This window comes from Malaclemys terrapin, chromosome 10 (genome assembly GCF_027887155.1).
Source record: "Malaclemys terrapin pileata isolate rMalTer1 chromosome 10, rMalTer1.hap1, whole genome shotgun sequence".
NCBI classification, from domain to species: Eukaryota; Metazoa; Chordata; order Testudines; family Emydidae; genus Malaclemys; species Malaclemys terrapin.
In genome coordinates this window covers 86,288,575-86,431,770 of record NC_071514.1, presented here as the reverse complement: position 1 = coordinate 86,431,770, position 143,196 = coordinate 86,288,575, and the positions used below count along the sequence as shown (strand labels likewise).

Genomic DNA, 143,196 nt, shown 5'->3' with positions numbered 1-143,196 from the left:
CCAAGGACAGAAGGTTGCTGGACTCCTGGCTAGCGGCTCGCTCAAGGCAGCTGGGAAAGACACGTTCTTCCAGGCGCCAGTGGCAGAGCAGAGCAGCACAGCGCAGCAGCAGTGGGGACAGGCTCCGTACTGAGGGTAAGAATCAGTTCTAGTGGCTGGTTCCCAGTGAGAGGCCCCGCGAGCCCCAGGGACCGTGAGCCCAGCTCCCTGTATGGGCAGGGCTCAGACGTGCCAAGCAAGCTTAGCCAAGGCCTAGGGGAAGCACAATGCAGTTTCTGGACATCCGGTTCCCAGCCATGGGCCATTTCCAGACTGTACAGCCATAAAGGGATACACAAGAACGGCCGTACTGGGTCAGACCAAGGGTCCATCTAGCCCAGTATCCTGTCTGCTGACTGTGGCCAATGCCTGGTGCCCCAGAGGGAATGATCAGAACAGGGAATCATCAAGTAACCCATCCCCTCTCGCTCATTCCCAGCTTCTGGCAAACAGAGGCTTGGGACCCCATCCCTGCCCATCCTGGCTAATAGCCATTGATGGACCGATCCTCCATGAACTGATCTAGTTCTTTTTTGAACCCTGATATAGTCTTGTCCTTCACAACATCCTCTGGCAAGGAGTTCCACAGGATGACTGTGCATTGTGTGAAGAAATACTTCCTTTTGTTTGTTTTAAACAAAGGGTAGTGGCGTATGGGGGGTTCTGTTTGATTGCTGTCCCCCATAGGCCTGCGGAGCACAATCCACAACCCAAGTTATGTTTTCCTGGTTGTAAGAAAACCGTAATGATGGACGACAATAAGGCTTAATGGGCAAGTGCAGCGGAGGAGTTTATTGATGAATTAGGTGTCACAGGGTTTAATCCAGAGTCATTAGGCATGCTGAACACTGACATACCATTTGTTAAGCTAATGGATTGCTGGAGGTCATTGGGTAATCAGAAGGGGGGAGGTGGGTTATTAGTTTTTAATCAGACATTAATTGGCTAAAATCAATTACTTATTTGGCATTTGCAGTGTATTAGGGGTATTTTTTTAATCAGAATGCACTTCAATTGGGAATGGGCTGGTGCAACCAGAGCTGAGCGATTAGCCAGGCTGGGTAGAGCTAGGGAAAGGCAGCTTTCTTTGGCAGGTGATAGGTAATTTCTCCAGGCTACAAAGCACCGTGCCAGTGTGACTAGGCAGAGCGCCAAGCCCACAGAGAGCTGGCAAAGCCAGGACGGGGACACATGGCGAGGACAGTCATTCCGTTCTCCTGTGACTGGAAACCAGAACACGCTGCAAACAGCTCCCGGTCTCACTCCTCCAAATGCTGTCCCCTTCTCCTCCTCCTGGCCTGCCAAGGAGACGTCTCTGCCATGGAACGAGGTGGGTTTCACTTTCCTCTTTGCAACTGGCTGCTCTACCGATGGCCGCTTAGCCTCCGTTTTGCTGCCCTGACCCAACTGAAAAACAAATCCTGGAATTATAAACCCAGCACCCACGTCATGCCGTGGAGTGGGTGGGTCTCATGAGAACCATGAACTGGCAGACAGGAGATGATCTGGAATGTGGATGGGGTCAAGGAATTAGAGCAATGGATGGGGAACCAGGAGCCCTGGGTTCTGGTCTTGACTGTGCCTGGGCCTCAATACAAGGGTCACGGCAGTATTCACTAGCTTCCCTTTCCGGGGGCTGGCAGGGGCGGGTGAGCGCCCTGAGGAACGGCGCTAGAGCAGCAGAGGGCCTCCCCATTTCTAAGCGTTTCCATAATGAAGGTGAAAGGCTCATTCCTGAAGATTAACAGCAGCTGTCGAGCTTGCATCTACCCTCTACGTAAAGTGCAGCCTTCACTGCCTGGGCATCTCCCAGATGCCAGTCACTCGAACTCTGCCCCAAGCCACGGCTCGCCCCAGCACAGACTATTACCACACTAACAGCTTTCATAACTCTCCTCCCTCCCACAGCCACAAGTGCCACTCAGTATTGTGGGGAAAGGAAGAAATTATTTTGGAACAGTTCAGGTGATACCACATTTATCTAACAAGCTTCCAAATGAAAACTAGTATTTGGACTTATTGCGTTCTGGCTCAAAATTTGATTACATTTTTCTACAGCTGTAAATCTGCCTTCCTTTCTGCAACATTATTATTAAAGCCAGCATTGAATTGGTGGTGTGATACGTAAAATTTCAATCCTGGCTTTGACATTCCCGGAAGTTAAAAACCAATTACAGTGTGTGCTTTGCCTCAGGACAGAATGAATCACTGAGCACAGCCACTTCACCAAAAGAAATGAACGCTTGGAGCAGCAGCCCAGGAAAGGCATCACGCTGAGAATCAAAGGTCAATTCAAGTAAAACTAAGTATTTTATTTTTAATATTTTGCTTACATTTTCATTCCTTCCAAGGAACAAGGAAGTGAACTAAACTGGCACTTTTATTTATTGGCTAGGTAATAAATCGACGCTGAAGTTTGTTTCGAAAGCTAAGAGGAAACATTCAGGTGATAAAACTCCCAATCCAATAACCCACATTAATCTCACCATAACAAAGGCTGCATAATAATTGAGGGCAGTGTATTCTTCCCCCAAACATCAGCAGTGGCTCAAAGGGCCGGCTTACCTTTCTGTGAGAGCTCCAGCATGGCCGTAATTAGCCACAGCTGGAAGAGGGGAGCAGCAAATTCTGGGGGAGGAAGGACTATCCATGGCCCCCTGCCCCTTTGGTACATGCAGGACAAGCCCCACAGGCCAGTCTAAGCACTCCGACCCCGCAAGGACTAGGCGCTGGGGACACAGCGTTCAGTAACGTTCTGCCCAGCCAGGATGCCTGGGTTCTCTTCTTGGCTCTGGCACTGACTTGGGTGGCCTCATCCCATAGCACCCAGCACCACTCACTGGCCTCCCAAGGGGCCTGGTGCGTGTCCACGGAGAGACGTTCCTGCAGGCAGGACTGGGACTGGGACAAGGCGCCGAGCAGAGACAGAGTCCCAGGGGTTTCAACCCGGTCTGAAATTGGCCAGTCAGTGCCTCAGGTGTGTGTGGAAGGAGAAAGGGGGCAGGGGGATATTTTTGGACACATTGGAAAAGCGAAGAGTCCGAGACACGGGCACAGGGGAGGGCAGAACCAAGCGGCCAGCATCTGGCAGTCACACGTAGTCCCCACGCCTGCCCGGGCAGACCTGCTGAGTGCAGTTAGAGGTGGAGCACGACATCCCAAAGGCCAGGCGTCTCCCAGCCAAGGCCTGCCCCCTCCCTCCCCAGGCAAGGCCAACGCGGGGCTCCTTTCATAACCCCTTGGGACAGGTAATAGCCGCATTCAGGACAGCGCAGGCATGCTGCATTAACCCTCTCTCTGCCAGCCACAGGATGGGGGCCACACCTCCATCGTGAGCTGTAATAACTCCTGGCACCTTCCTGTTCCCAACCCCCCTACTGTGAGTGAGGGCAGCAGGCTCCTCGGGGAGCTGCATTCGCTCCCATAAGCTGGGATCCTTATAACCAATGAGGCCCTAACTACAAACAGCCTACACTAGCTCTGCGGACGAAATCCTAATGCTTGGAATGTAATACTAATGCCCTGCCAGCACACACCCTGTGGGGACCCGTCGGAGCCAGCCAGCTGCCTCCGCTCCTACAACGAAGACGAACAAGCCCAGTGGTTTGTAAGAATCTGGGTGCTTGTGCCTTTTCCCCAGAGCAGCCACGTGTGCTCCGGACCAGCAGGGGCAGGAGAGGGACCGGTTCAGATACGTTTGGATAAATGGTCTTTCCTCAAATTACCAGGCTCGGAGTTTTCGGTTAACTGTTGGTGTCAAGCTGTCCCGCAGTGGCTGAAGAGCAAGAATACCAGCCTCAGGGCAGGCTGTTCGGAACCAGGGACCAACCCCAAACTGGCTGTGAGTTCTGTACTTAGATTTCACCCACCAGTTAGCAAGTGTAAACTTCTCGGTCACTATCACAGCCTAACCACGGAGTCATAGAGTCTCCTTGGGTACTCCCGTCATCTAAGCAAACCTGCCTGTGTGACAAATGGCCCCTTACACCAAGGATCATAACAATATTCAGGCTACTTCTGGTCACTTACTTCATGTCAGTTGCACCTTAGATCTCGCGGCAAAGACAACGCTTTTGGCCAATCCTATAATAAAGAGTCATTAACTAGGAAAAGGAAACGAGAGTTCTTTGCAAGGTTGATGGAGGTAAACATACACACACCAGTGACTTTCAGTCTTAAGTTTCTAAAGGTAATAGAAGCTTCTCTAATAAGCAAGCTCTGTATGTCCTTTAGGGCTAACCCAGGCCAAACATTGGGATCACCTGGAAGTCCAAGCAGCAGAGAGATACAGTTTCTTCTTGTTAGGGGGTTTTTATCCCATCCCCCGTTGTGCTTCTCAGCTGACGGGAGGAATTCCCTTGCAAGACTCATTTGGGGGGCGGAGGGGAGGGGACGAGCAATTGACAGTCTTTTGTCCCCTTCAAGGTTCCACACTAGTTTCTCTGGCCTCGATGGGCTCTCTCTGGGGCAAGATTTTAACGCCCTTGGCTGGAAGGCAGCATTTCACACTAGTGACTGGCTCTCCCGCCTGGTGAGTTACAACGAAGCACTCAGTAGAGCCTTATAACCTGGGATACAGATGCTGTAAGTGAGATGAACGCAGGCAGCAATTTACAAGCAGTTCATAAAGCCTAAACACTAAGCACGTTTTTATAACTCTAATGCCTGTTGTAACAATCCTAACACCCAGGTGAGCCAGGCGGATTCCAGCCAAGGAGCTGTCGGTGTTCAGCTGAGAGGTGGGTCCCTGGCCTGCCAGCATCACAGCTAGGTTGGCCTATCAGTGCTGAGTTAGCCACGTCTATCAAGGCCCCGGTACAGGTCAGGGGCTCATCATTAACTGACGCATGGAGAAAAGGGGGTGCTCATTAGCGCTGGGGTACAAGTTGGGGTAAAGGAGCCGGGCCTGCTGCACCCCTCCAGCCATTCCATGGCTCTGCAGGAGAACAGCAGGCTGTGGAGGATGGGGGTTCAGACATTTTTCAGGCGATTGTGCCAGCGTCACCAGGAAGTGGGAAACAGGGAGCTCAGGCCCTGCCTGAAACCTCCCAGGGAAGCTTGTCACACAGCTCCCACTCACAGCAGTTATTTCTGGCTGAGCAGACAGCTCACAGCGTCACCATGGCCTCTGCTTGGGGACCCAGGGAAATGTATCTGCAGTTCTAGTGCGAGGGAGCACGTGTCTCCCCCGGTGCCTGGCTGCTGGGGCCAGAGGCCACGACACTCAGCCTCTGTGCCTCCTTCCCTTCCGATTATGTGTCTTTACTGAGCCACCTCTGCCTTCTGCAGTCACCCACTGTGGCCAACTCCCAACACCAGCAATGGCCCCGCTGGCCCTAACCCGGGGACCGGCAGAATCCACGCACACCCCTGCCTGCTGGAGCACGTCTGCCCTCGGGGGGTGGGGGGTGCAGGAGTACCCATAAGAACAGGCTCAGAAAGGAGCCCGGCTCTGTCTGAACAATCCCCTCACCCTCACACCTAAAGCCACAAGTAAAAACACGTAACACGGGCACATCACCACAGGCGTGCCCCTGGTGTCCCATGGGCTAGAGAGCTACAGCCCCCCAGCCCCAGCTGGGCACCGGCCCTAGCTCTCTGCTGCAGTAGGGCCCTCAGCGGCAAGGGGAGAGCATTTCCTTCTCCCTCGGCAAAACATACAAGACAAACCCCGCAGGCAAACACTGCGCGGGCAGCAGCCTCCAGTGAGCCTGCAGCTCCCGGGTGTGCCCCAGGTTTCACAGGGACCAGGCCGAAGGAAGGCGAGAGGCCGTGGACTCCTGGAACGGCACAAACATCCCCGCTGGGCTGTCAGAACCTCACGGGGTCTGCTTGCCTACCTGAAGGAGGGGCTCAGCTGCTCGTGGACAGGCCGGCTGGGGGGAGTCCAAGGCACTGTCCCCTGAGCCATCCTGTAGAAATCTCGCAGAACGCACTCCAGAGGAAGCTCTCGCCAGCTATTTCCGTACTCGAGAAGGGGTAAAACGGGCTTCGAAGGTGCTGCTTTCTGTCCAGAGAGCTGGCGCTCGGACTCCAGGAGCTCCAGGGAGGAAGGACACTCCCAAGGGCCCAGAACAGTGAGCACACAGCTTCTGAATAAAGGAGAACACGTGTCACAGCGGCCCACCGGTTTAGTAGCCCAGCCCACCCCAGCCAATCACCCCCGTGCCACGTGCTCTGTGCTGAATGCAGAGGTCATTGCAAGCTCTGTCGCGATACCCGGACTGGCCCTGGCTGCCCTGCATTCAGGACCTCCCACTGACAGCTCCATTCCACCGCGGGCTGGAGGAAGCGCTGGAGCGTGGGAGACAAAACCTGCACGGGAGAGGAGCTGGGCCCAGACTCTGAACTCTGCCCCCAGAGATAAAGGACCTCCTGGCTCGCCACATGCAGAATTAAATGCAGCCCTCGGCCATGACTCATCTCTCTCAGAGAGTCTTGCCCATACCAGCCTCTCCTGGAACTGCCCATTTGCAGGGACATCCGTAAACATGAACCTTACTACTAAGGTGAATGTGAGTGGAGTTTCGACTCCGTGGGACCCAGTTCTGCACTCACACAGAGGCAACTACCCCAGACACCCCAAGAGTTGCACCCACATGACCCAGGGGATGGCCGGGAGCAGAGCTCCCGCAGCACCTGCCGCTGAGGAGGTTCTCACAGTTCTGAGCTCGGAGCTGCTGCTCTTGTGGAAGACGTGTTCCAGGCGCCGATGTCCCAGCCCCCTGCTTCCCTACCTTCACCTCGGCACAGCCGGCTCCATCCTCAGGGCACGTTGTCGGGTTAGAGCTGCCTTAGGGGTCATCTGCAGCAGCGGCGAGTGCACACGTTCCGATGGAAGTGCGGTTTCCAAGTGAACAGCGGCCTTTCAGGTAGATTAGCAGCAGCCGCACTCCGGTTCTTGGCAGATCAGCAGAGTGTCCCTAGCTCAGCTGGAGGAAGTTTGGGGCGTCTGTCTCTACGTTCAAGTGCCCGGCAGAATGATGTGGGGCTCCAGGGACGGGGCGGAGGATTTGCCTTAAACCCCAGTTTGCATTTATGAGACACTAGCACCTTTGACGAGACAGTCACTGCTCCAACTCCTGCAGGAAACCACCTCTGATTTTTACTTCAGCAATGTGGTTGACTGGGTTTGGGCAGGGTCCGGGACTGCATGCTGCACCCTATGCCATGACCGACTCAGCTAATAGCCCTTCGTTAGCTTATAGCTTCCCTGGAGGCTTTGCAGTCCCGTTTCACGTCTGCTTCTAAAAGTATCTTTCCGGGCCAGTTTAAGCCTGAGTTGCCCGGCCTGCTCCTTCCCCTCCCCAGCTACTGTAGCAAGAGCAAAGCTGGCCACAGCTGTGCAATTCTTTAACCATTTCATCCAGGTAAGAAAGCCCAGGCCTCCTGCTCCCGCATTGTCTCCTGGTGCCGGTCTGTGCCTGCTTCCATAGCCAGCATGTGGCCACACCCACTTCTCTTTAGTTTTACGCTTGCTTTCCTTAGCAAGCCCCAGGCTGCCGCGGCTGCCTTCAGGTGCCACCTGGCATTTCGAAACAAGGGCAGTCGTTGCATTGGGGGGATGAATGTTGCGTCCCCTGGTTTATATTTACAAATCTGGAGCGTGTGCGTTTCGAGACGCCAAGGTGCTCATCAGACTTGTTTGAAAGAGGCCAGCCGTGACGGGGCCGATTAGAATCCGGCTCGTTCCCAAGCCAAGAACGAACCCTGGCTGCTGCACTGTCTGAAAGGGAGCAGGAAGTTGCCCCTGTACCACGTGGCACCAGGTAACTGCCTGTGTTATTCTGCGATAGCCCAGATTTAGTTCCAGGCTGCAGACCCGGCCACCTTCTCCTAGGGGCGAGTCTCCCTGGTAAGTGATTAGTGTGGCCTTGTGTGGTCCTGGGACATGCCTGGCTCGCCGCACGCCCCCCACGCTCGCTGAGAAGGGCAGAGTTCTCTGCTCTGTGCCTGCTGCAGGGCACGGGGCCGTGGCTGGGCCGTGGAGCTGTGGCACCTGGGGGACAACGCACCAGAGCAGTGTCACAGCACAGCCACCACGACACTGCAATTCACCAATTCCACTGGCAACTCCCCCAGGGAGAGAGCGGCCACGCGGCGGAGACGCGCACACACCCAGGAACTCTGTGCGGAGAAGAACAACGAGAAAGCGGCACAACCCCCCGGCTACAACGGCTGCGATTGGGCTGCGCCAGGGAGCCCCCGAGAGCCAACACCACAGTGCAAGAGACGTGGAGGCGCCAATGGAGGGAAATGGGCTTTTGTTTTCTCATCACAAAGCCAGACTGTGCTCGCTAGGGCAGAGCCTGGCTGTTCCCTACATGTCTGTCTATACGGGGCCCAGCGCGGCACTGACTGGCATCCTTAGACACTACTGTAGCACAGGCAATGCTGCTGGGAGTGACAGCCATGGGCCCCAGCATGCGCCACGTCTCCCACCCTGTTTGAGGTCTTCAGTGCCCCCGAGCCTGGGGTGAGACGGCCCGGCAGACGGAAATCCGTGTTACCCTGGAGGACACGTGGCAGCCCAGTGAGGTTCTGTAGCTGCAAAGAAACCTCAGCCGAGGTTTGGGTGAGGGTTGCAGCTGGCTCCCGCCTTCTCTTAGGCACATCCCGGTACCCGGCTGCCTTGGCAGAAAGTCTGCGGCCTGGGTGCCCGAAGGATGCTGGGTGGGATGGGGCATGGGGTGCCCGAGGGATAAGACACTCTTTGGCCGGGACGCAGCATCCCTTCCCTCCGGGGGTTGTCTTTTCCCTGCTGGATGCATCAGGAGGTGGGGCCGACTGCCGCCAAAGAGCCCTGCCTGCTGTGCTCACCCCCAGTGCGTGCCGGCTGTCTGCACGTTTCCCTCCTCGCCGCGCACCGGCACGCCAACAGCGCCGGGATGGCAGGAGCACTGAGGTGGAACAGCACTTCCACATGCCCGTAAACGGCCAGCAAGCACATTCTCCTGGGGAGCAGGCATCTCACAGCATTAGTGACAGGCCAGTGCTCTCAAAAATAATTGATGTGTTGACAAACGAGGGCAGCTCGTCACTCCCACACCGGTTTGCACCATTTAAAGCGTTTGCAAATTGAAGTGAGACAGCAAGGCTGGATGTGCAGCAACATGATACAGGTTGGAGCTCTGCAGTGAAAGGGTCTAATGGAGAGAGCAGCTATTGCAGATCCGGATGGTTTCCCGCCGTGGCTGGGGGAAGCCTCACAAGACTTGGGGGCTCCTTGGCACACACAAAGCTCACCCCAACTTCTCCAAACCATGTGGGGCGGGCAGTGCACCAGGCCAGACTGACTTGCAAGACACCAAGTTTCTCCAGGGTTCAGAGAAACAAGAAACATTCCAAGCAAGGCTGTTCCCATAGCTTTTCCGCTTCCATGCCTGGCTGGAGCTGGGACCGCGCTCCTGGGAGATCCCCGACAGTCTAACCCTGAACATCCCCAGTGCCCAGCAGGCTGTATCCTGCTCAGCGAAGCCAGGTTCCTTCCCGCCCCGGTTCTGCACACACGAGTGTTTTCTGTTAGTATTGGGATTGGCCAATGGTCTGTCACTGGAGGCAGTGGGCTGGTGGGATTCGCCTCCAACTCCCCAGGCAGCCCAAAGGTTAGTGAAACATTTCCATCCCATCCTGGCGGTGCTTTCTCTACCAAGATCTCTGTCAGGAGGGCGGGAAATCTGCCAAGGAGTCCGTTGTCCCACAGGGTAGCGGAGTTTGAGCAAGATGGTTCTCAGCAGAGGCCACATCTGTTAGGAGTAAGGGGGAGGCAGGCGCTCAGAACCACTCCAGTGCATGAGCAGTTGCAAAATTGATTTACGTCGGGCTTGGGCTGGTCAAGCAGGTAAAACGTTGTCATGAGTCCAAGAGATCCTTGAACATCAACTCAGCAGAGACAAGGGATCAAATGCAAAGAGCTGCTACTGTTCTCCCCACAGCAGCATAACGCTGAAGGCTCTGATCCAAATCTGATGAAGAAATTACAGTTCATAATTGATTGTAAGATGTGATTTGTTGCTAGTGCTGGAAGCCAGCTGTACTGTGCAGACTCTCGATGGCGCAGGGATGTTTGTATTGCTTCACAGCCTGGCTCACAGGTGCTCCAGGCAGCCATGTGGACGTGGGCTAATCTGCCCTGCACAGGAGCTCTTCCCAGCGCTGGACCAGCCCGTTCCTCCTCTGGCGTCAATTCAAAGGGAAGCGAGCAGAGCTGCAGCTCTTGCTAGACTGGAGCGGACTGGAGTGCTTCCTTGTGAGCTCAGTGAGCAAGGCTTTTCTGACAGGTCCCTCACCAAAGGCTCTTAGTAACCTGCCACAGGATAAGAGGGAAGGTCCTCTCATGGATCAGTAGCTGGTTAAAAGATAGGAAACAAAGGGTAGGAATAAATGGCCAGTTTTCAGAATGGAGAGAGGTAAATAGTGGTGTCCCCCAGGGGTCTGTTCTGGGCCCAGTCCTATTCAATATATTCATAAATGATCTGGGAAAAGTGGTAAGCAGTGAGGTGGCAACATTTGCAGATGATCTAAAATTATTCAGGATAGTTAAGTCCCAGGCAGACTGCGAAGAGCTACAAAAGGATCTCTCAAAACTGGGTGACTGGGTGACAAAATGGCAGATGAAATTCAATGTTCATCAATGCAAAGTAATGCACATTGGAAAACATAATCCCAACTTTACATACAAAGATAGATATTGGAGTCACTGTGGCTAGTTCTCTGAAAACATCCGCTCAATGTGCAGCGACTGTCAAAAATGCTAACAGAACGTTAGGGACCCTTAGGAAAAGGAGAGAAGAAGACAGTAAATATCATAATGCCACTAGATAAAGCCATGGTACCCCCGCATCTTGAATACTGTGTGCAGTCCTGGTAGCCGCATCTCAACAAAGATATATTAGAATTGGAAAACGGTTCAGAGAAGGGCAACACACACAGACACTGACTTGTTTTGCCAGCAAGTGTTCCTCTCCGCCCCCTCCCCTCCATGCAAGCAGCCGGCGGGGCCTCGGGGGGAAGAGGCTGAGCACAGGCGGGGCCTCGGAGCACGGGCGGGGCCTGGGAGGGAAGAGGCCAAGTGGGGACTGGGCCTTAGGGCAGAGCAGGGGGTGGGCATCCCCTATTTCTTTTCGGTGGGTGATGAAGCCCTGGAGCACCCACGGAGTCAGCGTCTATGGCAACAAAAATGATGAGCGGCGTGGAACAGCTTCCATAAGAGGAGAGATTAAAAAGACTGGGACAGTTCCGCTTGGAAAAGAGATGTCTAAAGGGGATGTGATCAAGGTCTATAAGACCATGACTGGTGTGGAGAACGTGAAGAGAGAAATGTCATTTACCCCTTCACATAACACAAGAACTAGGGGTCACCATATGAAATTAATAGGCAGCAGGTTTAAAACAAACAAAAGGAAGTATTTCTTCACACAATGCACAGTCAACCTGTGGAACTCGTTGCCAGGGGATGTTGTGAAGGGCAAGTCTAGAACAGGGTTCAAAACGTAATGTAGGTCCATCAATGGCTGTTAGCTGAGATGCAATCCCATGCTCTGGGTGTCCCTAGCCTCTCACTGCCAGAACCTGGGAATAGACGACTGGATGGATCACTCAGTTGTCCTGTTCTGTTCATTCCCTCTGGGGCACCTGGCACTGGCCACTGTCAGCAGACAGGATACTGGGCTAGACGGATCATTGGTCTGACCCAGTGTGGCCATTTTAATGTTCTTATGTAAAGCAAGTGAAAATATCAGTGACTATTAAACTGCATGTTGATTTACTGGTTTCCTCTGTTAGACTGAGAAAATTCAATGATTTAAATTTCAAGGACAATCTACTGCACCGTTTTACTGCTAAAGGCGGCTGCTGGGAGAATGTAATTTTAGATTTTAACCCTATGGCACAAAACCTTTAAAATGAATTAATAGCTAGATTCAGTCTGCTTTTACAGCCACCAGCAGAATGACCAACTGTAGGCCTACAAGCATGAGCTAGCTCTCCCTTCACACACACACACACACACACACACACCTGTATAAACTAAAACTTCCATGCAACAAAAACACATTCAAAACAATCACTTTTCAGTGCCAATGGGGGACACTCTCAGGGTCTGTCTACACTGCGGTTAAAACCCAGGGGTGGCCTGTGCCAGCGGACTCGGGCTAAGGGGCTGTTTCATTGCGGTATAGTCGTCTGGGCTTGGGCTGCAGCCCGGGCTCTAGGACCCTGGCGAGGTGGGAGGGTGCCACAGCTCAGGCTTTGGCCCGAGCCCAGACGTCTCCACCACAATGAAACACACAGGGAGCCAGCTGGCCCGGGCCAGCCCTGGGTGTGTAATTGCAGTGTAGACACACCCTAAGTGCAGCTGTGGCTAGAAAGCAAACGTCGAGAGAAAATGGCTCATGTCCAGGACCATGAGTGCTATCTCCTGACTGGGTCAGGCCCGTGCTGCCAGTAATCTCCCACCTCCATCTCAACCATCACAGCCACCGCCACCTCCCCACTCCCCCAGGGAGCGGTGCCAGCAGGGCAGGGAGCTTACCAGCCTGGCAGCCTGTAGAGTGAACCTGGTGGGATGGGATCAGCCCTGCTCCAGTCACCAACCCCCCCGCACAGGTGGCCCCGCTGGGCACTCAGCAGCCAGGCCACACAGCCTGGGCTCCCCTCAGCCCCTGGAAGAAGTCCCTCAGTCAGGGGTGAGGCAGGGGCTGGGGCATGCCATGTGGGACGCTGCCAGTCACCCCTATTCTGGGCACCGGCGGGGCTGTCGATCCACTACATAAGCTAAAGCAAACTAAGACCACTTTAGTTCTGAACGGGCGCGTCCACATGGGGGTTTAACATGCTCTGAATTCGCACCCTTGGTTAGCTCAGCGTAACTCTGCTGTGTGGATGAGCCCTCCAAGAGCAGACATCTCCGAAGCGCTGGGTGCACCCGTGCAGACCCTGGGCTGGGCAGGTGAGAGCCTTTTGCCAGAGCCCAGCCCACCACCCTGCATCGGCGGGGCCCACGCAGGCAGCATCCTCCTCGCCCTGCCTGGCTGAGCGACTTGCACCAGTGCCGGGCAAATGGCGGGTGTGGGTCTGGGCCAAGTGGCGGTGCCAGAGTTGCTTCAGGCAGGGGAGGACCACTGAGCTGCTGCAGGGCCCCCCGTGATGGCAAACGAGGAGACTCCGAGCCTGGCACAGACTGACCGAGTGACGCAACGAGACAGACACGCACCCTGCGACCATGGGAGCGCCTGGATGGGGAGAAATAAGGTTCCTCTGAGGAGAGCTGCCCCCTCATCCACTGCAGACGCCCATGTGAGAGGCAAGCTGCTTCTAGAGCCCCTGTGCACAAAGTGGGGGTCGTGGTGGGGTCTCCCAGGGCCCAGCGGTGGGTGAGTCAGATGCTGCCGGGCAGGGAGGGTGGCCCCAGGGTTAGGGTGCTGGTCTGGGATTGGTTCAGTTCCTGGCTCTGTCATGGACTGTCCCTGTTGCCCTGGGACAAGTCACCCAGACACCCTGTGCCTCAGGTTCCCCCCTGTACAATGGGAATATAGCACGGCCCTATCCCCAGGGCTGTGGGGAAGATAAATACATCACAGGGCGTGAAGTGCTCAGACCCGGCAGTGGGGGGTCAGGCCAGCACCTCATGGGGCAGCATAGCTGAGCTCACCAGCCTGCCTTTAGCTTAGCACAGCATGTCAATGCACCCGGCCACCCCCAAACCAGTCTGTCCCTCCCAGCACATGGGCCCTGCCCCAGTGCAGCTACCCCATAGCCTCCCCCTCCCGCCTAGCGCCTGGGCACTGCCCCAGTGCAGCTACCCCATAGCCTCCCCCTCCCTCCTAGCGCCTGGCCCCTGCCCCAGTGCAGCTACCCCATAACCTCCCCCTCCCTCCCAGCACGTGGGCCCTGCCCCAGTGCAGCTACCCCATAGCCTCCGCCTCCTAGCGCCTGGGCCCTACCCCAGTGCAGCTACCCCATAGCCTCCCCCTCCCTCCTAGCGCCTGGGCCTGCCCCAGTGCAGCTACCCCATAACCTCTGCCTCCTAGCGCCTGGCCCTGCCCCAGTGCAGCTGGGTACACAGGGGTTCCCACCCCTTGGCCTAGCTTGGACACGGGCTGCACGGTGCAGAGACAGCAGCTGTGCTCTCTGGGCGTGAGCTGATGCAGAGCCCGGGACACCACAGGATGGAGGGCAGCGATCCCTACCCTGAGTCCAGCCCGGGGGGGGGGGCCATGCACTGCCTTGGAGCTAGCGCCACGTCCATCTGGGTGTGCCCCCACGCCAGCCCTCAGCACGGCTGCCCACAGCCCCCTCGGAGCTCAGGTCTCAGCTTCACGCCCTCCGCTGCCCATGGGCGGCTCTGCCCCTGCCATCCCTGGGAACCCCCTGGAAAGGACTCGGGGGGGAAAACAGCCATGGGCCCTTGCTGGCAAAGTCCCCCTGCTCTTCCCTGGGGGAGGGGAGCTGTCTCCCCCCACTCCCCGTGGAACAGATCCCTGCGCCTGTCCCCACAGATCCCAGGCACTAAGGGGGCCGGAGGGAAGCCAGGTCCACCCGCACAGGAACTCCATGTCTCCAGCATCAGAGGAGCCGGGGCAGGGGTCCCTGTGCCCCATCTGCACTTCCCCCGGGCCCCACGGCTAAAGAGCAGGAATGGGAAAGGCCTGAGGCCAAAGGCACCCACAGCTGTGGGAAGTGAGAATTGTAAATATCTGACGCCATCCGGTGGAAACGGCCAGTAACAGGCCGGCTCCTCCTGACTGCGGCACTGAGGGGAGCGTGCGACGCTCCAGCCGGTAGCCGAAGTAGGGATCTATCCCCACTAGCATGAAGGGGACACTGCCCCTGCTGCAGTGACCCTCGGGACTCGGCGGCTACATTGCTTGGCCACAGTGCGAGCAGGCCACGCCTCAGGCGCCGAACTTTGCACAGTCTGTCCCAGCAGCACAGACCTCTGCCCTGGCGTTACAGCAACCGCCCAGAGTCATATCCCCGGTAGCCTACGCTCACACTCAGGCCTCCAGTCGCCAGAGGGCAAGAGCATTAGAAAACACTTCAGCACCGGGCACCCGTACATACAGACAGCACCACAGTGTGAGGTGCATGCCTACTGCACTGGTCTAGGGTGCGTGAGCATCTCCCCTCTAGCGCCTGGTCCCAGGGACTGTCCACCCTCCGCCTCGCTGCTAGAAGAGCCCTCTTCTAACTCGGCTTTACGTGCGCAAGGTCCCAGGTTCAGTCCTGACCAGAGACCTTCCCATTGGCCCCCATTGCAGTAACTGAGCTCCTCGGAGACAGGGATGAATTTATTCTCACAGCTCCCCTGGGAGGCAGAGAGGTTATCGTCAGTGAGGCACAAAGTAACATGGCCAAGGTCACACAGGGAGGCGGTGGCAGAGCTAGGAATTGAACCCAGCTCGTTCAGTTCGCGGCTGATGTCATCCTTCTGCTCGGGCCTTGAGAGCTGTGCACCTGTGGCTATAGTTCTTTACCCTCTGATGGGAGACTAGCTGCCCTCTCAGTCACTGAGCTGAGCCAGGGCTACCAGAATCCGCACTCTCCCCTCTCCCCAGTCTCAGCCCGGCCAGCTGGTACAGCAGCCCAGCGCCCTCTCCAGCCGATTCCCATTCAGAGAACCCATCAGTGCTCCTCACAGGCGGCTAATGACTGAACCAAGACCCAACTCGTCCCACTGAGAACATCACATTCAACTTCAACCATTTCCCCAGCAATGAAAAGTCACTTCATGGCCCCTTCTCTCCCCCGCAGGGTCGGGTTCTGCTCTCAGTTACACTGGTAAATCCCGGGCACCCCCAGTGAAAGGCACTAGAGTGACTCCGGATTAACTGAGAGCAGAATTTGACCAGAAGGACCCAACAAAACTAGACAAACATGCACCAGGGAGGCAGATGAAATCCAGGGCCGACAAGCACAAGGTGAAGCATGCTGGAAGGAACCATCTGAACCACGCAGATGCTGATGGAGTCTAAATTAACAGACCCCTCAGGAAAAGACCTCAGAGTCTGTGTGGGCAGCTCGGTGAAAACAGCACTGTGCAGGAGCGGTCTGAGAAGCAAAGGTGCATGGAGGAAAAAGGACAGAATGATACTGAAAATATGCTCGTGCCATTACTAAAATCTAAGGGGCACGCTGCCCTGGAACTCCGGGCCTAGTCCTCATCACCCCATCTCGAAAAGGACATAGCAGAGAAGGAAGAGGTGCTAAGAGGAAAGCAGCCATATAAAGAGAATAAAGAGACTGGGACTGTCGCATTTAGAGATGGAGATAGACACAATAATGCATGGTCCAGAGAGGGTAAATTGGACACTGCTATTTACCCTCTAACACCACATGAACAAGGGACCACCTACCGAATCTGATTTACACCAGCTGGGGGTCTGCTTCCCATTCCCCTCTGAATGCGTGTGTGTACACGCAGATCGCAGCTCCCAGTCCCTGGTCTTATCCAGGGGGAAATCTCCCTAACAATCCCCGGGAAAGAGCTGAAGTTAGTTTGACGGCAAGTAATCCTGAAGTGAGGTTGAAAGAATGGCTAATTTGCAGTGACTTTTATAAAGCTATATTAATGTCTTATAATACTAATAACTAATTCAAGCCGCACTGTAAATAGAACATAATTATAAAGCATCTGATGGGAACCAGTGTTTCTCCTAGTAATTTGTGGCTAATTATTAAGCAGAATCCAATCCAGCATGTTGGTGACAAACCATCTTCAAATCCCTCCTCAAAAATCCCTTTTGCTGTGGTGCCTACAAAAAATTTGACAACAGTTAGGCTGTGAGATCAGCCTGCCACGGTGACCAGTGTTGCCTCATTGTTTCCTCGCTCCCCTGTCCACCTGTATCCATCTGTTGTCTCTTGTCTTACATTTACATTGCAACTCCTTGGGTACGGACCCTCTGCTCTGTGTGTGTACAGCACCTGACACAATGGGGTGCTGGTCCATGACCAGGGCTCCTAGATGCTATGCTAATCATCAATAATATTAATACTGCCAAAAATCACTCCGTGGGGGGGGGGGTTCCAGACCACAGAAAAAAAATGGTACAGTAGTTGCTGACAGCCATGGTACAATTTCAGACACACCAAGCGCATAAGATGACAAAGCATCACAGTGGTTGGTCCTCACATGGGAACATTCAAACAGGAACAGTCTTGCCAAGCTCCCTTGCTAATCTTCGGGCCCTTAGCTCCTGATCAATCTGGGAGCGACAACCAGCCGGTCACTAGCCAACCACCCCCCACTCCCTGGGAAAGGAAGATTAGATCTGCAAGAAGAAAATCTCACTCCCAGCAGCGTGAGGGGACCAGCTGGGCAGCAGGAAGGTTGCCTTGCCCAGCACAGGGCATTTCTGCAGGACTCTTGTCTAACTCTGCTGACATGCACGTGCCCCATTCAGCCACCAACTCCCTTTCATAGAATAAAGGACCCAGGCTGGGGGTGGAGCTTTCATGGGTGAAGCGCTACATTTAAGATCACTAACATGTCTGGTCCCCCACAATAGCCACTCTGCGGCCGGGCAGAAACATTGTATTGGAATCCGGGGAATCTTCAAACATACCTGGGACCACGCAGCTGCCCAGCAGGTCTAGTCTAGCTGGATGCAGCCGGGAGCCAGCAAGAGAGCAACTGCATCCTCATTACACCCGAGAGGATTCGTTTTTGAAGTATGGCGATTACATAATAAAAACACGGCTCTCCACAATGACTGCATTCATCCTCCATAATGTGTGTCTAGTACGGAACAGTGAATGGCTTGTTACCTTCCACTGAAGTGGCTAATGCATTACCGGCCCGGTGCCCTACCTTAGACTACTGGCCAATGAACAAAACAAGAGCCAACATAGGCATTGGCTCAAAATGCAAAACAGAGTTCCCATCCAAAGCCAGCTGTGCTGGGTCATCTTACACACCCCCTCCCGCTCCCCCTGGCTTGCAAAGAGAAGGCTACAGAAAGTTTTGCTCCAAGCTAAAGCCTGACCCTGCTCTCCAACATCCGGCTGACCTGGGCTAGGTGACCAGTGATTGACGGCTTTATGAATGGAATTATAGACAAACAAACAAGCATCCTTCTCCCAAACTACCTGGAGCATAACCAGCCCTGGAGATGATCATATCAGGTGCCAAGGCCTAGAAACCAATGTAGCAACAGAGTGTGAATCAACTCAGTCCTGGCCTCCTAACTGAGCTCTAGATACGCACGTGGAGTCATCGGAGGAGCAAGCCGGCCACGGCACAAACCCCAAACAGAAGAGACTATTGACCAGAGTCATTAATAGGAGAGAACGCAAAGGTAGGTTATCTCCCAAATTGGAGCAGAAGCAGTTGACCTCTCCTGTTAAACAAAAGATAAGTCGTACTTTACTTTCCATTTCCTGTTAGCAATATGTCATCTGCAGCTGCCTTTTATGGTGCCAGCTTTAATATATAATCCATACCCTTGAAGTGGAGTATATCATCTGCTCATTACCAATGATAAATCATTTGCAAAATATTAAAATGCTTAAAGACTGTCATCTGGTCTTCATGAATTGCTTTGCAATCCATACGCTTCTGCCTGTTAAAGGAGAAAATGTATTAATCACAGAGCCAGGCAGCGCTATCAAATTCTGCTTTATTTACTGTCTGGAGTACAAAGCTATCAGAGGTTCACAGCAGTGGAGCAAGAACCACCTCCATGCCCTACCATTACCAGCCTTCCTAGATCAATCTGACCTCAGCTATGGAAACTCATTAAGGTCATTAGGAAACGTGCCAATTCTCCAGGGAGCCGGGTTCTCTTAGATTAAAAAAGAGAGAGAGAGAGAGAGAGAGAGAGGGAGTGCTGCTAACTGTGCAGTTTATTCACATCTACACAAGTGCACAACCTCAGGGAGAGAATAATCCAATATATTCTCCGTCAATTTAAACTCATTTCAATAAAAAAAGAATTAGATGGCAGCAAATGGCAGCCGGAGCAGATGTTACAGTACTTGTGACACCCCAAAGAACAAGCTGATAGAAACGTACCGCGCAGAGAGCGTCCTGTTCACCTTAGAACGGGGGCTGGGAGGAAGCCAGTGCAAGACGACAGGAATAAATCACTCAGGACAGAGAAACAAGGGAAGCAGGAGGGTGTGGGGCACCGGCAGGCCAGGATCCAGCTGCCAGTCCTGGAGCAAATAACGACACAGCAGCAGGTAGGAATCCAACAACTTTCCCCTCTGAAACAACCCCTTCCACTCCTGCTTTCAAATTGCTCTGCCCGCCTGCCGCCTTCCGGAGGGCCTTCATTTTTCAGAGCTGAGCCGTCCGGGGCGGAGCTTAGGCCCAGAGAGATGGTTCATTTACATTCTCGTCATGCTGCGAGGCCCTGACTGAGATCAGAGCGCCATTGTGCTGGGTGCTGCACGTACACATAGCGCGAGACAGTCCCTGCTCCACAGTGCTCACGGGCTAAATAGACATGGGTGGGAGGGGAAACTGGAGCTTGGAGCGATGAAGAGACTTGCCCAAGGTCACCCAGCAGGTCAGTGGCAGAGCTGGGAAAAGAACCCAGGTCTCCCGCTTACCAGACCGGTGCCACAGATGATGGAAAGTATCAGATCCAAGAGAAGCCAGGTCAGTTCAGGGAATCTGTCTTTGAACCAACAACCCATCCCACAAGCCATCTCTTCAGCAGCATAGAGCACCTGTACGAACACTCCCCCCACTCCCGGGACACAGCCACAAACATGCCCCCCTCCCCGGGGCACGGGGCCGGGGCTTAGTCAGGTATCAGGACCTGGCTGGAGTGGACAGAACCTCCTGCAGGCCAGACCAACGCCCATATTAACTTCCCGGAGTGCTATCCAAGGACACACAACTACTTCACACCTGCTCCTAACTTAGCCTTGCTTTGCTGGGCCTGCCTGGCGTAGAGCCACACGCAGAGAGGCCTTCGTTCGGAGCTGCAGTCTCCGACGGCTCAGATCCAGGGGGGCTTTGCAAAGAGGTGGTGTCCTGCAGGCGCTCTCCAGGGACAGCCAAAAGCAGCAGAACCAAAAGCCCAGTCCACATTAGCTACAGCAGGGTCAGCAACCTCTCAGCAGTGCTGTGCCGAGTCTTCACTCAGTCACTCTCATGTAAGGTGTCACGTGCCGGTCATACATTGGAACGTTTTTAGAAGGTCTCTTTCTCTAAGTCTATAATCTATAACTAAACTATTGTTGTATGTAAAGTAAATAAGGTTTTTAAAATGTTTAAGAAGCTTCTTTTAAAATTAAATTAAAATGCAGAGCCCCCCAGACCGGTGGCCAGGACCGGGCAGTGTGAGTGCCATGGAAAATCAGCTCACGTGCCGCCTTCGGCACACGGGCCACAGGTTGCCTACCCCGGGCTCCAGCTTGCTGGCAGCCTCTGCAGACTGAGGCCCGACAGGCTCCCCCATGCAAGTGCGTGGCAGGGGTGGAGCCGTGCTCGGCATACAGAGCACCTCCCAAGGAGCAAGAAGACGCGCTGCAATCGGCTGCATTTCATGCAGAGTGAAAATCAGCCCTGGGGGGAGGGGCTCTGGAGCCCGGGGGCCGAAGCAGGACTGAAGCGGTGCCTAGACCTTATATGGAGCCCCTCTGCCCAGGAGGGATTTTCACCCATAAGCTGCACCCCTCAAGTTCCTGACAAGCTGCGACTGGGCCCTCGGTCGAGCAAAGTCTGGGCGTAAGCCCTATTCCTGTCAGTCCTGTGGAACAGAGCACTTGTCGCCCTCCAGCTGCATAGCTTCCTTCACCGAGTCGCAGGAAAGACCCTGTGGATAAAAGTGTGTTGGGGGCGTGTTTCCCGGGGGATGGGGAGCTTTAACCTGGCTTGTGTGGTCGCAGTGCAGCGCGCAGAGAGTAGCCCACTAAGCCTGGTCCAGGACCTGCCATCGAGCGGACAGGGACGCAGGTGCAGTGATGACTCTGGAATGTGCCAGACTCTCTCCCACCCATCCTGCGCCGTAAGAACAGTTCCCTGGTGGTGCTGATCATCCGTGCGTGGTAAAGGGCCGGTAGCGCTCTTGTCCAGAGCACATGCGCGGCTGTAGCAAAAGGGTGTCGAGATCAGCCATGGGGTCACAACCTCAGGTCCTCCCCGGAACACGAGCAGCCGTTGGAGTTGGTGCTGCATGTTGTTCCCTGTCAGTCAACCGGAGATGCAAGATTGGGGTCATCTGTCCCAGCTCTCCAGGCAGTTTTAACAGTCGCTCCATCTCCTCACAGGTCTGGAGCAGCTACGTGCTGGCGCACACGGGCTGAAACTGGTGTATAATTCAAGCAGCCACTAAGAATATGAGGGGAGGAATTCAGCTGAGCGTGGTGGCCCCAGGGCGCAGAGCAGTGTTCGGCTGGAGCCAACTCCAGGGCCAATGCAGATGTACGACGGACCGAAGGGTCGGCTCCCCAGGAGGTTCCCCATAGTTTGTGCATTGAGGCAGTACGGGAAGAGATTCATTTTCAGGTGTCCCAGGGAGGCTGGCATGTCAAGCTCCAATCACGTTTTGCTCCCAAGAACGTGGCATTTGGTTGGAACAGCCGTAACTGGCTTGTACAGGGATCGAGGTGGGTCGACGGGCAAGAGGGTTGTCTCGATGGAAAGTCATTACCACTGTCCTGGTCTCACTGAGAATCACACTTCAGAGCTGGAAAGAAGTGGTCAAAAGATCTGTCTTGGCTGAGATTCCCTTCAATCCGGGGGAAGCCATTTCCAGAGCCATCAGAATAGCTATACTTCTCAGCCTGCCATCAGGAAGCTCATGTGTGCGTGTGTATTGAACAAGAGGGGAGGCAAAGCACACCCTTGGGGACAGCCATTGTGGAGAGGTTTAAGGCGACTGATTTTTCTCCCCTGCTTCTAGGCTGAATCTTCCGTTACTAACCAGATCTTGGCTGAACTGCACCGTCGGCCTGCGGGGCACAGCAGTCAGCCCAAGGTCCCACAGGCTGCCGACAGACCAATAAGGACTAGACCAACTTCCTTTCCTGACTCCAATGTTTTGTATGTCTTGAGTCAGACCAAGCACCAGGTATTGGGTGCATCGTCCCTCCTCAATCCAGCCTGAATGTGAGGCAGACGAGGATCTACAGCCTTAATCCGCACCAACATTAGTCTCTCCAGCTATGTCCTTGACAGGCGGGAAAGGAAGAGGGGTGGTTATTTCTATTTTTAAGAACTCGCGGGGTACCTGCAGGAGATGGGGCCAATGTAAACAGACAGGACAATGGCAGAACATACAGGATTAATTCAGTAACATCCCCACCTGCCTGACCTTTCCCCATCCTCTCCACCTGCTGAAACCCAAACGTGGGACCGAGACCCAAAGAGGCCAGGAAGCCTAAAGTTGCCTTGCATCAGCACCTTGAGCAGGAAGGGTTTGCCTCAGTGTCCCGATTCAGCATTTCTGAAGTCACTAATTGACATGAATGATGGCAAGAGAGCAGCCGTCTGGGCGTGGGATCGGGACATGAAACAAGAGACAAGTGAAAGGTTTGAAGATGTTTTCAAAGCAAACAGCAAAGTAAAAGCCCACAGCTCACAGCAAGAGGGTGAAGGAATTTGTATCAAGTGCTGCTGGCTAGAATTTCAAAGAGCCTTCGGTTCAACCCGCATTCCAGGGCTGGCACTTCCCTGGGCCCTTCGGTCAATGGAGGAGCAGCCTGAAGGGTGAAGAATGAAACGCTTGGTTGGCTTCATGGAAACCCACCTTGGAGCAGCTGTTGTGATGCGTCCATCAGAGAAACGCATGGAACAGCTTCAGACCAGCTGCACCCGGCCTCGCCGTTATCAGGATACACGGAGGCTCCAGCAGTCTCCTGCCGCCGGTAACTAGCTCCATGCCGGCCTCCCCCGAAGCGCTGGGCTCTCACAAACGTCATGGCTCCGAGTCAGTGGCCATGGGCTGCCACACAGGCTGGGCTCTGCCGCCCTGCGGTGCTCATGGGCTAGGGCTGTTTCACCTTTGCTTCTAGCCGCTTAATCCAGATCTCCTACCCCAGGTGGCTCCAAACCCCCTTCTTCCTCTTCACCCAAGAGCGACGGGTGCCAGTGGGAGCCCAGCCGAGCCCTGGGGAATCGGCCTCGTAAGGACCTGCTCTGTTTCTGTTGTGGGGATTGGGGCCCCCTGAGCCGGGTGCAGCAAGGACAGAGCTAGGGCTGGTCCCAGCCCCAGAGCTCGGGCTAGTGCACCAAACCCCAGGGGTGGAGGAGCCGGGGGGGGAAGGTGAGGGGAGCAGCCATAAACTCCCCTAGGGGGACAGACTGGCCGCGTTTAAGAACCAGCATGTTGCACAGGATCTAAATTTCTTTCTCAAATAAAAACCAGCCCCCTAACTGAGCAGCACAAGCCAATCGCCACTGAGCGCCCGACTCCTTGCAATGCCACCCTTTGCTGAGACACCTGCAATGGGGGGCGGGAGGGGGGGGTCTTACAGAGAAACCCAGGCAGGAGGGGGAGCGGGAAGGAAGCACCAGGATGTCTGTGGGAGGAGCAGCGAAATTGGCATCATCAAGGCTAAGGGACACACCAGCTCCTCTGAGTGCAGCCCCCGCCCGAGCTCCTGGACTTCCCAGAAGCCTCGGGAGGCAGAGGGGAAGCCAGGAGTGTCTGAGGGCTGGGTCCGTGACCCTTACGGACCAAGGCCGACACACAGTGGGGAGAGGGGAAAAGGCCCAACCAGCTCCCAGCGCCAGTCCCACAGGCAGGGGCAAGAGCTCTTCTCCGTTAGTAACGGGCTCCCTGGAGCCATCGACGCACCCAGCAACCCTTCTGCAGAGCAGCTCCCCGGGGGCACGTGCGTCTGAACTCCTACCTGGCTGCCGAAGTAGAGGGGCAGGGAGTGAGCAGGGCGGGGGGAAATGAAATGCCCCTTGGCCCCCACGCCAGAGAGCAGCTGGCCTGGGATGCCTGTGAACACACATGATAAATAATGACATTGTTATAAATATTCTAGAAGCCCAAGAACTGCAGCGCATTAAAAAATGATGAGGTCCCTGCTTTCCAAGCGGCAGTAACTATCTATTTGCATTGGCACGCTGGGAGAGGTATTTAAAATAGGGTGTCAGCTGGGGCCGACAGCTGTATTTGTCGTGGGGCTGATGAATAGTTTAAGAAATATTCAATACATTTAGGAAGGATTAATTCATCATGGCTTGGTTCAGGCTGAGTGGAAACATACAGCCATCCATATTCCATGTGTTTATTAAGAAATTCACGTCATTATGTTAGACACGAGGTTTCTTATTATTTTTCCACTGGATGAAACTGCTGTGAAAAGGAGACCACGTGGTGACGTGATAAATGGCTCCAGCAGCCAACAGTGTGTTAGTTATTCCTGATTTAAACATCTTCAGGGGTGCGGGGGGGGAGAGGAATGGGGACCCTCTCTAGTTTCAAAGTAATTAGCATGTGCAGCTCCCAGCTGGGCTGGAATTGGGACTTGCCTTCAGTTACCAAATAACTAATAATTTTCCCATGATTTGCTATCATGGCAATTACCAGAAGTTCCCCAGGTCACAGCGACTGGCTGTCCCCGGATCTGGACACACGCGGCACCGTGCTAGGAGTTTTTAGACTGAATGGCAGCTGGGTCAAGGCACAGACCAGAGTGGCCAGCCAGGGGCTCTGCGCACCAGTGAGCAGGAAAGGAGGTCATGGGGATTGAATGTGTTTGCATGTCACTTGTTATCTCCCCAAACACTCTGCTTTATAGAAACAAACCCCGGTGTCTGCGGAGCTGCTATATGACAAATGAATGTTGGCGTGTCAGTGAACAGGCAGTCGGAGGCAGCGAACAGAGAGGAAGCAACAAAGAGCAACATGGCAGGCGTTCATCTCAACAAGGCGAGCCAGGGCGTAGTGCTCCCTCCCTACCTATGCCATTTACCAGGCCAAAAGATCGGCGCGAAGAGTGGCTCAACAAGCGAGCGCTCGCTCTGAACGACTAGTCCCTCTAGGGTCATTGCAACAAATGAGTCAATTGTGTTCGCAAGCAGCATTCAAGCCCAGCTTCGCTATTTCCCGTCGGTACGTCGGGTTTCTATTCTCAGAAAGGCCACCCAGGGACCAGGGCTCCTGCTACACACAGCAGCAATCGCTGGAGTGGCAGTAGGCTGAAGAAGACCGTGCTGCCAAAGCTGGTGAATTAATGCAGAGGGGAAGGCACCGTGGCTCTCACAGTCCCTGCTGGGCTCCTTGTCGAACCCCATTAAGGAAGTGATCTCGGTAGATAAGAGACCCCGCCCCCTTCCCAGGCCTCCCCAATGGACAGCACTGAATAGGGAGGAGGGCAGCAGGACCTGAGCCTTGGGGAAAGGGATGCCGGAGCCACCACCTCTGCTCCCAGGGGCCAGCAGGAACGTCGAACTCCAGAGGCCATGAGCCCAGATCACTGACCGTCTCTCCCACCCCACTACCCTGCTGGAGATGCACAAACACTCCACCATGTACCATCATTTTACATTCACATTCCCCATTAGCGCCGCCTCCTATTTCCCCCGGAGCGCTCGCTGCCCTGGAAAAGGTCCCTGCTCCAGCTGCAGAACAGCCCATCTGCCCCACAACCAAAGCCATGTGCCGTGTGTTAGCGGGGACCTAATACCATCTCCCACTAGCATGGCCAGAGGTTGCTTCCTGACAACCACGCTAGGACCTCAGTTCCTCTAGGGAGGAGAGGACCTAGTTCTCAGGCAGAAATCCTGGCCTGCACCAGCAGCAGAACCCCGCTAGGCCCTTTGAGTAGAGGGCATGTCTACACCACCATCAGGAGGAGCGCTTGCAGCCTGGTTAGACAAAGTTAGCTTGGAGCTAGCTAGCGGGGGTACCAATAGCAGCGAAGACGTGACCGTGCACCAGCTGTAGGAGCCCCAGCACGGCCAACCCCAAACGTTCAAAAACTATGAGTCAGGCTCGCCAAAAATCATGAGATTGGCTTTAAAGTCAGGAGATTGTGTAAAAATACTAGATTCGGGGGTCTTTTTATTTCCCTTCTGCCTTTTGAGCCTTTGGGGTGCACTGGGGTCACATTTTGAAGCTTCCTCCACAGCCACGAGGGCTAGAAACTCACTTTTTCCTCTAAGAACAAAGGCTGAAATCATCACAACCACCTGATTCCAGGAGCCGGGGCTTTAAGGAAAACAATAATTATCATGAGACTCATGACAAAATCATGGAAGTTGGCAACACTGAAGCCCACCCAGAACCCTGGACGTATATTCATTACGAGCGGGTGGCAAGATCCACACTGCCACATCAGAGTGGGGCTCCCTCCAATGAGCCCTGAAATCAGGGTATATAAAAAAGTGAGGTCACCATGTGGGACCCCAGAGTTGACTGCACCCACAAAGAAGCTGCTGAATCCCACAGCAAAAGATGCCCAGACTTGCCGTGTGGAAAGGACTCACCCCCATGCCAAGACTAACAGGATAAGAAGTGGTGGGTTTCATTGCAAAGCTTATAGCAAAGAAAAGAAGAGAAATACAAATAACCAACCATTGAAATAAGTGAAATTTGATCCATTGTTTCTGACATTCTAAACTTAGCTCTTTTGGACCCACCAGCAGGGACCAAACTCTCAAACGTGCCCTAAAGAAACGGGCATCAACACTCCTTGGAGAAATAGCGGGGAGGCAACAAGTGTGTTAGGTACTGAAGAACTGATGATCATAAGTGAACGTCATGAGAAATCTTGGTGATCTGCATTGTTCCCTGGCGTAACGGCTGAGCCTTGACCCTAGTCTTGGACAACTGCCTCCAAGACGGTACCTACCTAGAACCTTGGTTGTGTCTACTCTTGATCGATGAGCTGTATTGCATACTGAGGTGGTTCTGGGTGAATTAATAAATTGCTGATTGGTTAAAATAACCACATGCCCTGATCTGATAAATATTACTCAAGTTAAAAGTTGACCTGAAAAGAACCTAGCATTAAATTAGTAAGCTAATGCTCACTGGACTCAACACAAGGGGGTCACTCTGTTCGATTCCATTCTCACCTGGGCTGTAACATGCAGACTGGGAAATATAGTTTGTTTAATTCATCTTCAAAGTCTAACTGGAACCTCAGCAGATTCACAGAATCGCCCCCTTCGCACTGACACCCCTCCCTGGAAAAGGGCGGGAGTGGCTGGCCAGGGATTCTCTGTGAGGGCTCCAGGACTTTGCTGTCACTCAGGCTAAAGCAGCCCACACATGGTGACCTTTGGGACACGCTGCAAAGGGAACCTGTTCCGCAGGGATACCTGGGTGCACTCCCCACAACGCTGAACGGGAAGCGAGGGGGTCCTGGCTGGGATCTCGTGTGAGATGATTGGTTTTGCTGCTGGGGTTTTATTGTTTCATTAATGATGTGCTAGGGGACCTACCCTGTTCCCAAAAATACAATGCACCCCCCCACCCCACCCCCCGCTGACAGCCCCTCCCCTTGCTGCTCCCCATCCAGCAGGCACCAGCGCAGGAAAGACGAACGCTCGCTTTCAATAGGACCAATTGCATATCCTGCTCCTGGATGAAGCGCGTGGGGCTGGCGGAGGTGGTGTCACACCAACGGCCTTGTTCACACGAGGACTGGAGAGGAACTGCGTTAGACGCACCTGACTCTGCCCTCATTTACAAGGAAAGGGCTGGAGAAACGGTCCTACCCTCCGCCCTCCCTCTCTGCTCCTCCAGCCTTGGGCCAGCGCTCTCTCCTTCCCCTGCTCATTCCCAGCTCTCTCTCTCTCTGCTGCCCCATCTCTCAGCCCCATCAGAGATCACCACATCCCCCCAGCCAGGTCACAGCACAGACTCCGCTCCCCACTGAGGAGGATGGTAGACAACATTACTAGGGATAACTCTATTTAAATCAGCAGGCCTGGATAAACTTGCACCCAAACAAGTTGCCCGAGAAGATCTCTGGCCCACTGAGGCTAATTTGTAATAAATCTGGAATAACAGGTAATTCCAGAATACTAGAAGAGGGCTAATGTAATGACAATGTTCAAAAAGAGCAAACAGGATGACCCGGGTAACTACAGTCCAGTTAACCTGAACATCAATCCCAGGAAAATTGATACAGGATCAAAGGATAGGAATATAGTGCCCGTCAACATGGTTATACGGAAAACAGGTCTTCACACAAACCTGATTTCATTTTTTGATGACATTACATTTGGTTGATAAAAGTAACTGTAGATTAATATACTTTTGTAAGGTGTGTCACTTAGTACCACATAACATTCTAATTAAAAAAAATAGCACTGTACAATTTCAACAAACACACATTACATAGATTATAAACAGACTGTCCAATCCCAGGAAAGAGTTTTCCATAGAAAATCAGCATCTACTGGAGGTGTTTCTAGCGGGGTTCGGCAAGGATCAGTTCCAGGTCTGACACACATTCTCATCAATCACCAGGAAGGAAACATTCAATCACTGCTAATAAAATTTGTGAATGACTCAAAAATTGGCGGAGTGACAAATGACGATGAGGACAGGGCAGGCCAAATGATTGGGATTGTTTGGTAAATCAGGCCTATTCAAATCAAATACATTTTAAATACAGCAAAATACAAAGTTACACATCCAAGTACCAATACTTCAGGCCAGACCTACAGAATGGGGGACAGTAGCCTGGAAAGCAGCGACTCTGACAAGGATTTAGGTGTCACACTGAACAAGCAACTCAACGTGAGCTCCCAGCACGATGCTGTGGCCAAAAGAATTAACGTGATCCCTGGATGTATAAAACAGAAGAGCAGTGGGCGAGAGTAAGGAGTTGATTCTACCTCTGGATCGGGCACTGGTGAGACAGACGCTGGTGACTGGGTGCCATTCTAGTGAGCACATTTTAAAAGGTTGTTGAAAAATTGGAGACGGTGCAGAAAAGAGCAACAAAGTGATTCAAGGGCTGGAGATAATGCCTGAGAGACCCAGGGCTGGTCTACACGACCGCTTACCTCGATGTAACATATCAGTCAGGGGGGTGAAAAAGCCCCCTCCTCCCCCGAGCGACGCAAGTTACATCAACCTAAGCGCTGTCCATACCAGCCCTATGTCAGCTGCTGCCTCTCGCGGAGGTGTGGAGTAATTATGCCAATAGGAGAGCGCTCTCCTGTCAGCGTAGAGCGTCTTCACCAGACACGCTACAGCAGCACAGCTGTGCCGATGTAGCACGGCCGTGTAGACTTGCCCTTAGAGAGCTCCATCTGCTTAGTGCATCAAACAGAAGATCTAGAGGTGACTTGATTACAGTGTAGAAAAACCAGCACTAAAAGGCTGTAATCTAGCAGAGAAAGGCATAACAAGAGCCAATTTAACTGACTTAAAGCTAGAAATAAGGCATTTTGGTTTTTGAACAGCAAGGGTGTTTAACCATTGGAGCAAACTCCCCAGGCAAGTGGTGGATTCTTCATCTCTTGACATCTTTCTGGAGGATGCTTTAGTCAAACAGGTGACTGGGCTCAGTACAGAGTAACCAAGTGAGACACAATGGCCTGCGATATCAGGACGCCAGAGCAGATGATCTAATGGCCCCCTGGGGCCTTCAACTCTGTGACTCTGTTAATCGAAGTCTTGTTCTTCTGCTGCCTCACCTCCTTGATTAGGGAGCCAGTCGCAAATTTACGGCACGACTGGTGACTTAGCCGTAATTCCAACTGAAGCTACTTCTAAAAATATTGAGGCAGTCGCTGACTTAGCCTGAGCTCTCACACGGCTCACGGACACGAGGGAGCAGGAGAAAAGTGCCTCAGAGACCAGGGGCAATGGAGCTGAGGGGCCAATCAGTGTCGGCGCTGAAGAGTGGGATGCAGAAGCAGAGTATTTCCCCCCTGACCTGACGGGCTGGGCTTTGGGAGTCACCGGCTCCTCCACTTCTGTTATCAAAGGAAAAGGAGCCTGTCAAATGAACCCACCTGGCCCTGATCCCATCTTCAGGGGACACAAAAATCCACCGTTTCCTTACTGGGCTGAAAACCTCCTTCCGGATCACACATTTGGCATCAGCCTACGCTGTCCACGTAAGCAAGAACAGCCATCACGATAAGCCTCTAACAATCCCATCGTCCAGTCTATCCCCAGGGCCCCAGCAGGAGTCCTATTCACTCTGAAATCCCAGTAACACACTCAATCCATGGGGAGAAAGTTCAAAACTCTCATTGTCTCTCAGCAGCCAGCCCTCCTTCGAGCAGACGATTGACGGAGCTGGCCTGTTAGACCAGCAGCAGGTCACATCTCAAGCCCCCGCACTCGACTGGAAGTCCCACTGCTTGACTATTAGCCAAGACACAGCTAGTGTCTTAAGGCAACACTGTAAGGAGCCGTTGACAAAGGGGGGAAATGATAGAGATCTATAAAATCATGACTGGTGTGGAGAAGGTGCATTAGGAAGTGATATTCACCCCTTCACATAACACAAGAACCAGGGGGTCACCCAATGAAATTAATAGGCATCAGGTTTAAAACAAAGGAAGGAAGTATTTCTTCACACCGCGCACAACCCCTGGAACTCATTGCCAGGGGATGTTGTGAAGGCCAAACTGTTGAACCGGGCTCAAAAAAGAATTAGATAAATTCATGGAGGATAGGACCATCAATGGCTATTTGCCAACCCCATGTTCTGGGTGTCCCTAAGCCTCTGAATGCCAGAAGATGGGACTTGATGACAGGGAATGGATCACGTGATAATTGCCCTGTTCATTCCCTCTGAAGCATCTGGCATCAGCCACTGCCAGAAGAGAGGATACTGGGCTAGACCATCGGTGTGACCCTGTCTGGCCGTTCTGGTGTAGCAGAGAGTCCTGGTGGTGTGAGGGAAGCACTGTCATCGTCTCACCCCACTGTCCTTGCTCCCAAGCAGAGGTGACTGGAGTGAACGTCTCTGAGGACAGAGTGGAAACTCAACAGCCCACGCCACTGAATCAGCCACGGAGTAGTGGATCTAAGCCTGGCCCTGGAGAGGCCTTTCCTCATCTCCGAGTTCAGTTCCTGAGTGCACACGTACCAGAGACAGACAGAAGTGGGAAGTGATGAATCCCATAGCGAAGGGCGTGGGGCTGGCATGGAGTGGAGGTCTAAGAACCTGCCATTTTCACTGAGTTTCTACAACCTCCTTTGCAGTTCAATGAATAAAACCAACCACCAGCTTCCTTTCAGCACAGATACAGAGCAAGGCCTTTTCAACCCTAAATTAGAGATTTCTCCAATGCACAGATGGAGGCGATAGCATGGCAAATCTCTGTAAGAATGTACTTGTGCTCCAGACCGCAGCTATTCAATGCAACCCTAGAGGAGCGCTGCTCTTCTCGGCACGGAGCTCGGCTGCATTCAAATGTTAATAGGAGAGGATCCTATCGCCCAAAGATTATCTGTTTCCTTTCTGTACCTAATAAAAAAGCTGCACACAAATGTGTCTCTGCCGGGAGGAGACAATGATTTTATCAGGAACATGATCATACAAGCCCTACTGATGCCCCAATTAACTGTCAAGAGAAGATGTGGGCCAATAGCTCTCACTGGTTTCCATTGGCCCCTGTAGCTTCAATTAGGTACCTAGATATTTATGCAATTCTCCGACAACTGAAAGACTCGGTGTTACAATAAAAATCCCTATGTGCAAAATGACTAGCGGCGCGGGTGCGCCCTTAACTGCTAAATCCATTCCATAATCAGGCCAGGCTGCTGCTAGGAGGCGGCTGGCCGCGGTTTTTATTAAAAGCTGTGCTTTTGCTGCAAGAAGTACTAGCTTTATGTTACCATAAATTGTCAACAGTTGGTCAGATCCCCACAGAGAACGGATCGATACCCAGCAGAGGGGAAAAGTGCTGAGACAGGGAAAGCAATGCTCTAATTAGAACAAAATTTAAGAGTCCAGGGCTACCACTGACAGCGCCTAATCTGTTATAATTTATTAACGTCCCCAAAGATTAGGCTTTTGTTCTGGCTCTCGTAGTGAGACTGCTGGCTGTTCAGAACGTATCATATAAAGCCTCGTACCTAACTCCAGGGAATGGGCGACTCTCGTGCATCTATTGCCTGCCGCTTGTCTCCGACAATCAGTGTAACTAATGACCCTCCCTCCTAGAGCGGAAACACCATCGCTCGTGCTCTGCACAGCGTCGACTTGTGCTGCAGGCTCTCCACGGAGCAGAGCCCGTCTCCCACGCGTCTCTCTCTCGCTGACCTCTGTCAGCGGCCCGGGATTTCTCTGCTGCTATGGTGCGTATTAAATAGGGCTCCCTCCCTGACTGGGATCTTACAGCCCGACTTAAACATCATTAACAATCCCCGTAGCCAGGAGAAGGCAGCTTCTTGTAGGGTTAGTAGCCCTCCAAAGGCCCTTTGGCTGCTGCATGAAAGTGAGGCTGGGAGCCAGGGTGCGAGTCTCCAGAAAGTGGCGCTCTGCCAGGGCTGGCAGTTTGCTCACGCTACAGATCAGCCTGGACAGCACGATTTGGAGCATTGCTTTGACGCCTCCACAGCACAGGTCAGCCACATCGACAGCTGAGCTCTGAACCCCACCCCCCCCCACCCCCCAAGCCGGAGCCCCACAGAGCTGGTCTGCGCACACCCCACCAGAGTCACCCCCGCCTAGGCTGGCACAGGACGGGGACGGGCAGTTTGATTCACAGGAACACGTTATAGCCCCACCAGCCAGCACAAGATTCTTCTCAGCCACCCTTCCCGAGAGGGGCAGGGCACACTCACTGCTCAGCTGGACGAGACGCCAGAGATATTGCAAACGGCCCACGGGCCGTGCTAGCCATGGAAATCCAGGCAGCTCCTTAGGGTGGCTGACTCTGCATAGGGCCCCGCCCCGGGAGTGCCAGGCCTAGCCTTCATGGTGCATCTGGGCCAAAGCCACTCCTCAGATTTGGCCCAGCCAGCCCCCTGTCATGGAGGAGGGGTAGCCAGCCAACCCTGAGTGAGTGGCGTGGCAACCTGACACTTCTCCCCATACCCCGTTCCTGCCATAGCCACTGAACCATCTGAAGGGTCACTGCACCCCCAGCTGAGACCCTCTGATCTCGGGGGCTGGAGGGGGCGGCACCTTGATGCTTTGCCTAGGGCAGCAGGTTGTCTTGAATGACCTGAAACAGCCAGTTATAACACGCCCTGTTATTTTGCAGTGTGGACGCAGCTCTAGCCCCAGACCCGAGTCGGGAGATCTAATCGCAGTGCGGCCGTGTTAGCTCAGCGGAGAGACCCGGGACCAGCAATCGTAAACCCAGGTTTCCAGCAGCGCAGCCTATCAGCCCGTCCCTGCCCCAAGCAGCAATAATCCGAACTGACCAGGCGGGCTCAGGGTGGGAGAAAGGAAACATCTGCCCTGCTTCCCACACGGGGAGCCAAGACCCAGAGCTCAGTGACTTCCTGCAGGTCACATGGGGAGGCTGTCGTAGAGCTGGGAATCGAGGTCTCCAGGCCCAGGCCGGTGCCTGCCCCACAGGCTCATGGGGGCTCTGCCCAGCCAGCCGGGGAGTGCGAGCGACGGGCTGCACGACCCTGGGCTCCCTCAGTCACGGGGTTTGCCCAGGGCAGGGTCTGTCCTGCAGCTTTGGGCTCCAGGGGGCACCAGAACAATTTCAGGTACCCGGACTCGCTCCACCCCCACCTTTCACACATTGCAGGAAAGACGCCCAAAGAGGCAACCCCCAGCTCCACCTAGGACACCATCCACACAAGCCAGGCCCCAGCCATAGTGACTCCCACACAAGCCTTCCTGCTCCTTTCCCCCCGCCCCCCACCTGACTCCTGGCTGCATGCCCAAGCGGAGGTGCTGGTTGCATTAACTGCAGAGGTCTGGGAGTACGGCACCAAGCCCTGGTTTGCGTTGCTCTGCAGCGCCAGCTGGCCTCGTTAGTCCTGGGTTGACAGCACTTGCTGCCGCTGCTCCGCACTAATCAGTGTGACCTTTTGGATTGGCCACGGGTAAAAGGGCCTCCAAAGCTCACACTGGCACGCAATGCAAACTAATCCTTTCACAGCCACCCCGCAACAGGCTTCCCATCCCAGCTGCAGTGATGAACTTCAATCCAATTCAGATGAACCCCTGTGCTGGGCTTGCTCTCTGACAGGCAGGGCTGGCTCCAGACATTAAACCACAGCCTGTTACGGGGGGAATGGGAGACTGGCAGGGGTTCTGGGAGGCACCATGTCCCCAGAGCACAGCCACTGCACCCCTCTCCCCCTGGCTAGCTCCACTTCGGAGGCACTCACCCTGCAGAGTCCTTGTGCAGGGGCTGCCACTGTGTCTGGCTGCGTGACCCCGTCTCCACTCCACCCTTGTGCAGATGCACAAGGGTCAGCCCCCAGCCATGATGCAGGAGCTGCCCGTGGGTTTACACAGCCCAGTGGAGATAAGGACGGGGTCACTGCAGTGACTGCACTTCGGACTGGCAGAGTGTGGTTGAGGATCAGGACTAAGCCCCAGGGAGGATTTCGGGGGGTGGTTCGTCCACAGGCCACTTTGAACCAGGACAGGAAATTTTACTTTTCCCAACAAGAGACGTCTCTGTCCAGTGACTGAACATTCCTAGCAGCGGAATGGGGGGAGGGGAAGAGAAAGGAGCCTCATACCCCAGCCCATGTGGGACTAAGGTAGGGTCTTGTTTACACTGGGACTTAGCCAGTCCCAACCACTGGCATGGCCGCACCGGGTGCAACGCCGGCGAGTTTCAATGCAGGTTCAGGTGCACCTTGCAAGTCACCACTGTCACAGGTCAGTGTAACTTAGGGCGACCGGGTGTCCGGTTTTTGACCTGAACACCCCGTCGAAAAGGGACCCTGGTGGCTCTGGTCAGCATTGCTGACTGAGCCGTTAAAGTCCGGTTGACGGCGCTGCAGGGCTAAGGCAGCTAGTCCCTACCTGTCCTGGCACCGCGCTGCTCCTCGGGAGCGATCAGCAGCAGGTCCGACTCCCAGGCAGGGGGATCATGGGGCTTCGCGTGCTGCCCCTACCCGAGCACCGGCTCTGCACTCCCATTGGCCGGGAACCAGCCAATGGGAGCTGGGGGGGCAGTGCCTGCGGCAGGCAAGAGCAGCGCGTGGAGCCTCCTGGCGTTGGACCTGCTCCTGGCTGCTTCTGGGGCGTGTGCAACGTGGGTTAGGACAGGCAGCCAGTGCACACTTCATCCTGTAGAGGCTGTGCAGACGTGCCACGCTTGTGATTCAGCCAGGGACGATTCCAGGGTTTTGGCCGCCCCAAGCAGCCAAAATAAACAAACAAAAAAAGCCGCGATCGCGATCGGCAATTCGGCTGGAGGTCCTTCACTCCCAGGCGGAGTGAGGGACCATCCGCCGAATTGCCGCCGAATACCTGGACCTGCCGCCCCTCTTCAGAGTGGCCACCCCAAGCACCTGCTTGAGAAGCTGATGCCTGGAGCCAGCCCTGGATTCAGCACATCTGGGTGGTGGTTATTCTCAGAAGCAGGGGACGTGCTCACTGGCTTTGGGAGCAGCACTGGTTGCAAAGGGGCTACAACAGGAAATAGCATGGAAAAGTGCCAGGCACCAGAGTCTAAAGCCAATCAGCACGCCGTACTGCGGCCCGGAGAGCTCGCAGTCTGGTTTAGATGGTTAGCATCTGGGGGCAAGGGCCGAGTCTGTGTTCATACAGCACCTTGTACACTGGTGGGGGGGGGGTCCTCGGCATTCCCACAATACAAAACATGCTGAAGATTCTCCCGCACTAGGGAAAGGAAATGGAGGACTTGCCCTGGATTCTGCAAGCCAGGCGGGCAGCAGGAAGGCAAATGAGGCAAAGGAAAGCACGGTCGGGATGTTGAGAATCGCCTTCTCCTGACACAGAGCGTCTGGTCTAAAGCAAACCCCTCAGCTCAGCCCCCACCTCATCATTAGAAATCTTGGCCTTATTTCACAATCACCTAATCCTGGTTTAGCCTCGCAGTAATCCTGACCAAGCAGTCAAACACCAGCTGGGCTCGCATGCTCTGCTCTGGTACTTAACCTTCTCGGTTGACCTAGATTTAACCACGCACGTTCTAGGCTCCTGTCCACTCCTTTCAAAGACTACAAAGCACCTTGTACAGGACCCTTCATAAAGCTGAGGAGCAATGCAATCTAATCACAGCAAGATCAAAGTTCTCAAGTGTTTTCCAATTGCCTGGTCAATACCCTCCCAGCTCTATCAGGGGAGCTGCAGGGGGGTCTCCATTGAATAAGTGGCTGTAAAAACCTGACAGGATTGGAAAAATATTGGCCAATAAGGCTTAATATATTTTTATTGTGTATAATTCCATAAAGCCTAAGGCTATATTAATATATCTTTAATATAATCATCTATAAATAAATGATGGGCCTATGATTTAATTTGACATCTGTCATACCCATTTCCATACAAGATATGAAGCAATTATGCTCTTTAAAATGTAATAAAAATATGGATTTCATCTGTGTCCATGACCGTACAGTGAAATTTAGAGGCCAAGCAACAGAAAAGGAGAAATGCAAGGTATTCTGGGACTGCGAAGGGTAAGTGAAAACAAGCTGCTATTAGTGATTTGTACAGCACTATTGGCATGCAGGGGCCTTCACAGTCAACACAATTGCTTGGCTGCTGCTCCAGGGTCAACACACCCAATGAGAGAGGACAAAAGGGGAGAGGGGCCTGTGGTGGTGGCAGGAGAGCAGGGCTTGGGAATTGAGGGAATTTTCCAATGACGTGGGGGGGTTTCTATCAGAAAATGCCTATTTGTCGCCACAAAACTCTTGGCGGAAGCTTGTCAGTTTCAAGGAAACTTTCATCTTCTGGTAGGTTTCTCAAGCCCAGGATGGAATTTCTGATTCAAACAAGAGGGATCCCCCAGACTAGTTCATAGCCCAGTGCTCAGGGCACACACCTGGGGACCCAAGTCCCTGATCTGACCAATTCGGCACAGATCACAAGAGATGGGGGGGGGAAGTGTCCGAACCACTGGGCTATTGGCTAGTCTGGGGGCGCCTCTGTGAAAAACGTCACAAGGGCTCCGCACTGCAACGAAAACAAATTCTGAAACGTCAACGTTTTTTCCTCATGGCCCAGCCAGCCCTCCTCAGCAAGTCAGTTCCTGGCTTCACCACCAGCTCCCCGCAAGACCCTCGTTTAGTCTCCCTGGACCCCAGAAGCTGCAAGGGGGAGGTTTGGTGCCCGCATCGCACAGAAGAGGCCTCGCTGCTGGAGCGCTCGGCTACAGGTGATTGCCCCGCAGGGCCTGGCCCGTCCCTCATCCCAGCCCCACACCACGTCCCCATGGGCCAGGGGCCGAGTGACAGCTGATCCTCACGGCCACTGGGGCTGCTGTGGGGCCAGTGAGGGGCAGCCAGAGGTGCCTCCTGCCCCCTCCCTCTCCTATTTCCCTGCCAGGAGGCAGCAGCTCCTTGATGGGGGTGGGGGCGCAAGGTGCTGCGGAGCAGCAGGGGGTGGTGGCTGAATGGGAGAGGCCAGTAGTGAGACTCCATCTCTGCCCCCCACCTCCCCATCCCTCCTGACCAGCAGCCGCAGCCACCCGAGGGCCCTGCCCCCCTCCCTGCTCCCGTGGCCCCCGCAAGGCAAGCGGTGCCGTGCAGTGCACCTGGAACACAGCAGCCAGGCTGGCAGGGGAGCGAACGCCATCTCGCGTACCAGGGGCTCCAGACCAGGGGGCCGAGTCTGTGCTGCGGAGTCTCTCAGGCTGATGCGAGTGACTGGGGCTGACCCTCAGTGCCCCGAGGCCGCTCACCCGGGGTGCTGGTGTCTCAGGAGCTCTGTCCCGGCCTCTGCGTCTCCACCAGTCACCAGGCCCAGGCAGTCATTAATCCCAGCATGTTTCTTAATCAACAAGATCTTCTCCACGTGCCATAAATCTCAACTGGCCTGTTGGAGAGAAACAAGAGCTGACAACACAACCCACGTTTTGTGGGGGATTTATGGGTGTCCGGAGCCTGCCTGGTGCAGTAGATGCAGCTCCCTTGACAGTGCAAGCCATATTTCATTCGGTTATAACAACCTCTATTCAATAATTTATGGCTCCCTTACGAAATTCCCCTTAACGCTGGCAGGACACGGAGTGTTTCACCGACTCCCTTGCGACTGGAGCCTCCTTGGGATGGGCTGGAGGAGCAGAGGGCAGAGCCTGTGGCCAGGCAGGCAGCCAGGGTCCTGCCGCCGGAGTCTGAGGCCAGCCTGGACTCGCTAGCACATCGCACTGCAGAGCGCCTGCTCCAACAGCCTCACACGCTGCAAGCGCACACAGCCAGGGTCTCACTGGTCAGTGATTCCCACAGCCTCCTGGAGTCACCAGCCCCGGAACCCGCTTCCCGCGGCGGGAGAGGCGTCCACAAGGCGCGTCTCCAGCAGGGATTGGAAACACACGCAATAGCCTAAGAAACCTGAGACCAGCCCTCAGAGCAACGTACCCCTCCGACCCGGCTCGGCTGCCTGCACTGCTCCATCCGGACACTGGGTCAGACTCGGGTCTCGTCTTCAACACCCTCTGTGGGGTTGGCCCAGGCTACCCGAGGGTGCCTCAGCCTGCGTGCCCGTGAGCTCCCCCAGCCACATCCCACCGACACCCTGGAACCATCATCCCCAAAGGCCAGGCTTGGACGTGCAGCAGGTAGAGACTTCTCAGCGACTGGCCCACGGCTCGTGAACTGGCTCCTGGGAGAGACCGGAGTGAGCAGGGGCCTCAGAACCCCAGAGTAAATGGCCCCCAGAGCCACTTCCCCCGGGCAAACCGGCCCCCAGAGCCACCTCCCCCCCAGGCAAAACAGCTCCTCCCCCTGCCCCCCAAGCCTCTCGCTGTGATTTTGGGCAAAAATCCACAAGGGACTAGAAAGAGCAACGAACTCACTTCATCTCTGACCTCTCTCAAGGCCGGCGAAGAGGCCAGGTCACCCCCTAACCTCCAGCACCAGTGCGGCCTCCTGCAGCAGGGTCCTTCCATTCCTCCCCTTCCCAGCCCGGCGTAAGTCACGTGGCCCAGTCGAGCATTAGGTGGTGGATGGTAACGACGGCGGCTTTGTCAGCGGGGGCTCACATGGCAGGGCCGGCCTGTAACTCTGGCCTGCTGAACTCTGGCTAGAGTCTGCCAAGGCCTGTGACCCTTGTCCAATATGCTTTGAACATCTCCCAACGTAATGCTCTGTAACCCGCACGCTCCAGGGCACCCGCCTTTACCCTGCTGTGGGCTCAGGACATAACCCCGTTCATTTAGACACCCACCCATACCCAACTCCTAGGGCTCAGAGCGTAACCTGGTTCATTTAAGTACCATCCTTACCCAATTCCCAGGGCTCAGGGCATAATCTTCTGCGGGTTTGTGGGGCCTTTTACCAGTGAAAGAGTCTCACGCAGTAATATCCTATTTAACCTCGATTTATTAACAATCACCAAAAACAGACGGCACACGCTGAGCATTCAATGCTCTCCACTCCCAGTAATCAGACAAACTTTTCCTGCCGGCCAGTCAGGATCAGGTTGCCCGGGGCTCCTCCAACTTCTGCACGTTATAGTTGGCAGGTGCTGAGGTCTGGTGGCTCTGATCTTGGGCTGGATCCTGGGGTTAGGTTCCAAAGAACTTCCTTTTGGACCCCAGTTGATATAGTTAAGCCTGAGTTCTGCTTAGCTGTAGCTTAACCAATCATTGTAAACTAAAGTGCTACAAAACAGTGTTTTGTACCAATCCTAGCCCACTACAAAACAATTCTTTAACAATCAGACCCCACCACCATAGCAGATTTAAATCTTGCAAAATTAGTTATGCAACAAACAAACAATTAAAGAATCAGACAGAAACCATACAGATAAACAATAGAGACGTAGGGACCATAAAGTAGCAGAGATTTCACACTCAAAACTGTTGACAAGTGATTCCTTGCCAGACAGATGCCATCAAACAACGTTTTCTTTAAACATCTTAAGATCAGTTTCTTTATCTGGTGAAAGTGGATTCTACTCGAACAGGAGTCTTCAATAGCCCGATCTTTCATTGTTTGGATAGAATTTAGAGGGATTGTGAGGATGTGACTTTCTGCTTCTTGGCTCTTGGCTGCGGAAAAAAATCTCTGGCCTTACAGTCCCTCTGCCTGTTCAGAAAGTTGGCCTGGCTCCCAGGAGGTCACAGCCACTGGACGGCGCTGCTCGCCTGCTGAGTCTCTGAGCATTTGTTGGCACTGGACTCTAGTGATCAAGCGTCATTGCTCTAACAGCCTACGGCAAAGCCGCCGAACCAGAGTCTGAGATCAGCAACTCTGGGTCAGCGTCCGAGCACCCCTCACAGGGCTGGCTCCTTAGCAGCGCCGAGGCGGGAGGCATCACCCCTGCTTCCTTTCCCAGCATCCCCGGCGTTTCTTAGCTTTCCGGTGACGACACTAGTCCTGCTCTGCTCAGTCTAGCGCCCGGACAGGCCTGCTCCTGCTGTGGAAAGTTGTGTGGGATTTAAAGCTTCACCAGCGCTCGCCTAGCGACCTGGAGTCTCACCCAGCTGGGTACTGGGTCCCGTTCACGTCCTGCCACCCCCCCCGGAAAGCTATTTGCCAACCACCCCACTGCAGACGGAGCCATGGCAGACAATTCTGAACTGCTCAGAGAGCTTTGCTTTGCGTCCCTCCACCCCCACCGCCCTGCAGAGGGGGTGTGCGTCCCTTGTAACCAAAGCCCAGCTCGGGGGGAGGGAGGGAGGGTGCAGTCTGGTCTTTTGCAGCCAGCAGCTGCCTCCCCGTGCTCTCCATCTACGTACACCGCAGGCACCGCACGGTAACCGGCTGCCAAAGCAGCACAATCCAGCCCTCACTGTAATCAATACGGAACAGGCTGGTCCTGGGGGACTGCAAACCCCTAGTTCAGGCTACTCGGACCCGGCTGCTTTGAGAAGGGCGGAGACTTTCCTTATGGAAAGTCTCCGCCCTTCCTTACAGACTCCAAGGAAGACGCTGTCGCTGGTACCAATGCACTGGCCCAATTAAGCTCTTGCATTATTCAGAACACGCTCTAGAAGCTTCAGAGCCAACTGCCAGGACGTCCGAGTGTGACAGGTCACCTGGCCCATCCAGAGGCCAGGCCTCGCTGGGGGGGGGGGGGGGAACAATGGCAGGAACACACAGGACTGGTCTTGGGCTCGGAGTATCAGCTATTGTCCCGCCTGCAGGGGGAGACGCACAGGAGAGGGAGCCAGCCCCCCCGTTGAGCCTGGGGTCATGGCTCATTCACACCTGTCTGCGGCAGCTCCTGCGGAGTGGTGAGCGCTGAGCAAAGGGAAGCGACGGCATCTGCCTAGCAGAGCCCATTAGCCCAGAGCCACGCCTGACCCGTTAGTCTCTGGGCTAGGAGCTAGGAGAGGGAGCCCGAGTTAACTAACAAACCCAGAGCGGCGCGGACACGGGCAAAGCAGATTCCCAGACCCAGGTGCTCAGCCGGCCACGACACATGGGTTCCTGCTCCCTAAGGAGCCCAGGAGTCAGGGCCCACTTTGCCGAACGGAAAAGGCAAGCCCAGGAGGGGAAGGAGCAGCGTGCAAACAGTGCAGCTAGGAGGCAATTGCAGGAGCTGGGAAAGAATAGAGCACAGGGGCACCCCACCTCCGCCAGCCTCAAGCAGCCCTGGGACCTGGATGCTTCCAGACAATCGTCACAATCCCATCTAAAGTCTCACCCCGACCGCTGAAGAAGTGATCGAGCGAGACTCCACGAGGGAGCTGCAGCATCAGTCTCTTCGTTAGCTTCTCCCGGCTCGTGTCCGATGCCAGGTCTTCACACCAGCAGTAAATGAGATAGTTAAAGGACGGCTGGTTCCTCAGCTTGGTTAAAATCGATGCTGGCAGATCAGGTGCCAGCTCCGGCCATGGCCCCTGGACCTCACCGGACACCGACATGGATTGTATCACCAGCCAGCAATTCCAGATAGCCGGAACCCAGTCTGGCTCACCTGGGCACTAGCATTGTTCAAACCCAAGTGACGTTGAACGTGTTTAGACTAGGGCTGTTGATTAATCACAGTTAACTCAACTCAAAAAAATTAATCGTGATTAATCACAGTTTTAATCGCACTGTTAAACAATAGAATACCAATTGAAATGTATTAAATATTTTGGATGTTTTTCTATGTTTTCATATATATATTGTATTCTGTGTTGTAATTGAAATCAAAGTGTATATTTTTATTACAAATATTTGCACTGTAAAAATGATGAACAAAAGAAATAGTATTTTTCAATTGACCTCATACACTTACTGTAGTGCAATCTTTGTCCTCAAAATGCAACTTACAAATGTAGATTTTTTTGTTACATGACTGCCCTCAAAAACAAAACAATGTAAAACTTCAGAGCCTACAAGTCCACTCAGTCCTACTTCTTCTTCAGCCAATCGCTAAGACAAACAAGTTTGTTTACATTTACAGGAGATAATGCTGCCCTCTTCTTATTTACAATGTCACCTGAAAGTGAGAACTGGCAGTTGCATGGCCCGTTTGTAGCCGCATTGCAAGGTATTTACGTGCCAGATATGCTAAACATTTGTATGCCCCTTCATGCTTTGGCCACCATTCCAGAGGAAATGCTTCTATGCTGATTACGCTCGTTAAAAAAATAATGTGTTAATTAAATTTGTGACTGAACTCCTCGGGAGGAAAATTGTACGTCTCCTGCTCTGTTTTACTCGCATTCTGCCCTATATTTCATGTTATAGCAGTCTCGGATGATGACCCAGCACATGTTGTTCATTTTAAGAACACTTTCACAGCAGATTTGACAAAACACAAAGATGGTACCAATGTGAGATTTCTAAAGCTAGCTACAGCACTCAACCCAAGGGTTAAAAATCTGAAGTGCCTTCCAAAATCTGAGAGGGACAAAGGTGTAGAGTATGCTTTCAGAAGTCTTAAAAGAGCAATGCTCCAATGCAGAAACTACAGAACCAGAACCACCAAAAAAAGCAAATCAACCTTCTGCCGGTGGCATTTGACTCAGTTGCTGAAAATGAACATGCATCAGCCCACACTGCTTTGCATCGTATTTGAGCAGAACCCATCATCAGCATAGTTGCATGTCCTCTGGAATGGTGGTTGAAGCATGAAGTGACAGATGACTCTTTAGCGGGTCTGGCATGTAAATATCTTGCGACACCAGTTACAACAGTGCCATGCGAACACCTCTTCTCACTTTCAGGTGACATTGTAAACAAGAAATGGGCAGCATTATCTCCTGAAAACGTGAACAAACTTGTTTGTCTGAGCGATTGGCTGAACAAGAAGTAGGACTGAGTGGACTTGTAGTCTCTAAAATTTTACATTGTTTTATTTTTGAATACAGGTTTTTTGTACATAATTCTACATTTGTAAGTCCAACTTTCATGATAAAGATTGCACTACAGTACTTGTATTAGGTGAATTGAAAAATACTATTTCTTTTGTTTTTTTACAGTGCAAATACTTGTAATCAAAAAATATAAAGTGAGCATTGTACATTTTGTATTCTGTGTTGTAATTGAAATCAATATTTGAAAAATGTAGAAAACATCAAAAAATATTTAAATAAATGGTATTCTATTATTGTTTAACAGCACGATTAATTGCACGATTAATTTTTTTAATCGCTTGACAGCCCTAGTTTAGACTACATGAAATGCTTGTGGGATGCTGTATGTATTGATCTCGCTTATAATATCTGCAGCCCATGGTCTAAAGTTACATTGAGTGTTTGCCTTGCAAACCTCTGTCCCTGTGTAGCTCACCGAACAGGAAAGCAGCATGCATGATGGTAAAGTGCTGGTCCTGCACACAAGGGCCCACTGAAACCAATCAAGCCGTTGTGAAACAAAGGCCAAAGACCCCCCCCCCCCCCCCACACACACACACACACCATGAAGAGGAGACAGGCGCTGACACTTATTCCATCAGTTTGAACTCCGGAGGAAGGGAATAAAAATCCCTGACTAGCAGGACCGGCTCCAGGCACCAGCTTGCCAAGCAGGTGCTTGGGGCGGCCACTCTTGAGAGGGGCGGCATGTCCAGCTATTCGGCGGACAGTCCCTCGCTCCCGCTCCAAGCGAAGAACCTCCCGCCGAATTGCCGCCGCAGATCATGATCGCGGCTTTTTTTTTTTTTTTTTGCCGCTTGGGGCAGCAAAAACCCTGGAGCCGACCCTGCTGACTAGAATAAATGTGACCACGGTGCCATTTGGAATTTGGAGGGGGTGATATTTATAAGCTTAAGCAAGGAACCCCCAACCTGCTTGGCATGGGTTAGCCCTAAAGGACAGACAGATCTTGCATATTAGAGCAGCTTCTATTCTCTTGTGAAACCCAAGATTAACTCACTTGTGTGTGTACGTTTACCTGCTTTAACCTTGTAAGTCACATTTCTTTTCCTTAGTTAATAAATCTTTAATTAGTTTACTTCAGGTCTGTCTACAAGTGTTGACTTTGGTGAGAGATCTGAGGTGTAGCTGATTTGGGGCAAGTGACTGGTCCTTTGGGACTGGGAGTAGCCTAAATATTGTTCTGATATTATTTGTAAAGGGACCATCTACCACAAAGACAGGCTTACTTGGGTGGCAAGACAGACTGGAATGCCCAAGGGGACTATCTGTGACTCCATGGCAAGGCCATTCTAGTGCTTGAGGAATTCACACTTGTTACTTGGTTGTGAAAGCTAAGCGTAGAACACAACCGGTTTGGGGTTTGTGCCCTGAGGTTGGCATTCTCGGCTGTGAGTCTTTCCGGACAGTGTGGCAAAGGCCTATTGATTTGTTATGAAGTTTCCAGAGGCCTCCAAGACACTGGCAGCTGGGGACACACAGATAAACCCCCTAGTAAATGGCTGAGTCTTGCTCCCCCTTAATGGCTGGCCTCATACCTGCCAAGAGTCAGAGGTGCTGGCCTTTGTTTCAGAACTGTGCCATTCACACTGCACTGATGGGCACCAACTGCACCTATTTGTACAGGTCCACGGGCCGGGGAGGCAGGAAAAGGTCTCAACAAGGGAAGGAATATTAAACTCAGCAGCCTCTAGAAGCAGGTTTAGCTTCGGCTCCTATCGCAGCTGGGAGGGAGCTGGAGTCCCCGTGACAGATCTGGAGACGAGTCCACTTTGGACCACCAGCAGGTGTCTAGCTCCCTGCCCTGCTGCACAAGGAGTCTCCATAGGAAGGGAAGGGAGCCGGCAGTGGTTCCACTTCCTCTTTCGAGCCACGTGGCCCAGAGACGGGGCATCCCTCCCAACGCATGCAGAAGCCAGGATAAACTCACAGAGCAGAACGCGGCAGACGAGACAGGAGCGACTGACCCCTGGGGACAAGGGGCCAGAAGAAGAATCGAGGAGAGCGACTCGCCTGATCATCAGGGGTTACATGTATGAGGAGTGTCTCCCCATCCCTGCCGCGGCGGCTCCATTGGCCCTGGAAAGGCAGCCTGAGCCCCGCCAGCAGAGGCACTGCGGCAGTCTCCGCAGCCCTACGTGTTCACAAAGCGCAAGTCAGACCCAAACAGTCATGAGGTTTTAGAAAGAAAGATGGAGTCAGGCCCTTGGTCCGTCTGTGGTTGTTCCCAGCCCTGGTGCTGCCCCCGCTCAGTGTTGGCAGTACTTGCTAGAGGACCTGCTGAGATCAGGGTACTTAGCTCCGCATTGGGCTCCGCAGTCACCATTCCATCCTTAACCTGCCCTTCTGGTCCAGGCAGCCCCAGCTGCCCCTGGGAGCCATTCTGGGACATTCCCTAAGTACAGCTGTTCAACGGGCCATTCTGTGTCCCCTCCGTTCGCTGTGAGCGTTACCACTCCTGGTGTCCTCACACCCAGCCTCCAGCATCTACATTACTCCCAGCTATGCTGCAAGAGTGCAACAGCCAGCCACTCCTGAATGATATTACCAAGCAACACCAGCAAATTCCCAGTCCCAGACTTGTCCCCAGAAATGTGCATCCTGTACTGCCCAGCTCTCCTTCTCTGGACAATGCAAGCTCATGGAAAGCCCATCACTTCATTAACAGGAAATGATACGCACAACCCGTTATCTCCAATGGAGGTTCCCAAACGCTTCAACCAAACACACTGGTTTAGATGAAAATTTTATTAACTACAGGTATTTTTTAAGTGACTACAAGCAGTGAGGCATAAAAGTCAGAATTGGCTACAAAGAAATAAAAGGTAAAACAAATACTTAACTTAGCTTAAGTTAAGTGAATTCAAAGCAAAATGTCCCTCGCCACATGCTTTTGCAGTCTGACTGGCTGAATCTTTCAACGAGGATCCCTCCCCAGTCTAATGATGCTTCCTTTGTCTTTCAAGTGTTGCTGATGCCGTGAGTAGAGATGAAGGGAGAGAAGACTTGGGGGCCTCAGTTCCCTTTTTCTTATACTTATCCTTTCCTTTGGAAAATGATCTCCAGTTGGGATTCAGGAGACTGGATGTCTGTGGGGACAAGAACTTCCAGCTGTTCCTTGGCCAAAATATAAATTTCTTGCTCACATCCTTTTTCCTGCCAAAGAATGGCCACTTAACCAGGTGATTGTCCATCTGATGTGGACGACACCTGGCTCCAATGTTGGCTAGCCTTTTGTCTCTGGGGAACTGGTTTGAAGTGGTTTCCCCAGACTTGGAACATGTCTTATAGAGTAGAATCTTATAACTTTACATACAATGTTGCCACACATTTTACCAGGACAATAATGTTCAGCTAAATATGGGTTTTCAGATGATACCTCACAAGGCATACTTTGTACAAAATCCATTATAGTTTTGTAGAAAGGGTGAACATAGGGATACAGACTGTCACTGTGCTTCCGGTTCAAGCAGCCCAGCGGCTCCTGGGAGCCATACATACTTATCTACAACAACGGGAGCCAGCTGACCACAGCCTAGAGAGTTCATCCACATCAGAATTAGTCACGAGCAAACGGCTGATTAAGCTCCAGCCAGCTATCAGAACTGGAGATTTCTCCAATCTTCTCCTCCAGCCCCAAAACCAGGCTGGAGCACTCCCTCCAGCACGGTCACCAGCACAGTCTGGACCAAGCGAAGCAATGGAGCTGGAGAACTACTGTACATCCCTGTTCTGACAGCACAGAATAAATCAGCAACTCATCTACATTCCAGGAGAGCTCGCATGTTCTCGTCACTGACAGGGGGAAAACCATCACTGCATAACCTACCAAATGAAAAACAATATTTAATTAGGGCAGAGCTCGACAAGCACACAATTAAGTGTTCTATTACTATCAGTCTTACACAGTTTAAGCCTCAGTTCAATAAGGGGCCATTAAAAAAGGCTAATAGAATATTGAATTGTACATAGGGAAGTTACAGGTTGCATTTCAATAATTGCTCCAGCACAGGAGATCTGGGGAGAGTTCTGCAGAAACCCGTATGAAAACGAAAGGCAGGAGTCAGACAAGACCTGAATGGGAAGCCTAGGGTGACCAGACAGCAAGTGTAAAAAATCAGGATGGGGTGGGGGGGTAATAGGAGCCTATATAAGAAAAAGCCCCAAATATCAGGACTGTCCCTACAAAATCAGGACATCTGGTCACCCTAGGGAAGCCTCCCAGCTCCCTCCAGTGAAAATCACAGAGGAGATGGGAGCAGCAGCTGCTGTAGGACTCCGCAGTTCCTCCTGGAGAGGCAGAAGCAAATGGCTGCAGGAGAATTGAACTAGCTGCCTTTTCTAAGCAGAGGCCCAAGCCTTCCCATTGCACGAGGGAGCTTGACAGTGAGGCTGCTTGAGGCGCGCCTGCGCTCTGCACAAGGGGATCGCCCCCAGAGGCCAGCCTGGGGGGATAGCAGACACGTGAAGGGCTGGAGGAACCCTCCCGAGGGAGCCAAACACAGGAATCTGAGAGCGATTCAGACTGCCAGCCTCCTCCCCCCAGACCACCACTCACCAAGGTAAATGGGGCTCCCGCCTGTTTGGGGTCTCCCCTCCCCAGGGCATCATGAGGGGATTCCAGTCCAACACAGCAGCCGCCATCGGCAGCACAAGAACCAGAACATCCGACATGCCGAGTGTCCGAGAGGCGGCCTGAAAAAACAGTGGGATGGAGCAGGGGGTCTGCTTCTCCTTAACCTTAGCCTACAGGAACAGTGTCTGGTCTTCCCTGCTTCTGCTGGAGGACTCCTCGGTGGACTAGAGAACTGAATTGGAAGACTTCCCAGTCCTTTGAGGAAGAGATGCGAGTGTTGTGTCTTTTACTGAGAGCGCTCTCTGCCCCATTGTCTGTCAGGAGATGGAATTAAATAGGTGTACAGAATGTTCTAGATCACTATTGTCCTCTGCAGCAATGGAACCATTTGTTTTCCCAGGTTGTCTCCCCTGCCCTGCAAGGGTCAATGGACATTGAAGACGTCGCACTGGCTCTCTCTTTGCTGAAGGGCACGTGGCAAAGCGATTCAAGCCGGGGAGCGGACTGGGTTGCCTGCAGTTCTCAGCACCGCCTTACCAACCTACTGTGCTACCCCAGGCCCAAGCAGAGCAGAGCTGAGCTGGACTAGACTAGGGTGGATTTCTGGGAGGGACTGGTTGAAGCCCTGGTTTAGCTGCTGACACTTTTCAAAGCGGAGTAGGAAGGAACCCTGAGGAGAGGGGCCGTGGGCAGGAGGCAATGGAGTGAGGTAGGATTTGTCGTGCATCCAACAAGGGGCTCTGAGAAAACACTGGAATCATAGACATTCGCTCCCTTTAGGTCTGCGCTGCACCTTGGAGAACCAATTCCATGAAAATCCACCTCAGTGGTATATAAACCCACCGAGCCCAAGGCATCCAAACATTTCACTTTTGGATGAGTCTGCAGGCCTGAGGAGCCTCCAGATGAGTTTCTGAAACTTGCCTCCCCATCAGGGATAACACAGGATGGTTGTGCCATCTAGTGGCCACAAAGGAGATTCTACACTACCCACCAGCAAGACAGGAAACATGCAATTTGAACGTTGTAAGATCTCATCTAACTGTAAGAAGTGCCTTTGGATCCGGCTCATCTCTTGTCATTTGCTCACAGGGACAAGAGACAAACCCCCCCAGTCACTAAACGGAGAGGTCAGGTGTAAAGGCTTTGTACGCCACCTGTACGCTAGACTCACTGCACTCTATGCCGTGTCGTCGTCCTACTCTAGAGGCCTTCCAGAAAGAGCTCACGAGTCCAGGCAGCAGCATGAGAACAGAGGAGGGAGAGGGAATGCCCACTGAAGCCAGGGGGCTGATTGGAGGGGAGTGGCCACAGCATGACAATGCCATCTTTATGTGCATCCCTGGGTCTGGCCTGAAGGAGAGACATGGTGTCAGACCAGGTTCAGGAAAGGGTTTGAGCACGGGGGTGCGTGCAGGGAGGCCAATCCAGAAATGGCAGACACCCCAAAGGGAGAAGCTAGTCTGTGGCAGCGAAGGTGGAGCGAAGTGGAGAAAGGGAAAAACAGGGAGTGGTGCCGAGATGAAGAAGGGGCAGGTTTATGGGGTGAATCCGAACCACATGCCCTGGGTAGCAGGCACCAACTCCTCACCCCTGAAGAAAGCTCATGCAGCCAAGATGCATGGTAATAAATTTATTGTATTTTATTACATTTTCCCACTTTTTCCACTTAATTCCAATTCCTTGTATTCAAAGCTCTTCTTTCTGAAAGAAAATGATCTTTTAACATAAAAATATAAATTCTGCATATTAAAAGTGCATACACCTCGAATAATAAAACATACAAATAAATAATAAAAGGCATCACAGTCTCATGCACTTGTCCTCAAATAATTTAGAAGTTTTTATGGTACAATGTTCAACCCCAAGTAAAGACAGCCTGCTTTCCAGATTACTGTACAGTTCAAAAACATTAAAATACAGAAGAGTATCAAAGGTGGGGTGATCCCCACTGCCCAGTATCCGTGTACAGTGATATGACATGCAGCTTTTAGAACTGTAGATATTCCAGTTAAAATCTGAAATTTGGTGACCAGAAGAAAAACTGCATTTGTAACGGGACTTAAAATTCAATTTTAACCAATGGTGAGGCACAGTTGGTGAGCAAACCTGTATACTCGGAAGGCCACAAGAAAGTGTTCTAGCCATGTGTAGCCTATATCTCCTGGTGTTTAATACTACCCAAGGCTGTATAGCACCTAGAAACATTCCCATATTGCATTGCACAAATGCTGCATCCTAACACAAGCTTTCTTGAAAAGTGTTTGTGCTGCAGGGCCTTAAGAGTGGAACAGAATGTATTTTGCACCTAGTTTTAATCTGTGCCATTTAAACACTATTTGCAGATATACTGGGTGTTAGCGGGGGTTTTTAAAAAGCCACTAAGCTTTCAAAAACCTGAAAGATACTGTAGGAATCTTCATTTTACCTTTATTCTGCAAAATAAAGCTCCCAATGGTAACAAATGCTTTGTGGTGCTTTTATTAAGAAAATCATGTAGCACTTTCATCTCACCACAGATTAAAACTAAATTTCAGTTGCCTCCACAGATAACATGAGATACTGCCAAATTATTTCGGATTAGTAGGCAAATGACAGCAAAGATAAAGAGGATTACTGTAAAATGATTTGGAATGTCATTTCAAAACTAACGTTCTTTATAACTGCTGTCCAACTGAGAAAAAAGGGTCCTGGAACAGATGCCACAAAGAAGTGGGGGTGATAAGTATGTCCTACATGTGACCAGTGACTGACTGGATTGTTGGCGATGGGAAAGATGTTTGTATAAGAGGGAATATCTCCTATCGGGGTCACATTCCGTTTTCCAGAAAAATTATAAACACGTTTCATTGTGGCTCTTTAATTTTCCGTAATAAAAGGCCCGATCCCTCAAGAAGTCTTGAAACCCATCTTTGAATTAAGAGGGCAGTGTCCCTTAGACCAGCTGTTCTCAATCTCCTCAGGCAACTGTACCAAGCTAAGACCTCAGCCAACCCCATGATGCTCCCATTAGGCTGTGCACGCTCTACCCGTCATGGAGCCTGCACTCGCACAAGACTGAGGCTTGGAGAAAGCAAAGCTCCATGATGGTCATAGCATGAGGTACACAGCGGAGTGTAGACAGCCAGTGAACAGCAGGGCCTAGGACAAAGCTCATCATTCAGGAGGAACCTACGGTCCCAGTCACCAAAGCCTGCTGTGCCAATGTAGGCAATGTGCCAATGGCTGGTAACCATTCCCTTAGACAGCACTGAAATTCTACAAAAGCTCTTTTAGACTGTCAACACTGCTACAGGCAACCTCCTTGTCTCACAACATGACGTACAGAACGTGTCATTAAAACCATATAGAACGTGGCAGGCTACATACAGAACATAACAGAGTCAGGCTATTCCAGTTTAAAAAAAATATATATAGAAAACCAGTTTGTTCTCATTTCAACACTTCAGATTCTTTTCTGACTTTACTCTACACTGCAGTCTTGTCAGTAATCCAAAATTCTGCAAAGGAAAGAGAATCAAAGATGTGCAAATAAAGCAAAAATCAGATACATGCTCTTCTCTGGTGCTTGATACTTTCTGTGCTGACTTGCAGCCGCATTGGGAAATAAAACTACAGATTCAAAAACAGAGCTCCAGAGTCTACCTAGTAGCTTGTGATACTGACAGTGCAATCTATAGTTTATATTAATGCTTGCATAGTTAATAAGTGCATGCAGTCAGGATACAGCAAGAATTGCCATGCAAAAACTGTCTTCGTTTCTTAGAAAAAATGGTTGGTCATGCTTAAATTTCTGTTGCGACAAGGAGACAGCTGTGTGTGTAGAGACCAGAGAACTTGTAATGGGCTAAATGTACTGTAATTAAGCTGTTAGTTTTCTACCTAAAGCATGTGGTTTTTGACTTAGCCATACAGATCGCCTAAGTTTGAAAGGGTTAAAAGTTTGTACATCCATCCAAAGTGAGACACCTATCACCCTTAAGAATTGGAGGCACCAGTTTGTCTATCAAATGCAAGTAATCCAAAGTACAAGGTGCCTCTATAAATACATTTCATTGAAAATGTACTTATAGTTCACATACTACTAAATACTTCCCAAAAAACCTTGCCCAGAAGGGTGAAAATAATTTCTTCAAATGGCTCTAGCAAGAGTCTAACTATGGAATGAAAGCTCAGCTCTTCTGCAATCAGAGGGCAAGACATCAGGATTAGAAGCGAGTAACTAGAGACATTTTAATCTCCACAGTTTAAGAAATGAATTAATTCACACCAGGCCTACCCACAGATGGTTATAACCATCTATTAAGCTCTTCAGATGACTAACTCTCTCCCTTCTCCTCCGAGGATTGTGTGGCTCTGCTGGAACTTCAAAGACAGGGCTAGCACTGGAATTCCCTACTCAAAAGGGCTCTCACATCTAGTACTGTAACTTTCTCTTCCAGTTCATCAGTCTCTGGTCTTGCAGGATCTCACCTGTGAGCTAAACAAGCTGGAGACCAGACTCGGCCCCACTAAAGGCTACACTGGCAATTCAACAGAAGCCCAAAGGCTCCCTTGACTAATAAAATGGAGCAGGGTTACAGCCACTTGTCTCTAATTCAGAGCTGCAGGCATGAGGACTACGGGACCCAGCATACAAACCCATGAGATCAGAATGGCATCCTGGGTCCTGCCATCCCCCCAGGTTGCATCTCTTCTACATCAGATATGAGCTGCTCTGGGAGCCAAAGCTAAATTAAGTTACTGTAAACCAGGTACAGGTCACTGCTTCAGGGCAGTCCAAGACCTTTAAGGACTAAGACATAAATCCCTGCCAGACCTGGCTTTTAGGACTTGCAAAACTCACAGCCAAAGGGACCCCATACTGGGGATACCCCTAATTTGGGGTCGAACTGTTGTGTTGGACAACAGCACACACCAACTGCTTTCCCTTCCTCTCATCTTGTAGACAGGAGAGAAAACGGATTGATGGGGAAGTGAGGGAAAGAGATTGAGATGATGTCCCTCCTCCCCAAATCATCTCACTGAGAAGCCTCCAAAATCATGCAGATGGCCCTAGAAAAATCTACTCCCCATAACTGGTTCAGTCAGGGCTAACAGGACAGATGCTTGGCTTAGATTCATATTCAGGGTGGTTCTTTTCTGGAGCCACCACCAGGTCAAGCATCACATATCCCCAGAATTTCACATTCTATTGATATGAATAGAACCCAAGGGCAGAGGATGCAGAGGAAAGCAGTGAACGACCGCGACACTTTCCAGATAGTTTTGTGTTCATGTTTCATCTGCCCATAAAGACACAGCTCCAGTTCTAGTTACTGTTAAGAGTCACGGCCATCATATTTTATTCACTTTGTTGTGCCCGTTATGAGACCACCAACAGAAATCCACTGCCCTATATAACCTGAAGAGATTTGCTGTATGGCTCAGCCTGCCGACGCAGAAGTGCAGGCAGTCTGCCACAGGAGAACAGCATGTCACTCACTTGAAGGAGAGATTTCGTTCTTACACTCTTCCCCCGAGATGAAAATTAATGGGAAGAGGGCGATGTTCTAAAAACTTCAGATGGGCGGGATTGACCAGATGCCAGGGTCCTGTGTATCCTGCTTTCAAAGGCGCAGGTACCAACTCGCATTGGACAGTTTGCGGAAGGAGAGAGAGGATTTTGGAGCTAGTGGGAATTCCCAAGGAGGGATTATCAGCAGACCCCAGAGAAAGATTGGCGTTACCTACCAGAATGGGGCAATTTGGCTGTTTTTGATCTTAACTGTTAGAATATTTGGCAACAAACTTCTTGCTCCCATTTTGGTGCTGCAGCCTATGTCTATATAGCAAACTCACCACACGGCACCAGCACACTGGATTAGCATTGGTCTACAACACAATTTCAGTCATTGCTGCAAATTTGCTTCAATAAGGCAGTGAACACAAGAAGTAAAGCTACCACTTGGAAACCCTAAACCAACTTTCAGCTGTATGTAATACAGGAATTGCTCAATGAATGAGTGCACAAGAGGGGGAAGCTATTCCATAAGGTCACTTTGCACAATGATACACTTTCTAATGAGGTGGCAAACTAGGCCCAGTCTATAGTGAGAGGTCCAACCATGTTAGCACTGGCTATTGGAACGGTGTTCCTGCTAGAAGAGCTGTTGCAACTAAGGAGATACCATGGTTTGCACTCTCAAAGCGACAAAGCCTTAAACTAATGCTTCAATATCAGAAGTTTTAGGTAGAAATTTACGAATAGAGAAATATGCCCAGTAACTCCTGCCTGTTCAGGAAAGAGTACAAGAAACAAAACAATCCAGCTTCACAAATTAAGATCAATTTTCTATGCTTCTTGCCCCCTTTTTGCTCCATTAAGTGTGATATAGGAACAGGAATGAATGGAGAAAATGGCCATGTTTGGGTTTTAAAACATAATCCACGACATGGAAAGTCAGGCAGAGTATAGAGAAGCGTTACAGGCTACTAGCACTACTTCTGGGGATCAAGAATGCTTGTCCTGCAGAGGATATGGTCTGGACTGGATGGTGTGGGTTACGCTGCACATGGGTTCATATTCGCAGGTTACACAGAGCTTTGTGGTATGCACAATCACGTATGAGGCTGTATATGCAAGTCTTGTGTATTACCAAGATAAAGCTACCCTGAAAGTAAATCTCTCAACCCCTTGTTGCAGATGAGCTAAGTGTAAGTGATCAAGGAGCAGCCACAATCAGTGACCTGTGAGCAACTTTCCCAACAGGTTCAAGAGAGGAGATTGAACCGGATATTTAATAATAACTATTTGTTCCAGGGTCATTTGTTACTGTAATACTGAGCAGGAAAGGTTAATAAATAGGTCTGTCCACACACTAAGCTCACAGAGCCAGAAGTGTTCATGTGACAGACAAAGAATGAATGTACATAATAATGTAAACTGGAGATGATTTGTGCACACAATACAACTGAGCTATCATACACCATTTACCACAAAACACGATTCCATACATGAAGGACACAGTTTGTTGTTTTCTTAAAATGAGAATGCAATTCATCAGCTTATGAAATAAAAACAGACAATGCCACGTGTGTATCAAAGGACTTGAGGGAAGAGAAGCCACCTTTCAGAGAGACAGTGTGTGCAAAGATGTTGCCAATGTAGTGTTTTAACCCTGACAGAATTCCTCATCTGATCAGAAACCAGACCTGTCTTGTAAGACATTGTTGCAGCTGGACCCGTCAGCAAGCATTAGAAATGTAGAATGAAGAGAAGAATGTGGGACTACACTATTGGTCAAAATACAACCCCACAGCATTTTGGCCTGGCCATACAGAGGTGCGTTGAAACACACTCAGAAAACGCAAAAAGGGAGCAGAGAACATGTGGCACATCTATTCACTTCTCCTGCAGATAGAGATGCCAATTAAGCATCTGAGCATGTGTGTTAGAAAATTCTTCTCAGGGGTTTAACAATCTCAGGGGTTTAATGATAAGAGTCCTACCAGCTTCACTATTATTCAAGACTAAGAATTCCAGCTGTCTTTCTAGGCATTGTAATAATCTTTCACCTTGGACATTTCACTGCTAGTGGCTGGCAACCGACTAGTCATTTTCTCTGTTGCGTAGTGTAACTCTTCAAAGGAAGAAGGAAGTTGGAGCAGACAGTGGAGTCTCCAGATATGGCAACAACAAAATGCAAGTTATATTTTATAAAAAAAATTAAGCTTGTTGGAATGAAAATATGAAAACTGTTCTGCACACACATACATGGGAGTACCTTTTGGATCTGTCCAGTCACTAATGCTAACCCTCCTATACTGGCTGAGTATATACCTGAGAAACAACATTAGTGTTGAGATATTGCCCTTTAAAAAGCTTGAAAAATGGGGGATTGGGGAGAGCGCAAAGAAGCGGCAGTCTCTCTTTTTCACAGGTCCCTTAGCATCTTCTGCAGCCAAGAACCAGGTCACCCATCACCACAGATGGAGCCTGCTTAGACTAAAACCAATGGAATATTAGTTCACAGTTCTATAAAGCACGCTAATTACAGTATAACTGGGTCACAGGTTTCAAACCTGCTGTCTGAAGAAAGTTGTTGCATTTTTCTATAAAGAGACTTCTGTACAAGTGCTATGGGACAGCTGCGTTCATGTTCTATGACTCCAGCTGGACTTCACTTGGAATCAGTGCTGGCCAGCTGTGGCTATTTGGTTTGATGGCAGAATCAAAAGGCGCTTTACCAATTTGCAGTTAAGTTCTCCTCAAACACACATTAGGCACATGAACAAAAAAAACAACAAGAACTCAGAATAAATTAGCTCTCAGCAGAAGAAAAAAACACCTGGATTGCAGCATCTCACTGAGGTTTCGGAGAAGGCCGTGCAGACATGTGCATGCTGGAAGGTAACTTTTTCAATGACTTGTCAGCAGACTGTTTGTCACTGGAAGGAGACTGCACTCCGGGGTCTATCTGGGAAGACTTGGATTTGCGGCTGGACAGCAGAGAATGTTTGCTGGGCATGGCATCTTTGAGGGCAAGCTTCTCTTTCGCAGCAATGTTGGGGTTTGCATGAGAGGATGGTGGGAGGCTGCTCTTCTCTGACTTGTCTTCGGCCACATTTTTACTGCCTGGCTTGGAGGAGCCACCTGCAGTCTTTTTTGAAAGCATTGTCGTCTTTCCCAGATCAGCCGACCGTCGGGTCTCCTTCTGCCTCAGGGCTGATTTGAAGAAAGACAGCCCTTTATCTTCCGACTTGCTGTCCCTCTTTAAACCGGAACGCATGCTGATGCTTGGGGACCTCAGGCTGGCCATAGAGTTGCTCCGCACATGCTTGCTGTCCATTGCTCTGCTCTCGCTTCTAGGCTGGCTTATCCGAGGAGAGCTGGTTCTTGAGCTGGAAGTGACACTGGTCTTATCCGAGCCAAGGCTTACCTTGGAGCCCTCCCTGCTGAGGCTCTTCCCAGCAGAGGGCCCCCGTGTCACTGACCCCGAAGTGGTTTTCTTGGCAGCTGTGGAGGACGGGGAAGAAACTGACTTGTGTTTCTGTTGAGTCAATGACAAAGCCCGGCTTTCCTGGAGTTTGGTGCCAGATTCCTTTCTAGCCTGGCCAGAAGCAGGAGATGCATGTCGCCCACTGGCCCTGGAAGAATCTGTCTTGCTTCTGGAACGGGAAACCTTCTGAGAGGTCTTTAAAGGAGGGGCAGAGGCAGGAGAGGGGTGAGAAATTGGGGATTCTTGGCTAGACAAGACTGTCCTTCCTTTCCTCAAATTTTTATCTGGCTCAGAAATGCCTTTGGAGCTGGGAGCCTTCTTGGGAGTGCCATCTGCCTTCTCGGAGAGCAGCCCTGTCCCACTGGGGGCTTTCACCTCTTTGACTGGAGAACTCTCTACAGAGTCACTCTGATCCACAAAAGCAATTTGATTGTTATCAAAAGGGTCCAGAGCCAGATGGCTCCTGTCTGCTTGCACCAAGCTTTTCCCATATGGGTCCATGAAAGCAGAATTTGATTTCCTTGCAGCAGATTCCTCTCTGAACACCCCTTCCATGACAGCCAGAGGGGCTCTGCCCACAGTCCTATGTTCTCGCCTGCTGCTGCTGTCACTTGGTTCCGGGTAACTACTGGAGAGATTCCTTAAGCTGCCAAAGCAGGAGGTGGACACTTTATCAGCAGCAGCCTCCCCGATCTTCTCCAGTGTCGAGGCAGAAGTGCGCACAGGGGAGTCTCCAGAGAAGCGTGAAGGAGAGTTGGAGCGCATCTGCAGCTTCGCAGACAGCGACCAGGATGGCCGAACGCCATTTTCATTTACTGCCAGAGGGCTGGTGACAGAGGATCTAGAAGACAAACTCTGACGCTGGACGCTTCTTACAAAGGGTCGAGTCGAGAACCCCCCTGCAGGGGAAGAGAGCAACACTTAGTTTTGTTTTGTTTTTTAACTCAGAAAGCTAAGCCAACAGCAGATGGAGAAACCCTGGAGAAGCGGAGTGCAGCCAGCAGCTAGCGGGTTATTTGTGCTAGTGTTCTCTTTGCTGGGGAAATGAGAAGATCGGGCCTCATGCGTGCTTTGAGCATGGCAACACTACACCAGCGGTTCTCAAACTGTGCGTCACTACCCCATTTTAATGGGGTTGCCAGGGCTGGCTTAGATTTGCTGGGGCCCAGGGCCGAAGGCTTTCCCCTGGGCGGTGGGGCTCAGGGTACAGGCCCCCTGCCTGGGGCCGAAGCCCTTGGTCTTCGGCTTTGGCACCACCAGGACAGCAAAGCTCGAGTGGGCTCAACCTTCAGCACCCCTCCTGGGGCCGTGGAGTAATTTGTTGTCGTCAGAAGGGGGCTGCGGTGCCATGAAGTTTGAGAACCGCTGCTCTACACTAAACGAACGTGGAGTGTCAGCCTGATGTTGCTCCCTGCAAACAAGAACGAACTTAATTCTCAAAAAAATAAACAAAGCCGTTTTCTAGAGGGGCTGGGCAGATGCTGCGGTTTCCACCTTACATTTTCTTCCTCTCCAAGGCCCTCTATGCTGGTTCCCACCCTCCCAAAAAGGGCAGCCCCATCAGTGCCACTCAGTCTCCTGGCACTGTCTGTTGCTCCTAGAGGCTGGGTACACTGCCTGCCTCCCCAGCACTCCCTGCTCAGCATAGGGAGCCCACTTCCGGTGCTGGGTGCATTCTGCTGCTATCCGAGGAGAGGGTCTGTATGAGAGGAAATCCACAGACCGGTTTTGATTTGATGACCCCCTTCCCACACAATGCATCAGAATGCTCATACACACCATCATCTTCACTCCTTTCCCCAGTCAGCTCAACCGACTCGGACAGCGAGGCCAGAGAGGTGCGTCGGGAGGAAGCTGCTGAGGCGATGCTGGGCTGTTTGCTGCCAGGAAGCCGGCTCACCCAGTGTTCACACAGAGAAGAGCTTGTAGAGCCTGCAGAGGGGGCAGGGCACTGAGATCAGACCAGCAGCATGTGGCCAATTACAGATCACACACCCCCTACCAAGGCACTGACTGATCACAAGCAAATTACATTCCTGCCACTGGGATTCAACTCTAACTCCCGGAAAGCAGAGCTGTGCCTATGTGACTGCAACGTTCTGACTAGTGAAGGAATAAATCCACATTCACGTCACATCTTTTACCCATGATTTTGTAACCAGTTAGAGGCACAGCCACTTCAACCAACTACCAGGAACGCTTCAGTTTGTGTCCATGGGGCATGGATCCACAGTCACGTCGCACTCCCCATCGGTACCCGGCCTGGGCCAGGGAAGCTAACGATCCACCCAGCAGACCAAATCTGGTGATGAAATCTGGGTACATGCCACCTGAGGCACGGTGCACATACACTAAGAAGTTTGTCTGTAGGAGTGCATTCTGGGAAGAGTCTGGGCAGCCATCCTACAGCACCTCAGCCGGGAGAGCATGCCTGGAGAACGTGCAGGTGAAGCTGCCCCAGTGACACATGGAGCTGTGCACTTGCGCTGGCCTCCTAATCAAAGGAGGACTGACCAAAGTACTGTACACGTGATCAGGACGCTCTAGATAAAAAAACAGAGCTGAACTGGTTACAGGAAGGAAGCCACCTGCCTCTGATAGGGTGAAGGGACACAGCTGAGCGCAGTAACTGAACTGGGCAAGGACACTAGCCAGGCTGGTTAAAGTTCCCTCAGCACTGATGAGACTGAAGTCCTCCCTCCAGGGCTGCTCCGACAGCAGCCGTGCTAGTGTGATCAGCAGTATTTTTATCTCGGGGTTGTTCAGAACAGCCCTCTGTGGTAAGAGTGCCTGTGCTACAGGAGTGGGTCCCCCAGGACTAGCCCCAAGAGAACAGAGCAAGTGCCAGAGCAGCAGTGGAGGAATTTCCCAGCATCTTCAGCATCGAGACGAGGCCTCAGTGGGAGCAAACTCAGGCACATGCTCTAGGATGGGCAGAGCTCGGGCTGTAAGCTCTTTGGGAGCTGTCTCTCCTCCTGCCTTGTCAGCACAAGCTGAAACCATCATTAAGAACAGGCAGCCACAAGAGCTAGCGACACGGCTAGTTAGCTATGCCAGCTCCCTGACCACTCCCACAGCAGCCCTGCGCACCGGGGCTGACGAGGAGCGAGGCACAAGGCTGATTTGATCACTAAGCTAAAGCTCTTCCGTCATTTCTATAAGGAAAGACCATGTAAGTTCCTTGACCAAGCCAGCCTGGCTTTACCTGCCACAGAGCTGTTAGCCGACCAGGATGGGATCGTCGTGCGCCTCTGGTAGAAGAGGATATAAGCAGTCTGCTTGCAGACTTCATTTTCTGCCAACTGCTGCACGTCAGTATCATCGAAGCAGTACCACAAGCCATCTACAGAGTTCTTACAATATGCTGTGAGACAGAAGAGTGCGTTAGAGACCGCACAGCACCAGGCACCATTCACTTCATTCCTGCCAACCCAGCAGCCAAATCTGTTGTACAGCAAACAGCAAGCAACCTCTTTGTCTAACTGAGCCCGTGGTAGCAGAAGTGGAGAAGGAAGGATCACAGATTATTATACTGGCTACCCAGACGCTGAATGGCCAGTGGGAAGCTTGCTGAAGACACCAGAGATGTACATCGTAGGCACTCCAGTGCCTACAGTTGCCCCGTGCTGCCCATAGAGAAGGGACCCTTGCTTTGGGGCAGCTCTATTTGTTTTATTTTTTGTTTGCGGCATTTTGCTTCTGTTGCTGTATCCTGTCTCTTAACGGAACCTATTCAGAATGATGCAGGACTAGAACATCCAGAGGATACACACTGAAGGACTGGTATGTGTCTGATCACTGGGCTGGGAGTGCACAAGCAAAGATATTGAGCGGTGTTAAATTCCTGTCTCTCTCCAGCTGTTCCTTAGAGCTACATAAGGCCAAGCAAGTAGGAATCTGCTGGGATATGCACACACGTAGCTGAAGCTCATATACAACACAAGCTCTGGTGGCAGGCGAGCACTGACCAGCATTTTGGAAGCTGTAAGGAGAGTTAACTTGACCGTCCATTCTAAGGATTATGGCTTTTTAGCATGTCTAGCTCCAAGAAAAGCAGTTAGGACGACTGGGAGACACGAATTTGTGTCAGATTTGATTGTAATTTCATCTAATGTGCAGCTGGTTTCTAAACCCCTATTGGCACTCCAGAATCTGGCAAACTCCTGTCAAAGTCAGTGCCATTAGGGAGTAGGCAGCAGCAAACAGGGCTCTAAGTACCTATCTGGCAGCCCTCATCACCATGTTCTCCAAGCACCTAGAGTTGGAGTCTGCTATTCGACTGTGTTTCTGGAATTATTTGCACTAGAAGGAGCTGTGCACAGGCTGTTTGGTAGGACGTGTGAAGGGAGTTTGGGCCTAGAGGGCATTGTTCCAGTTCCCTGTAAGCAGGTCACAAAAACACACCTATAAAATTGACTCTAAATGGCCCCTTTTTAGCAGGCTCAGAGGGGCCAAGCTAGACTCCTGCAGGTTTGGGAAGGTGGCACATTGGTGAGGGTACAGAGATCCACCCTGACAGTTACCCATCTCCTGGAAAGTGCATCAGTCGAACGCCGCAGAGCACTTGCCTGTATAGTGCCCTCCTTGCATAGTGCCGTGGTGATTGCACACCGCATACAGGTCGTAGACATAATCCTCGGGATCCCTACCAAGACCGTAGGGTCGTCTCCATGGGGACCAGTGAGATGGCAGACTCCAGCTACTCTGACTGCGTTTGACGACGTGAGGGGTCATATCCAAGCCGGTCAGAGGGAACTTGACCATGTTTTGCAGTTTCATTCTTCGGTCTCCTTCCTGTTTGAAAGGAAACGTGTTACAATGGCAGGGAGGATCCGGAGCTTGAGGAGAAGAGGAATGCAGGATGCAGAAGCACAGTCGCACCGTAAGGGACTTCTCTCTACAACTCCTCTCTCCAGAGGCTACTAGAGAAACAAGAGCAAAGTTCCAAAGCCGAAAGCAGTTATGGCAGACAGAAGAATGCACAGGAAGGTAGGCAATGCCGACGTGTTCCCGTGTGCAGTAAATGCAGCTTTGAACCGCAGTGTCGGTTGTGTTGAGGAACACTCCGACTTTACTTTGGTTTGCACAAGAACCACAACTCCAGGTGTCAATACAAGCCCAACTAAGATATTCATACTTCTAGTAAGCACAGTTGGCCACTTGGGGACAGTGTTGCATTGCAATGTAGCCAAAAGGCAAAGTGCCAATCAACCGCCTACCCTCAGAGGGTCAGTAGTTTGAAAGCCCATTTTTCAGGGTTCCTTTTGGAGTCTCCCACTTCAGGTTTCTTACCTGTCTAAACCTCTTTAGATGTATGATGAGAACATCGGGTAAAGTCCATAGGCTCAATGTAATACTCCCCTGCTGCAGCTGCTTGCAATGGGGGCAGCGCCATGCATCATCTGGAGCAAGCTAAGAACAAGGAGCATTAGCAGCTGTTAGCTGGCAAACATCTCAATTCAAACATTTCCCTATAGCCATTGCGCACTTATGCGCTCAGACGCAGTGCATCCAGACACCTGCTCCAAACACCTTCACTGTCCGGCTGGCACCCTGGCCAACAGGGGCTTCCAGCAGCGCAGAGGAGCTCCCCACCACTCGCCACATTGATGGGGCGTAATAAAAATGAAGTGGATGGATGCAGGAGGCACTTCAGCCAGTGCAGCTGTGCAAAGCACCTACTTCCACTTCCAAACACTCACTTCCACGTTCTCTCTCTCTCTCTCTCACACACACACACACACACACACACACACACACACACAGGTAAAAAACGGACAGGTCTGGCAGTATGAGAAAGCGATTTTTTGCTGAGGGCGAGAACACGCTTGCCAATGGTCCTCGTGGCTCAATGGAACACAGACAAATACACGGCTGAAATCAGTCTGGCTCACCAGGGTGTTCGTATTGTTAAAACAGGTATTGGAATTGCAAGGGTGTGTTTAGGGTTTAAGTTTTATTGAGTGCTTGTGAGCTGCTGCATACATTAATCTCACATCGGACGTCTGTACCCCACACCGTAAGGTAATATTTGAACATCTGCATTCTAAGCCTTTGCAACTGTGCAAAACCACCAGGCAGGAGAAACATTATTTCGTGTGAAATGCTGGTCTCCCACAGAAGGTGTTCTATCCTGCCTCACAAGGAAGGCCCATCATCGACAGATGGGCTAAAGTGGAACATCAAAGGGCAAAAGCCTGCTTACTCTGCCCCCACATCCCATGAGGACAAGTCTTGCAAGTGAATTCCTCCCATCAGCTCAGTTTGCCGCTCAAAGCAGAAGGGGGCCCAGGCTATAAAAGCCCCTAACAAGGAGGGGCTGTATCTCTATGCTGCTTGGACTCTGGAGGACAAGGATTATTTGACATAAGCAAAAGATCCCCCAGGTTTAGCCCTAAAGGTCAGATAGAGCTTGCTTATCAGAGAAGCTTTTATTATCTTTTAAAACTTAGACTGCAACTCATTTGTGGGTATCTATGTTCCTGCTTTAACCTTGTAAATAACTCTCTTGTATCCATTCCCTACACAATAAATCTTCAGATAGTTTATTATAGGATGGGCTACAAGCGTTGTCTTTGGGGCGAGATCCAAAGTGCAAGTGACCTGGGGTAAGTGACTGGTCCTTTGAGACCAAAAGTGTCCTGAGCATTGCTGTGATACTTGGTGTAAGGGACGTTCTATCACAAAAGTAAGCTTACCAGGGTGGCAAGACAGAATAGGGGGTGCCCAAGGGAACGGTCTGTGACTCCGTGGTTAGGCTGTGATAGTGCCCAAGGAGTTTACACTTGCTAGTTGGTTGGTGAACGTATAGAACTCTCAGCCAGTTTGGGGTTGGTCCCTGGTTCCGAACAGCCTGCCCTGAGGCTGGTACTCATGCTCGAGCCACTGCAGAACAGCTTGAACTTAGCTTTGGGACTACACTGCTTCCTATCGGTAATTACAGCCCCCTGCCCAGGACATGTGGAACCCAATTTCATGTTCTGGATTGTGCCAGCCCGTTTCATGGCCAGGCATTCAGATCACATGTGCATGCATGAAAGTGACATTTGCATGTTATCCTCCTTTACAGCCCCATGCTTAGCATGCACAGAACATCCCTCCCAGAAGCCATGAAAAGGCTGTCTGAAGGTACCTGATACCAAGCTAGCAATCTCTCCCTCTAACGTCCCCAGCTTGAAGAAGTTCTTCTACAAGAGGTTAAGTAACTTGGAAACACACAATAGCATATTCCCATGAGAATAAAGAGAAGCCCACACTGTCTCCAGACTCTCATGAAGCACATCTGCAGAACGCATTACCCCTTCCAAAGGCGGACACTGCCAGAGGGGGAGAAGGATTTGAACCTGGGGCTCTGACACCCCAATGAGTCATGTCTGCAGAACAGCTACTCCAGCAAACTAGTGCATCTCGGCAGCACCGGAAGTGACTAAAGCAGCAGAGAAGATGATGGAATCCCCTTCTCCTCCCCAGCTTCCCGCTCCATGTTGAAAGAGGCCTGCTCCTACCTGTTCCTCTTTGGTGTAAAGTTGGAAACACTGAGATAAAGTGCAGGACTGAGGCTGGTGATGAAGCTCCCTTTGCTGGCGGACACTTTCGGAGTCTGGGACGTACTCATCCTCCATGTTCACAAACAAACTGCATCAGGGAAACAAGGCATTTACCAGTTGTACAATACACACCCCAACGTTACGGATGAGTCACTGCAGGGCTGGAGGTATTGCTTGCTTGATCTGTCCCATCCCATAGGGAGCCAGCCTTGGTAAAAGGCTGCTCTACAACAACTAACGTAAAGCAAGAAAGGGAAGCAGTTTTCACTCAGCCTTCAGTCTGGATCAGGTAGCAGAAAAGCCACCTGATGTATTTCCCTTAAGACCCCTCTGACATGAATGGGAGCTGTGCACATGGAGCAAACGGTCTGTGATTGAGAAGCCAGCTCGGATAGTACGGAATCCAGGCTAGACAGAAGTAGGGATCCCACCACACACAAGCTCCAGTCACTAGATCCTCCTGTCTTTACAGCTAGTCTCACCTGAACATCTCAGAAGCTGCAGATTCTATTGGATTTAACAGTTTGCTGCATTTCCTATCATGCCAGGCTGTTTACCAATATTTCCCTGCAGTTAATGCAATCATACTTACTAATCTTTAGTCTCTTTGTCCCATTCTACCACCAACTTCACATGAGCAGTTCCACCCTGTCCACATGATTTCAGTGCCCTGGAGAGAGAAGACGACATCATAGGGTTAGAACAGCATTGGGTCTAAAACTCCAGTCACCCTGTACCGCATATGTGTGTATCTATATCTATACCTATACCCACTGTGCCCCCTCAGCCCCTGAGCTAACCTAGCAGGGCCCTATGAAGCAGGAACTCAGCTGGACCAGAGAAGCAAGTCTTTCAGCTTAGCTACTACTGCCGCTAACTGGCTACATCAATACAGACAGGCTACTCAAAAAAAACAAAACAAAACAAAAAAAAAAACCAGCAAGAACAGCTTGTCCATAAAGTCTCCATTCACAAGAATGACCAGATATTCTGGGGGATTTTCCTTCGTGCTATCAGCAGGAAATAGAATAAAGAAATGATACCAGAAACAAACTACTTGTCAATTCATGTGTTAGACACACTTCACTGTACAAAATGGAGCAAGGAAAACAACTCAAACAGCAAGTTATGAAGCCAGCAACACGTGTGACCAGAGAAACAGAGCATGAACCAGATTTTCTGTTAGCCAACTGGATTCCAGCATTTTCTCCCTTGAAAAATGGCTGATTTTGTCTGTAATCAAGCCTGTCCCATGCACAAGACTGACAAGAATTTTAAAGGGTTTCTCACATCCAAAATTGGAGGCCCTAGCCACTCAATGTACTATGGCACATAACAGAGAAATGTGGTGCCCACGAAACTTTGCCCCAGTGAACTGGCCAAATTCCAATTTGGGATCTACCTGTGGCATTTCATTATACCCAAGGATAGGATTCTGTCACAGAGGTCACAGATTCCATGATTTTCCAGGCTCTCTGACTTCTTCTGGGGCAGGGCTGAAGCAGCAGCTGCGGTTGGGTCAGCACCCCTGGTGCTGGAACAGCGGCAGTCAGCCCCTGCCGCAGGAGCAGCCCCTCCGGTCAGCCGTACTGCCCCCAGCACGGGGCGGCAGCAGACAGCCCACGCCGCAGGGGGCTGAAACAGCTGCAAGCCCCCAGCAGTGATCTATTTGTTCATCTGTTCCGCTCTCCCCCTACGCACAGGGTGTTTCTAGTAAGAGTCAGGGACAGGTCATGAGCTTCTGTGAATTTTTGTTTATTGTCTGCAACCTGTCCGACTTTTACTACAAATAACCGTGAGAGAATCTTAACCTTAATTATGCCCATCATTTCAGTATTTTATTGCTGACCATCATATTCCTTTGGGTACAGTTTCTTGCTTCATTCCCTGTCTTCAGGATAACGCAGTAATGTCACACACTGCTGCTATGGTTTTGCATTCCAATCGATTCTAGCTACATATATGACTCTGCTCAACACATTATCCAAGCACCTAGATGAGTGTGCGTTGCAATGATGGGTGAAGTGGTTCTTGAGTAAGGTTCCTGAAGCATTGTGGGATGGGAGTAGTAGGGAAAGGCAGAATTACTATAATATGTTCCACTCTGGGGGCAGAAATCCAATTTTAGAGATGAGATTTTTTAGAGCCCGCAGTCCCTTCCTTGTTTTCCTTCAACACTAGCATGTCTAATGCCAGTTAACAGCCGGTAAGTTGAACTCCTCTCGCTCCTATAGATGGTCCCATCCTGGGCACAGCTGAACACAGCCCTTGCTCAGCCCTTTGGGGACGCTAGCCCCCAACTCTGCCCCTTCTGCCTGCGCCCTCCCCATGGCCAGAGCCCCAAGACCCCTCTCCCCCCCCCCCCCCCGCCTCAGCTGGAAGAGCCCCGGGCCAGCTGAAGCCTTGATACGCCCCATGCTTTTGATATGCCCCATGCAGGTTCTGGGGCGCCTGAGGCAGCAGTATGTGCCTCCTCAGCCACCCCGGAACCTGCATGGGGCATAATAAAGCAAAAACTTCGCCACCAAACCCCACAACTGGGGTCCAGCAGCCACGGCAGGGGAGGCAGAGCCTCCCCTGGCCATTAGACCTGCCGCCCATGGGGCCTGCAGTCATTTTACTCCCTTAGTCTTTTACCATCTCTGGCATCGCACACCTGCCTCTCAAAGCTTCTCTCATCTTTTCTCCCCATCTATTTCCAATCACTCGCTCTCCTTCTCCAAGTGGCACCAAGTAGGAGTTTTCTAATGGAATTTTCTGACAACCAATATAAAATACGGCCATGGCCCCAGGTTTAGAAAGTCTGTCTATGCTCCCACACGCAAGGCACCCGTCTCCTACGGACTAAGCAGCAATACTTTAACTGCAACACTAGAACAGATGAGTAGTGAACTGGGGAAAAACTGTGCCCCACAGGGGGGGGACAAGGGCCGCACTTACCGTTCCACAGTGGGGTGGCAGAGGGGCCGTTCCTCCTGAGGTAATAGGTATGTTATGCCCACAACACTAACCACCCGCAAGCTGAATGGACACACCTATGGTAAACAGGGAAAAAAGTAAACTGGTTGAGTGACTGAAGTTAGATTTATTCTACAGGACTGGTTCATTCCCTGCAAGTTCCAAGGCAGGATCTGCCCCTCTGAGTATGTGTTTCATAAGTAGATTAAGTTCTCGTGGCTACTGTGCTAAGAGTAGATGTTCCTGCACCTGGAAGCCAACGCGGAGACACGTGAAAGAGCAGAGGTTTGGGAGGATCACCAGAAATTCCTCCGTAGCGATAGGCAATGTCTCCTCTCTCCCCTCACTTGCTTGTTCTTACACAGACTTTTCCAACAGACATGTCTGTTGTTCTAAGAGCCACCTAGCATGCTTGTGGGAGCCATGAACACATCAACTAATGTTTCAATATCTTTTTTAAGGCAGATTTCTCAATTAAGAATGTTAATGGCAGAACTACAAAACAAAGGCTGGCACATGTTTGATCTTACAAATTACTCATTACAGCTTCAAGCCTCAGATTTTTGCAATTTAAACTGAGGCTTATTGAGTGGGGGTGTGAGGAAAATGAGCAATCCTCTCATTGACACAATTATAAGCAAAGGACTAACTGGAGCAAAAGTTCCCCAGGAATAAAGAGATGGAAAGATCAGCATGGGTTCTAAACAGACCACCAAAGTACTAAGGGGACAGGAAAATTCTCGGGCTTCCCATCTAACCTGATCTTAGCTCCTCCATCCACCTTATGCAAAGACCAAAGACAAGCAGTGCCTGCATCAGGCTGAAGCCAAGCACTCTAGTGCGCCTACTACCCTTGGCATTGCATTTCTCATGCTCGCCTCAGCTCAGAGCGCTTGGCAAAGGGATTTTCTCTTTTAAATGCAGAAGTTATGTCCTGATCACTAGATGTCTGAACTGAGAATGAAGTAACTATCAATATGGCACACCAAGAACATACAAGCACTTCACTCCCTATTGGAGGTGCCCAGCCCTAGGGCAATCCCTTTGGTGCTCCCCAGAATGGGTCACACACCAAATTTCAGACGCCTGCTCATCCCAAATTTTGCCAAGCCCAGGCTTTTAATATCAGGGGGAAATTCCAAGTATGAGACCTGAACACTGGGTGGCTATCATTTAGACCAGGGGTAGGCAACCTATGGCATGCGTGCCAAACATGGCACGTGAGCTGATTTTCAGTGGCACTCACACTGCCAGGGTCCTGGGCCACCGGTTCGGGGGGTGGGAGGGTGGCTCTGCATTTTAATTTAATTTTAAATTAAGCTTCTTAAACATTTTAAAAACCTTATTTACTTTACATACAACAATACTTTAGTTATTTATTATAGACTTATAGAGACCTTCTAAAAATGTTAAAATGTATTACTGGCACGCGAAACCTTAAATTAGAGTGAATAAATGAAGACTCGGCATCCCACTTCTGAAAGGTTGCTGCCCCCTGGTTTAGACCGAAGGGCTCTGTTCTAAGGGGTGTAAAAGGCAGAGATCTCCTGCTGGCTGGTTTCAGTTATAGAAGGAAGCGTAACGCAAGAGTTCTTACAGCATGCTGCTCTCAGAATGGTGAACAGAGCTATTGACAGAAATCCTTTACGCAACAGCCATAGGAAGCGGACTTCATTCAGCCCCTGCCCAGGCCGAGCACCTACATGTTTTCAAGGTGGTAAATAAAAGTGGGCAATTCGGCAAACGGCACACACAGGCTGACTGTCAGACTGCACACTACCCCCGGGCATATATTTCACTCAAGGAATATTCCATCACCACACACAGCACCTTCGCCACCTCGAATCAACTGGATTCTTCATCAACTTTAAGCTACAAAGACAAAGAGGTGGAAATTCCAGGATCAGAAGTGTCAGTCTGTCTTACCTGAATGCAGGCTGAGGGCCGCAGAATATTTTGCATCTTCTCCAGGATTTCCTTCTGGAGGAGATCCCACACAATTGTTTTCTCCAGGTGCAACACAAAGGGCTGGCCAAACCTATCGAAGGGAGCAACGTTTTAAGAAACTGTTAGAAGATTAGTCTTTTTGAAGGGACGATCCTGATTCAGTTGATGTTATTTGCCCTCTCTCACTGCATGTCTACAACACTGAATAGCATCAGCCCTAAAGCGGACACACTGTATGAGATTTCCAGCAATGGCCTAATTCTGCTCCCAGCAGAGTCGATGGCAAAGCTCACCCTCTCCTCGTTAAGTCCAGTTACCACCTCAGGAAACACATAAGGCCCAATTCCACCCTCACCCCACCTCCACTGACTTCAGTGGAGCCCAGGCCTCGGAGACCTATTGAGATCAGAATCAAGCCCAGATGCATTTTGGGGGAGGGAAGGAGGGTGAACATTCAGGGGTACACCCTGGAGCACACAGGGACAAGTTACTGTTAAGGTTGTCTCAGCAGTCTCATTCAAAAGGGCCTTTTCAGTTGGTCCTAACTTCCCACCAACAAGGTCCCATTTTCAGGCTGAAATGTTGGGGTCCAACCCCTACCTGAAAGTGAGTTTTTGGAAAGCGTGAACATCAATGGCTCAGCCATTTATCAATACAAAGACGAGGAAGGAGAAGAAACTTCTCATTATAAAATATTTCCCATGCCCACTCAATCACCCCAGCAAGAGCCGGTAGAGCCTTGACATTTGGCAGGGAGGCACATCAGGTACGAGTGTGAACAGCACCACCCTCAAAGGACAGGCTGGGCTCATCAGAGGTGATTTTAGGCCACCTGGCGGGATCTAATTCCCTATGACACACACAGCTCCCATTAGTGTTCACAGAAGTTGCGCCCATTTAACTGCAGACTCAACTATTAATGGTTTCAAATGAATCCAGTGGCTACATCACTGAACATATGTTTTTAGGGGGCCAACAAGTCTTCACACATCACTCTGGCTCCCAACAAGAGTTCGGACTTTACACTGTGGCTCCAGAGAGGTGTCTATGCTGTCGTCCCAGTACATGGAGAGTTACAACAGTGAATCCTGGCTTTCCATGGAGGCCACGACCAGAGGTGTAGCCTGGAAGCTGGCGTTTACCTTTTCCCCTGCTGTCCGGTAGATGCTCTGTTGCAGACCAGCAATACAATCTTGTCACTGGCTGCTGAGCGAGTAGAGGTTTCCTGTTTCCCAGACTTCACCGCCCCTTGTGTATAAGATGATATTCTGTGGTGGTCAGTGCCATATTTCAAGTTATTCAGGTTATTGTTCACATGAATTCCTGAAACATTAGGGGAGAGAAAGCATTTTAAATGGTTTTCCTCTACCATTGGGTCCTTGTGCCCTCCACTGACAGGGAAACGTCAACATGCTCTCAAGAAGCCTTCTTCTAATTTAGAACAGCACGGCAGTGTAAAATCAGGGCTTCTAGATCAGGTCATTTATATTAAAAAGAAGTTATTTGACAATAATCTAATTTAACAAAAAAGTTGTTTTATATACGTGATTATTTCTATACAACAGAGATACAATATAGAGCGCACACACACACACACCCCTAGTATCTTACACTGGAAACTCAGTTCAATTGTTGCATATGCACCTGTAGTTTTAGATCAGCTCATTTTGTTTGTATGTAGAAGGAGAACTGTTTGAAGGAGTAAATGAAAAAAACCCTTGCTCATTTTCAAATATAAAATTTTGCTTTTGTTCTCCTACACCCCACTCTCAGATGTTTCCTCCTCTAGTTAATGCTAATGGGAAGGGGATAGGTTTAGCAGATAAAATAAAAAAAGGAACAAGTTAAAAATCACTTAGAAAAGTTAGATGCCTGCAAGTCACCAGGGCCTGATGGAATGCATCCTAGAATACTCAAGGAGCTAATAGAGGAGATATCTGAGCCTCTAGCTATTATCTTTGGAAAATCATGGGAGAGATTCCAGAAGACTGGAAAAGGGCAAATATAGTGCCCATCTATGAAAAGGGAAATAAAAACAACCCAGGAAACTACAGACCAGTCAGTTTAACTTCTGTGCCAGGGAAGATAATGGAGCAAGTAATTAAGGAAATCATCTGCAAACACTTGGAAGGTGGTAAGGTGATAGGGAACAGCCAGCACAGATTTGTAAAGAACAAATCATGTCAAACCAATCTGATAGCTTTCTTCGATAGGATAACGAGTCTTGTGGATAAGGGAGAAGCTATGGATGTGGTATACCTAGACTTTAGTAAGGCATTTGATACAGTCTCGCATGATATTCTTATCGATAAACTAGGCAAATACAATTTAGATGGGGCTACTATAAGGTGGGTGCATAACTGGCTGGATAACCGTACTCAGAGAGTTGTTATTAATGGATCCCAATCCTGCTGGAAAGGCATAACAAGTGGGGTTCCGCAAGGGTCTGTTTTGGGACCGGCTCTGTTCAATATCTTCATTAACGACTTAGGTATTGGCATAAAAAGTACACTTATTAAGTTTGTGGATGATACCAAACTGGGAGGGATTGCAACTGCTTTGGAGGACAGGGTCATAATTCAAAATGATCTGGACAAATTGGAGAAATGGTCTGAGTTAAACAGGATGAAGTTTAACAAAGACAAATGCAAAGTGCTCCACTTAGGAAGAAAAAAATCAGTTTCACACATACAGAATGGGAAGAGACTGTCTAGGAAGGAGTACGGCAGAAAGGGATCTAGGGGTTATAGTGGACCACAAGCTAAATATGAGTCAACAGTGTGATGCTGTTGCAAAAAAAGCAAACATGATTCTGGGATGTATTAACAGGTGTGTTGTGAGCAAGACACGAGAAGTCATTCTTCCGCTCTACTCTGCTCTGGTTAGGCCTCAGCTGGAGTATTGTGTCCAGTTCTGGGCACCGCATTTTAAAAAAGATGTGGAGAAATTGGAGAGGGACCAGAGAAAAGCAACAACAATGATTAAAGGTCTTGAGAACATGACCTATGAAGGAAGGCTGAAAGAATTGGGTTTGTTTAGTTTGGAAAAGAGAAGACTGAGAGGGGACATGAGAGCAGTTTTCAGGTATCTAAAAGGGTGTCATAAGGAGGAGGGAGAAAACTTGTTCACCTTAACCTCTAAGGATAGAACCAGAAGCAATGGGTTTAAACTGCAGCAAGGGAGGTCTAGGTTGGACATTAGGAAAAAGTTCCTAACTGTCAGGGTGGTTAAACACTGGAATAAATTGCCTAGGGAGGATGTGGAATCTCCATCTCTGGAGATATTTAAGCGTAGGTTAGATAAATGTCTATCAGGGATGGTCTAGACAGTATTTGGTTCTGCCATGCGGGCAGGGGACTGGACTCTATGACCTCTCGAGGTCCCTTCCAGTCCTAGAATCTATTAATCTAGTTGGCGAAATCTGTACTCTGCCAAATTGCCAACAGATCTACAGCAAATCCAGCTTCTTTTGGTTTCCTTCTCTGCCTGTGCACCAGCAGTATGCAGTTCAGCTGGAAAATGCATGAATTGGCTGAAGCATAGGTGAGCACGAGCTGTTACAAAGAAGACAGGAGAAACTCATTGCTTTCATCCTGCAGGAGCTGAGTTACTCCTATTGACCTGAATGAGAGTTACCAAGACAGGGAGAGAACAGGGGCCTAAGGGCCTTAGAAAGAGAGGGGCACATTTTGTTTATTCCTGAAACATCACCAAAATCTGATTTTCATAGCAAAATTTTAGCTTCTTGGGTTGTGTCAGAGTTCAGGACAACTGCCACTGTCCCTTTAGCATCCCAAAAGGTGCACCCACTTTTGTGCTTCCAGCCCCCCAGCTGTTGCCAGAGAGTGAGTGCCCTTGCTGGGCCACTAACAGGAAATACAGGGGCAGGTGCCCTGAACTGTAACATATACGATAACAGTGTATTTGGAATCTGTAACAATCTGAATTGCACAAGTGCCAACAGCAGTAAAAGCCAGTACTGAAGAAGGAAAAGCACAGAGACAACTGTCTCAGTAGTGAAAAGAAATAGCAAAAAGACAGGGGAAAACGAATTATGAACAGCTGAAGAAAAATGGACTGGTTGAGTTATACAGAGAAATGCTTTCAGAGCTGCTTTGTCTAACTAATCAATTTGCTGTATTCTAATGACCAGCTGAGGAATGATGGCTCAGAAAACCTCCAGGCTGCTGGAGGAGGATCCAGCAGATGGAGAGCCCTGCAGGGAAGAGACAGAGGCACGACTATGTTCCAGCCAGGCCAAGCCCACCACTGGAACAGGAGTGGTGGACAGCTCACTAGCTGGAGCAGGAGAAGCTGCAGTTGGAGCGGGACACAGTGAGTCTGGAAACCCAACAGCTCGCAGACCAGGAGCAGCAGTGTCTGTATGAGGGTGAAGAGGACAAGAAGCAGCACTGCTAGCTCCAGATAGAGAGACTGCAACAGCAGAACAGTCGTCGGAACCAGTCCCCAGTTCCTGTCCGGATGGGCGGTGTACCTCGCTTTAGGGAGGGGAATGATAGGGGTGTGTTCCAACATGCTTTTGAACTGGGGTGCTAGCTGACTAAAGCGGGGGAAAAGGGACATGGTAAGGTACCTTGCTCCACCGCTGTCTGGGACAAAGGCCTTGGCCATTTTTACCCTTATGGGAAGTGAACTATAAAGATGATAACAGTTCACAAGCTTTTTTACAAAAGTTTAAACTGACCCCCGAAACATACAGAAGAAGGTTTCAGGGAGTTTAGAACAAAAGGGACATGATCTATGCCGAAGTTTCAACTCAAATGAGGAGTTACGTAAGGAAATGGGGAGCTGGTTGTGGGGTGACCATGGTCAATGAGACCTGCAAATTAATGGGGCTGACAGCCTGAGCTCACCCTGTCAGCACCGGAGCAGAAGGAAGGGCCCCGGCTGTTAGAAGCACGGCAGAGGCCAGGGGAGGACAGGGCACCCAGGCTCCAGCGGTCAGTGTCCCACAATGCCCCACTTCAGTTGGCGGATTGGATGTGCTCTGGTGAGGATGCGCACCACCGACAGAAGGCACAAGAAGGAGCTTTAATTACTGTGGTGGCTGTAAGTCAACTTCATTTTGTAGTGTAGACAAGTCCTCAGTTAGCCTCAGACAGGCAAGAACAGGCAGAGGGCATGAGAGCAAAAATGCAAAGAGTAGCTGACAGGGGGAAGGGGCATCACATTTCCACTGCCCGTGTCCAAGAGGAGTCCAGTTACATCCCCAAAGCATGCAGACTGAGAGGCGAGGGGATGAGAGTGCTTGTTGCTCAGGAGAACGGACGAGACCTACTGACTTCAAGGGAAATTAACTGGGCCCTAAAATGCAGATCAGGAAATGAAGTTCTCTGCCAGCCCCTCAAAGGGACCCCGGGGCAGAACAAAGCCTGATGGTGGCAGTGTCTCAAGCCAGAAGTAGGGAGACAGGCAGCTGCAGTGCACGGACATCTACCCCAGGTTGGGAAATGCACAAGTACAGGGTAAGACAGCTGCTGGGGAGATGGTGAAGGATCCTGAACCAGGTGGGAGAGGGAATTCTGCTCACCTTGACTCAGTGGGGGAGAAGGGGGTGGACAAAAGGAACCAATGGTGTGGGGATCTATATTTCATCGCCTGAACCCAGAGGAGCTAAGGTGGGGCCACGGGAGTCCCTAGAGCCCAAATTCAGGGGAGGTGGGGCAGAGAAAGGAATCTGGCTATGGGGGAGGTTTGAAGACACCCCCTTGGCTTGACTTTTCCTGTTAAAAGCAGTGCATTGTTGAGAGCCACTGCAGAACTTTTTCTCTCCGTGGTCCAAAGAATGGCTGCTTGTAAAACTCCTGGGTGGTGGGAAGTAGGGAACCTCAATCCAGAACTGAAGCAACTGACCCCTTAGGGCACCACAGAACAAGACACATGCTCTCTAGAAACTGCATGAGAAGTGGGAGAATCAGGTCTCAAGTTTCCATCCAAGAATTTGGGGTAACAGGGCAAGAAGATGCTTCTGAAAGCTCAGTCCCATAGGTTTAAAGTAGAAAATTATGTAGGATGTTGGACAGACAATGCCAGACATATTTTTGAAGGATGTATGCTGGTTTGCTAGCAGAAGGTTTGTTATCTGAATAGGTGAAATGTAAAACAGAACTAGTGGCACACCTGCCATCCAGGAAATAACTCCGCCCAGGCATTCAGTCAATGTGTTCCCCTAGAATGTTGGTCAGCACCCGCATTACACCCACTTCTGTAGGGGGAGAGATGTGACAGACTGACAATATCCTGAATGAGCTTTAATTAATTAGTTACACCTTATTGAATTATGGTTAATACCTCTGGGGTACACTGCATTAGAAATGCAAGTGTTTATTTACTATCATGAGATTGTATGGAATTTCTTTAGCAGGAAGACAGGATTAATGCGGTCTCTGAAAGGTACTAGGACCATCAAAGATCTTTTTGCAACATGCGTGAAGTGGATTTCCTAGGAAGTACCTGGAGGTGAGGGGAATGCCAACCTCCTGAAGAGAGAGGCCCGTTTTGTACCAATTACTTGCTTCTGGAAACTCCAGATCAAAGACCCCTGAACTGTATAATGTGTGAACTGAACATGTTATGAGTGTGCTCATTCTGAGATGAAGCTGTGATGAACTGGTAACCAAGAACTCTCTTAGGGAGGGGTATTGATGGACTTATCCTGCCACAATCCATATAAGGCTTGGGGGTCTTAGTACACTTAAAAGCATGTCTGTAGGTTTTTATTGTTTTTAATAGGTCTTCTCCTCAATGCTATTTACCAGTAGAATAAAGTAGGCTTGCTTGGGAAGTCTGTGTGGTAACAAATCTGTAGCAATTACACTTGTTATCCATCTCTAAAGAGAAAGCATGCAGGTGTTCTTGAGCAACTTATCCGTGCTGGGAAGTATACCGTGAAGGCAGGAAACTGTGCAGCCTGGAGATACCAGGTCAGAAGGAGAAGGAGAGGGACACGTCGCCACTCAAGAGAGGCACCAGCTGGGGAGCTGGAAGCCTGAGTGAGTGCCCTTGCTGGACCACTAAGGAGAAATACAGGTGCAGTTGCCTGTACTGTAACAGGTTGCTCTGCACCACCCCTCCGCCACAAGGTCTGGTGATGCCAGGTTCCAAGGTAAGCCATCTAGGTCTGGAACGCCAGCCCATGGAAGCAGAGCTCGATTCAGAGTCAGCAGACCAGGAGACACACCACGTTCCTCTCTAGGCCTAGGACATATATAACCAAATGCCCCCTTTTCAAACAAATTCCCCATAGCCAATACTCCAGTAGGGGTGGGGTTGGGGTGGGAAGGGGTGTTTAGAAGACCTACCCACTTACCTCTCTGACTAAGGATCCCCTCAGGCCTAAATATCTCAGGGGTCTCAAAGGCAAAAATGCAGTCACTGTCCTGAAGCGTGTCCAGATCATCAGTGTCACAGAAGGAGCGATGGAACCCATCGTAGTACATCTCCGTCAGCACAATCTACAAGGCAGAAATGGAACAGCAGCCATTAGACCATCAGTGCTGGCCACTGCTGAGCTGCCAAGCTCCCAGGATGGGGAGAGAAGTTAACGAATGGCCCTTGCTGAAGTGTTCCTGACGGAGGATGGGAATTCTCCAGTCTTACAGTACCAGCCAATAAGGAGAAATGGGGGAGGGTCTGGCCATGAGGGAACAGCTGGGATCAAGGGAATACAGGCAGGGGTTTTCATGGGACCCTTCGAGTGTCATTTTAGTAGTTTTCCCCTAAGAATCTCAAAACTCCAGGACATTTCCCATGAGCCCCTGCTGATTTCTCAATAGTGAGCAGAGTACACACGTGCACACACCGTCACTGTAGGGCTGATAGGCAGAAGCACCAGGCTTTGCCTTCCTCAAGTAATAGAGCAAAAAGGAGCAGAAGCAGCAATGCAGCCTGGAGGCCTGAGCAGGGATCTGGTATAACCTACAGGCAGCCAACCCGATTCCTGTGAGAGTTACACGCAAGAGACAATGAGTTCAGGCTAGTTTCTGCAGTCACTCATTTCCTCCACAAATTTAGGTCCACTGATCTGAACCCGAGCGTCCATTGTTACCTGCCATATCAACTAGAAAAAACACATCAGAACTCCTGCAGGACACCAGTGGCACCACAGTGACCAAAGACCAGCCCATTACCTGCTCAGTGGGTATCTTGGTTTCCATGGATACTGCTTCGCGCAACTTCGCCACTGTTCCAGACAGAGGCACTGCCACACCGATGCGCATGCAATGCGAACACTTCCCTTGATACACCACAGTGATATACAGAGGTCTGCAGAGAGTACAGGGAAGAAGTGGGATGGCTGAACATTTCTATACAGTACCTAGAAGAACTCAGCCTGAGCTAAGCTTGGTCGGATCAACAAAGCAGGCAGCAGAACCCTGAATGGGGACTTTTACATTGCACACATCATAAGAATACAGACCATTTCTGATCTGGTTGTTATGACAACCTCCAGGCCATTTAGGGATGGAAAAATGGTGCAAGGATCTCACTCAGTCCTTGGGTCGTGACCCAAGCCTAGTTCCCACACAGAGCTCCTAAAGAGGCTGGTTGCATCATCAGTAATGAAGTCATACATGACCATTCTGGGCCACGTTACCCTGGAGCTATTCAGGCAATCAGGCCCACCCAGCAGATGCTTTGGAGTCCCAAATGTTTACCAGACCTTTAAAATACAGGAGGGACAGACACCTATCTGGCTCCAAGTTAGAGGTATGTTCCCTATGGTGCTAGCCCTCTACTCTATGCACTAACTGGGGAGTCCTCCCAAGGAAGTGGAATCACAAAATACAGTTCCTCAATGAGGCCACCCTAGATGACCTCTTGATTGAAGGGCAATCCTAATTTTACCTCAAGGATCCTTGTAACATGGCCCAGATCTATCAAAACTGACATCCTAAAGTCACTCTCAAAGAGGTGCTGCTGGGAAAACCCACTGGGTTAAAGAGAAGGGGAAGAATGGAAGCATTTTTGCAGCCTCTTTTCTACAGCTGGTTGGAAATTTTCCCACAGAAAGTTTTCCCATTGGCAAAAGCCAATTTGTCAATAGCAAAATGGCCTTTCTGCAACCGAATATTTCCAATTTTCTGTTCACATTTTTAAAAAAATTTATATTCTAGAATCAAAGAAACGTCGGGCTGGAAAGGACGTTGAGAGGTCGTCTGGCCCATCCCCTGCACTGAGGTAGGACCAAGTCAATCTAGGCCATCTCTGGCAGGTGTTTGTCCAACCTGGTTTTAAAAACCTCCAATGACCGGGATTCTACAGCTGCCCTAGGTAACCTATTCCAATGCTTAACTAGCCTTATAGTTAGAAAGTTCTTCTTAATATCCAACTTAAATCTCTCTCTTGCTGCAAACTCAGCTCATTACTTCTTCTCCTACACTTGGTGAACCTGGAGAACAATTTTAAAAAAAAAATCAAAATTGGAACCAAAAAAAACTAACCCAAAATGAAATTTTGAAATTAAGTTTTGTAGGAAATTTTCCATCTTTTCATTCTGTTTTGTATAGGAAAAACTTTTAGATTTATGGAATTCTGAGAAATAAGAAATCTAGTTCCTGCACAGCTCATCTTTTCAGCGTTGTTTGGGGGCTCCCTTCAGAATACAGCTCTACTGGCCCATCAATTCAACCCCAATCTGCCACAAAGCTTGTTGGCGTCTCAATCTCTTCTAGATTAAGATTTGCAATGCTACCAAGCAGTGGGAAAGACACCCAAAATTTTAACTTCAAGGCACAGATTAGCACATTACCGTGTATGAGGCAGAGGAATTGGCAGAGAGATGCAGAGGAAAGGGTCAAAGGTGTTACTCTGCTTCTGACAATGAGGGCACGTCAGAGAGGACCTATTAAAAATATCAATAGGGGTAAAGTTACATCTCTCATTTAACTAGGGACAAGCAAACCATCAAGAACACAAACAGCGACCCTGCTCTTCCTCCTGATCAAACCCCTTCCCCCCACACACTCCAGCAAGGCTCTGCACAGCGTTTTTGCAGACAAACCCTTGCTGTAAATGAAAGGCGCCTAATTCCCAGATGCTCACACAGTAATTAGTCTCTGAGCTCATTTATTACAGGGCATGCCAGGAAAACAGGCTCCTCTCTATTATTCCACTTTGCCTCCACTAAGAGACATTTGTGAAATTAACAATTTGCCCACATTTGATTCTAATCTAAAGAGACTGACAAGGACTATTCTCCCCCAGACATGTGGGCGAGGGGATGGTTATGCAGACAGCACTGCATGGGCCTCAATCTCATTCACTCAGAAAGAAAGGAGACTCCTCACATACACACACGCACACCCTGAGTATTTCATATCCCAAATTAACAAGCCATAGGGTCACTAAGTCTTGCTCAGGATTCTGTAACATCCCAAAGTTTATTTCTTTGCCACTGGGGAGCCTCAGTGACCTACTGAAAAGACTGTGACCACGCAATCTCTTACACCAGACCGGCTGCAGTGCTGCTGGGTGAGTTTGGAAGTTGGCCTGTTTTTTTCCCAATTTCAGGTCCCAGGTGGAAAGCTGGGGTAATTCCCATGAACAAAGGGGCAGTGAAGAACTAAGCGCAGACAGGGCCAGCTCCAGGCACCAGCCAACCAAGCACGTGCTTGGGGCGACACCTGGTAAGGGGCAGCCAATCTCAGGGTGGCGGGGGGCAGCGTGGCACGGCACTCAGGGAGGGTGTTCCGGCGGCGCAGCGCTCCGCAGGAAGGCGAGGGTGTTCGGCAGTGCGGCGCTTCGCAGGGGTTTTCGGCGGCGCTCCACGCAGGGGAGTGCTTCAACAGTGCGGCGCTCCGCGGGGGTGTTCGGCAGCACAGCGCGGCGCTCTTTGGGGGGTGTTCAGCATCGTGGCGGGGGCTGTTTGGCGGTGTGCCACTCGGCGGGTGGGGTGTTTCGGTGGGGCAGGGCGGCGCTGGAGGAGTGTGTGTGTGTGAGCGCACGTGCGACGGTGGGGCAGCGCTTTTTTTTGCTGCTTAGGGTGGCAAAAAAGTTAGAGCCGGCCCTGAGAGCAGAATTTCTTTTCTGCTAGAGGGTTCCTCATTAGCTTAATGATAATGACTACAAGCTTGCGTGGGATTCTAAACTCAAGCAGCCACCACATGCCTCCAGTTCATGCCCCAGGCTCCTGACTTGGCACAACCCAGGCAGCTGTCAGACATGCGAAATCATGTTCCACAGCTTTGCTCCCTGACCAATTGGGCTGGAAACGCCGTGGGGGCTCAGGTTGGGGGTGAAGGCTGAAACAAACACTCCTGATTTACTGACAAGAGGGAAACAAATGTAGATTTTCCACTGAAGTGACAAAGAATTTTAGTGCAATAAAACTGGCCGTTACTCCCCTTTGGAGCAAGATCTCTTAGGCCAGATTTCATTCACCAAAGTGAGAGAGACAACCACTAAGGGAGTCTGACCAAGGGGGGCATGGAGACACAGCAGCACTGTAAACAAAATGGAGGGCTGCAGAGGGTTAATTGCCCGCCGCCTCTCTGCCCCCGGACCACACACAGCCCTGCTGCATTGCACCGTGCTCTGCCACCAGGGATTAAAGAATTTTATTGTGGTTATAAAAACCATGCACATAAACCCCCATAATCTGAGTGTGCTGAAAGTTACTGTACCTGTACTGGGCTTGAAAGAGTTCCTGTACGAAAGTGCTACTGATTGGAAAGCCTGGTACCTCGAGCAGCGCAGCATCTTCCAACGGTGGCTGAAAAGGAAAAGCAATTCCAAAGGGAGGCATGCCAGGATACGCAGGAGTGCCACACCAATCACATACAGCTAAATGGGGAAGAGCCAAGTTAGGTTCTCCCGAGCTAAACACACCAGGACAAAGCCAAGTATTTGAAATTGCAAGTGCTTTCGGCTCCTGTGGGTGGTCCACAGAGGGGACTAGAGCACCTGGGCAGCCATCTTTGCTGAATATAGCTGGCACATCATTAAGCTGCCAAACTTAACAGGTGGCAGAGTCAGGTGTCACCATTCACACTGGGTTGTGCTGGTGCACACTTGCCACGCATTGATTGAGACGCTCTTTGCAGTCACAGGGGCCAGGAACAGCCCTCTGGCCCCAATCGCACTGTTAAACAGAATACCAATTGACATTTATTGAATATTTGTGGACGTTTTTCTATATTTTTAAATATATTGATTTCAATTAGAACAGAATAGGAAATGTACAGTACTCACTTTATATAATTACTACAAATATTCACACTGTAAAAATCAAATAGTATTTTTCAATTCAGCTCATACAAGTACTATAGTGCAATCTCTATTATGAAAGTGCAACTTACAAATGTAGATTTTTGTTACATAACTGCCCTCAAAAACAAAACACTGTAAAACTTCAGAGCCTACAAGTCCATGCAGTCCTACTTCTTCTTCAGCCAATCGCTAAGACAAAAGTTTGTTTACGTTTACAGTAGATAATGCTGCCCTCGTCTTATTTACAATGTCACCTGAAAGTGAGAACAGGCATTTGCATGGCCCGTTTGTAGCCGCATGGCAAGGTATTTACGTGCCAGATATGCTAAACATTCGTATGCTCCTTCATGCTTCAGCACCATTCCAGAGGACATGCTTCTATGCTGATGCTCATTAAAAAAATAATGCATTCATTAAATTTGTGACTGAACTCCTCGGAGGGAGAATTGTGTCTTCTGCTCTGTTTTACTTGCATTCTGCTATATACTTCATGTTACAGCAGTCTCGGATGATGACCCAGCACATGTTGTTCGTTTTAAGAACACTTTCACTGCAGATTTGACAAAACACAAAGAAGGTACCAATGTGAGAGTTCTAAAGCTAGCTACAGCACTCGACCCAAGGTTTAAAAATCTGAAGTGCCTTCCAAAATCTGAGAGGGATGAGGTGTGGAGCATGCTTTCAGAAGTCTTAAAAGAGCAACACTGATGCAGAAACTACAGAACTCGAACTACCAAAAAAGAAAATCAACTTTCTGCTGGTGGCATCTGACCAGATGATGAAAATGAACACGCATCGGTCCGCACTGCTTTGGATCGTTATTGAGCAGAACCCATCATCAGCACCGAGGCATGCCCTCTGGAATGGGGGTTGAAGCATGAAATACAATATGAATCTTTACCGCATCTGGCATGTAAATATCTTGCGACACCGGCTACAACAGTGCCATATGAACACCTCTTCTCACTTTCAGGTGACATTGTAAATAAGAAGAGGGCAGCATTATCTCCTGAAAATGTAAACAAACTTGTGTGTCTTAGCAACTGGCTGAACAAGAAGTAGGATTGAGTGGACTTGTAGGCTCTAAAGTTTTACATTGTTTTATTTTTGAATGCAGGGGTTTTTGTACATAATTCTACATTTGTAAATTCAACTTTCATGATAAAGAGATTGCACTACAGTTCTTGTATTAGGTGAATTGAAAAATACTATTTCTTTTGTTTTTTACAGTGCAAATATTTGTAATAAAAAATAAATATAAAGTGAGCATTGTACATTTTGTATTCTGTGTTGTAATTGAAATCAATATATTTGAAAATGTAGAAAACATCAAAAATATTTAAATAAATAGTACGCTTATTGTTTAACAGTGCAATTAATCGCAAATGATTTTTTTTTAATCACTTGACAGCCATACTGGGAAGCTAATACAGAAATATTTTGTTTCAAATGGAAAGCTTCCATGGAACAATTAATCTATATATACACATGTATACACACACACACCCCCTCCCTTTTGGCCTGTGCTGGATTTACCTTACCTTCAATGGAGGTCTGCCATTGTATTTCACTAAATTGTTCAGGTCTTCATGAACTCTGTCTAACAGCCAGAGCAGAAATTCCTGTGCATCGTGCTGCGAGTTCCCTCGGTACTGCATGGAGTTCTTCGAGACAATGCTCTGCAGAGGAACAGCAAAGAAGCCCTCAGAACACAGTACAAGCCCAGGGACAGAACATCTGCCTTCAAGAACAGCCCTGTGATCAGAAACAGGCTCAGCTATCCGCTAGGTTCAGAAACATACAGCTTCCTGTTGTCGAGGTGGAGCGTTTACAGGTGGAAGGGGCAGTGGGTTCTGTGCCAAGTTTGAAGTAAGCCGAGAGCCGCAGGAGATGTGGAAGTTGCTATCTGATCTGAAAACTGGATAGCGGGGCTAAGGCAGAGGCTACCAAGGAACCTGTTTCTATTTTAGACAGAAATGTAAGTGATGCATTGACTGATTCAAAGAGATCAGCACCAAAGTGATCAGTCTGTAGAACTAGTACTAGCTAAAAATCAGGCAGATGCATTTTGGATCCACTAAAGTGGAGCAGAGGCACTTGCAGGAAGGCTGGCACAGAGGTCTTTTGGAGAAGGTGTAAAATGCACCTGGGATTTCCCCCCCCAGAATAAGAGGAAAAATCCTGCTCCATTATTAATAGTCTGTCTTGAGGAACTATCTACATTCCTAGTCTAGCCAAGCCAGTAATACTCCTCTGGCATGGATAGGGCACCTACATTGTAACACGGCTTTGGCAGTTCTAAACCCATGCTACGAATCATGTCACAGCCTAAAAGGGTCGAACATCCTGCAACACAGATGCTGCTAAGCACAAACTAGTACAGTTAGATTCGTAGTACACCTGGGCCATAAATTCCCTATTATTTCAAAACAATCAACATGTCTTCACTGTAAAAAGCAACAGAGGGTCCTGTGGCACCTTTAAGACTAACAGAAGTATTGGAAGCATAAGCTTTCGTGGGTAAGAACCTCACTTCTTCAGATGCAAGTGGGTAAGAAGTGAGGTTCTTACCCACGAAAGCTTATGCTCCCAATACTTCTGTTAGTCTTAAAGGTGCTACAGGACCCTCTGTTGCTTTTTACAGATTCAGACTAACACGGCTACCCCTCTGATACATGTCTTCACTGTGTGTCTGAACTCGTGGAGTAGCTGTGCACTGTTAACCAACTGCCTGTTAAGTGGCTGCATTTCAGTGATATACAGGTAGGTAAACGTCAAGACAGTTTGCAAAGTGCTTTGGAGTCATTTTGGATAGGAGTTCACTACATATCTTGATTAGCTTCACACTCAGTGTATGGAATCCCTAGATTTAAGTGTCTGCTGTTAAGACGCGTCTTTGGACTCAAGCTTGTGTGAAAGAGCCAGAAGTCAGACGAATCATAACCCTCTGTTGAGGACACTCAACCCTTGAAGATAGCTACATAAAACCAAAATTTATCTGGACTAGCAAACAGAAATTCCAGCCACTGCTACAATCCTGGCCGAGGGGCTGCTTGCCCAAAAGCACATTTACCAAGTGTTTCATCAACGAAGCACGTGCAACTTTTCCCTTTGGTAAATATAAAACATCAGTGACCCAGTGCACAAACCTAGAACGAAGAGCTCTGTTTGCCTTCATATCAGATATGTCGTTACGGACAGGGCTTCGCTATCAGCCTGGGTACAACAGCCTAGCCTCTGTCTAATGGATGGGACAGGCAAGGAACTGGGAAATTTGCCAGAGAACTGCACATTAATTTATCAGAAAAGTACTATTTATCATAATACTACTGTCCTAGACTGAAGCCATTAAAGAGAGGCTGGCAGCCATGAAGAACTACATCTCCCAAAGAAACAGCACCAGCACATAGCATTACCTGATTGAGTCCCTTCACCTTTGTAGAGCAGAAGTGATTTCAAATGCTGGTTGTTAGACTTTACTCAAAACCAAGCATTTGGGGTGGGGGAGGCAGACCTCTGGACTTTTACCATTGTCTATACCTAGGAACATCATGGCTCTGTAGCTTAGAGGTGTGATTGAAAGGGGTCCAAGATCTAAAGAGACCCTAGTATTGACAAGCTATACTAATAATTGATATTTCACAGCACCACCTTGAAATCAGCTTTCTCTAGCTGAACACATTGTCTTTACAAGTATGCAGCAGATAGGTCCTCAGACCCATGCCATCTAGCCTGGATTCTACCTCCAATATTCCCATCTACAAAAAAGGCTCCTGTCTGAAGTTCTCCAAAGCCATCTCCCTGCTCCCCCACCCATCTTCAGTAAATTCTGACAGTCACTCTGCCCCCAAGCAGACTGTGCCATGCACCTGGGAATGCTCACACTCCACGTTATTCATCATGTTTATCACGGTCGTGCCTAAGGACCAGCCAGGAATGAAGCCCCATTGTGCCAGGGACCGTACAAATATACAGTTGAAGACAGTTCCTCTCCTGAAGAGCATACAACCTAAACAGACAGGGTCAGGGAAGGGACAGAACATAGAACCAGAGTAAACAAGCTGATGGTAGCAAAGGGCATGACCACCACTAACCCAACAAATACTCCCCAAAGAGACTGCGGGTGGTGTGGATGGCTGACACACACACACCCCTCTGCTGGAGCAGGGATTGAGAGAGACTGTGCTGTCTGTGGAGGGATTTCCACATCAGGGAAAGCTTAAACACAGGAGCTACATTGACTTCTTATTGGGAGCCAGAGGGATGCACCTAATTTACATTTGAGTTCCCAGAAATGTATTAGAAGCATGTGCATGCACTGATGTTTGCCCAGACTTGATTCTTCCTGGACGCAAACAGGAACTGCTTGTTGGAGTTTACTAGCCGTGAAAACCTGCAATTCAGCTTCAACATCACCAGCAGTTTCAGGGATTGTGCTGGCCAGACTGCTGCTTACAACGCTGCTGCCTGTGTTTAGCCATCCTGTCACACAACGTGCACCCCAGCTTTCAGATCTCCCACAGACTCGTTCTCCCTGCTTGTTTCTTCCCTCCACCCCCCCTTAAGTCCCCCTTTGCGTGTTTAGTCTATAGCAGGGATTCTCAACCAGGGATACGCAGAGGTCTTCCAGGGGGCACATCAATTCATCTAGATATTGGCCTTGTTTTGCAACAGGCTACATAAAAAACACTAGTGAAGTCAGTCCAAACTAAAATTTCATACAATGACTTGTTTATACTGCTCTATACACAGAAATGCAAGTACAATATTGATATTCCAATTGATTTATTTTGTAATTATATGGTAAAAATGAGAAAGTCCGCATTTTTCCAGTAACAGTGTGCTGTGACACGTTTGTATTCTTAGGTTTCATTTTGTAAGTAGTTTAAGTGAGGTGAAACTTGGGGGTACGCAACACAAATCAGACCCCTGAAAGGGGTACAGGAGTCTAGAAAGGTTGAGAGCCATGGGTCTATAGCATCCCTTTGGCAACTGATCCACCGCAGCAGATTATTTCACCTCCAGCTCTCAGCACCTGATCGTCAAACAGGGTCAGGCTTCCATTGTGCCTTGCACTATACGGAGGTGATGGGACTCCTGCCCTGAAAAGCTTAACAGAGAGCCGCTAGGATCCTCCTCACCACAGCTGCAGCGCTATTCATGAGTGAGGCTCTTTGGCCTGTGTTAGGCAGAAGGTCAGACCAACTGATCATAAAGAGCTAAGGATTTCTGTACAACCAGCATATCCAGGCTCAAAACCTGAAAATGCCAATATTGCTGAAGCAGCTTTGCCCAGCTTTTGAGGACTACTCCTGCCCAATAACGGGAGATTTGGTATGGAGTGACAGGTGGAGAGATCAGCCATGTTGAGAGAGGATTTACTGAGCAACAGGAACCACCATTTCCTCTGAGTCCTCGGCATGTTGACTAGGTCACCTGCGAAAGAGGCCCAGCACCTTCCTTCTGACTTTCATTAGCCAGGAGAGACACGCATCTAACTCAAACGGTCACAGGGCAGAACACTTCCTGTGTCTCAGTCTCAGCAATTGTATCCAGAAAATAATTTTCAGACTCCTCATTGAGCAAGGCTCAACTGCTAGGGGATGCCAGTTGCAGGTGATCTGAAAACTACGGTGAAGAAATTGAAAAACAGTTATCTTTCCATACCAGGCATGTGACAGGACAAGCTGTCCCAATGCAACAGTTGCCAGTCCAGTAAGGAAATATTCCTGCAGGACCAGGAACAAGAAAATGGGGCTGTAAGAGCAACACAATCAGCAATAACGGCACGACCAACACAGGGGATTGCTGGAAGAGACCAGACATTCTGCACACATGCTCATGTTATCAAGCCCCCTTCCCCGCCCAATCAGACATTACAACAGATTTGAGAAAGGAGGTTGGGCTACTTGTTTTATCCCTCTAGGAAATGGGGTCACGGCTGGGGAGGGAAATGGGCCAATCAATATTTATTCTAGTTCTCAGTAATCTGCCCACTTGCTCTGAAGCAGCAAATGAGAGGAAATGGAAGCTAAGGCATATAATCTGCTCTCAATACAGATGTGCAATTTCCACTGACATTAGTGGATTTACTGCTCATGCCTGCACAGGGACTACTGTCTTCCCACCTGCAAAGTCTTGTATGCACCTGAGACCCACTATTCCTCCTCCACCACCACCACCACCACACACAGCCCCCACAAACCAAAGGGTTGCCATACAGAGGGTCATAGCTTGCGGACATTTTAAACCTATTCACTCTGTCAGGAATGGCAGGGGAACTTGTGGGTCTACAGTGCTGGAAAGCCTCCCGGAAAGGACAGTGTCCTGACAGAGAACATACAGTACTAACATAGCCCTTTGCCTACTGTATCAGAAACAGGTGATGTACTAGCATTCACAAGCAGGCAGCACTGAACTGGGCCTGAGGTATTTACAGAACATTGTAGTTTTAAACCTCACCTGGGGCACATGCACAACACAGCTGGAGAAGGACAGCATTAAGAGTACAGACAACCTGATGGATTTGCGCAGTCTAAACTCGATTATCCAAAATTAGCGGAATAACTACGCATTTTAAGGTTTCAAGAGTGAGCTATATCCTACATATTGGAACAAATGTATGAAGTTTAATGCTCCAAGAAACTGTGGCTGAAGTTGGATTAGCTAGAAAAACCCACAGAAATGTGTGAAAACCAGGACAAATTTTTTTTTTTTTAAAGGAGCATTTTTACACCTTTCCTCAGCATTCATTAGTACATATTTTGCTAAAAAGGTTACACAGAAAATTCAATTGGTCCTTAAATTATTGGGCCAACTTTGTAGACCAAATTCAACTCATTCAAATGTGAAAGAGGGATTTGAGTCCCGGTTTAAGTGCTAATCTCAATACAACCTTACTCTGCAATTGCTACCAATGCCTCCACAATAATAAATTTGCACTTTACAGCCTTGTCAGAGCGTTCACCCTTCCCGCCAGACAGCACTTCACTCATTGAGAAACTGCCTAGGCTATTATCCCCAAGAGGCAGAAAGTCTACCTCACAGACCAACCCCACAACCATCCTTCTCAGTCGCCAGAGGGCTAGGAGGAAGAGAGGTACAAGCAAAAAGCAGTTCTATGGCTTTGTCTTGATTAGGTGTGATGTTAGCCTGTTAGCTTTAACTCCACCAGTTTAGCATGTCAAAGGCAGCGTGCCTTGTTTATATTAGATTTTAAAACATTTTAGTTATATGCCAATACATGCTATCATTGCACCTTAAAATCCTAGTCTAGAAAAAGCCTCAGAGGAAAGAGTCTGCAGATCCCCTCTTTGAGGTATACAAGGTAAAAGTGAGCTTTCTACACAGAAATAGTCTACAGAAATCTAGGCCCAAGTTGCCCCATTTCCCCTTCCCCACTATTGTCTGCACATCACTCCAATCAAGAGGCTAGTGGTATTTGACCAAAAGCTTCACGGATGAGCTTTCATGCCACATGGAAGCCAGCCAATCCTGTAGAAATGGAAGTCTCTGTTCATAATGGAGAGAAAACCCAGGCAACTAACAGCAAACAGCACATCTTGGGTAGTATCATCTTCCTTCCCTGCCTCACAGATGTCTCCATGATACTCCAACTCCAGATCACTGAGAAGGGAGCAGGCAGAGACTAAAGAGAGTTGCCTGTGGAGATGGATTGCTAGGTCATTGGAGGTGAATCAGGAAGTACCACAGAACATCAGTGGCAGTTCCCTCGTGAGTTGCTTTGCTCTGGAGAGCATGTTCCCAATTCTATTCAGGCCCCTTCTGCCATCACTGCTCTGAAGTGGGTTTGTTGTTACTGAAACCTTTATATTTGCGGCTCTGCGAAATGTTACATGGCCTTTCTTCTAATCAGATGCTGTGGCAGCAAAGCAATCAACAAGGGACAAACAAGGTAGAAAGAAAGCAACAGACATATAGCAAAGAACAGACAGTACAATCTGGCTGTACTAAGGAGCACGATCGAACCTAAACAAAAGATCAAGAGTAGACTCTTCAATACAAGTGGAATTTAGTAAGACAAAAAAAAAAAAAAAAGAAGTTCTTTAAATTTACATTCCATGGCTTAGTAATGGATAGGGTCCTTCTCACTGCCAGATCAACAGTACAACCCCAGCTCATTCTCCTAGCCTGCTGCCCAGTCACTAGATGAGAACACACTACACGGATCTCTGGGCAGTTCAAAACGGGCAGGTGCTCACACCACAAGAAAACCCACCACAATTAGTACTACATTGTTTCAGTAGACAGGTAAGGAAGATTGCATGGGCCAGACACAGAATAAGGAAGCCCCCTTGCACCTCAAGTGGTGCCCACACAGATTTTTCTGCTGTTTTCCCCACTGTTAGCCTAGCACCCGTGCAGCTCTACTAGGTACACCAGACACCTGCCTTCCTTTGCTCAGGCAGCTCCAGATGAGAGTGCTAAAATGCCTGTGCTGATTCACAGGAGTAAAACTGCACAGATACTTACGCCAGCAGTGAGAAAATAGCATCAAATTCTCAGTGTAGACAAGGCCCTGAAGATTGCACCTCTACATCAGGACACAGGAAGTCTGGCAGGACAGTGTGGGGAAGCTTGCTCTGCTGCCCACGCGATCGTAGTTCTGTGAACAGCCTATTTCACTGTGCAGTAACTCCAGCACTTACCACCAACTACAATCTCACAAAATTAGAGGGTAGAAATGGGAAACAGGGTCACTAGGAGGAAAAAGGGGAAGTTTCCAAATTCCACACTCAGATCTTGTCTACACTGAGGGAACTACATGGACATAAACCCCTAGTGTGGGAACCTTATCCAGACACAAGTTGCTGTTCACACCAGTGCAATGTGTCTAAACATTGGTGCAGCTACATCAGTGCAGAACACCACACACAAGATCGACCAAACAACCAGTCTAATTTACTGCTCTAATCACAAACAGTAAATAAAACCACATGGAACAGAATTATTAGCCTTTCATTTTGCTGTTTCTGTTCCCTGGAACGCACAAGATTTTAATGGGAAAAATATGGGTCTGCTATTTTCCAGTACATCTCTGGTAGGAAACAGCTGTGGAAAGGATTGTGTATGTAAACTGATGGGGCTAGCTCATTAGAGGTCTGAAAACATAATGGCACAGATGTGCACAGGAAAGATCTCTACTCTTTATCTTTCAATACAGAACACCCAGTGACGTTAAGACAGATTTTTATCACATGCAAACCTCATTCTGCATTCGGGAAATGATGTTACAGGCAGATCTCTCTGAGCACGGGATGTTATGTGCATAGGACCAGCGTGTCCACCTCCACCCCCCTCCACACACACACCCCTCCCCAGCCAGCTATCCTTCTCTATAAAGGTGAAATCGAAATCTGGAACATGCAGAGTTTGTATCGCCAAGAGCAAATGCCATGGAACTAAAAAGGGGTTGGACAGTCTAGATCTTCCATTTGTCCCCAAAACAGGACACAGTGTCCCCGCAACAGTGGTGACTGCAACCAAAAAGCTACCTAGGCTTGCAATGACTAGTGTGGGGCCCACACATGTTCCTTCCTGGCCTGCCAGCCACTGAGCGGACTTCCTCCATCAAGGGACCAATATGGCCTCCAGATACAGAGGACAGTACAGAGGAGGAGCGGATTTAGCTGTAGGCAGGGAACCAGTGCAAAGGACACAGAAACAGACGAAACAGTCTCCCTTCCCCACACCCCTAACAGTAGGGGAATCAACTGGGGTGAGTGGGTGGGAAGAGGCAGAGATAGAAGAGGTAATACAGCAACAAAGGAAGGGTTCGTCTAGAGTAGGAAGAAAGCCAATTCTGACTAATCTCAGCCTCAGCCACCTCTGAGCAAACCCCAAGCTTTTTTCCCCCAACCCAGATGTATCCAAAGAGGAGACCGAATCCCAGGAGAGGCTGCAACAGGAAGAGGGATTCCATGTTCATCTTCCCGCCCCACCACTGCAGTGCCTCCTTGGGGACAGAGAAGGAAAGGGCATCTCTGAGGGGGCAAACAGAAAATGTTTGGGGGGAGGGGAAGAATACAACAAAAATGGAGCACACATACAAAATGGGGGAAGGAGATGCTGATGCTTCCCAATAGAGAGATAAGAAGAGAACACAGAGAGAGGAAACAGTGGGGAAAAACTGTGCCCAACACTCCTGTCACATTCCAGGGTGCAATGCATACCAGCGAGGGGTTCCACCCCCACCTGCCCTGAAACCTTGGGTGCCTCACAAAGTTTTGCTGTTGTATCTCCCAACCTGGGTCACTCTCCAACAGCATGCAGGGCACACCCCGAGTGTCTGTGTAAGGCTGCAGCTCAGGTCCAGCAATTCTGGCCTGAGGAGCTTGTCAGCTACACACCAGCCACACGCTGGCTTCCAGCAGCCTTGGTTACTACGTGCAGGGTGACCCCAACACACACTCAGTCCCAAATTTTCCCCAAATTGTGTGTTCTGCACTGTCCAGCCCCCTCCTGGGCAGTTCAGTTAAAGTACCAAACTATTGAAGATCTGTTCCCTTACAGGGACAACAGACCGAATATCTAGAGTTACCCAAACAGTACAGTTTAAACACAACACTAGATTAGTTTTTATTAAAAAGAAGTTTAACTACAAAGAGATGCAGTTGTACTCACTCAAGGTATTAAAGTCAGAAATGGTTACAAAATAAAATGCCTTTTAGTAGCTAAAACTTAAACTAGATTTGATTCAAAGTAAAATCCTCACCACGTTACCAGCTACACTGCTGACCACATTTTCAGGTCAGAATCACACCCAAAGTCAAAAGGCTGGTTCCTTTGTCTTCTTAGATGAGAGAGAGGGGAAGGGAAAGAAAAAGAACCTGGGGGGTTTTTCCCCTCACTTTTATAGTCCATTCACCTTTGAAATGCATTGTCCTGAGGGTTACCCCTAGACAAAGTTCCTTCCAGCTGACAGGACAGAGCGATGGAGTGTCCTGGTGAAAGAGGTTCTATGTTGCTGCTAAAATGCAGATCGATCTGTTCCCACTCCCCCTCTTTGTCAAAAATGGCCACCATAACAGTGATTGCTAATTAACTTTGATGACAGCTCGCTAGAGGCATCAGCTTGTCCTTTGTCTTTGAGTAACCGGTTTACCCTTCTTGCTGTTCCAAGAACCCTCTTTCCTGCTTACATGTTAACTGAAGTAAATACATTTCTTTGTTTAGGATAGACCTGTTTAACTACTGCTTAGTCAGGGCTACGTTGGTTTGAACATGTGCTAACAACATCCTAGGGGGGAATTCGTAACTTTACACATAATGTTACTACACCCATTGCACCGTGATATTATTGACCAGTGAGTTATTAGTTTTCAAATTGATACTACCAAGGCATATTCTGTACAAAGATAATGACACTGGTTTGCAGGATGTGAATACAGGGGTGCATTCGGTCACAACCCACCCCCCAAACAGATGGAGGCTTAGCATCCCCCGGATTTCCAGCTGATGTGGAGAGTGTTAGATGGTGGTCACCATCAGCTCGCCCGTCAATTTAAGAAGGATCAGATATGAGGGTGGGATTTGGGAAAGGGAGAGGATAGCCCAAATAATCCTCTCACTGACCTTCCCAAAAGTCCTAATCCTAGCCCTACAAAGTGGCACGGGCAGGTTAGTGCATAGGCACATGGCTACTAAAGCCATTGGAAGAAAGATGTCTCTCCACAGGGCTTTTTGGCTTCACGGGGTGAACATTCTGCAACATGGGGACTAACAAGAAAGATCAGCCAGTCGGAAGACCATGGCCCAAATTCACTTCACCATGACTTCTACTCTAGTTTAATATGGGTCAGAGAAGGACAGTCCTTTGAAATGGCACATTTGTATTTCAAAACAGTATCTCCCAATGACTGTTGTATCCTAGTGAATATAAAAAGCCACTTCCTACCTCAGAAGGTAGACATTTCAAGAAAGCTTTTGTATACTTAGTCCACACAGAAATAGCCAGTTTTATGGCTCCTGGTGAAGTTTTGCTCCAGGTTTTATAGGGCTCCCTCACTGCTGGTTATGTTTGTATGTACTACAGTTAACCTTCCTAGCCTTAGCACATAAAATAATGCCATCTGGCCAGACAAACAGCAGGCCATCCATTATTATTGTGTAGATGGACAGGAATAAGCCACATGCAAATAACATCTCCATGGCTGTTTAAAAGCTCCCTGCTCTGTCTCAGATGGACACTGAGCTGACAATGCACTGAGCAAGCGTGTCTGACTGTCATGCTGCCCTGGTACTAAAAATACAGTGCTTATAACTTTGATTAACTGAACCCTTTTCCTTTGTGATTGAATTTACTACGAGGCTGTAAAATCTGTCTTTCAGAATTTAAGAAGGAAATACAGCCATCATGAAGATAAATCAGGATTTACCGTCTTACTGCATATGAAATTGCTAGGAGAAGCGTTAAGGCTCTTTATCCTTATCCAAAATTGCTTCATGAGTCTTGTTGCCAAACACCGCTAAGCAAGGCATTCCAAAGAGGAAAGCGGAAGCTTCTCTGGCAACGTGCCACCCCCAGAAGCTGCTGCTTCGTTCTGTTCTACACCAGAGCACTCGCCTTCTTCAGAGAGAAGTGTGCTACTTTGCTTTTCCCTAAAGAAAGTCACAGATTCGATAGAAATTGGCATATTAAGAAGCAGCACAGTGGATTCCTAGCCCACATTTGATACAAATTCATAGATCAATGAACACTGCCCAGCTCTCCCTATGCCAGTAGTCTGGCAAAACACTAGCAATTAGCCCCATTCCTCTAGTTTTAACCTTTAATGATCCTATTTCTAGTTTTCTCTAATTTTGTTGAAGAAAAAACAATTTTCAGGGACATAATAATCATAAGCCTTCTAGTAAAATAACCCACGCCTTCGGTCACACAGCAATTGGGGATAAGACTTTGCAGACAACCCTGCTGTTAAAAATATAAACATTCGGTGAAGCAAACAATATAGCTAAACCTGGGTCTCAATACTACTGGGCAAAATACCAAGGATGGGATGCGGATGCTGTTTTCACATGAACAGGATTCAAAATGTAGTTAAAATGCAGAGACAGGGAACAGGATTGGGACTCAGGAGACCTTAGTTCCCTGCCACTGACCTGCTGTGCAATCTTAGGCAAGTCACTTCCCTTTGCAGTTTTCCTTCCCACCTTTTTGCCTCATATCTCAAATTATGACTGTAAACCCACTGGGGCAGGGACTTGCTTTTATTTCTTCTGTAAAGCTCCCAACACATTTCATGTGCTGTAAAATAATGAGAAGTTAACTGTCATGTCAGTCACATCTAAAATGGTTAGATGTCACTAATTATTCTTAAAGGCCAAATTTTCAAATGGGTCCCTGAACAGGCTCACTTCAGTGGCAAGCACACTCACCTAAAATGCTAGTCTGCAAACAAGGGGGTTAGGACATATGGATTAATTTCAGTCTCATTGGAACAAGTCACTCACTTATTTTATCATGTAAAAGTGGGTGACCAAAAGGGTCAGTTCGATGTTTTTGCGGCTTAACTTTTATCATATAGCTAAAGGATGACACGTAAGTTACAGGCCCAGCCACCTCTGAGATCACATACCTAATTAGCACTAAAAGCTTTTTCCATCTGGCAAAGCAGCGCACAGTTACAACTGGACAGTTGATTCCCCCTCCTTGCGTTTGTTTCCTTTGTCTTCTAGAGATGTCATTGTGCCTCATTGTCACTTCTTCCTTACTGGAGACCTGGCTTTGCAAGCAATGCATCTCCTGGCTGTTCAACATGGAAATTTGCTTTCAGTTTCTACCTCCTTCTCCTTTACCATTCACAGCTCAAACTCACCCATTAAACTCAAATGGCCAGCAAGCCACTGAACTTGACAGATCAAAGCAGCAGCCTGAGGACGACCTCCTCAGAGTCAGCAGAGCAAGGAGGCAGCAAACACGGACTAGCATTTTGAAAGATGTGTGGCGTCTTCTAGTAGCAACTACAGACAAGTAGTAAAAGCAAAGCTCAGATTTTACTGATGATTAAACAAAAAAATATTAACTCAGCAAGACTACCCGAGACTTTAGTGAATAGCAGGTCACATTTACTCTAGATAACATGCCAGAAGTGCTGCAATTGTTTTACAGAAGGTTTTTAAAAACTCTTTTCAATTTTATTAAGAAAAGGCACCTGACGATACCAACTAACAGAGCAGCTGTGGGATTAACACTCAATTTACCACATCTATACTAACCTTTTTTTGGAAGTCTCCCACCATGACATCTCTGTCGGTGATAGCACAGAGAGGGCACAGGCGTTTCAACCACGTCGTCACCTTGCCTAGATCTAAGCCAGTCTAGACAAGCGCAGTGCCAAACACACCAGCAGTCTATACTGGCACTACCAACACGAGAAACTGCCTGAAAAAGGCAAACATGAGGTGACTGGGTTCAAGTCTGCATCCCATCCACTCGCGCTGAAGCAGAGCGGACAGGCTGGAGTGATCACTCACTGAGTGGAGCGCACTTCAGATAATAGTACTGCCTCACTGCAAACTCCACTAAACATTAACTGGGAAATGCTCCCTAAACAAGTTTTAAACGGTGCGTTGAGTTGCTTCTTTCACAAGGAGAACTATCCATAGAACAGGAGAAGGGTGGGCCTGGAGCGAAGGCTAGAACCACATACTACATATACAACTACACCTCTACCTCGATAGAACACTACCCGATATAACATGAATTCGGATAGAACGCGGTAAAGCAGTGCTCCGGGGGGGCGGGGCGGGGCTGCGCACTCTGGTGAATCAAAGCAAGTTTGATATAACGCAGTAAGATTTTTTGGCTCCCGAGGGCAGGGTTTTGAACCCTTGCAATTGAACCCTTTGTACAGAATAAAAACAACTGACCGATGTGCTGAATGTGCAGATACAAGATATTAAACTCTGACCGGAAGGGGGATCCCATTGTCCCTATAATAATGAATCACTCTCCTAAAAGGACTGTCTTTTAGTCAAATGCATGGGAGGGAAGCGGAGAAGCTCATGGCCCAAGTGACTGCATGTGCAGGAAAAAAGTCCTGCCCAGAAGGTCAGCATGGACCAGGCAGTCCAGGCCAGGCACCAGACTGGGAATTTCTAACCTCTCACCATCTACCAGGAAAGTAGGATCAATAGCCATTGACTTAAGCACTCATTAAGAGTCACCTTTTTAAATCCGTATATTGGATCAATTCTTCCTTCATCCCTAGATTTCACCGTTTGTACAGACTTGACCTAAACTGATACAGAACATCATGCTTTACCGTACTTGTACTAACTGGTAAGAAATCTCCCTGTTACACAAGCCGCAATCCTCTCTCCGAGGTTTTATGTATATAAGGATTTCACTGTTCATACCACATGCACTTTGAATGCATTTGTCCACAGAACATTTTGCTTTGCTGTCCCCAGATTGCACACAAGTGCTGTTGTGGGGTAAGGGCAACTCTCCTAGCAGGATGTTTCTATTCCCCCACCGAAGCAAAGCCCCTGAGGATGGAGATGCTCTTTCCCCCACCTTTTCAAACATGTGGCATTTACCATATCTAAAACAATCAATCATTGTGAGCTAACTCCATCCAGTGTGAGATGCCACCTCTGTCCAAGGTGCAGAAGCAGTAACATTCATTAAAGCGCTTGATATTCTAAATAGTCAACACTCATCCTGACTTTAACTACTACCACCCCTAATTTGGGCAGTCATTTCCACTGTGATTTCTGTGTATGGTATTTCTAATGCACCCAACATTACCCTGCACTTGGTTTTCCCAGGACTGTGGATTGCTACTAAGTTTTGCAGAGCAATGAACTATACCCCGTTCTAGGACTTCAGCACTTTCACAATATTTACAAGATTGCTCCTCATAGTACTGGTGCTTACATCAAGAATGTCCCCAAAGCATGTGCATCTTGAAACCCTAGGATTTATTTCTATACAAATACTAATGACACAAATAAGAGAATGGGTGCAGTTCTGTCAATATAATATAGTGATCACATTTATAGCACTCCCGGCAGTGATCCATCAGCTCGGATAAGAATCCGGCTCAATATCAAGTGTCTTAAACTTACAATGCTCCTTTAAATCAAAGTTACAAAAAAAGGCAGTCCCCAACTTGTAGAAGGTAAAGTATCACCATGCTCTAGCCAATTAAGGATGCTTTATAGCCTATGTACTCAGGTCCTGCATTGACAGGCAGTTAGTACGTAAAGTTCAAAAGAGAATATAGAATATTGTTCCCAGCCGAAGCCCCATCAGAAAGGAGAACAAGAGCCGAAGGAAGGCCGGTTAATGGAGTTTGGAGAGTGTTGAAAGTGGGATTTTCAAAGCCTAATTCTCACTGCTTTTAATGGAAATTGGACACCAAGATCCTGTAAGCAGCTTTAAAAATCTCTATGGCAGAGATTGTTCTATGTATGTCAGAGTCCAAAAGCCATTCGGAGAAAGAAATGGCAAGTCTCCTGTGAACAACAAGTCTGAGGCCCAGCACTGCTTACCCAGCAGTTGCTTGTTGCCAATTCCAAACATTACAAAGAGGAGAAAGGAAGCATAGGCTGCGAAATTGGCACTAGTTAGAGCAGCTGCTCTCATTAGGCAGAAAAACTGCTGAGCAGCCAGGAGACGCTGGTTGTTACATTCTGTAAGGGCATGAGAACCAGAGGAAGTAGAGAGAGGGAACACACTCCACCGCTACATTCAACAGCGCTTCCTCAGAATCGCTGGGAAACTTTCCCCTCCAACCCCGCCCAGCTCCATTGCATAGGGCTATGCTCCCAAAGCTAGTGCTGAGAAGCTCCTGTACAAACAAACAGATGCAAGTAGCTAGATTTCAGAAGAGAGGAAGAGCTGCCATCAAGTTGTTTTTCTAAAAAGCCAGAGACCATGTGAACCCTCAGAAGCAGAAGTAGTTGTGGCAGAAGGGTTAGTATGGGTCAAAAAGATTTAGTATAGAGTACAATTACAGTAAGAACAAGTTAAAGCTATTCTACAGTTCTAAACGTGGACAAAGATGTTGAGTCCCCTGGCAGGCTAGAATCCATCTGCTTGGCAGGAGTTCACGATCTGGGAGGAGATTATCACAGCTGCAGGCTTCCCTGCATCTCTGCCCCCTTTCTGGTCTCTGGGAGTGCGTCCCACCCTCTCCTCCCCGAGGTCGGGCCTCGTGCTTTTACCTCTCCTGGGACGGAATTCCACGATTCTCCCACTCTTACCCAGGATGCTGCAGCCCAGAGCCCACTCCACCAATCATGGTTATCAAGCAGGTCTGACTAGGTTCTTCCCTTCAGGAATTCTGGACCAGTGGTCACTACATATACCAAACAGCTTCCTCAAAACCAAAGCATTGCTATGTTGTAGGAATAAAGCACTTAAAGAAAAAGGATTTTAGAAATATACATGCATGTCTATCTCACCAAGTGGCTTACCATCCCCAATGGTAACCTAGACAGGCCTAGCTTCTTCAGACACCTCCAGCTGGTGCTTGTATCTTAATCTAGTTCCCCAAGCAACCCCCCCTCTCGACAGGCAGGTAGAGTCCCTTTTTACATTGCTACAGTCCTTCTGGCTCCCTCCTGGCCTGGCCTCTCCTCTCAACAAATCAGGTGTTTGCTGAGAAGTGGCTTATTTTGAGCGAGGCTTATTACAATTTAGGACTGGAAAGTACCTTTGCTTCAAGATAATTTGCTGCTTTTTCTCTTCCAGTTTAATTTTTTCATACAGTCCCCCGTGATGTTATTAAAATATGACCACACAAATCACTGTGGTCGGGGGAGGGATAGCTAAGTGGTTTGAGCATTGGCCTGCTAAACCCAGGGTTGGGAGTTCAATCCTTGAGGGGGCCACTTAGGGATCTGGGGCAAAAATCAGTATTTGGTCCTGCTAGTGAAGGCAGGGGGCTGGACTTGATGACCTTTCAGGGTCCCTTCCAGTTCTATGAGATAGGTATATCTCCATATATTAACTGCTGCTACCACTGTTATATAATTACAACAAATCTTATACAAAATGTGACAGAAAGGGTTACGCCGCTTACAGGATAATTGACCCAGAGTCAACCATTAGAGAAAAAAGAACAAGGAATCCTTGTGGCACCTTGGAGACTAAAAAATTTATTTGGGCATAAGCTTCCGTGGGCTAGAACCCACTTCATCAGATGCATGAAGTGAAAAATATAGGAGCAGGTATAAATACATGAAAAGATGGGGGTTGCTTTACCGAGTGTGAGGTCAATCTAATGAGATAAATCAATTAACAGCAGGATACCAAGGGAGAAAAAATAACTTTTGAAGTGGTAAGAGAGTGGCCCATTACAGACAGTTGACAAGAAGGTGTGAGTATCAGTAGGGAGAAATTAGTATTGGAGAAATTAAGTTTAGTTTTGTAATGACCCAACCACTCCCAGTCTTTATTCAGGCCTAATCTGATGGTATCCAGGTTGCAAATTAATTCCAGTTCTGCAGCTTCACTTTAGAGTCTGTTTTTGAAGTTTTTTTGTTGAAGAATTGCCACTTTTAGGTCTGTTACTGAGTGACCAGAGAGACTGAAGTGTTCCCCTACTGGTTTTTGAATGTTATGATTCCTGATGTCAGATTTAACATGGCTACCACTCTGAAACTTGTAACCACTAGAGCAGGGGTCGGCAACGTTTGGCACGCGGCTCGCCAGGGTAAGCACCCTGGCGGGCCGGGCCAGTTTATTTACCTGCTGACGCGGCAGGTTCGGCCGATTGCGGCCCCCACTGGCCACGATCCGCCAACCCGGGCCAATGGGGGCGGCGGGAAGCCACGGCCAGCACATCCCTCGCCTGCGCCGCTTCTTGCCGCCCCCATTGGCCCGGGACGGTGAACCGCAGCGAGTGGGGGCTGCGATCGGCTGAACCTGCCGCGTCAGCAGGTAAATAAACTGGCCCGGCCCCCTAGGGTGCTTACCCTAGCGAGCCGCGTGCCAAACGTTGCCGACCCCTGCACTAGAGAGATATTAGAACAATATGTAAATGGTAATTAGGGCCATTCCATGGTAGATTTGCATTTCGAAGTTCTAGCCTAACTGTACTGTTAGAAATTAGAGGTGATACTAATTGTATGTATGTACTCATATCTTGTTAAATGCTAGCCATGTAAACACACAGTTCCTGTCTGTCATTATAGCTATTGATTCAGAGACCAAAAGGGAATATTAACATTTAGATGAATCTTGGGTGCAATAATGTCATTGTCTATGTGTCTCTTTAAAGTTTGTGATAGATTGCCTAATGGATAAACTGCCTTGTGTTAAGTCAGGTAGCTAATCACCAGTGATGCTTAGGAAATAGATCTACATCAAAGTATCCGTGACCACCTGTTGTTCGCCTAAAGACTCCGAACTGTATAAAGATGCCTTGGGTCCCAATCCTTTTTATCTCAGATCTGCTTGATGCTTCATGCAGAGGAAGCTTAAGCCCAAGATTGAGATCTCTAGTCCTAACCTGGAATCACCCTGAATATAAATATTGGACTATAACCTATTAACTAATTCTGAAAGAACTCTTTGCAACTACAAAGCTCACCATCTCTGCTATGAATCTGAATCTCAAGAATTGTACTCATGTCTGTATGTATACTGATCTTTTAACCAATACTCCTCCTCTCCTTTTTTTTGTAAATAAATTTTAGTTTAGTTAATAAGAATTGGCTGTAAGCGTGTATTTGGGTAAGATCTGGAACATTCATTAACCTGGGAGATAATGTGTCTGATTCTTTGGGATTGGTAGAATTTTTTTTATGTGATCAGTAAGATTTACAGTAATCCTCATATTTGACTTGGGTGTCTGGGTGGAGGCCTGAGGCTGGGTTGCTTTAAGGGAACTGGCTGCAGACACCATCTGTGGATCTACCCACAACGGACTACACACAAAGCATCGGTCTGGAACAACGATAATCCAGTGGAACTGAATAAGCACTTTTATTATAGGTACTCTGTAGAATGAGCTTCGGATACCCCCATGATCAGAGGCCAGGACACAAATCCAGAGCTTTATTTAAAAAATAAAACAGGTCCTAGGAGACTGGAGAGATCCTGGGACACACAAAACATGGTGTCTCAGGCACATCTGACCAAAGAGTGGATATTGATTCTAGCTATATAAACATCATCTTTTCACTGTAGAATTAGCTAAGGCAAGCCTGCTCCACTGAGCTCCGCAGAGTTACAAAAGATATGTTATACAAACTCTCTGTCTTAACCTGATTTTCCGGGTTTTTAAAAAATATGATTATATGATTCATGGACCATGGGTTAGGCAATTTCTCACAGGCAAACTGAAAGGACGAACACACCTTAACTGCCACAGAAACCTCGAGAAGGATAAAGGGCTGTCTGAGGTGCTCTCTCTCAGAAGGCAAGTCATAAGAGCAGGCAAATAGAAGAGAAGAGACACTCAAGGATCAAGGAGGAGACAAGAGTCAGCAGGGGTGCAAGTGACAGTAGGAAGTCGACAATCCCTGCAGATCAGCATTTTCTCCCCATCCCAACTTACTCCACAGAGAGAATGGGAACTGTCTTTGTCCAGCAACAGTCTGACTCCATCACAAAGCAAAGAGGACTGGAATTTCCATAGCATGCTGGCTGCTACACTAACACGGTTACAGGAACTTTACCTTTGGGTAATTATTTTCTGGTAACTAGCGTTTAGGGCTTCCAAAAAGTCTGCATAGGAAGTTGTTCTTAGGATGGGGTGCAAATTGCTCTCCTCTAGATACCTTCAAACTTCAATAAACGTATTAAAGACTAACTAAGGAAAGGATAGAACTAGGAAACACTGCGCTGCTTCTGATAACAGGATAACATTCATTTAGCTCTCACTTTTAAATTGAAAAATTCAAGTTCTCCTTATCTCCTACTTTACAGACCCCGCCTTAGCCACACAAGAGTATTTACTTACACCTTTAAGAAGCATTGTGCTAATCAGCCAGTTAGCATATAATCCCATAAGTATAGGATTTAACGGCAGGCTCAGGATGGTTACACTTCCCGACAGAGAATGCAAAAAGTCAATTCACTAGAAACAGCTTGTAAAGAGGCAGCTGAGCACCTGACAGAGTGTAATCATCAAGTCACTTTGTATCTGGTAGAAGCCGGCTTGCTCACTCTTTGCAGATGTGAAGATGATCTTACTCAGTGCCAGTCTAAACAGTGCACTGTAAGCTAGGGTGTGAATCTACTGTCCGTGTGGCCCCTCTGAATAGGATAAACAGCAGTATATCAAAGCATGCTAGGGAACTTTTAGTGCATGACAGCAGGATTCACACAGACAGCTAATGAGCGGCAGGCTATTGCAAGGTAGATTTACACCCCAGCTTACTGACTGTTCATTCAGACAATCTCTCAACAGCATTCCCCAGGATATGTTGCTTTTGAGATCATCCAGAAGGCTCCTCGGGTGACTCAAAAGACTGTATGCCAGAGAGACATACAACTAATATCTAGAAAGAGGAGTTCACCTAGCGGGAGTGGGGATTTTGAGAGAGATGGGAATGCAGAAAAGAGTTCTACTAAAACCTTTTGAAGGCAGGAGTTATTTCTATCTAGGTATTATTGTTATTAATCATGTTCCTAACGGTAGTGCTTAAAGACCAACCAAGTGAGGCCTCATGGAGGCACTGTACAAGTTCAAGAGTAGTAGATGGTCCCTGCCCCAAAGAGCTTACAATATATTCCGTTCCCCGCCTTCCATCACCATTTTGTCACTGCAATGTAAACTCCTCTGCAATCTGAAGTCATGTATAGATTTCCAAAGGCAAGTTCAACTGATTATTTGATAATGGCAGTCGAAGGAGTAATTGGTAATAGTTTGTATGACCCATTCAAAGACTTGTTTTTAGATTGTGGACTCCTTGGGACAGGACCATCCTCTCTATATTCAGGAAGCACTTTGCACGCTCCAGGCACTATCAGAAAAATAATGATTTCATGTGTCAGCGTCCCCACGCACTTCCAGAAATGGTTTCATTATTCCTGCAGTTCAAGGGGTCTGTTCTTCCAGTGCTTATACTGCCCAGCATGATACTCAGTATTGAAAACAGAAGTGCCCACTCACATGAGGACCCTACACTGCAACTATGCACAATGTAATCACTGAACATGCAGTTAGCTGTGCCATGCACATGACAGGGACAGCAGCTAGTGGGGCCCAGCTCACAAGTGAATTAACAGACCTCCACAACAAAAAACATGGAAATAGCAGGACTGCACTGGAAAGACATCAGTGGATTTCCTGTGTGGAAACAGACCGGATTGCTGGCCATTGTCCCAAATTCAGAAGATCAGGGAGCCCAAATTGTGTCAGTGCAGCCCCCAAATGGGCAATTGAACAGGAATCAAAAGGGCACATCTACTGTATACATAGAGTGGGTCAGGATATTACTGTCCATCTTCAGTAAGAAAGTAAAGCATGTTAAGATTACATATTCTGGAATTTGATGGGACCTAGTTGCTCAGATCAAGATAGAGCACTGAATGCTAGGACCTGCAGTCTCCATTGGTCGCACCACCATTTGGATAATGGAGTCCTATGCGGCCTTCAAGAGCCACATCAGACCCACAAACCACATTTCCGGCTGCTCTTGCTAGAATCCGGTACATCGTCTCTTCATCCCACCATGCAGGAAAAGAATTCTCCGTTTAGATGAACAAAATGAAGTCTCCACCGTCTCTTAATCCTCCATGGGAGCGCAGAATTTTGATACCCCAAAGAGTCATTGTTACAAAGAAGGTAGTTTAGTAGTACTGTACTCTCACTATGCTAGGAGTAAAGTTAGCCCAGGAATAACCTCTCTTACTGTAGCTTTGTCCGGTGCCTTTCATCCCAAAGATCTACAGTGCTTTAAAGACTACAGACACAAGATCACTTTCCCCCCCACCACAGAAGGGACCTGACTTCTGGGGCAAACAGCACAGCTATTTAACAGCACAACACTTTACAGTGTCTTAGGGCAGAAACTAAAACTGCAGAAGAAATGTTGAAGTAGGCAGATTGCACCCAAGTAAAATAGGAGTTGGCACGGATGTGGAGATTAAAATCCTCCACTCTTGCAAAAAGTGAAATTGGATATTTTCACATGGTCAGAAACTTGGTTTGAGTGTAAGAATCTACTCTTTAAAATGACTGACTCTGTAAGAATGGCATCTTGCTATTCAACAGACCTACTTTCTGCATGTAATCAGAGTCAGACTTGCTCACTTGAGTGACAAAAACAAGTTTTAGTTTTAACACATTAGCACTGCCGAGTCCAGACAGCAAGGTGGATGCTTTTCGGGCTCTCACAAAACCAACAGAATTGTTTATCAAGTTTCAATAAAACACTGAGAATGAAAATACTGGAGTTACTAAGGATAGAATCTGATCTGCAGAATATTTATTACTGGTGACCATATATGAGCCAGAAAGAATCTCATTTGATTTATTGCTTGAGTCTGTGGCACTATCATGTAAAATGCAAGTTTGCTTTTTTGAAGACACTTAGAGGCTAAGTTAGGTCTCTGGAGCTGCTGAAATACAAAAGTTGAATCCCACAAGGCCCCTTATGGAGAGGCATGTTTCAAATCAGAACCACACTTTGCATTCCTCCTGAAAGACAGCGTCAATACAGTACTCCCCAGCATCATGCTGGGAAGTGAATCACTAACACCATGTCCTACAGCACCTGCAGCTAGACTACAAAAATTGAAAGTCACATTACAGCACCAGTGCAATGGTTCTCAACCTGTGGCCCAATCAGCACACAGCTGCAGCCCGTGTGACGAGGGTGGGATAGCTCAGTGGTTTGAGCATTGGCTTGCTAAACCCAGGGTTGGGAGTGCAATCCTTGAGGGGGCCATTTAGGGATCTGGGGCAAAATCAGTACTTGGTCCTGCTAGTGAAGGCAGGGGGCTGGACTTGACCTTTTAGGGTCCCTTCCAGTTCTATGAGATATACTACCTCTGTGGCCCTGAGGATGTCCTATATATTGTGTGGATGTGGTCCACACAACACAGAAAGAGCTGCATATGCGGCCCTCAATGGTAAATAGATTGAAAACCACTGCATTAGCGGTAAGCTGCTTGGGCAGTCATGCAGATCTGCTCTGTCCTGTCATGGTGCCAGGAATACACCAGTGCCTGCAATAGTGGTGGCAGTTGTTGTAATACAGGTAATAATTTTTCTGTGTAGACCAAGTCTAGGGTGAGATCTCTCCTAGGAACACCAAGAAGTAACCTAGCCCAATAATGCTTATGATTAGACCACAAGTTAAAACAAACAATCAATCCCCTTTTCACATCCAGAAATAGAAATGCCAAAGAAAAAGCGTGGCCTGAGGCAAAAGCAAGCAGTTGTTACAGGGGACTACTTGAGAGAGTACTATTTACACATTACAAACTGTTCATTGCTCAGCTTTGCAAATCAGACGACTGAAATATACCTTCTGCTCACAGCCACAAGTTGGTTCCACCAGGCATCTTTCAGTTAGCAATATATGGGCCACACAACTATACATATTATTTCAGACATGTCAAGAACCCCAGAATTCTGTTCCAAGGGATTTTGGAATAAAGTTTAAGATAAGAAAAGACCACCAAAACAAAGTCTGGTACACACTTAATTGCTACGTGCCTGGTTTGGTATTGATGTTAATAAGTTATAAACTTATTCAGAGAAGAGTTCTCAGGCAAACTAGTCCCAAGGGCAAAGTTAGCCACTGGCCCTTGAGCCTGAAGCGGAGTAAAGAGAGGGGGGCTAACTTAAAAGTGAACTAGTTTAAGACAGTAAGCAGGGTATTGCTAGCATAGCCAGGTTAACCAGCAACTGCTGCTCTACAGACAAGAAACAAGCTGTTTGCAAACACTGCTAAGTTTACCTTCACACTCAATTTCACCATTTAGTTTTTTGCTTTGCATTACAGAAGTTTCAAACTTTGAAAACGCCGATCTGCTGTTTGTCTGTTTACAGCCAGCTAGCATCTTTGCTTACTCAGAACCGTGAGAAACAACACTCCGTGAAATCTAGGAGTCACTCAAAAAGCTACATTGGCAGTCACTAACCAATACCTATGTATAACATAACATGCCTTATGAATCTGCTCATACTTGAGCTAGTGGGCCACATCTGGTCCCAGCTTCTTAATAGAAGATAAAGATTTGTGGCCAAGAATAAAAAGATAAATATCCACTAAAAAGAGTTCCTTTCTCCTGAAAACACTTAATTGAAACAATAAAGGAATCTCCCTAGTGCACTGTTATTCAAACTTTTTTTTCTGGAGACTCAATTGAAGAAAATTGTTGATGCCTGCAACCCAATGGAGCTAGGGATGAGGAGTTTGGAGTGTGGGAGGGGGTGAGGGCTGGGGCAGAGGGTTGGGGTGCAGGGGTGAGCCCTGGGAGGATGGGGCCAGGAATGGAATGCCTGGGGACATAGAAAGATGTGGGAGTGGGGACAGGGTTCTGGGCTGGGGGGGCAGGCTCTGGGGTGGGACCAGGGATGAGGGGCTTGGGGTACAGAAAGGGGCTCCAGGTTTGGGGAGGCTCAGGGCTGGGGATTGGGGTGCAAGGTTGGGGCCATAGGCACCGACTTTGTGGGTACTCTGGGGCTGGAGCACCCATGGGGAAAAATTGGTGGGTGCTCTGCACCCACCAGCAGCTCCCCGACCCAGCTTACCTCCACCTCCCCTGAGCACACCACTGAGTCCTGCTTCTCCCCCTCCCTCCCAGCGCTTGCGCTGCAAAACAGCTGTTTCGCACAGTAAGCAGTGGGAGGGAGGGGGAGGAGGAACAAGGCATGCTCGGGGAAGAGGCGGGGCCGGGGCAGGGATTTGGGGAGGGGCGGGGCCATGCAAGCACCCACCAATGCCAAGAAACGTTGGCACCTGTGGTTGGGGCAGGTCCCGGTCAGCAGCACAGCAGGGGTGCTAAGGCAGGCTTCCTGCCTGTCCTGGCACCGAGGACTGTGCTGCGCCCGGAAGCAGCCAGCAGCAGGGCCGGCTCCTAAGCAGAGGTACACAAGTGGCTCCACATAGCTCTTGCCAGCAGGCACCACCACCACCACCCTGCCTAGGAGCCAGACGTGCTGCTGGCCACTTCCAGAGCACAGTGCGGTGTCAGAACAGGCAGGCACGAGCCTGCCTTAGCCAGGCAGCACCACCGATGGGACTTTTAACAGCCCAGTCGGCCGTGCTGACCGGAGCCGCCGTGACCCAGTGCCTTACATTCCACAACCCAGTACTGGGCTGCGACCCGCAGTTTGAAAGCCCCTGCCCTAGTGTATACCAAAGCCCTCACACTTGTAAATAAAATAGTTAAACATTAGGTCAGCCTATGTCAGAGATGGGCAAACTGCAGCCCGCAGGCCACATCCAGCCCGTGGGACCCTCCTGCCCAGCCCCTGAGCTCCTGGCCCAGGAGGCTAGCCCCCAGCCCCTCCGCTGCTGTTCCCCCCCACCCGCAGCCTCAGCTCACTGCGCCGCCGGCGCAATGCTCTGGGCGGCGGGGCTGCGAGCTCTTGCCGGGCAGCACAGGTGCAGAACTGCGGCCTGACCCGGTGCTCTGTGCTGCGCGGTGGCCTGGCTGGCTCCAGCTGGGCAGCACAGCTACCTGTCCTGGTGCTCGGGGCAGCACAGCTGTAGCACCGCCACCCACAGGTGCTCCAGGGAGCGTGGTAAGGGGGCAGGGAGCGGAGGAGGGGTGTGGATAGAGAGCAGGGGAGTTCGGGGTGGTGGTCAGGGGGCAGGGGTGTGGATAGGGGTCGGGATGGTCAGAGGGCAGGGAACAGGGGGGTTGAATAGGGGCAGGGGTCCCTGAGGGGGGGCAGTCGGGAACAGGGAATCTGGGGGCAGTCAGGGAACGGGGGGAGGTTGGATGGGGACAGCGGGGGGCAGTCAGGGAACGGGGGGAGGTTGGATGGGGACAGCGGGGGGCAGTCAGGGAACGGGGGGAGGTTGGATGGGGACAGCGGGGGGCAGTCAGGGAACGGGGGGAGGTTGGATGGGGACAGCGGGGGGCAGTCAGGGAACGGGGGGGGTTGGATGGGGACAGGAGTCCTGGGGGGGACGTCAGGGGGCAAGAACCGGGGGGGGGTCAGATAGGGGCAGGGGCCGGACCATGCCTGGCTATTTGGGGAGGCACAGCCTCCCCTAACGGGCCCTCCATAGGATTTCAGAAACCCGACGTGGCCCTCAGGGCAAAAAGTTTCCCTGCCCGACCTATGTACAGTATTACTAAGCTAGGACCTGGTGTAACCTGCCTTTCCTCTTGTGTTTTTCAGTTACAAGTCCTCCTGTGAGTCCTTCCAAAGGCGGACAGATTTCCCCCTAGCCCGGGCCAAGCTAGCGGTGTGAACAAGGGATGCCCGTGTGCGGACCACAGCACCATTGTGCGATACAAATCAGCCCCACTTCAAACCAAGTGCGGAGCCTAGCAGGGCCGCCCTGAGCAGACCCCTGCCCCGTCTGTCCCAGCCCAGCCCCCGCTTGGCGGCCAGCGCCGGGGCGCAGCGAGCGCTGATCTCGCCGAGGACAGCCCTGGCCAGACAGGCGTCGGGCGGGCCCCGAGGCGAGCCCGGCGAGCCTCACCTTGAACTCGCGGCTGTGCTGCGGGGTGTACTCCAGCGTCCAGAGCGCCCGCACCAGGTGCGCCAGCTGCTCGGTGACCTCGCCCTTGGGCGGCGGCGGGGCGCCGTTGTCGGGGGGGGTCCCGTCCCCGGGGCGGGCCGGCTCGCCCCCGCCCTCGCCCCCGCCGCGGTACTGCTCCAGCGCCAGGTACTCGGCGAAGAGCTCGGTGTTGCTGAGGCACTGCAGCACGGCGTTCATGAAGCACGTGTTCCCGTGGTTCTTCAGCCCGGCCACGCCGGGCACCGGCTCCGGGCCCGGCTCCGGCGCCTCGGGCGGCGGCTCGGGCTCGGGGCTCTGCGGCGGGCGGGCCGGGGGGAAGCAGCTGGCCAGGCCGCTGGGCGGCGGGGGCGCGGGGCCCCGGCCCGCCTCGGGCTCGGAGCTGTAGTGCGACAGGGTGGAGAGGGTCTTGAGCACCCGGCTCATGAAGCTGCTGAGCGAGCGGGCCGAGCCCGCGCCGGCCCGGCCCCGGAACAGCCGCTTGCTGAAGGAGCGCTTCTCCTTGGGGCCGCCGGCCGGCCCGGGGCCGCTCACCCTGGACATGGCGCCGGGGCCCAGGGCACATCCCCGGCGGGGGCTGCGATCGGCCGCTCAGCCCGCCGGCCGCTGCATGCCCGTCCGCCCGCCCGCGGCCTCCCGTAGCGGCTGCAGCCCGGCTCCCTCCCCGCTGGGGGCTCACCGGGACTCCATGGAGCGCCGGGGGGCGGAGCCCGAGCGGGTCACGTGCCCGCCGCGAGGCCGCCGCCGCCGCCATGGGCAGGCCGGGCGCCATCTTTACTACGGGGCGCGTTCCAGCCGGCTCGGGGGCGCCGCGGGGACTGCGCCCCCGCTCCCCGAGGGGCGGCCTGGGGACCACCTCGGCCCGAGTACAGCCCCGGCCCTGGCGGGAAACCTTTCCGGGGCCGGCGCTGTGCGCAGCACCCTGCCTGGCGCCTCCCTCAGCGCCTGCCCACCGGGCAGCCCGCGCCCCGGGTCCCGGGACAGAGCCAGGCCGGGGAATGGGGTTGGGTGGCACCAGCGGCCGGGTTGTGACCTAGGGTGACTAGATGTCCCGATTTTATAGGGACAGTCCCGATTTTTGGGTCTTTTTCTTATATAGGCTCCTATTACCCCCCCACCCCCCCGTCCCGATTTTTCACACTTGCTGTCTGGTCACCCTACGTGACCATCTGCCCCACCTGTCACCAACTGCCCCGCCTGTCCCTCCTCTGTCACCAACTGCCTGTTCTGTCACCAACTGCCTCGCCTGTCCCTCCTCTGTCACCAACTGCCTGTTCTGTCACCAACTGCCTCGCCTGTCCCTCCTCTGTCACCAACTGCCTGTTCTGTCACCAACTGCCTCGCCTGTCCCTGGTCTGTCACCAACTGCCTGTTCTGTCACCAACTGCCTCGCCTGTCCCTCCTCTGTCACCAACTGCCTGTTCTGTCACCAACTGCCCCACCTGTCCCTCCTCTGTCACCAACTGCCTGTTCTGTCACCAACTGCCCCACCTGTCCCTCCTCTGTCACCAACTGCCTGTTCTGTCACCAACTGCCCCGCCTGTCCCTCCTCTGTCACCAACTGCCTGTTCTGTCACCAACTGCCTCGCCTGTCCCTCCTCTGTCACCAACTGCCTGTTCTGTCACCAACTGCCTCGCCTGTCCCTCCTCTGTCACCAACTGCCTGTTCTGTCACCAACTGCCTCGCCTGTCCCTGGTCTGTCACCAACTGCCTGTTCTGTCACCAACTGCCTCGCCTGTCCCTCCTCTGTCACCAACTGCCTGTTCTGTCACCAACTGCCCCACCTGTCCCTCCTCTGTCACCAACTGCCTGTTCTGTCACCAACTGCCCCACCTGTCCCTCCTCTGTCACCAACTGCCTGTTCTGTCACCAACTGCCTCGCCTGTCCCTCCTCAGTCACCAACTGCCCCGCCTGTCACCAACTGCCCCGCCTGTCCCTCCTGTCACCAACTGCCTCGCCTGTCACCAACTGCCTCGCCTGTCCCTCCTCAGTCACCAACTGCCCCGCCTGTCACCAACTGCCCCGCCTGTCCCTCCTCTGTCACCAACTGCCTGTTCTGTCACCATCTGCCCCACCTGTCACCAACTGCCCCGCCTGTCCCTCCTCTGTCACCAACTGCCTGTTCTGTCACCAACTGCCTCGCCTGTCCCTGGTCTGTCACCAACTGCCTGTTCTGTCACCAACTGCCCCACCTGTCCCTCCTCTGTCACCAACTGCCTGTTCTGTCACCAACTGCCCCACCTGTCCCTCCTCTGTCACCAACTGCCTGTTCTGTCACCAACTGCCCCGCCTGTCCCTCCTCTGTCACCAACTGCCTGTTCTGTCACCAACTGCCTCGCCTGTCCCTCCTCTGTCACCAACTGCCTGTTCTGTCACCAACTGCCCCGCCTGTCCCTCCTCAGTCACCAACTGCCCCGCCTGTCACCAACTGCCCCGCCTGTCCCTCCTGTCACCAACTGCCTGTTCTGTCACCAACTGCCTCGCCTGTCCCTGGTCTGTCACCAACTGCCTGTTCTGTCACCAACTGCCCCGCCTGTCCCTCCTCTGTCACCAACTGCCTGTTCTGTCACCAACTGCCCCACCTGTCCCTGGTCTGTCACCATCTACCCCGCCTGTCACCAACTGCCATGTTCTGTCACCAACTGCCTTGTCTGTCCCTCCTCTGTCATCAACTGCCTTGTCTGTCCCTCCTCTGTCACCAACTGCCTGTTCTGTCACCAACTGCCCCGCCTGTCCCTGGTCTGTCACCAACTGCCTGTTCTGTCACCAACTGCCCTGCCTGTCCCTGATCTGTCACCAGCTGCCATGTCTTCTCACCTGCTTGTCACCAGTAGCGTTACCACCCAGCCAGTATTTGACTGGCCTGACTGGTTTTTATTTTTTTATGGATTTTCCAGTTACTAGAAAAATAATTTAGTCTGCCGGCTTTGTTTTGTTTTTTCCTGTGGGTCTAAAGATTTGCATTATCACAGTATATTGATATAGCTAATGTTAAAAGTTTCTTCTTCTTAGTGTCTCAAGGGGCACGTGACCAGGATTCATCACCAAATTTAGTCCACTGGTTGGAGCACTGGCAGGAAGTGCGACGTGAACGCTGTTTCATGCCCCCCAGAAGTGTCTGTGTCCAGCTAAAGATGCTGCAGTGTTCCCACTTCCACAATTTAAGCGATAACAGATCAAAACTGTGGAAAATACAGCAGCTGTCTGCCCATCAACACGCAAGTGCACAAGGGTTTGAGTCACGCGAGTGAAGAGACGTATTAAATAATGGAAGATCAGGGCAATGGTGCGAGTGATCCTACTACATCCCCCCCAAAAAAGCTGCACAGTCAGTGATAACTGGCTGAACGAAACAGACTACAAAGCCTGGCTGGCAAAATGTGCTGATAAAACAAATGCCCTTTTATTATCAATGATGTTATCAATCTTATCTGTATGTGTTCTCTCTCTAGATACTATAAGTGGCTGTTGAAGGTGGGGAGTTGCGGAGTTACCTTGTTGGTGTTGTGGCAAGCTTGCCTTGGGGGGAGGGAATTGCTGGGTTTTTTGCATTTCAAAGATGATAACCCCAGTCACCAGTGGCTGTGTTCTGTCACTAACTGCCCCACCTGTCACTAGTGGCCATGTTCTGCCACCAACTGCCCTGACTGTCACCAATGGCCATGTTCTCATGCAGGAGAGATACTCAAGGACTGGAAAAGGGCAAATATAGTACCTATTTATAAAAAGGGGAATAATGCCAACCCACGGAGTTATAGACCAGTTAGCTTAACGTCAGTACCTGAAAAGATAATAGAACAAATAATCAATCTGTAAGTACCCAGAACAAAATAAGATGACAAGGAACAGTCAACATGGATTTGTCAAGAACAAATCATGTCTAACTACCCTGATATCCCCCTTTGACTGGGTAACAAGCCTTGTGGATGGGGGGAGCAGTACATATGATATACCTCGACTTGAATAAGGCTTTGACACGGTCTCACATGGTTCCATAAACAACTAGAGAAATACAGCCTAGACAAACCTACTATAAGGTGGGTGCAAAACTGATTGGAAAACTGTACTCAGAGAGCAGTTATCAATGGTTCACAATTAAGCTGGAAGGGCTTATCGAGTGGGATCCTGTATGAATCTGTTCTGGTCTGGTTCTATTCAGTATCTTCATAAGTGATTTGGATAATGGCTTATAGAGAGTACACTTACAAAGTCTGTGGATGATACCAAAATAGGAAAGGTTGCAAGCACTTTGGAGGACAGGATTAGGATTCAAAATGATCTTTATAAACTGGAGAAATTGTGTGAAATAAATAGGATGAAATTCAATAAGGACAAATGCAAAGTATTACACTTAGGAAGAAATAATCAATTGCACAAATACAAAATGGGAAATGAGTGCCTAGGAAGGAGTGCTGCCAAGAAAAGTATCTGGGGGTTATAGTGGATCACTAACTAAATGTGAATTAACAGTATAATACCATTGCAAAAAAAAGCAAACATCATTCTGGGATGTATTAGCAGGAGCGTTATAGGAAAAACATGAGATGTAATTCTTCTACTCTACTCAGCGCTGATAAGCCTCAACTGGAGTATTGTGTCCAGTTCTAGGCACCACACTTTGGGGAAAATGTAGATAAATTGGAGAAAGTTCAGAGGAGAGCAACAAAAAATGATTAAACATCTAGAAAACAGGACCTTGAGGGAAGATTGAAAAAATTGGAGGTGTTTAGTCTGGGGAAGACAAGACTGAGGTGGGACATGATAACAGTCTTCAAGTACAGAAAAGGTTGTTACAAAGAGGAGGGTGATAAGCTGTTCTAATGAAGACAAGACAGAAAGCAATGGACTTAAATTGCAACAAGGGAGGTTTAGATTACATTAGGAAAAACTTCCTTACGCTAAGGATAGTTAAGCACTGGAACAAATTACCTAGAGAGGTTGTGGAATTTCCATCATTGGAGGTTTTTAAGAGCAGGTTAGACTAACACCTGTCAGGGATGGTCTAGAATCTAGATAACAACTTAGTCCTGCCTCAGTGGGTAGTGGACTGGATTAGATGACCTATTGAGGTCCCTTCCAGTTCTACAATTCATAGAATTATAGAATCGTAGGACTGGAAGGGACCTTGAGAGGTCATCTAGTCCAGTCCCCTGCACGCATGGCAGGACTAAGTATTATCTCGACCATCCCTGACAGGTGTTTGTCTAACCTGCTCTTAAACCTCTCCAATCAGGGAGATTCCAAAACCTCCCTAGGCAATTTATTCCAATGTGTGACCACCCTGACAGGAAGTTTTTCCTAATGTCCAACCTAAACCGCCCTTGATGCAATTTAAGCCCATTGCATCTTGTCCTGTCCTCAGTGGTTAAGGAGAATTCTCCCTCTTCCTTGTAATACTAAAGGCAAAAAGTCCTGAGACATTCACAGTTGCTCCTGAGATCACGCTTTTAAAAAAAACTCAGAAAATCACAAGACGTGTGATAATATCACAAGAGCTGGAAAGTCTGCTGCCTGCCCCTATGCCTGCTGCCACCAACTGCCACCCTCTCCAGATGCCATATCATGCTCACCACCTGCTACCACTATCATCACTGCCCATCCCCATCACAACATGCCACAACTGCTCCCACCTGTCAGCCACTGCCACCTGGGCAGTCTCTGTTCTGTGAATAAAACTGCACATTAGCCTCCAGGACTGCCAATCCAGCATTCACTTAAAGAGTAAGGATTATGCCTGCAGACCCACCCCATAGTCACATGGTTGTGTCAGCTTTTAACAGCCCCCAATACAATGGGGCCCTGGCCTGGCTAGCCTCTCAGTGCTACCTCATTATAAATGTTAAAATAATAATCATTTTGTTCTCATCCCAAAGCATCCTTACTGACATGGAAAACAGTACAGCACTACCATTCATTCCTGCCCACGGCTCGTTCCTCCATTAAGCCCAGCCTGGTCATGTCCCTGCATACCGTATCCCATCATCTAGTTGGTGGTTGGCCTCTCGGCCTGACTGACCTTGGTTGCATTTGCATTAATAATAATTAATAACTTCTCAAAGCAAAGGGAAACTTGCCTTTGGGGCACCCTGCTGCCACTCTACCATGAGACCGCCCTCACATAGTGCCCGGGGCAGCGCTCGTTACTGCCGGTCTCAGTCAGACACTTACCTTCAACCTCAGGCACTAATTGTGAGTTCACCCACATGTGTGCATGCCATGCACGCTTATTTCTCCAGGCCCACATTTCCTGCAGATTTCCTGTGTTTTCTTTGGCACCAATGACCCTTCAGTGTGTGCCAGTCCCATGGCTCCAATGTCTGGCTTTCCTCCGTGTTCAGGTATTGGCAGCAGCTCAAGGGCTGGGCTTCCTATATTGATTTGTAAAGAGGGAACTGGGTAAAGATCACCACGAATGAGAGGGAGGCCAACTAACTATTTCTCTTCTCTTTTTAGGGTAGAGTAGAAGAGAGGTCCAAAGGGGAAACCCAACAGGGCCCCCCAAGGGATCCCCTCAGTGTGTTTACTGAGCTAGTGGGGGGTTAAGGACAGTTCAGAGCTGTAATAACTACACATATTTGAAAGAGAATGTGGTTTATACAAAGTAAGGGGTGACAAGAGCCCAGGGGATACGGCAAATGTAAAGATGAAAACTATGGAGCAGATCCTGTGATGCAACTCACGAGAGACAGTGCACAGAAAGTGCCGTCGAGGGAGGGAGGACACGGTGACTTTCAGCCACCTATGTGCCTTCCAGATTCTGGGCTGCTAAAGGGGCCTAAACATCCCTCAATATAATTTAGAGCAGCTACGAGCATAACCTAGGGTGACCAGGTGTCCGGTTTTGGACCAGAACACCCGGTCAGAAAGGGATCCTGTCAGTCCCGCTGACCGGGCCACTGACTGTCCGGTTGGCGGTGGCGCCGTGCAGTGGGGCTGGCAGGCTCCCTGCTAGCCACTGTGCTGCATGGCTCCCGGGTCAGGAAGCAGCCGGCACGTCCGGCTCCTAGGCTTAGGGGCGGCCAGGGAGGTGGGCGTGCTGCCCCGCCCCTGCCCACAGGCACAGCTCCCATTGGCTGCGGCAGGGCAGGGGAAGAATGAGCGCCACTCACAAGCGCTCAGCCGGTGGCTGTTGAGGAGTCGCGTGGCGCGCGTCTCTCCCACTGCTGCCCAACCCCCTGCTCCTCGTGACTGGGCTCGAGCTGCAGCATGTGCCCTGCGATGAACCGCGGTCTGTCTGTCGCCCCATCGCCCCAGAGTGCGAGATGTGCGTATCCCCAACTCTGAGTGCTGGGAATGGGGCTGCACCCCCATCCCCCTCACTGTATCCCTTCCCATCCCAACCCCGCACCCCCATCCCTCTCACTGCATCTCTCCCAGTCCCACACCCCCATCCCCCCTCATTGCATCCCTCCACATCCCAACCCCCTGCACCTCCATCCCCCCTCACTGCATCCCTCCCTGTCCCAACCCCCCACACCTCCATCCCCCTCACTGCATCCCATCCCACACCCCCGCACCACCATCCCCTATCACTGCATCCCTCCACATCCCAATCCCCCCACACTCCCATACTGCCATCATTACATCCCTCCCCTGTCTCATCCCATCCTGCCCCCCACACCTACCCATCCCAGCCCTGTACCCCTTTACAGCGCTCTCCCATCCATCCTCTCCACCTCCCAGAGCCGCCATCCCATGTCCCTCACCCCCCACAGCCCTGCACCCCATTAACCTCCATACACTGCTGCACTCCCATTATGTCCCTATACACCCCTGTGCCCCCCACATCCTCATGCATCTGTAGCCTTCTGCCTCCCCCTGCATCCCCATCCACCCCACATACCCCCACACCCCCTTCTCTCTCCTTCACTGCCCCCTCTCACCCCCCACCCTGCTCTCGTCCTTGGCCTCTTTCCCTCCCCATCCTCTCTCCTCCACCCCCACCCCCATCTTTTCCCCTCCAGCCCACCCTCCTCTCTTCCTGGCTGGGTGATTTAGGCAGCCCCTGAAAAAGTGTATGAAAAAGTGTCTCTGTGTAGGTAATTGTGTGCCTCCATGCACTGTGTGTATGTAAGAGACTGTGTGTCTGTGTAGGGAGGTGTGTGTATTGCCACGTGTGTATACCTGTGTGAATAAAATCTGCAGCCTAACTCTTTGACTTCTATTCCTTTTGCTGGCTTGCGCGCAAAACAATTGATGGCATAAAATATGTTGTGTGTTCATTTCATAACAAGTTTTTAAAAGAGAAGGGAACTCTAAAAGGAATGTGTTATTTCTTAATCAGTGAACGTTGTTGACTAGTCATTGCAGACGAGCCGACGGATCAGATGTTTCTCCCCACCTTTGACTAGCTACGTTATAAACTCTGTGTTGCAGACTCTCTCTGTTTATGTGCATGACCAGCACCCACCACCCTGCAGTCCTGATCTTAGCTGGGGTCTCTCAGCACTAAACAACAATTGTAACATTAAATAATGAGGAAGTCTGTGTTAGTGCATGCTAGATGTGTACACATGAATACCCGTGTGTATCTGCAGGTAGGGGTGGGAGTCAGTTTCTACAGATTTATTTATATAGGTATCTGGACAGGTGCATTTCAGAGGTTGTGCTCTATGGATTTGTATTTGGGCTTCAGGAGTGGGCATTTAATGGACCCATTGCAGCTGTGATAATGTGTGGTCCTAATTCCACACATAAAATTACAGTAACTTTAGTGAACAAAAAACATGGAGCTGGTTATGAAAATTGGGAAGAGGGGAGGGAAAGAATCATGAAAACCTTTGTGAAATGTCTTTTTTTTTTTAATTACCCTTTTTGACTATTTTGCTGCCAGCTCTAGCGTCCTGTAACAAATAAAACCTGAACGTAGCATAATACATCTGTTAATACATTCCTCCCTGTTTGGGCCTTGCAGTGAAAATGAGCACATGAGAGAGCGTGCGGGAAAGCAAGCGACAGAGAGAGGGGGGGGATAGAGTGAGGGGAGGGGGAGTGCTCAGGAAGGGGCGGAGCCTCTGGGAAGGGACGGGGCAGTGGGTGGGGCAAGGGTGTTCGGTTTTCTGGAACTAGAAAGTTGGCAACTCTAGCATAACCCCACCCCCAATCCTTTCCAAGCCCAACCTCTAATACCCTCTGTGGCAGGGCCTCAATCTGCTCCAAGCCCCACTCCCAAAATGTTCCCTATGCCAAGTTCCACGGAGGGGGCAGTGTAGAGCCATTGATATCAGTCCTACAATGCTCCTGCCCTGGGAGAATTCTCCTGGGTCGCTTGTGGCTCATTGTACAGCCCCTGTGTGTTACTATAGCAGTGTACAAGAGCCAGGCCAGGGCCAGAAGCACTCCCTGCAAATCTACAAGGAACTTCTGAAGTGAAGGCCCATACTGTGTGAAGCGTGCCATGTACCGACTCACTCAAGACACTTTCCACATCACCTGGGTCTTCCTTGGCAGATTCCCATCCAAATAATGACTATGCCTAACGCTACTCAGCTTGTGACATCTGATGAGACCATGACCTGAGTGGTGGCTTCACGCACATTTCCCACACTTCCATAGAAAAGAAAGTGGTACACAACAGGATTTGTGAGGAGCAGAACCCTTGTTATGAAGATGGGAGGAAAAGGGGGCTGAATTATTGTGGGAACTATAACTGTTGCCCTACTGAGGTTATATTTTTTCCTTACAGTGCATAGATTTTATATTGTGTGCATCCACTTTACTATTATTATTGTTATTTATCATTTCTACTGTGAGAACACTAGAGGCCCTGATCCAGGCCCCTTTGCACCAGGCCCTGTCCAAGGGCTGAGGGCTAGGCCAAGAATTTGGGCGGCTGTAAAAGTGGCATAAAATGACCATGAGCTCCTCCTCCTCTGGAGCTGTGCCTTGCTCACTCAGAGGCAAGGCCAACGTCTTATCAGAAACAACACAATGGCCTTTCTTTGCAAGGTTCTGTCCCCACACGCTGGCCCAGCAATGGAGCCCAGCTTAAATCAGTTCTGTATCGGTCAGCAGCCTATATTACCTGGCACTCAGATGTGCGGTTTGGTAATTTACTGCTGCAAACCATATCCAGCAGCCTTTCCAGTCAGCTTGGCTTTCCCTAAGCTTACGGTTTGTAGACATGCCTCACTGCTCCGATATTGTGGTTTGCACACAAATCCTCACGTACAGTCGTTTTCATTCCTAAAAGTGCTTTGGTTAGTTGACACTTTTTGTAGAAGGTATTTTACCACATCTCACTCCTGGCAGTATGTCTGTGGCTTCCCGTCAGCCAGCTCTTTGTTCTGTTTTACTATGCTCTGAAATGCTGAATGTCTGCGTGTGCACATCACAGCTGGTGTTTATCCGCTCAGGGCTACCCTTCTGCAGGGGGGTAAATTAGCAACACATTGCAATGAGCCAGCTAGTGTCTGCCCTCTACTGGCTAGAATCAAAACCGCTTCAGTTTTCTATTATTAAATTACAGTTATAATTACAGTATCATTCAGAAGCCCCAGTCCAGTCTTGGCTCCATAGAAACATATAGTAAGAGAGAGTCTGACTCAAAGAGCAAGCCTCTGTACTGCTACTAGCTAGCAGAGAGTCTCCTTAACTCAGTGGTAGGAGCCTGTGGTTTGAAACAGGAGGATCTGGGTTCTGTCCCAATGGTTGGTGTGAAGTTCCAAGCATGGACTGTTGTGGCAGCTGTGACGACTTAGCTGGCCAGGCATTTGTTAACCTATGTCTGTGTCTGGTTTATCTCCACTGGACAAGAACCCTCCTTTTACCTGCATGTTTGTTACAAAAATTCCCTCACTATGTTTTTATTTCCAGACATACTGTATTACAGTATTTAAATTGTTCTGTAGGTGGATGCAGGGTCTGGTAGTCTGGAAGTAGCCTATGTGCCTAGTAGGTTAACGTTGGTTAGAATGCACGTTAGATTTTATTAATAGGTTTCCCCTACGTCCTACTGACTTCAGTCATATGCAGCTATTGGGCAGCAGCAGGGAGTTCAGAAGTGACTTTTCTCCGCTTTGTGAGGTCTGACTTGTATAACCTGTAGGCCACAGTCTGAGACTCATGGTGGTGTGACTGGGGCCCACACACACATGCATACCCTGCCTTCCAAGAGATTTCGTAGTGCTCAGAAGGCATTTCTCTCCACCATTTCCCAAGATCTGGGGGGAGCCTGTGCTCACATTGGGGTCTCCCACATGTTGTACCTATGTGATACACCCCCCACCAGGCAGCAGAAGGGACATCCAGAGCAGTGATCATCCAGAACAGTGGTTTTCAACCTTCTTTCATTTGCAGACTCCTAAAATATTTTGGATGGAGGTGCAGACCCCTTTGGAAATCTTAGACACAGTCTGCGGACCCCCAGGGGTCCATGGACCACAGCAACATACTGACTGACAGAACACCAGCAACGTACTGACTGTCCTTGGAGTGAGCAACTGAAGAACAAGGAGGGCAGGCAGGCTCTTGGGCCCAGGGCACAATAGGCCTGGAGCTGACACTAGGGAGACAGGAGACTCGGTTTGGGAATCCTCGGACAGTATCATTGTGACTTGCTCTCCCTTGGGACAGGTTTTATGTGTCTTGTGTTTGTGTCAACATTGAGAACATGCCTTATTCCTTTGAAAGCAATGTTCAGAAGAGCCAATGTGCCCACTGCAAGGGCATATTCCCTCGGAGGAGAGCCACCAACCTAGGGACCAATCTCTTCATGTCTGACTTTAAATCAACATTGCTCTGTCAACAACCAAACACGCAACCCAGTTCCTGCCCAAACCTCCTTCAGAGCCACCCAGACACCTTTGCTGACTCAGGCGGGGGAGTTAACAAAAAGCAGTGGGGAATAAGAGAACATCCTCAAAATACAATAGCAGCTATTGTTATTTATTTGTATTGCAGTAGTGCCCAGAGTCACCAGTCAGGACAGGGCCCCACTGCACTAGGGGCAGCACAGGGGCACCTGCACCAAATAGCTCACAGCCCGAGAAGACAAGTGACACCGGAAAAGGGTGGGGGAGAGGGAGACCTCCAATAGAGGCACTTTTCATAGACAGGGACACTGCTGAATCTTCTTCTGAAGGAACATTATAAATATGTCTGCCCAGGTCAGGAGCGTGATACAGACATTTCTACACACACAGAGCCAACCTCCAAGATACTGACTGCCCATCCCTCCTCCAATCCACTGCACACTCCCCTCAACACACTGCGCACCCACCCTCTCCAATCCACTGCACACCCCCTACTCACTGCACCTCCCCCGGTCTAGGCTCTCAGGCGGGGTGCCAGCCAAGAGGGCGCAGTGGGGAGCGCTGCCCCCCACCCACGGACAGGCGGGGATGCTCCCCACCTTTAACCCCTTCTCCTGCCCCATCCCCTCATCCAGGGTTTTCACTTGCCCACTGGGATGCCCCTGTCCACAGGGAGCTGTCCTGGGCATGGGAACCCCGGGCAGCGCTCAGCTGCGGCTGGCAGGTCCCGTGGGCCCGGGCTCACCCCATGTCCCACCAGGGGGGCAGCCACCCCAAGGCTCCTGCCTGCAGCCCAGCCCGGAGCCCAGTCCCTCTCCCCGCAGCCGCAGCGCCACCGGCTCCGCAGGGAACGGCCCCGGCGCCCGGGCCAAGGGGCCCGCAGGGGCGGGGCAGGCTCAGCACCAGGCCGGCCGGCAGGGGGCGCCGCGGGACCGCTGCGGGCCGGGCAGAGGCGGGGCAGCAACCGGAGCCGGGGCGGCCGCAGGGGTCGGTCGGAGCGCGCCGCTCGCATCCCACAGTGACACCGGCCGCCTCCCTGCCCGCAGCACCCGCCCGCCCGCCCGCCGGCCGCATGGAGCCCCCCCGGCCCGGAGACACGCCAGGTGAGCGCGCCCCGGGGGGCACGGAGCGGAGCGGGGCCCGGGGGACCCGGGGACAGGGACCCGGAGGACTCGGGAGGGAGGGCCCCGGGGGGGCGCCGGAGCAGAGCGGGACCCGGGGACAGGGACCCGGAGGGCTCTGGGGCGGAGGGACCCGGGGGGCCCCGGAGCAGAGCGGGACCCGGGGCGTGCGCACCTGCCCGTCCTTGGGCGCTCAGGGTCCCCCGGCATCTCCGCCCCGCGGCTCCTATGCGGCTCCTGCCCGTCTCTGCGCTGGGATGAGCCGGGCAGCCTGCGCCAGGCGCTGCGGTGCCCCCTCCTGTGTCCGGGCAGCCAGAGCCTCCCCCGGGCAGAGCGGGTCTCGTGTCCCCAGCTCCCCTCCCCGGCCTGGAGACATCGGGAAACACCGGAGCCTTTCAAAGGCGATCCTGTCTCTGCAGCTACCCAGCGCCTGCCCGAGCAGCTGGCGGACCCCGGCTCCTGGGGCAGGGCAGAGCTGGCCATCCCGTCGCTCTCTCCCAGAGCCAAGGCTCCCAGGACCGATGGGGGGGTGGGGGAGCGCCCATTTACTGCTGCTTCCCAGCAGGAGCCTTGATCCTTCCCAACTTGTATAGGCAAAACCCAGGGCCAGGGGGAGTGCAGGGTACATCCGGCAGGTCTGGCCCACCCCAGTTCTGCACACGGTGAGCCTCAGGCAGGGGGTGACAAAGGAGAGCCCCAGTTAGCAGAGAGGTGAGGCTGGTGCCTTCCACAGCTGCTTCACTTCCACTGCCTAGAAATATCTGGGCAGAAAATAAGTGTGGATCTTTCACCTTAAAATCAGCAAACACTTGTAATAATGAACAACTTAAACCACACGGGAAAGGCTCCTGCCTGGCTCTGGCTTTCAGATGGGGAGGGACCCTTCCTTTGCCACAAATCGTGGCCCTGATCCTGGGAAAACTCATGCACCAGAGTAACTTTACTCATCTGAGTAGCCCCATTAACTTAAATGGAACTGACTGCACCAGTAAAGTTGCTCACTTGATTAAAGCATTTGCAATTGGCTCCCGTGTCCGTATGTACAAAATGATGGCTTCCTATTTCCTGAGTAAACTTCATTTTTCTAACATTTTGTACATTACTGGAGATTTGCACACGTGTGTGTGTTTAGGTCTAGTTTTAAATCGTGTGATTTTCCTTTAAAAGATTTATGAATTCAAGAGACTTGGGCAAATCTGCAATAAGAACAGATTGTAGAATGTGTCATTTGTGTGGAAGTGTTTTGCTATTTTTTGCACAAATATATTTTACAGTGACGCTTCCGAGTTGGGAACTATTTAGCAAGATGATCAGTGATGCACTTAGCAGCTGGCACTGCACCAGGACACTTTCTAGATGCTCAGGTTCCCTGGTACACAAAAACAGGCTAGTACCAGTAGTTCTGGGTTCCCATCTCTGTAACTGCAGCAGTTTCTACTGTAATCAGAGGCCTGTGCGTCCCAGCCTGGCAGCTCTGTCAGTGAGCTGCTGTGTGGATGTCATGATGCTGTTTGGTGTCTAGCGCCCTGGAAGTGCCTGTAATTCTCACTTAGGGCCCAATCCTGCAAACACTTCTGCGTAAGAGTAACTTTACTCATGTCAGCAAACCCCGGCGGTGAGATCAACAGGATTTGCAGGATTGGGCCCGCAGTGAATTTGGTGCAGGACGAGCCCTGGCTTAACACAGATCACCTGGATAATTAGCAAAGGGAGCAAGCAAGAAATACCAGAAATAACTGAGCTTGCATTTGCCTCTGCTAGATTTGTGAATGCCCTCCAGAGACCGCTCTCTGCCTAGGGAAGTGGCCTTGTACTCACTCAGTTCCATATTGTTTTAAAATACTGCTCCTCTGAAACCTTTTAAAATACTGAGTACCTTTCCCAGATAGGGTTGCCAACCCTCCAGGATTGGCCTGGAGTCCCCTGAAATTGGCATTGATCTCCTGGTGACTACTGAAAGCAATCCGGGAGATTTTAATAGGATATTTTAAGAAAATGACATTATGTCATGGGGGGGAGGGGGAATCTCCCAGAATAGCTTCAATCAGAGTTGGCAACCCTATTCCCAGACCTGAAGAAGAGCTCTGTAATGCAAAATCATAGAATCATAGAAGATCAGGGTTGGAAGAGACCTCAGGAGGTCATCTAGTCCAATCCCCTGCTCAAAGCAGGACCAACACCAACTAAATCATCCCAGCCGGGGCTTTGTCAAGCCTGACCTTAAAAACCTCTATGGAAGGAGATTCCACCACCTCCCTAGGTAACCCGTTCCAGTGCTTCACCACCCTCCTAGTGAAATAGTGTTTCCTAATATCCAACCTAGACCTCCCCCACTGCAACTTGAGACCATTGCTTCTTGTTCTGTCGTCTGGTACCACTGAGAACAGCCGAGCTCCATCCTCTTTGGAACCCCGCTTCAGGTAGTTGAAAGCAGCTATCAAATCCCACCTCACTCTTCTCTTCTGCAGACTAAATAAGCCCAGTTCCCTCAGCCGCTCCTCGTAAGTCATGTGCTCCAGACCCCTAATCATTTTTGTTGCCCTCTGCTGGACTCTCTCCAATTTGTCCACATCCTTTCTGTAGTGGGGAGCCCAAAACTGGACACAATACTCCAGATGTGGCCTCGCTAGTGCCAAATAGAGGGGAATAATCACTTCCCTCGATCTGCTGGCAATGCTCCTACTAAGGCAGCCCAAAATGCCATTAGCCTTCTTGGCAACAAGGGCACACTGCTGAATCATATCCAGCTTCTCGTCCACTGTAATCCCCAGGTCCTTTTCTGCAGAACTGCTGCTTAGCCAGTTGGTCCCCAGCCTGAGCAGTGCATGGGATTCTTCCGTCCTAAGTGTAGGACTCTGCACTTGTCCTTGTTGAACCTCATCAGATTTCTTTTGGCCCCATCCTCCAATTTGTCTAGGTCACTCTGGACCCTATCCCTACCCCCCAGCATATCTACCTCTCCCCCCAGCTTACTGTCATCTGTTAACTTGCTGAGGGTGCAATCTATCCCCTCATCCAGATATTAATAAAGATGTTGAACAAAATCAGCCTCAGGACCGACCCTTGGGGCACTCCGCTTGATACCAGCTGCCAACTAGACATGGAGCCGTTGATCATAAAAGCTTGTCTCTCTCACCCATTGCTGGTACAATAAAAGATATTACCTCATCCATTTTGTTTCTTTAAAATATTTTGTCTCCCTCCATGTGTAGAGTTAAACATGGCTCCTGGGAAGACGATCAAAGCCAAGATCAAGAAGACTTTGCCAGTGACTGGCCCTCAGGCTCCAACAGTCAGTGAGCTGATGCATTGGTACTGCATGAACACCAATACGCACGGCTGCCGGCGGATCGTGGTATCAAGGGGACGCTTACGCAGGTTCATCTGGATCCTGCTCACCTTGAGTGCCGTGGGGCTGATCCTGTGGCAGTGTGCTGAGCTCATCATGTCCTATTACACGGCCTCCGTCTCAGTCACCGTGCAGTTCCAGAAGCTGCCCTTCCCCGCAGTCACCATCTGCAACATCAACCCTTACAAGTAAGCCATTAGGGGCCTGGGGGTGGCTAATTGCGGTATAAATGGCAGTCACACCATTACAGCCAGGGTGAGCGTGTTTTCAGAGGGCACAAGGAAAGTGTTTTTCAGACATTCGTTAAATAATTTCCCCTCAAAACTCTTTCCAGCACTGAGCCCCTCAGGAAGCTTATCCTGCTGCTGTGACACCACTTCCATCTCCTTACTGTTAGCTCTGCCCCCTTCCCGCAGCACCCTCAAATGCTGCACCTCTACTCCCTGGCTGTTCACTCTCCTCAGACATTTGTAGCCATATTTGACTTTCCAGTGCTGAGCCAAGCTAGATGCATTTAGCTCGTTTTATCTTTCTGCACAAGTCAGCCCCCTGATCCTTCCAGCAATGGAGAGCTCAGGCCTAACTAATATTCCAGGCACACACTCCCCAGCGGGGGGTGGAGAGTTTGCCATCTCCTCTCTCTTGGATGGGACGCCCATCCAAAATCGCACTGGGTTCTTTTTCCTGCCAAACTGTATAATCTGCTGTCCCTCTCCCTATCCCAGTCTCTCTCTGCCATTCCTACTCTCTGGTCTCTCCTGCCTACGGAGGATCTGCACTTCAGATTGTATTGCCAGTCTCTCTCTGCCATTCCTGCTCTCTGGTCTCTCCTGCCTACGGAGGATCTGCACTTCAGATTGTATTGTCCCAGCTGCATTGACCCCAGGATAAATCTTTTCCATTTCCTGTCCATCTTTCTGCTCTCTCTAGTTTTGGCAATTCCTCTTCATGTAGTGCAATCCCCCAACGTATTACTATCTGTCACTGCCTTCTCTAGCCTCTCCAGCTCATTAATTAAGATATTAAAGAAGCTCAGACCTTACAGAGACCTCTTCACAGTTTAGTCTGTTGCTGTTTATAATGGCCTGTTGTCCATAGTCCTTCAGTCAATGGGCAATCTCTAGGATCTAGCTTTTACCCAAGCCAATTCAAATTAATTGTGTGAATAAAAGTTCCAGACAGCATATGAAGTGAAGCATCAGTACTAAGTCAGTCTACGGAGGAGAATGAGGAAGAGCTGGCTGTCCCCTATAATAAGCTATTGATTGTACAATGCATAGGACAGGATAGGACTGCATGGAGTAGTCCAGCAAGGTGACACGGGGAGAATATGGCCTGTTATTTCCTGTTACCTTCTCTCCAATGTAGGTATAGTGCAATGAAAGAGCACTTGTCTGAACTGGACAAAGAGACAAAAAATGCTTTGGAGACTTTATACGGATTTTCAGAGGGCAAATCCAAGGTACGTCGGGATGCAGATGACTGGAACGCTACGGAGAGCAAATTTCTTGAAATAATCCCTCTGCTAAAGTTCGAAGACCTCTCTAAGAAGACTGTGACTGAGATTCCAAGTGGCAATAAGCGGAAAATTGAGACCAGTGTCTTTCACCAAGGTTCCAGCATGGTGAATACTGGGGATCCACAAGATGTCGTGGGCTTTCAGTTGGTGAGTTCCATCCCCACATGGTGACTGGGTGTGGTGTTGGCAGAGGGAGTGGATGTGCTAGGGCAGGCACCGCTGTTTGAGGAGATGACAAGTGTAGCACTGGAGGGAAATGATAAGCTTTCAAGAGTTAATTCAGGCTTTAGTGAGGAATAGATACAAAGAACCTTCAAGGATGGGGAGACCCATGTACTGTAGATCTTCCAAATCCAGCCCCTTGACATGGGGTGCAATTTTCAGCAGGTAAACATTCATCCACCGGTTCCTTAAACATGTCCATCCACTGCTTCCCGCAGATTATTCCACGTACCCGCAACCCTCTGGAAGAAAAAGTCCTTTTTGAAATCCAGCCTAAACTGCTTCCTCTTTATTGCCAACCATGACCCTGGAGAGGTCATTTCTTAGATCCCACATGATGAGCCCCCACCAGCCATGCTTCTTTAAGGTGATACACATTCCGTTCCTGATGTCCATGCTCACAGAAAAGGCCACTGGTTCCCAAATGAGCCACTTTGCTTCCTCTGTACCTTTTCCAGACTGATCTGCCTTCAGAATGCACACAGGACCTACCCAAGGACCTTTTGAAGAGGATCCGTTTTCTTCCTTGGTTTATGTATCCCATCATACCTCATTTGTCTCCCTTTTTTTCTCTCCTGCAACTAGAAACTTCCTGCTTGAGTAGCATTGTTCAGTAGAAATCATGTTGCAAACTCTTCAGTGGAAAATTACACCACGTCTTCCTCACCTGAAACTCATTTTCCTCCTTTATTATTATTAGTGTGACCCAAACAACAGCAGTGACTGTGCAGTTTACACATTCAGCTCTGGGGTAAATGCTATTCAAGAATGGTACAAGCTGCATTATATGAACATCATGGCACAAATACCCCTGGAGACGAAAGTGAACATGGGCTACTCTGCTGAGGATCTTCTGCTGACGTGTTTCTTCGATGGCATATCTTGTGACACAAGGTCAGTGCACAAAAACTAAGTTCTCACTTCCTAAAATAAATCTCAAACCATTAGGAATTAAATGTTTGTTATTTACAGAATGCAAATCAGTGTGTTCAGGAATGTACAGAGCATAGAGGAAGCCACCATCCCTTACTTACTATCTAGATTAGGCAGACTACACAGTTCAGACTGACCATCAGCCGATCGCCAGGCTCAGAATGGTGAAGACAGATGTGTAAATTGTAACATTGTGTTACGCACGTCTTGCTCTGACGGATTGTCGCTGACCGGTTTAGCAGTAAAAGTGCATTTGAAGTGGGTTGAATGAAGGAGGAGGGTCATTTGGAGCACAAAGAGAGACTGTTACAATAAATTTCAAACACCAATGGACTTCAAACGCCAACACACTGCTGAGGCTTCCATTGCACAGTCAGGGACCACATCTGCACCCTGAGCCCCCCGTCCAACGTAAGAGTCATTGGAGCACAGATTGTTTGGCATCGGTTCTGAAACAGACACTGTTAGTAGAATTGGGACCCAATAGAAGTGCTCCTTTCTGTGTTCCTTGTCCCCTTGGAACTGTTGATTTCAGAGGGAGTTTGGAGTTTCCCTAGGATGCAGATTCGATCCAAAAATGTTCTTATAACTCGTTCTTAATTATTTAACTGGAAACATTTTTAGCAGTCGTTTTCCTGCAACATTTGCAGCATTGTGCTAGTGCACAAGAGCCTGGAAAAGAGAGCGTCTGGAAACCAGATATAAAGCCAAGTGAAAGAGACTTGTTTTCCAAGCTTGAAGAAATATGCATAAAGAAAACAGCACAGGGGATAAATATTAATTAGATCTGAAGATTATTTCAGATTTAACAAGGTGAAGTCTGGAACATAGGTGAAGATTGCTTCAATATATTAATGTAGCCAGACAGTGCCATTTATTGTGGTTGTATTGGTTCAATTTAGTGTGCTCTTAGGAAGAAATTCTGGACCAGAATTTCATTTAGTGACTGCAAAAAGAACAAGGAGTCCTTGTGGCACCTTAGAGACTAACATATTTATTTGGGCATAAGCTTTCGTGGGCTAGAACCCACTTCATCAGATGCATGGAGTGGAAAATACAGTAGGAAGATATATATGTACAGAGAACATGAAAAGATGGGGGTCGCCATACCAACTAACGAGACAAATCAATTAATTTATCCTGCTGGTAATAGCCGATCTTAATTGATTACTCTCATTATAGTTAGTATGGCAACACCAATTTTTTCATGTTCTCTGTGTATATATATCTTCCTACTGTATTATCCACTTCATGCATCCGATGAAGTGGGTTCTAGCCCACAAAAGCTTATGCCCAAATAAATTGTTAGTCTCTAAGGTGCCCCCAGGACTCCTCATTGTTTTCGCTGATACAGACTGACATGGCTGCCCCGACTCTGAAGTTAGTGACTGAATACCCTAATACATACTTCTCTTCCTAGGACTGTAACATGTTTGTTGGCTGTTTTATGTATCGATATGGCATGAATATGTACATTGAGCCTCATCACTTAAGTAACAAACAGTCTAATTTAGGACTCTTAACACCTGTTAAACCCGCTTGCTATCTCTCCAGGCTGATGGGAGATCCAGTGAGTAATTTACATTGCCACAGGCAGTTAGATCAGAGCCTAGGATGAAAAAAATGTTTGCTCTCTTTTAGAAACTTCACCCCTTTCCATCATCCACTGCATGGCAACTGCTACACCTTCAATAGTGGAGAAAACGGAAAAGTCCTGACCACCTCTACAGGAGGCAGCGAGTATGGTAAGGGAACCAAGTTAGTAGAGACACTAGAAAGCAGATTGTTCAGGGAACTGCATCCTAAGGGGGTTGACTGACACGTCGGCATTAGACATGTTATCTGATTGTGTTGGTTCAAATGAACATTTCCCCAATCTGTTGCCAACTCACACGAATCAAATGATGCATCACTAGAGTTTTTCCACCTGAAATTATCCAATCCTCCCCAGTTATGTAACTTGTTTTTTAATAGGTTTTCAGTAACATTCTAAGTTATCCCAGCTATTTATTATTAGGTGTGCTGGATGCTAAAGATTAGCTGCAGGAGGCTTGGACAGGCATTGAAGCACTCAAATGATATCCTGACAATTCCACTTGGTGACAGTTAGAAGATTGTACAGTGGCCATAGACTGGTCGACTCTCCCTGCGCTAGGGCTCTAGCTGTTTTAACCCCGTTAATGCTATTTCTTTGTTCTTCAGGATTGCAGGTTGTTCTTTACATAGAGGAAGCAGATTACAATCCCTTCCTGGTGACCTCGACCGGGGCCAAAATCATTGTCCACGACCAGCATGAATATCCCTTTATTGAAGATATCGGGACTGAGATTGAGACTGCAACAGCCACCTCCATTGGGATGCACTTTGTGAGTGGCAGAGATCTTTCTCCTCAGGCTCACAATAGCGCTTACAAACACTGTATTAAATAGATCCCACTGCTGCCTCACGGCCTCCCGGAGTGCTAGCAGAGAGCTGGGAGGGGACATTTATGCCCCAGGCCTGGCTCTCTCAAGTGCATTAGAAAGCACGAGGCCAGAGAGCGAGAGCCACTGTAATTGCTAGAGCACTCTTCGGAACCACATTTTATTGCTCAGGGGTGAGAGCTGTTGGAAATGCAGGCCTGTGGGCATCCCACACCTATGGGCGACCCTGGTTCTATCCCATGGATTTCTTGACGTTTTCTACAACGTTTGAGGCACTAGCCACACCATCAAACCCCTGCTTTAACTCATGTGCTGTAGCACGGTACAGACATGGTTGTGGTCCAATCAGGTTCTGATGGGGTTTGGCTGCCAGAGCAGACAAGCTAAAGAACAACTCTGACATCTGGCTGTTCCGATTGGATAGATGGGTTCTGTGCTTACTGCCCTCCTGGGCTGGCTGTGAAGAGACCCTTCCAGGTGGCCGTGTCTGCACTTGCCTGCCTAGGGAAATCTCCCACCATTGCTATCACTGGGGGGGGGGAGGGGGGCTGAAATAAGGTGCTGGGAGTGTCCCAGAGTAGTTCAGTGTGGAGCAGGTGATAGTGTCCTAAGGGGCCTATGCCTGTTGCAGAGAAGCTAAAGCTGTGCCATCAGAAGATACAAACTTCCCCATTAACTCAAGGACCAGTTAAGTGATCATTTGGGCTTTCCTTTTCTTTGCTGTTCACTGTACCATAAACACTCAGCTAAGCTGTTTATTTGGAGTGGCTGGGTGTGCCATGCCATGCCCTGATAGTCCATGCATTAGAAAGGACAGTAGGATAAAGTCTGACAGGTTCAAATGTGCATATAGATGGCTATCTTCCAGGTGTCTGGATAAACATTAGGGACAAGTGACTTTATAGTGTCTAAAAATATGGGAAGAAGTATGCATCCGAAGAAGTGAGGTTTTTACTCACGAAAGCTTATGCCCAAATAAATCTGTTAGTCTTTAAGGTGCCACCAGACTCTTTGTTGTTAAAAATATGGGACTTTCCCAAAGAGGCTTGTAGGTTTCTATAAAAGCAGGCATGAGTAATCAGCAGCAGAGGGTTAGATCTCTAGAGACCTAAAATACCTCCCAGTCCTGCCTAACCCCCAATGTCCTTGTTCTGCTGCCTACAGAATAAGAACAACTCCACATATCACATTAGCAGAACTCTACTGGAACAACTCTAGCTATTGAAACCCTGGTTTGCCTTGGCATTCCTCAACTATGTCATACACTGCCTTCAAGTCCCAGAGCTGTGTCTTGGGCAGTAGATTTCTGGCATCAGGTGGTCACAGGACACGACTTGGTGCCCAGTGAATAAGAAGAAGTGAGGTTTTTACTCACGAAAGCTTATGCCCAAATAAATCTGTTAGTCTTTAAGGTGCCACCAGACTCTTTGTTGTTTTAGTGAATAAGATAGTCACTCAAACAGAAACGACTGACACGGAAGAAGTGCCCTCTCATAATCAATATATTGTTTAGCAGGAAGCCATTGCAAATATTCTGACTGTGTAGGTGGTTAGACTTTGAGTACCCTAAAATATGGTAGTTTTTGCAATACACAACAATAAGATTCAATACATTGCCTTGGAGTTGGGTTTAAGAGCTTACAGACAGTCTGCTTGCACCCGGCTGGATCAGAGACAGTAGCTTCTTCATCTCAGAATTCAAAACTACATCTTGGTGCCATATCAGTAGTGACTCTCATGAGGAGCAAGAATCTAAGTCTGACATTTCCTGGGAGCTTTATAGAGAGCGCTCTGGGATTGTCACAGACAGCTGCTTCACGTGCAACCCCCACACGACTGTCTTCTCAGGGCACCCTGATCAATCCTGCACATGCATCTGGTTGTGCAAAGGAGAGCCCAGTGCGCACACACCCTGCAATGCCCAGGCTACTACACGGCTGTGTGTGTGCGCACAGATGGGCTTGTACACGGGCACTTAGTATTTTGCAAATGTGGGTTTCTGGATACATAATGGATGCACATGCATTTCTGTGGATGCACCAAGACCCTCCACCCTCTAAATATATTGCCCACAATGTCCTAAACCAGACATAGGTAATATTTCCAGCCCCTCGTCCACACACAGAGCAATGTTATTTCAGTGCAGGAGTGACAGAAAAGGAGCACATGCCACAGCAGAAATTCTACCAAAAGCAGCTATCACAAGCCAAGTACAAGACAAGCAAAGGGACCCAGTAGCAGATCCTGCGAGGCAGGATTCCTAGCATTAGATCTCTTCCGGGAACTAAAAGAGCGACACTTAAAAGCCATTTCACATGAATTTTCAAAAGTGACCAGTCTCTTCTTGCTCTCACCAGACTGACTCAGTGTCTTTCCTTGCCCCTTCCGGGTGTAATTTCAGTCTTTGATTGAAGCAATTGAGTTGCACTGCACAAGTGACCGCAGCCAGGGTTGCTAGGGTCTGGAATTTCTATAGCCCCATAGTTGTGCATAGTGCTTTACAGACAGGTGCTGCCCCAAGGAATTTACCCTCTGGGCCCCTGGTCCTACAGTCAGATCTGCTAGCACAGAACCCTGTACCAACATGGAGCCCCTTTGCAGGATCTGTGGCCAAGTCAGACACGGTACGGGCAGGGAGAATGGATGTACAGACGCTTGAATGAGTATTCCTGAGATCTGGTGCACGTCTTGTAGCTCCAGGCATTCTTTTAGGATGCTACAGAACCAGGACTGTCGGTGGGCGAATGGGAGAGGCGAGGCAGAAGCAGGGAGGTTGGAAGGAGGTAAGCGAGGTAGCCACATGCACTAGTGGCCTGAACCTCCGAGCTGCTGAGTGCTCCACTGGCTTCAGGAGAGGTTGAGGCCACTCCGCACCTCTCAGTATTGAGCCCTCAATCAGGAGGCCCCTTATTCCAGGCACAGGAGACAGAATGGGGAAAGAAAAGATTACGGCTTTGAGGCAGGAGGCATCTCATGGAGGCGTCAAATGTAATTAAGAAAGAATCTAAGAACAATTCTAGCCACATAATCTCCTACATAAAAGTAACCTACGTCCTACAGGTGAATTCACATAAGCTATACGGTGTAGGCACAGCCCGGAAGTAGCTTCAGTCCTGCCTCATCATTGTTATTATTTAGGACTGTGACCCAGGGGGTCCAATAAGCAGCACTGAATGGTCTCTTTCCTTCAGCTCTGCTGGGGTCTCTCAAATCAACATTGGTTTTCTGGTTTTCAGACTCGGTCTCACAAGCTAAGCAAACCATACAGCGACTGCACTGAGACTGGCACGGACATTCCAGTAGCAAACCTCTACAACAAGAGCTACTCGCTTCAGGTAAAGCTCTTTTACATTTGCTTTTTCAGACACAAGGTGGGGGATGTAATAATTCCCTGATAACCAGAAACTTCTGTGCTTAAACTCTGTACCGTTCCCTTTCTGTTTAAACAGCATCTTAATAAAATTTTTAAATCTGCTCTTGGACCAACTTCTGTTGGTGAGAGAGACACGGTTTTGAGCTGCACCGAGCTCTTCCTCAGGGTTTTCAGTCATTGGGGCGATCCCCGTAGACAAACAGCACAGTATTCTGCAGCGCTAGCCCCCAGCCCTGCAGAAGCTCTGCTTCAGGTGAAATGCTTTGGAGCACAGCTGTAGAATACCGTAGTACTTTTAAAATCAGGGTTTTGTTCCAAAGTGATTGAAGCTTGAAGTTGCCTTGGGGATTTTGTCATATGGCAGGAACATTAGCTCATTATGAAATTCTCTGGCACTGCTGGACTGGAAAATATTTGTCAAACAAATGTTGCAGCGTAGTGTAACCCTTGAAGCCAGAAATTGTGATCCCTGTCAGATAAGACTCCATGAATAACTGATACGATCTAATCTGTGTCCAACCAGCAGAACGCTTACAAAGAAAGTTTCCACTAGTTTTGCATGACTCCTGTCAGAGGCTCCGCCTTGAGAGCGTCAGGCATCCTGGGTTCCTCCATGATCATTCCCATTGCTCTTATATTAATTGCTACTTTTTGCAAATCCGGCACCTGGGCTTGATTTTTCTTTGATTGAGTATGAAAATGCAGCCCCCTGTGATGTGATGCCAGCTGAGGTCACACAGGCCTCCAGTAGGATTAGTGCATTAAAGCACAGAGCCCTGCACTGCAGTTGGTAGGGACTGAAGATGGAAATTCCAGCTGAAAATGTTCGTTCCTGCTGGTTCCAACTGACAACCCATTTTGGAACAGAGCAGTAAGTGGCAGAACCTAGAAGCAACCCAGGCCTCCTTGCGCATTTGTTGACTCACAGAAACCCAACTCTTGGTTTATTTCCCTGCAGATTTGCCTGCATTCCTGTTTCCAGAGGGCCATGGTGGATACCTGTGGCTGTGCCCAGTATGCCCAGCCCTTACCTCCTGGTGCAGAGTACTGCAACTACAAGAAATACCCCAACTGGAGTAAGTTCTCCACAGCATGAGTCAAGTCCCCACACAGCCTCCTTTACCGCCTAGTTACAACCACCAAATGTGCTCCTGACAGACACGCCCCAGCTCAGCCCCTGGCATTAGATCATTACCACACACACTATTCTCCACCCACACAAGCCCAGCCGGGCTGGAGGAAAGGTGAATCTGCCTTGGAGTAACGCGGGTGCCCTTGCCGGCTTTTATTGCTCAGCCTGGAGATTAGCTCTCTGCTAGCAAGAGCTCCCGTGTCTCTGAAATCTCAGCTACACGCTTCGGACCGCTACTGGGTTGTGCTCTGGTAGCATTTGGAGGCCCCGCCTGAGTCCAGCACTCTGTTGTGCTAGGGGTTCTCAGGACAAATGTTTTGATTGACAGTCAGAGCACGGCCACCAACTCTTGCTGGTGGCCACCAACTCTTGCTGGTGGCCAGTCTCACACTTTTTCCTAAAATACTTAATTAGCGTTAGGAAAAACAAACAAATATGCACATAGACACGTCCAAACCATTGTAACTTATTTATTGCTAGCTAGTAAGGGGGCACCGGGCTGGTTGGCCAGGGGAGGTGGCGAGGGCCCGGAGCATGAAGCTTTGTGGCTGGGGGATGGGGCCTGGGGCTGGAGCCCAAAGCCCCACGGCCGGAGCCTGCTGCCCCGCCCCCTAGGGCTTGAGCCCAACGCCTGAGCACCACCGCCCCTGGGAAGGTGGGGAACTCACCAACCGCCTGCTCCTCCAGCGTTGCCCAGGTGTCTCCAGAGGGGGACAGGGCCCAACCCCCTGCTGGCGGCCCAGCGACTAACCCCAGGACGATGCATCCAGGAGCAACAGGGAGGGGCCGCTGCTTTCCCCTCCCCCCCAAATCACAGTGAAGGAGGCTGTGGCCACAAGAAAAGCCGCTGGTGGCCACTGTGCTAGACTCTGTGCAGATGCATAGAAGAGCCTGCCCCTGCCCCTGCCCCTGCCCCGGGGCGGAAGTATTTATCCCCATTTTGTAGCGGGGGAAATGAGACCCTCAGAAGAGAGGGGACTTGCCCAAGGCACAGAGGGAGTCTGTCCCAGAGCCAGGAACTGAAGGCAGGTCTCCCAAGCCCAGACGCGCTCTGGCTTCCCCAGCCAGTTACCCTGGGCTCTCTTTCTGCAGTGTACTGCTACTACAAGCTGCATGAGAAGTTTGTGAAGGAGCAGCTGGGCTGTCAGCAGATTTGCAAAGAAGCCTGCAGGTGAGTCCTGCGGCCAGATAGGCCAGAAGTGAAACATTCCTCATGCAGGAATTCAGATTTACAGCTAACACCAGCCTCTTTTCCCGCAGCTTCAAGGAATGGACGCTGACCACCAGCTTAGCCCAGTGGCCATCTTCAGTTTCTGAGGTGAGCTCCCAGTTCTGCTCCGCTTGCTCACCCAACTGAGACCCACAATGAGGGTAGTAGGCGCTGCGTCCAGGCTGGCTTGGTTCCCTCGTGCCTCGGCCTACAGGATCATTGTCAGGCTGGGCTTTCCCCTGCTTCTGCTGCTGTGTCCCATCCTCCAGGGGTTCCCTGCAGTCTCGGTGTGGGATGAGCCACAGGGAGGGATGAGCCCAGATTTCTCAGTGAGGGGAGATAAAGTTATGAGGGCAAACGGCCTCCCACAACAAAAGGGGGAGGGGAAGCTTCCCAGCTCCAACAGGAACCAGATAAAATCCAGAGGTGCAGCTTTGGAAGTGAGAGGCCCCTTCGGTATTTGTGAGCATCGGCCTCGTGCTCTTGAGCAGGGGATCTGAACCCTTGCAATGCGTGAGGCTTCTCTACCCAGCCAAGGAGCTCACCAGCTAACCTGGAAACCTGGGGGTTCAGTCTCTCTGGGTCTGCGAGACCCCCCCCACCACACAGTCATGGCGTTCTAGAATGAAACCCGGGCCAAACGAGTTGTCGTGTCCGGGCTCCCTGGGCTTGCGCTCATGGCAGTTACGTTGTTTTCTTGTTTTCAAAGGACTGGATGCTTCGCGTCCTCTCTTGGGACAAAGGGCAGAAAATCAACAAAATGCTGAACAAGTAAGTTTCCCCCTGTGTATTTCCAGCCGGTGTCCCGAGTTCAGATACAATCGCCGTGGCCCTAACAATGGCAATAGAAAAGAACGCTCCCTTCAACGGGCCTGGCCCTACTGGTCCAACTGGTTCTTTAAATCACTCTTCAGAGAGCCTCACGCTATTGTTTGACTAAAGCCAGGGCCTGCTCTCTCTCTCCCTTCCCAGAACGGACCTCGCAAACCTCGTGGTGTTCTACAAAGACCTGAACGAGAGATTCATTTCCGAGAATCCCGCCAACAACGTAAGCTCTGACGTCTGCAAGCGCCGGTTTAGAGCCAGAATGGGTCCAGTGCAGGTAGCAGCAGGACAAGCTCCCCCAGACAGGGCCCTCCAATGTGCCCCAGTCCTGTCCTCTCGCTACCATCTCCAGGGGCATGCGGGGAGTTCAGGTTCCTTGGCTCATTCAGTCCTTGGCCTCTGTCACGTAGGCACCTCTCCTCTAGGAACTGCCCTGAGACAAGTGTAAGTGACTTTTCAGTTGCTGTGTTAGTTGCTGTTTCTAAAGCATAAGTGAGAGGGGAGCAGGCAGGAAGCTTAGCGACATGCCCATTACATTTTGCCTTCACTTTAGCGACCAGACTCCTCTGCACTGGGCAGGTTGTGTCTAGTTACCCAGTGACGGAGGCTGATTGCTCCAGTTCGGAGCCGTCTCCTCTCTGGCCCCCGCGGACGCCTGGCGGGTTCCGGCGTAACCTCGCGCTCTCTTCTCCTCCAGATTGTCATTCTTCTTTCCAACTTCGGGGGCCAGCTGGGCCTGTGGATGAGCTGTTCTGTGGTTTGTGTCATTGAGATCATCGAAGTTTTCTTCATCGACTCCTTCTTCATCGTCACGCGGCGCCGCTGGCAAAAGGCGAAGAAATGGTGGCGAGACCGAAAAGCAGCACCCGCTCAGGTTAACGCTCCAGCCAAAGAGGGCCACGACAACCCCGTGTGCATCGACGAGGACCTGCCCACCTTTAACACTGCCCTTCACTTACCACTGCCCCAGGAAAATCACGTGCCCAGGACTCCGCCGCCCAACTACAGCACTTTGCAGCTAGACGCTGCATTCACAGACCCACTGCCCGACACTCTGGAGGGCAGCTGCCATTGACAGTATTTATCTCCTCGTCCAGAGGCCAAAGTAGGCAATGAACGTGTAATCCGGGTGTCCAGGAGCGAGAGGTGTGTGTCTGGGGGGGAGCACTACGGGACTGTTGGGTAGGGTGTAGAGCTCTGGGACTCAGCCCCCCAGCATAGAGCAGTGGCTGGTAATGCCAGGTCCGAGTCCTTGGTCTTTTCCATGAAAGGGTGCTGGTGCTGGTTTGTGCAGGATGTGGAACTGAGCTGTGATGGGCCTTGCCAAACAGAGACAAGCCACACACCCCTCCCCATTTCATCTGGGTAGGAATCACACCTCGGGAGAAGTGGGCATATCCAGCATAACCCCGCAGCTGCTCCAGACCTGACCTGTGGGAACAACCCAGGCCTTTGGGACGGCTTGTGTTACTTGGCTCGGGGCAGGCAGAGAGGAAGCCCTGGGAAAAGCGTTAAAACCAGGCAGGTACTGGATGGTGGTGAGGGGAAAGGAAAATGCCACTGTGGGGTCAGATTCTAACCAGTTCGACTAAACCCCAAGCGGCAGGATTCTGCCAGCCACCCCCGAGAGAGAAATTCCTTAGCCTGGAGGAGAACCTTGAAAGCCAGTCGAACTCCTCCTGGAGTAAGGCACTACTCAGCCTGAGTAAAAGGGAGCCAGACTCAGCCCCAACCCTTCCTTTAAAATGCCTGGAGTCTAATTTTGAGCAGGATAATGACCAGACACGGCAATCAGTGCGCTCCTTAAACAACAGTCAGACCCACTCCTACACTAGCCCCAAAGGATCCCACTTCAAGTGCAGGTGCCCTTGGCACACTCGGGTTCCAGCACCTGAATCCTCTTCATGCTACAGACATTTGACACCTGGGCCGGGCCCTTCTGCTGGGAAACACCATTCAAATGCCAGCCCCGTTGGCTGGCACACACTCTTAGCCCGCACACAGCCCGCAGAACTGGGCTGTGCTCTGGGGAGCATCTCAAGAGCCAGGAAGGAAGAGGAATCCCACTCCAGGGCACAGTGGCAGCAGAGCCCCCTGGGAATTCCTGCACCCAGACCTAGCCTCAATGGGGAACAGTGAGCAGAAGATACACTGATCCCGTCCCCAGGCGTGTGGCCCTCAAACTCCCCTTGTCCATTAGCATGCAGCGAGTTCCCTGTGGAGTTGCACGCTCTCATGCCAAGCCCCTGTGCACGAGCTCCTTGGATCCTACCACTAGTTCCGCCCTGGCCAGGGGGGCACTGTACCTGCAGATCTGACCCACTGAATTGAGATGAAAACAGTCGCTGGGTTTCAAACATTGGTTCTAAAACGGTCACTGCTCATGCCCGGTCTCACAGAATGGGTTAGCCCGAATCACTGGAGTTTCCCTGCCTTCAGCACATGAACACGAGAACATTCAGGGCCCAATTCTGCCCCCCTTGAAGTCACCAGCAAAACTCCCATTGAGACCCGAGAGTGAAGGCTGCAGCCCATTGTCCCCTCTGGTGTGCCCAGTTTATTGCAGGTGAGCACACTCCTGGCAAGTGCATTCTGTATGGAGGGGTGGGTGCCCAGCCATGACTCATAATCTCCCTCTTCCTAGCTGGTTCCTGCCATGGCCTCCTGGGAGCTGAGTAGGGTGGGCTGTGTGAGTGTTAGGATGGATGTGTGCTGGGCCGGCGTGGCTTCGTGGGCTTTCAGAGTACTGTGTTGTCAAATGAATCAGGCATTTTAACAGTGAGAACAAAGATGTTTCCAAGTGTGCAATACAAGACGTCTTTTTTAACTGAATTATTTACCAGCAGAGAGGCTGGAAAATGACGAACAGGGAAAGATATATTTTTGAATAAACTGGTTTTTTTTAGTTAATGGATGTGTTTGTTGTTCTGCTTGGATGTCTGAAGTCATTGCTGCGAACGAGTGAGCTGCGCCTCGCTCGCCCTGGCCTGCTCTAAACCAGCCCTTTACATTTGTAACAAGGGTCCAACTCAGAACTGCTCAGCAACTGGGAGTGACTCTTCCGGCCTGTCTACACGGGGGCTAATGTAATGTGCACCATGTGGCTGTAATTTCTAAAGCGCGTTGTGTTGCACATTAATTGGTCCATGTGGTCCCTGCTGGTACATACTGCACATTCCCTGGCGGGCTTTAACCACCAGCAGGGTCTACGTGGACCAATTAATGCACTTTAGAGTACAGAGTACATTACCCCACCGTGTAGACAAGCCCAAAGCTGCTATAGTGCAATGGATTTACCTTGTGCAAGGTAGAGGCTCTGCCTTGAAGGGATGAAGTGCTGAGGGCAAAGGGTTGGCTGCCTGGGTCCTCTTTATAAATAACCATGTCTTGTTATTTGAAGAGGCACCTTCTCCCACAAGGCATAGAATCCTAGAATATCAGGGCTGGAAGGGACCTTAGGAGGTCATTTAGTCCAACCCCCTGCTCAAAGCAGGACCCATCCCCAGACAGATTTTTGCCCCAGATCCCTAAGTGGCCCCCTCAAGGATTGAACTCAGGACCCTGGGTTTAGCAGGCCAATGCTCAAACCACCGAGCTCTCCCTCCTACATACCTTCTGCCACCTTCCTGACTAAATTCTGTGCCAAATCCAAACAAAGGTGCCAAAGGTGTGTGCTGCAGGCAGGTGACCATTTCCCAGAAGTTACACCTCATTAACACTGTACATGTGCTGTGATCTATAGCGAGAAAGGCAAGGCTCCTTGGACAGCGGACTCTCCGGGGTTCTGCCTGGAACAATGCTTCTCCACTGGCGCCAGAACAAAGCTCGGGAACTGAAACGTGCTTTTCTTTTGTGGGGTGATATTCTAAATGAAACATGTCAAGGGCTTTCCCACTTTCCGATGCAGCCAGGGTGGTACCATCCCCCCAGCCCACTATCTGCCATGCTCTTAAGGCAGGGCCTTTCCCAGCCTCTCCCCCATTTAGTTGGATGAAACCAAGAGTATGACCTCAGTCAGTGCCCCCTCTGCTCCATGACGAAGTTTAACGTCCAAAAGGGAGGAAGGACGCCAGGCCCCATATGCACAATGGCACCTGGAGAGCCGTGATGTACATATACACAGCTTGGGGGGGAGGGATAGCTCAGTGGTTTGAGCATTGGCCTGCTAAACCCAGGGTTGTGAGTTCAATCCTTGAGGGGGCCACTTGGGGATCTGGGGCAAAATCAGTACTTGGTCCTGCTAGTGAAGGCAGGGGGCTGGACTCGATGACCTTTCAAGGTCCCTTCCAGTTCTAGGAGATGGGATATCTCCATTAATTTTTTTTTTTTTTTTTTTTTTTTTTTGGCTTCTCACCAGGCCATGCTGCATGACCTCTGGGCATGTACCCAGCGGCAGCCGTGAGCCTGGCATTGCCAGTGTGCAGCAGGATGTGGTGAAGCTGGTATGTTCTCAGCCCGTCGTGGCCATTGAGATATGTCACCAATTGTGCTTCACTTTTTGGTAGCAGTGAGGAGTTTGGGGGCCTGTGTGTCACACGGACAGACCAATGCCACACCCTGGCTATGCAAGAACCAGGGCTGCAGCCCGACCTGCTTAGCCCTCTCTAGGCAAGGAACCAGCATGTTCAACACAATGGGAGTTCGAGAGCATTTTACGTCTTTCCAAAATAACTAGTTAGGCAGAGTAGCCCCAACACCTCCCAGGAAGCTGAGGGTTTTAGCAATGTGCCCACTAGACAAACTTTGCATTTGAACTGACATTCCAGTACGGGAAAAGCTATTTGGTTGATTTAAAAGTACTGAAGCATCCAGTTGTCTGAAGGTGGGGTAGGGGAGTTCCGCCAGGGTCACTCCCCTCAGAAAACTGCCACACCTGCCCCAGTTAGAAGTTGCTTTTGTAACTAAGCGAGAGCCAGCTCGGGAATAAGCCATTACATGTTACATACTTTAGAAGACTGCACTCCATCATCAATGCAGCTGCATCACACCTGTCCTTGCTGATGCGACTTGAAGGGCAGAAAACGCTGGCATGGCTGTACAAGCATGGATATGTGTGGGGAGGGTTAATTCAAGCTTTAGTTACTGTATACATGCAGACTCCTAAATGCCAGAAAGGCAGAGAAAAGGGGCAGAAAACAGCTGTTCAATACACCCCAGCCTTCATGCGCTCAAAGAGGCCAAGACAATTTTTGTACTAGCTTACACTGCTCCATCCTGTGTAACACCAACATCTCTTCCTCCTTGTCACCAATCACTCGTTTGTGGAGTAGATGAGAATGTCCGTTATCTTAAAATCCACGTCTTTGCCACTAGGGAAGCAGTCTCAGCCTGTGAGACTCAGGGTGATTTTGTAAGTCTCCCAGGATAAGGAGACAGAGGAAGGGTGCTACCTCGCTTCTACCTCAGTTAGTGACTGGATGTGGCTGACTTCGTTTTGGGTACTCTCACGCCCTAAGCAATTGGATAGCCCCTGTTAGAGTCACATCACCGGTCTGTATTGCCAGTCTGCTGAGCACGTGTCGCTGGATTCAATGCCTACATGGCCTGGAGTTCTGATACTAGGAAACGTGGTTCCCCAACGTCGGGTTTAAGTCTGTGCTGGCTCCTGATTCTGAAGGCTTCTGGGGCCATCTCAGCTGACAGGACCTTTGGAGATCAATCTTTGGAGGGTGCATACTTTGGCAGCAACAGCCTGTAAATAGCATGTGGTGCTGAGGAATTTTCTGGCTTGAGAAGGGTCGTTTTGTATAACATCCGTTCTATGCTTGGCCGGGAGCCACCACCTCAGGCCAAGATTTTATCTGTCATCAACTGAACAACACTGGGTCTGGGTCAATACTTTGCACTAGGAGCACTTTGCCAGTTGAAGAATTCCAGTCTACTGTAGACTTATAGACGTTTATGCCTGGAAGGGACCGTCCCAGGCCATCTAATGCAGGCCCCTGTATAGGCAAAGCACTCCTAGCGTGGAGGCAGCTATAGATATTTTAGATAGATATTAATGGAGATATCCCATCTCCTAGAACTGGAAGGGACCTTGAAAGGTCATTGAGTCCAGCCCCCTGCCTTCACTAGCAGGACCAAGTACTGATTTTGCCCCATATCCCCAAGTGGCCCCCTCAAGGATTGAACTCACAACCCTGGGTTTA

General features: G+C 50.0%; 2 protein-coding genes and 1 long non-coding RNA gene across 5 annotated transcripts; 2 read left to right on the top strand and 1 right to left on the bottom strand.

The window, feature by feature from the left end:
- Window positions 1-46,077: 46,077 nt before the first annotated feature.
- USP31 (ubiquitin specific peptidase 31) lies at window positions 46,078-109,811 on the bottom strand. 2 transcript variants are annotated; one of them, XM_054042463.1, is made up of 17 exons: window positions 109,150-109,811; window positions 83,091-83,228; window positions 80,964-81,052; window positions 79,091-79,183; window positions 77,469-77,604; window positions 76,649-76,793; window positions 70,461-70,641; window positions 69,298-69,409; window positions 67,354-67,448; window positions 65,006-65,083; window positions 64,372-64,501; window positions 62,159-62,278; window positions 61,435-61,660; window positions 60,072-60,230; window positions 58,646-58,798; window positions 56,216-57,765; window positions 46,078-47,134 (listed from the first exon to the last, which is right to left on the bottom strand). In XM_054042463.1, exons 1-16 carry the CDS (start codon window positions 109,726-109,728, stop codon window positions 56,231-56,233), a joined length of 3,969 nt encoding a protein of 1,322 aa, XP_053898438.1. In that variant the 5' UTR covers window positions 109,729-109,811; the 3' UTR covers window positions 46,078-47,134; window positions 56,216-56,230. The 2 variants fall into 2 exon arrangements, with proteins under 2 accessions (XP_053898438.1, XP_053898437.1); XM_054042462.1 differs by lacking the exon at window positions 46,078-47,134 and having other exon boundaries at window positions 49,504-57,765.
- LOC128844590 (uncharacterized) lies at window positions 109,119-112,600 on the top strand. Its single transcript, XR_008446503.1, has 2 exons — window positions 109,119-109,206; window positions 112,200-112,600. It is a non-coding gene; the product is annotated as an uncharacterized LOC128844590 (long non-coding RNA).
- Window positions 112,601-121,987: 9,387 nt separating this feature from the next.
- SCNN1G (sodium channel epithelial 1 subunit gamma) lies at window positions 121,988-139,957 on the top strand. 2 transcript variants are annotated; one of them, XM_054042009.1, is made up of 13 exons: window positions 121,988-122,043; window positions 125,274-125,598; window positions 126,779-127,076; window positions 127,852-128,045; window positions 129,726-129,829; window positions 130,287-130,450; window positions 133,744-133,842; window positions 134,839-134,956; window positions 136,105-136,183; window positions 136,273-136,330; window positions 136,932-136,993; window positions 137,195-137,270; window positions 137,745-139,957. In XM_054042009.1, exons 1-13 carry the CDS (start codon window positions 122,013-122,015, stop codon window positions 138,120-138,122), a joined length of 1,986 nt encoding a protein of 661 aa, XP_053897984.1. In that variant the 5' UTR covers window positions 121,988-122,012; the 3' UTR covers window positions 138,123-139,957. The 2 variants fall into 2 exon arrangements, with proteins under 2 accessions (XP_053897984.1, XP_053897985.1); XM_054042010.1 differs by lacking the exon at window positions 121,988-122,043 and adding an exon at window positions 124,420-124,481.
- Window positions 139,958-143,196: the final 3,239 nt, after the last annotated feature.

Excerpts from the sequence above, each read along its gene's own strand:
- USP31 (XM_054042463.1), bottom strand. The coding sequence starts at position 109,728 with ATGTCCAGGGTGAGCGGCCCCGGGCCGGCCGGCGGCCCCAAGGAGAAG. Across the intron at positions 69,410-70,460 it reads ACCGGACAGCAGGGGAAAAG|GTTTGGCCAGCCCTTTGTGT; the intron begins GTAAACGCCAGC and ends TCCCTTCGATAG. Across the intron at positions 58,799-60,071 it reads GGCTAACAGCTCTGTGGCAG|GCTCTACAAGCTCTTCTCTG; the intron begins GTAAAGCCAGGC and ends CCCCCTCTGCAG.
- SCNN1G (XM_054042009.1), top strand. The coding sequence starts at position 122,013 with ATGGAGCCCCCCCGGCCCGGAGACACGCCAG. Across the intron at positions 122,044-125,273 it reads CCGGCCCGGAGACACGCCAG|AGTTAAACATGGCTCCTGGG; the intron begins GTGAGCGCGCCC and ends CTCCATGTGTAG. Across the intron at positions 127,077-127,851 it reads ATGTCGTGGGCTTTCAGTTG|TGTGACCCAAACAACAGCAG; the intron begins GTGAGTTCCATC and ends TATTATTATTAG.